The 115,866-nt window shown below is 43.7% G+C and overlaps 1 protein-coding gene across 1 annotated transcript; it reads right to left on the reverse strand.

Annotated features, from left to right (window-relative positions):
- Positions 1 to 3,407: 3,407 nt before the first annotated feature.
- On the reverse strand, positions 3,408 to 101,842 carry Cfap58 (cilia and flagella associated protein 58). The gene is made up of 18 exons (XM_028874645.2): positions 101,675 to 101,842; positions 98,283 to 98,564; positions 95,536 to 95,684; positions 91,208 to 91,364; positions 90,279 to 90,473; positions 87,070 to 87,207; positions 84,719 to 84,878; positions 82,310 to 82,392; positions 77,430 to 77,621; positions 63,747 to 63,908; positions 62,590 to 62,736; positions 55,409 to 55,549; positions 54,154 to 54,377; positions 51,269 to 51,380; positions 49,251 to 49,355; positions 11,198 to 11,317; positions 8,928 to 9,061; positions 3,408 to 4,107 (listed from the first exon to the last, which is right to left on the reverse strand). The coding sequence occupies exons 1-18, from the start codon at positions 101,681 to 101,683 to the stop codon at positions 3,996 to 3,998; spliced, it is 2,622 nt and encodes an 873-aa protein (XP_028730478.1). The 5' UTR covers positions 101,684 to 101,842; the 3' UTR covers positions 3,408 to 3,995.
- Between the last annotated feature and the right edge of the window lie 14,024 nt (positions 101,843 to 115,866).

Below are 115,866 nucleotides of genomic sequence, written 5' to 3' on the forward strand. Positions count from 1 at the left end.
CCCTCTCTTTGCTCCAGTAGCAGCTAGGTGGTCATGTAATTGACTACATTTAATGAAGATATGGTATCCTGTTTTTCAAATTGTCCTGCTTTTGAAATGTCAATCTACTCAAAATTCACCGTATAGTATTTTCCTATGGGGGTCTTGACCTAGGTAAAACTTCAAATTCTGAGCTAGTCAGGAAATCAACTGAGAATTATCCACACTGGATAAATTTTTCCAGCAGAATTACCGTCATGACTAGCAGAATTGCTGCCGTCTCTTCCTAGTACATACAGCTGACACCCTCTCCGCAGCATATCACAGCAGCAAACCTTTGCTCCGAGCCATTCTTCAGAAGTAAGCACAATAAAAACACAGCTATAAGAGAAGTTGCTGAGAAGTGACGATCAGCAAATGATGGCCAGGGAGTCTCCGTCATCACGTCCCCCTATTAACAGAGAAGCCATCGCAGTTCCCCATCTTCCCAGTTGGAAGTCAATGGATAATTTAATGACAGGACTCCTCTCTCAAACTCAGAAAACCCTGGGGTAAAATTGCACAGCTGTACCATCTCCTTGTGTTGCTTTACAATGCAGAGCAGATTTGTGATTTTTAAAAGCACCAAGCCCACTGTGAGCTCACAGTTATTGCTAATGCTTTGCAAAGCTCAGTGTCTTTAACGATCCATTCTTGTACCATGGCTATGGTGGAAATACGTGCACCTAGATGGATGTTGCTTACGATACCAGGCCTTTACTATTTCCAGCCTTAACTCACCTTCCACTTGCACATAAGTACATATCATCTAGCGGGGCTGCATGTACCGCCCAGAGCCCTCTTCTATCCTGAAACATAGGCTTCCTGTTGGCCATTCAGGTGACCACCCAGGAAGAAGAGGACAGCAGAGGTTACTGGGTATTTTTCAATGGTGACTGAATGACGACAGAACATTCCAACTTCTGACGATGAGAGGCCACCTCATCTTCAGATTGTGGGGTTTTGTTTTTTTTTTTAACTTTTGTGTGTAAGTTTATTATGGTACATTGTTATTTTATGTCAGATTTTCTTTTCCCCCAGATCTTAAAAATAATACGTAGAAATTTCATAAAGCACACAATGTGGCATTTTACAGGATACTCGGTTGTAAATTAATTACCAAATCAAGCTTCATCCAGACGTTTGAATGTCACCTACCTTGTATGTGCATTTTAGAATCACCTTTATAGTTTGTAAGAATTATGCAGCAACGTTTCTTCTCCAATTCCAAAACATTGGTTATCTTTTATGTGCATATATCTGTATGTGTGTATATGCATACATATACATATTGCCCACTCTATGCCTGGCTTGTATGGTGGAACTCATCCACTCTTCAAAACAGTCCATTGTTATGAGTCAGGCTGTGAACCCAGATGTCTCCAGAGTCTTTGCCATTCTGGGATAGATCTAGAGTCACAGGTGAACCTCTTATAGAGCCCTCCCGACAGCTCAGAATGAACTTGGCCTTAGCTATACTTCAGAAAACATCTCTGCATGGATGGGAAATCCTAAGGGTTAGCTTTGTCTACACAACTTATTTCTCTGAGGGAAAATATCATCAGTGACTTTTTAGAAATGGAATTGGTTCCACTATGATTATTTTTCAAGTGCTTGGCATTAAAAATAGAGCCCTGTGCACCCCAGGCAAGGGCTTCACCACTAAGATACATACAGCCCATTCTTGTCCAGACTGAGATAGAATTTGTGATCTTCCTTTCTCTGCCTCCCAAGTGCAGGGATTACAGGCATATACCACCTTACCTAACACTACTGACTCGTATGTTCATTTGTTTGTTTTGAAACAAGGTCTCCTGTATCCCGGGTTTAAATCTGACTGGCTTTGTAGTGAAGGTTGGCCTTGAATTCCTGATCCTCTGTCTCTAACACCGGGATTACAAGCACCACAATGTCACCACAAACACCAAGGTTGCTTTCTACCTGGCATTCTTACTCTAGTCCAAATGAGAGAATGGCATAGGATGACATGACCTATCTCGTGTCCCCTTGATCTCTTAACCACATCCACTTCCAGTGGTCAACACCTGCTGCCTCTCTGTCCCAGGCCTGCAACTGAGTGACAGGGGCCTGCATTGCCTACAGGCAGAGAGAACCAGAAGGATCCCTCCAGAACAGTCCTTGACTGGTGACTAACAGTGTGAAACAATAACTGTCCAAGCTCCCTCATCCCTCATGGTCAAGCTCTGAGCAGTGACTGGAGTGTCTTCAGAGCTCGGCTGCAAGCAGAGCCAGGGTCTCCCTTCACAGAGCTTGACTTTACATGCCATCCTTTCATGGTGTGCTTCCCTTTGCTGTTTCACCTCTGTATCCTCTTACCTGCTTTTGTGGAATCACAGTAAAACACTTCCACGGACTTCTCTGTGATTTGTCAGCTTCTGGGGAACCTCACCTAAGCAATAGCACCAGCCTCAGTAGACTGAGGGGCCACAGGACATCCAGAGAATTCCTTTAAGTCCCATTTTCCTGTACCCATGCTCCTGATCATGGGAATTGTAGTCATGAACACAAATGGAACACTCAGATGTTTTGCTTACATTGTGTAGTAAGCTATCTGGTCAGGACCACCAGCTCGCAAATAATAACACAGAGACTTGCTATTAATTATGAAAGCTTGGCCTTAGCTTAGGCTTTTTCTAACTAGCTCTTATCCACCAGCCTGCAAATAATGACACAGAGACTTATTATTAATTACAAAAGCTTGGCCTTGACTTAGGCTTTTTCTGACTAGCTCTTATAACCTGTTTATATTAATCGACATTCTACCACATGGCTCAGTTACCTCTCCTATGTCCCGTATGTCTGACTTGTTCCACATCCCATTGGCATCTCTAGAACCTAGCTTCATCCCTCTGACTTCCTCTCTCTCTGCCTATCCTCTTCTGCCTAACTATTGGCCATTCAGCTCTTTATTACACCAATCACAGCAATACATCTTCACAGATGTACAAATGTCCCACAATGGTGTTCTTGTTCATTGCTGAGATACTTGCTCCTCGATAATGTAAAAAATGCAGAAATCAAGTTATTATAGGAGAGATGGCCACAGTAGTACTGAATGGACATTTAACAAGGTAACTGTGAACTAATGCCCACATAACTTTGGCTACAACAAAAAGAAGTCACAATGGATTCTGTGGCTCAACCTGCTGTCTGGCGGCCTGAGAGCCAAACAGATCCTTCTGCTGAACAACTCAACTCCACTGTCAAGCACAAGGCCTCCCAAGCACAGCAGCCGGTCCTTGCTTTCACTCCATGGTCTTGGATCCTTTGGCTCAAATCCTTATGTTAAACATTTCTCTCAGTCATTTTAAACTTTAATGACATGCTCTACCAAAGCAAAGATCAAAATCTCTACAAAGATTTTTTTTTTATGATGAAGTATTTATTGGCATTTCTCTTCAGAATAGATTTTCCTACCCCAGGCCTGAAATGACATCCCACATGGAAATCACTCTCAATACATACTTTTGAAATCCCAGTAATGTGTCCTGTTTTCTCATCTCATTCAATGACTTGTTAATGAGGAATAATTAAAATAGATTTTCACTAATAAGATGTGAGGGCATGCACTGCATTTTTTACATATAAAATATTTTTATATACAAAAATCTTCAAGTGCTCAAATATCTACAATGGGGAAACTAATACCCAAAGCTTCATCCACCCCAAGTTTCTAAACCTGCATTTCAAGTCAGTCAGTGGGACTGCAATGAAAGATCAGCTTTCCGCCAAGGGTCAGCCTAATTAAAGAGCTTCAGTTGCAGTCTCTTACTGTCGGTGTGCTTCAGGTATGACGTCATCACTCTTCTATACGAGACCTTGATAGGTGTCCATTCTGTCCCGTTCCGGAGAGCTGAGCACCAGCTTTTCTAGGTATCTGGGATCTGAGGGATTTACAGGCAATGCTGCCACGATGTTCCTGAGCTGCTGTGTTTGACCCCGCCAGCAGCTTCCCGTTACAACTTCACCTTGGATGGCTGGTTGAGGGGAAATCCACCCCCAGTAAATCGAGGGCCAGACGGCTTAGACCCTGAGAAGATGTTGTTCATGGACATTCTGTCCTTGTTTCTGTAAGAGAAAAGAGATGATTAGCTTCCCCAACATCCTTTTCCTTTCCTAAGTTTCATGTTCTGTAAGTTCCTAGGGTGAGCTAGCCACTGCAAACAACTGATTAAAGCTTCTGGCTGGAGACAAGGTGGTTGTGGAAATCTAATTGGGTGTTTTCTGACAACATGGAGACTTATGGGGAGACAATTAGATATGAAATATATGGTCCAAATATGGACAGAGGACCTCATTACAGCTCAGACACTGTGGCTTCGATGCCTTCTGACTAATAATGCTCTTCCTGTTTTAAAAATATTTGTTTAGTTCCAAAGATCAGTCAGAAAAGCCTTCCTCTTGGCGCAGATACAATGACCAATTAGTCATTTGTCACCTGGTACATTTCCAAATCCTCACAGAAAGTTGGAAATATTTACTGCATGAAAAGTATCTTCATCAAACTTGGACATATATAAAATACAAACTCTCCTATAACTCCAAACATGTAACAAAAATTGCTAGAAATAGTTTAAGATACAAGAAAATCTGGGGAGATTAAAAAAAAGAAGATGGTATTTTTGATAATAGATAAAAGGAATTCTGCTTAAAACAAATCTACAATGTATTTTTCCATCTGGATCCCTTTCATACACACACACACACACAAATATGCACACACACATGCACAAATGCATATACACTCTTGCACACACACATACATGCACACATACACACACGTGCACACACACACGTGCACAAATGTACATACACTTATGCACACATACACACACACACACACACACACACACACACGCACACACACACACGCACACACTCACACCTTTCCTGCAGAGACAGCCCAATTAAAACAAGTTCCCTATTTTGAATTATAAAGCACAAAAGTTAAGCAAACTTCTAAGACCAGAGTCAAATAGATGGGCCAAATACATATGACTGATCCTAGAGGGATGAATACCGACTTTGTGGGAAGACTGTTATCTTGCAAACTACAGGCCAGCATAAGAAGTAGAGACTGGAGGAACCAGGTAGAGGGACGTGGGTGAAACCAGCAGCTGATGAAGTATGTCTGAGGAAAATGAAAGAATCCCAAAGGTAAAATGACATGAGTTGAGTTGATATTTTCTAAAGTGTGTGTGTGATGTGTGTGTGTGTGTGTGTGCGTGTGTGTGTGTGTGTGTGTGTGTGAACATCCAGCCACAGGGAAGGCTCTGAATTATTCCATTTGGAAAGAACCTGTAGAGCACTGGTTAATCAACTCAGCTGCTCTTTGTAGAATTGATTTCATTACTGTGAAAACCCATCCTCCATAAATGGGACAAAAGCTCCAGCTTCGAGTGGGTCCAGCAAAGAGGATTCCTTCCCAGACGTTGGCAGCTTGTCTAGCTCCTGACTGGTGTTAGATGCAGGAAGCCCTCACTCCCCTTCCCTGCACCCTCTTGCCTTAAATAACCTGAATTTTCCTTTCTGAAGGAACTTAAGCTTAATGCTTCTGGCTTAGTCTAAGCTGACTAATGGGAATATGCTGTCTCCTCCGCATTATCTGTTTAATGTATTTATAGACCATTATAATGACTCCCTGCAGCCTCCCTTCCTTCCAGTGGAAACCATCTCAGCACTTTTGTTCTCACCTGCGCATATTTTCTTCAGCACCTCAATCTTTTTTGCTGTATTCCTATGAATTGTTCCCTGTCTACCGACTCATGGATACCTCAACTGAAAGGAATCTCCAGAGAAACCAAACCCAGGTCAGAGGGCTCTGAGGGAGGCCAAGCAGAGGACAGGGGAAGAAGAGCCACACTAACCGACAGATACGTCCACAGCAGAGGAAACGGCTCTGCAGCTAAAGCCTCTGTGTGCTTACCAACACCACAAACGCAGCGAGTGCAACCAAGGCACAGAATTCTCAATGATTTAAATGTGCTTCAACTAAAGAGCCATAAAGGGTATATAACCACTGAGACGGGCTAAGCCGAGAGAGAGCAGCTCATCCTGCTGTATCCAGTGAACTATGGAGTAGCCAGGAAGGTCGCAGAGCATGAGGTTAGGGGCCAGAGAGATGGCGTTGTGTAAAGTGTGTAAAGGGGCTTGCTGCCACACCTGGGGACCTGAGGTTGATCCCTAGGCTTAGAGGACAGAAAGAAAGAACTGACTTCCATAAAGTATCTTCTGACCTCCTTACCTACACCACGGCATGGCCACACTCACACCCACTCCCAAACCTCTACACACATGTGCTGTGTTGCATACACACACACACACACACACACACACACACACACACACACGATAGATAGATAGATAGATGATAGATAGATAGATAGATAGATAGATAGATAGATGATAGAGAGGTAGGGAGGTAGGTAGATAGATGATAGATAGATAGATGATAGATAGATAGATAGATAGATAGATAGATAGATAGATAGATAGATAGATAGATAGATGATAGAGAGGTAGGGAGGTAGGGAGGTAGGTAGATAGATGATAGATAGATAGATGATAGATAGATAGATAGATAGATAGATAGATAGATAGATAGATAAATGTAACTTTAAAATTTGTTTTTCAAGAGGTTAAGGTAAGTCATGAGCTATAGCAAGAAGTGAATCTGTTCTAGAAAGATGATCAACCTTTTAGCCATGCTCACTGTTTGGAACTGTGTTAAACTACACCATCAGTCTCAAGTGGAGTGTACGAACCCTCAGAGACAAATGGGATGATTTCCCTGTCATAGAAAGAAGGTATAGGAGTCTGGTCAGGGTTTTATCTTTAAAACTAAGCTTTATGTTTTACTTATTGTTACAAAATGATGAGAGTATGCATGTAGGTTGCAAATTAAAATCTTACGAAGGTAAATCTCAAATGACTCTGGAAACTTTTTTCTTCCTTTAAAAAAGTATATGTATGGATCTGTGGGAGGGGAAGAAATGATCTCAAGAATCTCTTATTGTCACAGTGTAAGCTCAAAAAATTGGTCTCAGAGTCCAACACCTTCCTCATGAGAAACCAGCCCTGCTGATATTTCAGCAGCACAACCACAAGATACCAGAAGTGGTGTGAACCATCTGCTCACTCACTATGGGAACTAGAGGTGGTGTGAACTGATCTACTTGCTCACCATGGGACCTAGAGGTGGTGTGAACCGATCTGCTTGTTCACCATGTGACCCAGTTTAACCCCAGTGTTTCTACTTCCAGACTCCTTTGCCCTGGATGGTTTCTCTCCTCTCTCTCTCCCTCTCTGTCTCTGTCTCTGTCTCTGTCTCTCTCTGTCTCTGTCTCTCTCTGTCTCTCTCTCTATCTATCTATCTATCTCTATCTCTATCTCCTCTCTCCTCTCTCTCCTCTCTCTCTATCTCTATCTCTCTATCTCTCTATCTCTCTCTCCTCTTTCTCCTCTCTCTATATATATCTATCTCTCTATCTCTCTCTCCTCTTTCTCCTCTCTCTCTCTCTCTCTCTCTCTCTCTCTCTCTCTCTCTCTCTCTCTCTCTCTCTCTCTCTCTGTCTCAGTGGTTCTGAGACTTCAATGTGACTGAAAACCACCCAGGAAGCTTTAAGTTGTGGATTTCTAAGGCTAATCCAAATATCCAGAAGTGGGGCCAGGGAACTTGCATATTTAATCAATCTCACTACAGATGCAGAGAGTCACAAGACCCACACGGGAAGACAGACTTCTCTAAATCATGGCGGTATTTCACTCCCAGAAGCTGGCATCTAAATGTGGACCAGGGGAATATTCTGATTTACAAGAAGGGCAGATTTTTACTGGCAAATGAATTTGCATCCAGTTACTTTATATGCTGTTTGCTGCTAACGGATTGTAGGCAGATGCACTCAAGCCATATTTCAGCCTGTCCCTGAGATGTCCATGCAGATGAAATACCAAATATGACTTTCAACCCGTAATGGGAGTCATTGTAGAATTAGCTGGATTAGTTTTGGCAAGGCCACACCATCAGACCAAGTTTCAAACTTCCTGACTCAACTGGGCTCCCGCCCTAATCGCTGGGCACAGGGAAATGACAGTGGCGAGGCAAAAAGAACACTTGCTTCCCAGCATGTGGGCACCCAAAACCCAAAATGCCAGGCTCAGCATTTGCGTCTTCACGTCCTTGTTTCCTGGAAGAGAAGCTGAGACCAACACCCCACCACAAATACTCTAGTCAACCGCCAACAAGGATCTCAGAGACAGTCACGTCTAAAACATAGCATGTGTCCACAGTCACAGCCGTGCCCCGCATTCAGAGAGACAGCAACCTTACCAAGCCCTGCGCCCTCTGCAGAAGTACTTGTGGTTTTAACTGTGAACAAGCTTCAGCCTAGAGAAGGCTGCTTATCGAGTCTCATCTGCAAACAGTTATTGCCTGGTTGTTGGCAAACCATGAGGAGAGTGTGTGCGGCAGGGTAAGGGGTACCCCCTCTCCCATCTGCCCCATGTTCAGTCCATCAATAAGCAGGTATTGGTGGATCCCTGATAGGTTGCTAAGGGAGGAGAGATCGTTAGATACAACATCAATTTTGATGTGTTGTGGACTTCTGGTTGTTTGTCCCATGACTCAGTTTACCCTACTGAGATTGGCAGCTCTGAGAAATTCATCAAACTTCTTATTCTTTTGACATGGGGTCTCACTGTGCAGCCCTGGCTGGCCTGGAACTATCTATGTGGACCAGTCTGGCCTTGGACTCACAGAAATCAGCCTGCCTCTGCCTCCTAAGTGCTAGGATTAAAGGCGCACACCACCACTCCCAGCTTCCTCAAATATTTTCTTAAATAAGCAGATAGCAGGCACAACAAGCCTAGAGCATTTGACTGGGTCTTACTTCTGAATGAGTTCTTTGCGTTTCTGAGCCAGGTATTTCTTCTTCAAAGTCACCAGTTCATTGCCAAGTCTCTCGATCTCGTACTTGTACTCCTGGCTCTGGGACTCGTACATATTCAACTCTGATGACAGAACCTGACAGGCAAGCAAAGCAGCATTAGTGAAGGGTGTACAGGGACATCTGTTTTAACCTGCTAACAGTCATCCCAGGGGCTAAAGGTGCAGACCATTGTCCAGGGTTAATAGTTCAACGGCACACTTCCACAGGCTAGGGCCCGTACGTGGATATGAATTGGGCTGAGGACCACTGACTCGTGATCAAGTGACACACAGAAATGAAATATCATGCCATACTTAAAAGGAGAGCTAGCAGCAACATTCAAATGGGTCCAGATGAATGGTGTAGTGTGTTTCAGGGAATATTATGAGTGGAGACAGAAATACTCCCAGACACACCGTCTAGGATAGCTCTTAGCCCTTTAAAATATATTCAAAAGAAAATACCACTAGGGAGTGAGATTCTGAGGATTACGGTAAGAGTCCTTTTGAAAGCATCTCCCCACCACCAACAAGTAGACTTTCAATTTATGTGTTTGCCAGGGTGGCTGTTCTGCTAAATGTCTATCATCCTTTTCATTGCATTCTCCGGGACTATTCCCAGGCTCACTCTGTGTCTCAGCAGTGGGACACTTTAGCTCTTAGAAGCAGGGAGCATGGGCCTTAATGTTCAATGCAAGATCTTAATGCAAGAGAGAGGCTGTAATAGGAAGCCCGGCCCCCACCTCTCTCCATGGCTGGATTCAGTGAGTGCTAAGAGGTATGAGCCACACTAGAGCAGGGATGTACTCGTCTAAACAGGGCATAAAGCATGGCCATACTCGGGTGTGCTCCCTTCCAGAATCCAGGCAAGAAAAAGCAGCCCATTGTTCTAAGGGGCATGCAGTCATTGTTTTAAAGGTATTCATAAAAGTGAGATGATCATTTTGCCTCTTTATTTGCTTCTGAACTCCTTCCTCTTAATTGTTGTGAATATGATTATGGCCATGTTGGCTGCACTGAAGAACATGATTTTCATGTTGAAAGAAAACCTGTCTCCATGGTTTGGTTCTTGGGAACAAAGACCCTGTTTTGATAATGGCATTGCTCTGTGGGACTTGCTCTGAATAACCCTGGTCCCTCTGCTGCAAGGTGCTGCCTTTTATTCTGAGCCGAAGACAAGGGTTTCCTGAGGTAAAGGACTGCTGTAATATACCACTCCTTGGGGAGCCATTGCGGACTATCCAGAGCCAACTGTGGAGAAGACAAAGGAGGCGTATACTTTTCTAATTTATACTCACCCTGAGAATACAAGAAGAAAAATATTTTGTTGCTTGAAATATTCAATTGTTTCAAGAAACAAAAGTAATCAAAACCGTGTGCCTTTTGCAAAATTCAAATTATGTCTCTGGGTCCTCACATGAAATGAGCTCTCACAGTCATTTGAAAATTAATATTTTAATTAGATTGGCTTCATCTGTCCTTTTTACCTAAAGGACACAACATTATAACATCTTGTTTATGCAAAGATTAAGCCTACATTAATAGGGCGTCACCTATTTTATCCCCAATAGGAGATACGGATTATTACCTTCATGGGGCAGGTAAATGCCAGAAGTTAGCTGAACTGCACACAACTCCACAGATGTGTGTGAGCACAAAGCTTCTCTGGTATTCTAAGAGTTGTGATTGCTCGCTCAGGAGATAAGGTTGAAAATACGGTCTGAAGATATACAGTGCTTGAGAAAGCTTTCAAGAGGCACACAGAATAGGAAAATACTCCATGTCTCCAACTGAGGCTTTTGTGTCACTTGGAAGGGAGTTTTGCCAACAAAAATTTTGCACGGTTTTATCTGCCTTTCATGACTGTTTATGTGATAAGTGGACACAAAGCAAGGCCCCAGGGACCGGCTTGTGCTTCACAAACATTTATTGTGGGTGGAAAGGAGTAGCAGAAAGCTGCTTTGGTGTAGTGGTGTGCTTCGAGTTGGCAATGGCGTTTAATGTTCTTTTCCACCATCTGGGCTGTCTAAATCGTTCTGTGACCTCCCTCCATTACGCTGTCACCGTCCTTCCTCAGCTCCTTCCTTCATGCTCATTCTCCTCCTTTTGAGATCATTAGAGTCTAAAGAACTCTGAGGAACGCTGACTTGGGAGGAGCTCGACTCACGGGGCAGCCCAGGAGTCCCCTGGAGGCAGCTGTCCTAAGGAGGGAGAGCAGGGCTTGGCGCTTACTTTCAGCTGCTTGGTCCGCTCCCGCAGTGTGTGCCGGTAGATCTGCAGCTGCTCTGCAGCCTCCGGGCCAGGCTGCCGGGCCAAGATGTGCTTCAGTTCCACATACAGCTTCTCCTTTTCCTGGGGAAAGCAGAACCGGGAGCAGAGATTAAACAGTCCGTCCAAACAAGGGGAGGGACTTTCCCCACGGGGCCCGTGGTTCAGGAACCTTCGAAGCCACTTGGCAGTTGTACACTGATGGCATTCACTCTGAAGCTGTCATACCAGCACCTGTCACAGACCTAGAATGTGCCCAACACTTGGAGTCACGTGACAAGGAGCAAGACAAACAAGATGTCCGTCTCTATCTAGACATATGATCACAGGGCAGTGTTATAGGGTCTAGTGACTACCAGAGGAGGTGGGAGAAGGCTTGGGAAAATATCATTTGAACGTCCTCTCTAAACATGAGTAGACACTTTCCCCATACAAAAAGAGAAGAGATTATTTTTAGGCCAAAATCCCATGGTAGAACCGGGTGTGGCTTTAAGAGTTCATGTGGTCTCAGAAGGAGTTACCTCACAACAGTAAGTCTGGGGGACAAGTCAGGAAGAAGAGAGAAGACCCAGATCCTAGAAAGTCTAAGCTGCATTGGGAAGCACATCTTTGGGTAGTTGGGAGCCAGGAATGAGCATGCCTGGGCTGTCTTCAGAGGGAAAGAGCAGCAGAAAGAGAAACAGACCCGGGGCCTTGGGGCAGACAGAAGACAGGGAAAGCTGAATCTCAGGTACCTTAGGAGAAAGCACAGATAGATAAGAAGATATTGCTGGGATGGATCCGTGGGCTTTGGTGAGTGATCCAACAAGTGTGGCAGGCAGGAACCCAATGACTTTTGAGTCTTTGGTGTCTGCCCCTGCATGGGGGAAGGGAGGGTCATGTGATGGAGGGAGCAGAGCGAGGCTGGAAGAGGAATAGATGTCTCAGAGCTACTAAGCAGACAGGCTGATCACACTGAGCCTGGACCATGAGGCTGAAAATACAGCCCAGAATTGGGAAGCCAAGGGCAAGCTGGACCAGAGCACCCAGCTCCCTGAGATAACTGGGATACATGGGTAGGCGTGGAACAGAGCAAGAGAGAAAAAACTGAAGGAGAACAACTCAGAGCCCCTCAAAGCCAAACAAAGCAGATACCTTAGAAATAGAAGAGATTGTGAGTAGTCATCAAATGAGACCAAGAGAAGAAACCAGAGAACCTCGAACAAACCTGAGGCAAACTGAAGTCAGCCACGGGCTGACCTCGCTCGGGCTGGCTGCAGTGACATGGGGAACCAACAGTAACCCATGTGGAAGACAGTACCTCAAGAAACGTGAGGATGTGGGGAGAGAGGAGATAAGGAAGTGGCTCACGGGATGGGTGGAAATCCCAGGAAAATGAGGGCAAGCATATTTACAGGACTAAGAGAAAGGCGTTTCCAGGAAGGAAAACTGCACCAGCTTTTCACAGCTTTATTCAACACTACACAGTAGGGAATTCTCATTGGGAGCCTAGAGCTGAATCACTGATGATGTGTTTTCAGGTCCTTAAACTAGAGGTGTTGCACTTGAACACAGTGTGTTTGCGGTATCATGTCCCAGTTCCAGATGTTCATGTGCATAGAGTTGGGGAAACAGAACAAGCACTACTGAAGGCTTGTGTGTGCTCATCAGCTGCCGAGCACTGATTTCCTGGAGGTCATTGTGCTAAAGGGAAAACCATGATAAGTACAAGCCCTCGTGTTAAATGAAACATCCAGTCAACTGGAAACTGATTTCCACCTAGAGCTATGCAACCTTGCTATTGCTATCCAATGATCTATTTTTACCGGAGCACGCAAAATCCATTTTTAAAATAGTAAAAAATCCATTATCATGGCATCGCTACCATTTAGTTAGGTTTTTCCTTTCTGCTGGTCAAATTTGAGAAATTTTATTATAAAAATATAGTTCCATCTACAGACTAGTGTTTGCGGCTTCAAAATTCAGTGAATGGAATTAAGCATCTCAATAAACACATACACCAAACCACCCAAAAGATGCCTTGTAAGACATTGTTCCAGAAACAACAAGGAAACCCTGAAGCCCATATTAAGGAGAAGACAGACAAATAGAATTAGAGAGGGGTGATTTTCCTTTGTCATATAACCCTCCTGTCACACCTTCCAATAGAGTCTTCGCAGTAAATAGATACAGCAAGCAAAGAGAACGGCGTCAGGCAGTGAGTTTATTTCCTATAGCCTCTTAACACCTTCTCTGTTGGAAAAATAACACTTCTGACAAGGCTCCAAGATTCAATTTGGAGAGGCTGAGACCTATGTGGAGAAGCCCATGAAACTGTTTTGTTCATTTCTTTCAGCTCACCTCGCTTTCTTCCAGACACACAGAGGGTTGAAAAGTAAAGAACCCCACGATGATGAAGAGGAAGCAATCTGGTTCAGGAGAGAATGATGTCTTGGCTGAAAAGATCTTCTGACTCCAAGGACCATGAACTATTTCCCATGTGTAATGTTTTTCAATTACTCGTGCTCGGCTGGGAGTCAAGAGACAGAGAAGGAAGTTTGGAGGAAGCAAATGCTGTCACTTCACCTCAAAGGAGGAAATGTCAGAGCCAATGGGGATTAATAATGTCCAAAGTCTCTCCCCAAGCATATAGCTATGCTACCCAGGAGTCACATTCTCTGGACTCAGGGGGCTTCGAGACACACTATTGCATGGAGAGGGCAGGGAATTGGGGTCAAACTAGGCTACAAAATTCCAGAAGACTTCTCAGTAACTTCAATAAAAGAATCAATCAAGCCAGAAGGTAAATCAGGTTCAAAGCCATCACAAAATAAATGTCTAGGGAAAAGATGACTCAATCACTCCGTCTCCTCTCCTGCACTGTCTGAGTGGGTCCTGCCTTTGTTCCCATCTTTTGATGCAGAGTGAACAACACCGATTTCCACCACATCTGGCTTTGTTTCTCAGAGCTATAAAATGAGTCATAATGGATTTGTCCTAAAGAATGGCTGAGCAGGAGCTAGAGAGATGGATCAATGCTTAAGAGCACTTCTGGCAGAGGACTCAGCTTCTGCACTCACGTGCCTGCTTACAACCAATCAGTCTCAGGGAGTCCAGCGCCCTCTTCTGGACTCTACTGGCATCAGCCATACTTGCACAGGGCACCTACACACACACACATACACACACACACACACACACACACACACACACACACACACACACACACACACACACACACACACACACTGGCCAAAATTCATACACATAGTGTGAAAATAAATCTTAAAAAAGAAAGAAAATGGAAAAGAAAACGAAAAGGAACCAAACAACTGAACAGCGAGGGGCCCAGAGGTGTGGAGAGAAGTGAGGGAACTTCCAGTAAAACCTACGATTCAAAACTGGAGTTCTGAGAATTAAATCACCCAAGAGAAGTGATACATATGTGTGTTTTCGGAGGGCGGAAGAAACGCCAAAGGAAACTCAGGTGCGGACACAGAGGGAAGCAGGAAGTGTGTGACCATGGTGGGTAGTGGTACGGGGGTACTGACTACCGGGTTTCAGTTTATGTGGATTTGGGTCTATACTTACAGAGGAAAACCTGACTGGTGAAACTAGTGATGTCTGATCATCATTAACAGTCTAGCCATGTGTATCATACAAATTTGTATTTGGGGAGAATGTGCTGGTAATTTAGATAGATATGGGAAGTTTGATGGATTGACAGTCTTAAGCACGATTGTCTTCCAATTTATTTCTCTCCTAACCCTCTACAAGGTCCAACCAAGCTCTTCAAACATTGTGCAATGGTGTGTATAATAACCCCATTTAGAGACAAAGCATGCAATTCTATTATAAAGAAAATCTATCTTATGCAACAGAGACTCATTAGCTGTCCGATGTGTATTGTCTCCAGAAGCCAGCAGTAGCAGAACCCAGCTGTCTCATAATACATAGCCTGTCCCTCTTCATTAAGCCACATCCATTTCTCTTTAAACCCAGTCAATTAATTTGTCACTTGGTTAGCAGCTCCGTATGTCAATGAAACATCATAAGAAAAATCATAAATACTTTATTTCCTCTCCAACAAATGGTTGCGTCTGTAGGTTTTCGTTTCTTATTTATTCAGAGTTTTTATAGTGTGCATCAACATTACTTGGCAGTGTGCTTTAGTCTTTAAGTTATTTTATGAACAGCCATACTGGAATAAAGCTAGACTATTCATACTAAAAGACTAGCTTCCTCTTTGACTGAGCTAATCTTGAGAGTAACCACACTATGGCCATGCTAGAACTGATAGTCCACCCCTTCTGTGGGAGAGATCGTTGGGCATGATAATAAAATATCGGGCTGCCAGAGGCTCCACCAAGTTACAGTGGATAACTGAGCAGTGTATTGTCTAGATTTGCTAGGTGCACTGTTAAGAAATAATAAAGGCCAGGAAGACAGCTCAGCAATTCCCAGAGTGGGTGGGGCAGCCCATCTGTAATTTTAGCACTGGGAAAGCGGACACGGGAAATCTTGCATGCGATGGCTCACTAGACTGTCACCAGGGAGCGCTGGGTTCAACTGATAGACTCTGCCTCAATGAACGGAGTGGAGAGTGATCTAGGAAGACCCCCAACTTCAGCCTAGGCACTTCACAGGAGTGTCCATATATATCTACATATGCTGTACACACGTGTGCACCCGCATACATTCAAACATGCACACACACAAGATTACACAGTACATAGATACACATGAAGAAGAAAAGGATTGAAAAAAAATTAACTGCACTACTAACTTCAAACAATGCTGTCATTACTTGGTGGCAGTCCACAACCTCCGCTGCCGACTCCAGACAAGCACTCACTCAGACCTCAGGTGTGTGTAGTTTACCTGACAGTGAGTTAAAAATCTGCATTGGGAACAGTGTGTGCTAATGAGAGTGAGTGCTGTAGGAGCGACGATTCAGAGGAAAGGTCGAGTTGCTCATGGCACTCCTTTACCTCCCCAGCCGTGGTTTTTTGATCACTGTTTATAGTCTCTGTCTTTTGCTTTGCATCTTTGGCTGGAAACAGAAGGTAGTTCACATTCAACACGCGCCTCAGTGCCTCTTCTTCCTCGGCTCGCCTACTCGAAGCAGTAACCGACTGAGAGGAACTAATTTATTCTGTTTTCATGCCAGTCTGTGCTTGGCAAAGGCCTGCTTACCCTGAAACCATCCACTTGCCTGGGCAAGAGTTGGGGATATTTGCCTCTCCTCCCCCCTCCCCACCCCCACCCCACCTCAGTGAACTAGCTGATGCACAGGAAGCAGGCAGCTTTCCTCCTGGCTAAAGAGGCACACTGATCTACCCCACCAGGGCAAAACCCACCCTTGTGGACTCTTTAGTATCAAATCCTCCAAAGACAGATGTGTGTGGTCTCCTCTTTATTCTAGGCTTACCTGGCAAATTGAAAATACAGTGAATTAAGAAATAAAAATCCTACAGCCACTACTTCTAAAAATACCTCTTACACAGAATACACAGACAGAGACATGCTGATTTTCTGTATGCTAACGGGCATCATTTATGGTCCTAACTCCCACACTTGAACTTTGTGAACCTGAGGACAAAGCTGTGACAAAGCTCTCTGAGTTCTTCACACCTACTTTCGTGTCCCACTCATTTGGGGTGCTCAGTAATTTTGCCAACTGCAATTATAGCGGTAACTCTCTGTGCAGCCCATATTTTACAGTATTCTTCAACAGAGGTTCAGCTGTATTTGTCCTGAGAATAACATCTTCCAGTAAGTGGAGCTTGCACACTGCATACGCATGCTGATGCTGTGAGGCTCAGTACTGTGAACTCAGTTTTTTCATTGTGTCTGCCTGTGCATGGCTCAGGAAATTACTTGATGGGCAATCTTGATCTCCTCATTGAACGTTTTCGGAGGTTTTTAATAGTTCTGTTTCAGACATATTTTTGAAATTCATATGACTTGTAAATGTATTCAAATTAATTGTCTCTGACAACACTACTTGAATGTGCATGTGCACACTGATCATATCAGTATGAAAATGCAAGGGTAGGTCTTAAGCTGCTTTCCTCAATTAAGTAATGTGTTGACTTTTTCACAATGCTCTTAAACACAGAAATCCTGATCACATAAATAACTCTTTTCATAATTAAAAGAAAAACACATTTTTTTGCCTCTTGTTTTCTTAGTTTCAGTTATTTCTCCATTTCCCTCACACTCATTCACAATTCTTAATAAGGTACAAAGTTAGAATTAATTTTAAAACAAATTACTTCCCCCCCCCCATATGAAGGCAAGTCCAGAACATTGCCTAATGTATCCGAAAATGCCTGTTTTCATTAGTAGGAAAATGAATTAGAAACTCTGTAAACATATTACATTTCTGCATGGCTTTGGAAAAGGAAAAATAATGCTGGTGTCTGGAGGCTTTCTTGTTTATTGGCTTTATAAGGAAGATGTCGGCAAAACTGAACCCTGGGCCTCTCTTGTTTATGATGTCATGTAGTGGCAAAGGCCCCTGGAGGAAGTACAAGATGCTAGAATTGGATATGAAACGGAATTACACAGCCTCACTCCCTGTGAGCAGAAAACTAGTCTGTTACATCTCAGGTCTCAGCTTTAGATGTGGATGATTACGTGTCTTACGAAGCATTTGAGAAATTTGCATGCTCTGACCTTCACTGTGTTTATAACAATTGGAAAAATGTTTCTGATAAAACCAACACGAATTTTCAAGAGGGATCTCTTTGTAAAGGATTTTATTTACAAAACACAAACAAATGTTTGTGAACTTCTGCACACAGTAGCTAGTCCCCTAGACCAGCCTGCCCTTCGTTGGCTGCGGCCGTTTGCCCGAGTCCCCTTTGAGCCTTACTTAGCAGTTGTTATGAGGAATTTGCTACTATTAAAGCATGATAGTGTTGACTTTTCTTAAAACCATTAAGAAAATAAATCCAGAAAAATACAAGGCAAGTAAGTATTTATCTATGCAAGACTCACACAGAGGTACCAAAGTCTGAAACGGAAGTTTGCCATCCAGTAAAGGAAAATCAAACAGCTCATTGTAAAGATTAAGGTATGCCAGGTCCCCAAAGACATGGAAGGTGTAAGTGCAGTGCATGGACAGGTTTGGCAGCAGAGGTGACATCTAGTTGGTGGGCCACAGGAGAAAGACCAGGCATGTCTTGTATATTAGTAGCCATAATAACAGAAGTAATAAGAACATTTGCATTTATGGGCCAGAAAACACCTTTGCTATCAAAGAAAAGATTTAATAGATAAAGCCCTTTGAAGTCAGTCCATTTGAAATGTGTCCATTGTCTCCTAGGGAATTGTTTCTAAAATGTACCCAAATGCTATGCAGAATTTGACACAGGGAAGATAGTTGTTACTGATGCTCTTGTTAGACTGATGGCATCCAAGCTCATCATCCTCCATAAATGGTGCCCACTGTTCACCATCTTAATCAATCATTTTTGTTTGTTTGCTGCTTGTCCCCTTGCTTGCTTGCTTGCTTGCTTGCTTTTTGATGGTAATATCTCAGGTGGTGCCTCCTCCTCTTGGGAATTTTGTTCCTATAAATCTTGGTATCAAGAAGAGAATTACTGGGTCCCAATCCTCATAGCTGGACCACTGGGTTCTAAAGACAAAGTAATAGAAAAGGGGCAGGGGGAATCAAAAGGGGTTCATGGATGAGGGTCAGATCACCAGGAGGATGAGAACAGTTCAGTCCCAAGCCCTGGGATCTTTTTTAATAGTTCTCAGTTTTCCAGGGTGGGGAACATTTTAGCAGACTCATCTCATTTTTTGGTTGTTCTTGCTTGTCTGAAAATTTCATACATTCAGGTTGCTGTCGGCACTTGATGGCATTTGGGAGAAGACTCAGTCTTCTTTAGGGAAGTGGCCCCCACCCATGCTTCAGTAGGCTCTGCAGCTATGACCGAACTGGCTGCACTGAGGGGACTCCATGGGTTTAAAAATAAAAAAAATAAAAAAAAAAAAACATATGAAGTTGGGAAGGAAAGATAGCTGAGGGGCAAGGGAAAAGTAGAAAGAGAGAAAGTGTGGCGTGTTTGATCATGTGGATTGTGTTTTAATTCAACTTAATTGACTGTTCTAGAGATTTCCCCTGGGGGCTTTACAGATGACTGTGGTTAAGAGCATTTGCTGTTCCAGAGGACCCAAATTTGGATCCCAGCACCGGTAAAAGATGGCTCACAACTGACTTGTAACTCCAGTTCTGGGAGATCCAACACTGTCTTCTGGCCTCCAAGGGTACACACACACACACACACACACACACACACACACACACACAAGCCCTTAAGATACACAGTGGAACTGTTGGGGGTTTGCTTTACTCTTTTTTAAAGGGATAAAACAGGTATTTGAAGCTATGCACTAAAACAATCTCCTTGTTCAGCACACAGAGACAAGAAGCAGCTAACGGGGAAAAAAATTGTTTAAAATAAGTCACGGCCAGGCTGTGGCGGCACACACCTTTAATTTCCAGCACTCGGGAGGCAGAGCCAGCTGGATCTCTGTGAGTACGAGGCCAGCCTGATCTACAGAGTGAGATCTAGGACAGCCAGACCTACACAGAAAAACCCCATCTCATAAAACCAAAATAACAATAACAATAATTTTTGATGAGATTTGTTTCTCCTGTAAAATTGAACTAAAATTTATTTTTAAAACTGCCTCATAACTGTTAGATTAAAGAATTTATACTTTAACTATAGCAATGTATGACTTGGAACAAATAATTAAGAAATTTACTAATAGTCATAGTTATAATAATCAATGAACCATGAACTTATCAGATTTGTATTATTTTAAGCTATTAGATATTTGTAGCAATTTCTGTGAACCTATAGATAACTAATATGGACATCTTCACTTTTATCCCTAAAATGGTACCTTCATATGGTTGATATGGACATCTTCACTTATGGTTGTAGATATGGACATCTTCACTTTCCCACGAGTACCTTCTACAATGGTGTAGATATGACATCTTCTTTATTATTTTCAAGCTTTATTTCCCCATATAAATGTTGCTTTTTTTTGTTTCTTCTTCTAGCCTCACAGTACGAGACAGGAGAGCGGTGGGCGTCTCTAAGGACGTGCAGGTGATTCTGTCCTCAATTACAAGCAGCAGGAAGCCATTGAGAAATGTCTCTTCAGCTGCCATTTCCCTCTTCTACTACAGAGTGGCTTTTCACTATTGATCTGTAATTGTTCATATATGCCGGAGAGATAAATTTTATGCCTTAACTTCCTTTATGATTTCCCTGAAGGAACAGACGGTCTTAATTTCAGTGTAGTAAGATTTAGCTATAATTTCTTTTATGGTTAATGCTTTTCGTGTTTCATTTAAGTACTCTGGCCGAGTGTTTTGAAAAGATTTCTTTCAGCAGAAATATTCAAAGGCTTCATTAATTCCTTGCAAATCTCTTTCCAGCTCCTGGATCTTCAACATTCTCTTCCATCCACACTTCTGCTTTGTTTAATCTGTTCTCTTCCTACCGGATCCTGGCTTGTCATTGACTTTGAATATGAGTCTAACATTTTCCTGGCGACACCTATGTTGGCATCATGGCACATGACATCTAATGTAAAGATTATAATTTTACAGCTGGGTGACAGCGGCACACACCTTTAATGCCAGCACTCAGGAGGCAGAGCCAGGCGGATCTCTGTGAGTTCGAGGCCAACCTGGTCTACAGAGTTAGGTCCAGGACAGGCACCAAAACTACACAGAGAAACCCTGTCTCAAACCCACCCCACCCCCCAAAAAAATTATAATTTTACCTTCAACTGCTTTGCATTGTTTTTTCATTGTACTGTTGGATTGTAATGTGAGTGCATAATCCCACTGAATGACAGATATCAATGCTGTGAGACAGGTGAGCAGGGATCGGGCTAACAGAAAGCTTGTTAGTGACTGTAAGTCATGGCATACTCAATTCCCTGAACAATATCACAATTTGAGGAGACTGGGCAAAGCATGCTAGGGGAGAAAAATGGTAAGAGAAGCCAATCCACCCCTCACACAGAACCGGTATCATAGCATGCCAGGTGCAGCGTACACTCAGCGTGTGCTATTTTACAAACTAGACATTGTGTTCCAGATGAGGAGGAGGATGCTAAGAAGAGTGATGCCTTTCCAAAGTGAAACTAGTGAGCAGTGGAGTCAAGCTTGGAACTGAGTGGCTCCAAATCCAAACAGAGTGGTTCAGATTGGGATTAAAAAAAAATGTGTATTTTCCTTGTTCTCAGCCACTCCATGGAAAAGGAGAACAATTAAAAGCAAGGCATGAACAGGAGTGAGAACATGAGAATTTAAGAGCATCCAGGGAACAGTCCAAGGTGGCTCAAGCCAGTGGGTATGCAAGAAGGGCTGTAACTGCTTGCTAGACTAGAAAGGAGGACTGCATGTGTCTCTAAGGACACAGGACGAGTCTATCAATTCTAGGCAGTAGGTAGCTATAGTGGTTTCTTGGTATTAACATTATCCTTATATTAACAACATGATATATTATCTCTGTACTGCTCTGATGAGTTATTTATATCGTGAAACATACATAAGTCGGGGCATTTCAAAGCCTGAGATTAAAGTGCATACACATATTGTATAGATGTTCTAGTATTTTCTTCTAATGTAGAGTGGGTTGTCTCAGGTGCTCTCAGATCACAGAGTGGATCTGAATGAAGACAATGCCTAGTGAGGGCGGAGAGAACAAAGAAAAGGCTGGAGACAGATGCAAGAGCGCATGTAAACGGAACTGAGGTGGTCAGCAACTGGTTGGAATGGAGGGAGGATGGGGGAGCCAAAGTGGTTCTTGCATTTGAAGGTATGGAGCTTAGAAAAGCCGCCACCCCACAAATGTTCACAGCAGGCCAGGGAGGAAGCAGTGCCAGCAGAAGAGGGTATCCGGGCAGAAAGAATCAACAGAACATCCTCACAACATGCAAGTACCCAAGTACCGAGAAATCTGAGAGCAGGATGCAGAAGAGTCTACAGAAAACATTTTGGCTTTCACCCTCATAAAGGTGGTCCTGAAGACTTAACAGGGAATGAGATCTTTCAGGGTAAAAGCAGCGTAGCTGGAGTTTTCTCTCCGGGTCCCACCAAGCCCTGGCAGTCCGACAGCCTACTTATAAAATAAACACACAGACGCTTCTGTTATTTAAACTGTTTGGCCTGATGGCTCAGGCTTCTAGCTAGCAGTTCATATATCTTAAATTAACCCATTTCTATTAGTCTACAAGTTGCCACATGGCTCATGGCTTACCGGTACCTTACATCTCACTTATCATGGCAGCAGCTGGCAGCGTCTCTCTGCCTCAGCCTTCCACCTCCTAGAATTCTCCTTGTCCCGCCTCCCCTATCCTTCCTGCCTGGCTACTGGCCAATCAGAGTTTTACTTATTGACAACATACAGGACATCCCACAGCAAAGCAGTGTTCAAGAATATGACCTGGATAATGGTCACTGCTGGAGAACAGGACAAGAAGGGACAAAAGGCTAAGGAAGAAGAGAGAAGAGGAGTTAGATAGGGAGGGGAACCTGCCAGCTTCTGAGAAAAGGGAGAAGGCGCATGTAAAGGAAGTGGATAGCTTCAAATTCAGTGAGCCTTGGGGGACTAGAGAAGCAGCTGTACTCCATTTATTTACACATTCAATCACTCTGCCACTCACACAGACTTGTGCTGCCCCCGGCACTGGGCTACACACCAGCATTATCATCTCTGCAGCCGTAGCTACCCTCAAAGTTACCAGCCATCATTTATTAAACAACTGTTCCATGCCAGTCCCATTTTTTTCCTTTTACAAATGGTATCCATCCCTTTTAATGATTCTACAATTCACCATCTTCACCTTACTGATGAGGAGATGTGACCTGAACAAGATCACTCATCCCAGAGCTGTGAAGAAAACCCAGTTCCCAGAGACCATATTCCTTCTGTGAATCAAGGAATTTGGAGTCTAATGGTGGAAAAAGATAAACAACTCCAGAGTTTGCTGAGACAAGGGAAGTTCTTGGCAATAACAAACAGGCCTTAAAAAAAAAAAAAAAAAAAAACAGATACAGGACATCTCTGAACAGAAAAGTTACCTAGCCTTTCATCACCCATAATACTCTGTCACATTCCAAGAGCGCAAGGGATCCATTTCAAAGGTCCCCTGGCTAAAACCACACATCCCTTTCCCCCTGAATCAATCTCTCTAAAACTTGTTTTTTGGTGATTTGTACAGGAGTAAGATAAGCCAGGCCACACATGTGTTGTTGGGTTCCAGGGAGTCAGGTGATACATTTCATTCAAACTCAGATTCTTTGGTCCTAAAAGCGTATTCCTCTGGCCTGCTAACTTCTCTAACTTAGAAGTATACCCCTAGACCTCCAACACCCTCCTCTCTGAAGTCGGGAGTCAAGAGTTATCCCAGGCAGTGAGCTCCACCCTGAGATGTACCTGAAGTAGGAAACACGATGGGAATTCCGGAACTATGGTTCATTTGACCTATGATATGAATGATCCCCTGGGGATTAATAAAAGAGAAGCTGATGCCAAATACTTAAGAAAGAGTAATTATGATAACAGCTAGGCGTTACTTAGCACATGCCATAAGCTCGGGAGAAACCACTTATCCATGTATCTCTCTCACATCTATTTCACTTTGTCATTGAGAAAATAGGGAGTTACTGAGTCTAAGCCATGGGTCCAAGACCACACACCTACAAAGTACAAAGTAAAGACTTGAACCCAGGACACTGATTTGCTTTGGGGCAGAAGGTTATTGAGAATTGAATCCAGAGCCTCATACTTGCTAGACAACTACTCTATCACTGAGCTACATCATCAAATTCTTTTTTAAAATTATTACCTCTTTTGAGATAGGGCCTCACTCAGTTGAACCTGGAGCTCACTTTATAATATAAACAAGCCTTGAACCTGTCATCCTCCTGCCTCAATCTCCCAAGTAGCTGGGATAACAGGTCTGTATCAGAAGGCCCATCTTTCCTTTGTGATTTTTGCCCCTTTTAGGATACTTAGTGCCATTCCTGCTTCTAGAGAGAAGCTCATCTATCATACAAGGACACTTACCCAGGAATGCCCACCCAAAACTTTTACAATCACAAAGACTGAAAAGGAAATGTCCTAAACTAAATCACATCACTGGAAAGGATGGTTATAGCAGAGATATACAATGAAATTATCTACAGCTTGAAGTGTATCCACATAGATACATCACAGAAATATAATATGAATGGGTATAAAAGGAAATGAATAATAATGTGTGTCATATAAAACCACGTGCAGATGTAAATGTAAAATACATCAAGTACTCCTATCTATTGCTGGTAGGTACATCCATTTGCAGTAAAAGTTCCAAAATATATGGAAGGATCACACATCAAATTCATGATAGTCGTTGTCTGTAGGAAAGGCAAGGAAATGAGGTTTTGAAAGGGAGAAAAGAAGTCTTGACTTAATTTTGAAAATCTATTCAATCTTTTAAAATCAGAAGGAAACATGACACAGTGTTAACATTTGTCATTTTGGGCCCGGCATGGTGGCTCACACCTTTAATCTCAGCACTCAAGAGGTGGAGACAGGCAGATCTCTGTGAGTTTGAGGCCAGCATGGTCTACTTAGAGAGTTCTGGGCGAACTAGGATGGTAGAATGAGACCCTATCTCAATAAAACAAAATTAGGTAAAAATTTTAGGGGGGTTGCAGAGATGGCTCAATGTTAAGTGAGCTTACTGTTTGGCAAATGACCTGAGTTCAGTTCTCAGCACCCAGGAAGCATCTCACAAGTCCTTGGAACTCTAGCTCCAGGAGGGTTCAATGTCATGGCCTCAAAATGCAACTGCATTCACATGCATACACCCACTTACAGACACATACATGCACAGAATTTAAAATAATAAAACAAATCTTTTTTTTTTAATTTGGCATGGATAGAGAATATATGTGTAATGTTTCTCTGTGTATCCAAACCTAAAACAAATACACACATACACAAACACACACACACACACACACACACAGAGAGAGAGAGAGAGAGAGAGAGAGAGAGAGAGAGATCTCCAACCCTAATACTACATACAAATTTACTGTTATTCTTGAAGTTTTGTGATACTTCTGAAAATTTTGTTTGCATATGCAGAAGGAACCTAGCCTAACTTTTTCCAATAATGAATTGCTAACACTGTCTGTGTTTCCTTATCATACCATAGTTATTGGCTTACACCCTTTTCTTCTCCATGAGATTTGCTCACACCATAGTTAAGGAACATTTATGTGCCTTTTGCATCATACAATAAACATAATACTTGGTTCTCATTATTTGTTAAATAAGTAAATGTACAAAGGGTGTGAATGGATAGATAGATAGATAGGTGGCTAAGTGGGTGGATGCATGGATGGGTAGATGGGTGGGAGGGTGGGTGATTGGATAGATGGGTAGATGGATGGTGTATTAGTTTCTTATTGCTATGAATACTCTGACAAATGCAACTTAAGATAGAAAAGATTTAATATGCTTCAAAGTTCCTGATTATAGTCCATCACAGAGGGAATATCATCATGGCAGGAGGTTGGGTGAACTGGCCACATACTATCCTGCTTAGTTCTTATCAATGTAACACAATCTAGAGTTACCTGGGAAGAGGGGCTCTTGACTAAGGAATTGCTTCTATCAGAATTATCTGTGGCTATTCTCTGGGGTACTGTCTTGATTGCTAATTGCTGGAGGAAGACTCAAGCCACACCTGTGCAGGAAGTCTTGCATTCTTTAAAAAAGGTATCTGAGGCTGGGTGTGGTGGTGCACTCCTTAAATCCCAGCATTCAGGAAGCGGTGGCAGGTGAATCTCCTTGAGTTTGAGGCCAGCCTGGTCTACACAGAGAGTTCCAAGACAGCCAGGACTACACAGAGAGACCTTGTCAAAAAAATAGCACGTGAATGTGAGCCAATGAACACAGATTTCCTTCTTGTCCCCTGCTTCAGCTCCTTCCTCCAGGTTCCAGTCTTGAATTCCTGCCTTTGCTTCCCCCAATGATGGACCTGTAGGACAAATAAATCTCTTCCTCCTCACCCCACCCCAAGTTGCATTTGGTCAAAGTTCTATCACAGCAACAAAAAGCAACTAGGATGCATCGCATCCATAACCAGGAACCAAAAACAATGAACATATGTGTGCTGCTCAGCTCCCTTGTACTCACACAGTACAAGACCCAGGCAGGGAATGGTGCTGCCCATGGTGTGTGGTTCTCCTACCACAACTGACATATGATAACCCCCCTGGCATGCTCAGAGGCCCATCCTCCAGGTAATTCTAGATGCTATTGAATTGACAAGTAACACTAGCCATCATGGATGGATGGATGGATGGATGGATGGATGGATGGATGGATGGATGGAAGACTCAAATACTTGACCAAACAACTCTCTCTCTGCCAGTCCTGTGAAGACCCTTATTCAGATTACATCAAACAATCTCAGGAAACCAGAAATAACTTACAGACAAGGTGATGCCTAATTAATGTCCATAAAACAGAACCGTGCTAGTTAGTATGACAGCCACTAGCCACTGGTGGCTATCAAGCACTTGAATTGTACGTGATCTGAACTGATATTCACTGTAAGTCTTAATATACATTCAGATATTACCTACTTTCTGCTCTGTTGCTATGGTACCAGAAAATGATGTAAAATAACATGTTGGTAACTTAAAGTTCATTTTGTGTTGAAGTGGTATTAGTTTGAATAAATTGAGTTAATCAATATACATTATCAAAATCAGTTGCACCCGGTTCTTTCCATACTTCCTCATTGTAGGCACTGGGAGATTTAACATCACAGATCTGACTCACACTATAAATTTATTGGGCAGCTCTGAAATCAAGCAACAATGTTGTCTTACATCTAAAATTATAAAGAAACCCATCCAGTTTTCACATGTGCCTAATTTGAATGCAAACCAACCACCTCTTTATATAAATAATGGCATGAAACTAGATGAAAAAGTATGAGGTCATTATGCCTCACAGCCGACAACTTGGAAAATTAGACCTTGTGCAAATTGTTCCATAAAGCACTTAATAAAATTTTAGGGAAGTGGAAAATTGTGTATTAAGTTCTGTAATGCAAAGTAGATTTGTTTCCAAAAGAACACCATAAGAAGAGGAGGTAGCATAAAAAAACAGCTCCAGATGAGGGGAGTGTTTGTACTCAGGCTTCTGTAGCCCATAGACTGACGATTTCACACACACACAGGTCAAGCGATTTCTGCCATCCTGGGGTTACTTAGTACAAGTCACACACATTAAGACCCACCTGATCCAATCACAGAGCTATCATGGGCAAAGACAGTGACTAACAAGTGTCCCTCAGCAAGGGTCAAGGAGAGGTCTTACCCACCTACTTAAAATTCCCTTTCACTCTTAACACAGCTACTCTCACACCCCCAACTTCAAATGTCCTGGAAATCCCCTTTCATATATGCTTCTCCTCTCTGTTCCCACGATTGTGTATCTTAAAACCCTGGAGGACTGGCTGGCCTGGTCAGTTCTCACAGAGGCTAGCCTAGAGCCATGGCCCTCTCCAGCAGGCAAAGACCAAAAGCTATGCAAATCTGACTTATTATCTAAGGTCCTGTCCAGTCATCCAAGCTGGAGCCTGGAGTGGGAAAGTGAATGATTCTGTGCATAACCTTGGGGTCAGTAAAGGAAGCTCAAAAGACAGGTTTCTATGAATGAGAGTGATGTGTGATGTCTATGTGTACTGGAATCATTTTTGACCGAGGAGGAATTCAAGTTGTGTCAGACCTGGTAGAATGAGGAGTGTTTCACAAGTCAGAGTGACAGGTGCATTAGATATCAAAGAGGGATGGAGACTTCCCCAAGTAGGTGCCATTTGGACACATATCACCTTCACAAACAACGCTCATTGAGAGACCCTTAACAGCAAAGCCATTGTGATGAACCGTTTGCGGGACGGGACTGCTGTGCTCCAAGAGGCACCACTGTATGTTTTTATTATTTTTGCTTTTATCTGGTGGGCAAATTTATTGCATCTCCAGTTCCATAGCCAGCCAAACACCAGTATCATTAATCTGAAAGCTAGCTCAGCAGGGCCCCTTAGAACTCCATGCCCCTCTGGACACTGTCGCCTCCTCTGCTCACTGCGCGGGCCAACACCTGCAGCCCCTCCACCTCCCACTCCACTCAGCCCATTAGCCTCCCAGCTTTCCTGTTCTGTTTCTCCTTCCTCAAGCCCACAGAGCAACACTTCCTAGTGCCCTATGCAACACTTAACTCTCTCACATGGAAGGCACACCACAGCGCCACTTCGTGTGTGTGTGTGTGTGTGTCTGTGTGTGTGTGTGTGTGTCTGTGTATAGGAGTGGGTACATGTACACATACGCACACGTGCCTGCAAAGACCAAAGGTTGTGAAGTGCCTCCTCCATCACTTGCTACCTTTTGTTTTGAGACGGGGTGAACCAATTCTGGAAGGCTAGCTGGATCCTTGCATCTTCACTGCCCAGTGCTGGAATACCTGCACATGTCTCCATGCCCAGCTCTTTAATATGAGCACTGGGGATCCAAACTCAGGTCCCCATGCCTGTGCAGCAGGTACTTTACTGACTGAGTCATCTCTTCTCATGGTTTGTGTTTTGTTTTGTCTCTACCGTGTACATTTATTGAACTTGGTGCTGTGTTTCATAAAGACATTTTCATACAAGTATATAATGTACATTGAGCATGGCTTATTCTGTATTGCGGTTCAGCTCTGCTGCCAAAACCATATTTGTGGTTTTTCTGTTTTTAAGTTTTTGTGCTGGAGTCTTTCTTTCATGACTACATGTCTAGTACAAGATAACGAAGAGCCAAAGTCCACTGCCTCCTTTCTCTCAATGTCTTTTCCCTTCTGAGCCCATGCCAGCAAAGTGTCTATATCCAGCTGTCATCCATAACTGGGCTCTGCAGGGGCATCTGTGGTGACCTTGTGGCCACACCCTGCCTCCATTTTCTTCATTGACCAGTGTCTAGCAGAGATGAGCTGCTGGCTTCTTGGAATCTTCTCCTCTTCCCCTCTCTTTGTCCTCAATGGTGCTGCCTTCTAAAGCCCCATTGCAAATCAGGAGCATTCCATGAAAGACCCAGCAAACCCCCAATGGACTTTACCCTCCTGACTGCTAAAGTAAAGGGTGGCAGGGTTATCTGAGAAAGGGGTGTTTTGAAAAAGGAGCTACAGACTAGAGAGCCTCTAGGTGTGCCCCCCCCCGTGTGTGCTGCATATGAAGCCCCACCCTCAAAGGAGGACCCTGTACTCAGCCACACACAGCCTGCTCCCACCCAGAGTTGTCATTATGGGAAATGCAAAGTTTCTGTAACTCCGAATGTTGCCCATGGGCATGCTTGTCACCCTTCGTCTTCACAAGCCATCAAGGGCCACAAGACAAGGTCTGCTCTTCTTGAGCCACTGGGCCTGGGCTTCCTCTCCCTGTTCCTACCCCCGTGACTTCTGCATTGTGAGAAAAGTTCAAGAGCAAGGTCCAACCTGGACAGACGCTCGCAGACTCGAGGATCCGCACTCCCCGAAGAAGGAACTTCATTTCCAACAATGGACAATAGAACGGTGGTTAGACCGATGTTTTGGGTGTATGTTTAGAAGTTAGTAACTGTCAGCATCAAGTGGGAATGGGAACGGTGGAAATGCTTTACACAACAGAGCTTGCTGGACAAATGTTGATACTTCTACCTTCACCCACCCTGCAGAGCTGTTAAAAAACAAGTGAGACAATCTATGTGAAATTGCTCTGTCAACTGGAAGCACATCTATAATTTTTAATTATTCTGTGATATTTTGCCTGTCGCTAGACCAGGAGTCAGACTGGGGCAAGGCTGGGGAAGATTTAAATATCCGCTAATTCCTTTTGACTCAGAGTTCCTGGAATTGTTTGTAGACTGAAAATTCTAATTAATTTCCATCCTCTCACCTCTTCTCAGACTCTATTATCAACACAGTTAAGTTGCTTATGACTTTCAATTAGGCCACCAGATTTCGGTGTAAGCCCCTACAGCCCTATCTTTGGCCCACAATTTTCTCTTCCAGTCTCCTTCATTTCAATTTCCCAAGGCATTATAAAAATAACTATTTCCCCATAGTCACTTCCTGGCCATCCCATTGTTTTCCTTTGCCTGCCTGTTTTCCAGGAAGTCCTTCAAGTTCCAAACTGATGCGAGAGAAGCGGTGTCTTCTGGACATGACAGGGCTGCCATACTCATGCCCTCACGGGAGGTGTTGCATATGCAACAAGACACACCAAGACCAAGCCAGTCAGCATCCTAGAGCAGAGAGAGGCGTGCTCAAGAGCCCCCTGTGGCTAGCTGGGGAAGCAGAGTCAGGCCCTGGCTGGTTTCCCACTCTCCAGCAGACAGTTCCATGCCCAAAAGTATATGAGCAGCACAAAAGGAATTCAATTGGTTATCAATTTTTAATTGAAAGGACACAAGTTGGATGGGATAGGAAATTGAGGATGGAGTTGGGAGTAGTTGGAGAGGAAGGTAAGGGAAGTGAACCTGATCAAAATACATTGTAGGAAAACCTCAAAGAATTAATATAAATATTTTAAAACAATATCACTTTCACTATTCCAGGTAATATTTAATGGCTGATTTTGGTAAACAAAAACATTAAATCACAAAATAAAAACAAGTCTAATATTATTTTCCAACAATAACATCATTACTTCTTATTAAGAAGGACAGTTATATATCATGAAACCTCAGAAAAATGATTGAGAAGGTATTTATTATGATAGGTTGGTTACCAATGAGCAAGCAGAAACTGAGCATGGTGGATATCCTAATTTCAACTGCCAAGTGGACACACACTACAGTCATCTGAGGAAAGTAAGCCAGCAAGCAGTGCTTTTTCCTGGTTCCTGCCTCCAGGTTCCTGCCTCCAGGTTCCTGCTCTGACTTTCCTCAGCGAAGGACTGTCACTTGGAATTATAAAACAAATTAAACTCTTTTCTCCCATGAGTTTCTTTTGGTCAGAGTCTTTTATCACAGCCACGAAAGGAAACTAGATCAATAACCTAGGCCTGTGCTCCCAGTAAATGAAAGGCAGAAACACAAGGATTGCTCTGAGTTCCAGGTCAGCCAGAGCCACATAGCAAAATCCTATCTCAAAGGAGATGGAGACATGGCTCAATGGTTAAGAGTGATTGCTGTTCTTCCAGAGAACCTGGGCTTGGCTCCTAGCACACACTTCGGTGACTCACAACCGCCTGTAACTACACAACCCTGTAGCTCCAGGGAATCCAGCACTTCCTTCTGCCTTCCATAGGCATCCACACTCACACACACACACACAACACACACACACACACACACACACTCAAATCTACATGCAGACACACACATACACATAAATAAATACTTTATTTTAAAGACCTTGTCTCAAAAAAGAAAAAAGACGAAGGAATCAATCCTTTTCCAACATGACCATAGTAACCCACTGGAATATGTAATAGGGAAAGATGTGTTCCTCATAGCTACCTATACCTTACCAGAGGTACCATTAGGAATCATTAAATATGTTCAAAGAGGTTTCTGGTTTTTCTGTGATTAAGAAATGGTGGGAGGACTGGAGAGAAGGCTCAGTGGTTCAGAGCCCTGGCTGCTCTTCCAGAGGACCTAAGTAGAACCCCAGCACCTACATGGATGCTCACAACAACTGCCTGTAAGTGCAGTTCAAGGGGATCTGACACCTTCTTTTGGCCTCTATGGACACCAGACATACAGGTGGGTGCATAGACACACATGCAGACAAAACACTCATGCACATAATAATACAAAAGTAGGGGAAAGGGTGTGTGTGTGTGTGTGTGTGTGTGTGTGTGTGTGTGTGTGTGTGTGTGTGTGTGTGCCTCCTGTGTGTGCCATGGGCTTTGTTTCCCTGGTTCATTTATTTTCACTTTCAGCTTCTCTTTACTGGGGTTTAAAGAGCAGTAAGGAGTTTGGGGGAGAGGAGCCAGAGGGGGGCTACGGTCTGGATAAGGGGCTTTCAAGGCAGCTTATCAGCTTTGTCAACTTTATGGTCATCACAGGTCAAGAAGAAAATGGAAACCACCCTTGCTTTTTGTTTCCTGGCCTTTGCAGACAGTCTCTGTCAGTGTTTTCTTCCACACATGGTCCTGTGGAGATCTTGAGTGTCCTCCTGCTCTGCATCCTGGCAACCACCGCTCAGCATCATCTTTGCTGCTTTGGCCACGTTACAACTTTTCCTTAACTATTCCTTCCTCCTTGATCTTGACCTCTGCAACATTTCAGTCTTTCTTCCTCTTCATTTTCTCTGTGTCCCATCCAGAACTAATTAATATCCTACAGAATGTAGGCTAAGAAGGCCAATCAACACTTCTTACACCAGACTACAGGGCTTTCAGCCACAACTCTGTCACTGAGTAGTTATATGGCCTTGAGCATGTTACTAAAATACTCTGGCCTCAGTTTCTTTATTTATAGCACTGGGCTAAAAATAAAATGACTGTAATGATAATTCACACAATAGCTATAATGCAAAGGACCTGTTACAGGAGTGAGCACATGCCACACAAAGGCATTCAAGCTTGTACTATTATCATAAGAGTTGTGGGTATTGTCATGGTGGAGTCCACAGTTCTCTTGCAGATCAAGATTACCAGCATTGCTTGTCTCTAAGACAATATACGGTTACCTATCATATAGCTGGAGGTACATCCCAGCACAAGATAGCCCACTGAAACATACCCCAACACAACAGATCTACACATCCTCTCAGAACTATGACTCCATCTTTTCTCAGCCTGAAAAAAACCTTTGCATTTATTTCCAACTTCATCTCTGTCAAGTAAACTTTACCTCCCTGTGTGTGTGCTTCCATACTGGCTTCTCCACTCAGTCATATCACACCCCTTAACTCTCACAGTCCAACATCTTTGGCTTTGTCCTGAGCACATGAAATTGCCTGACCTACTTTAAGTTAATAATTTGCATGCAAATCAGGCACTGTATTGCTTTTTATAGCGCATAGTTCTAGTAAGGATAAGACCTCAAGTTGGTTCTGATAAAACCAGGACTCAGAACTAAATAAACTTCTACTCTGGCATCATGCTGTGATACATGTGTGGTGGTCCGAAAGAAAATGGCCTCCAAAGAGAGTGGCACTATTAAGAGGCATGGCTTTGTTGGAGTAGGTGTGGTCTTGCTGGAGGGATTGTGTCACTGTGGGGGTGGGTTTTGGGGTCTCATATATGTCAAGCCACACCCAGTGAAACAGACCGCTTCCTGTTGCCTGTGCAAAATGTAGAACTCTCAGCTACCTCTCCAGCACCATGTCTGCCTACATGCCGCCATGCTTCCCACAATGATGATAGTGGACTAAACCTCTGAAACTGTAAGCCATCACCTCAATTAAATGTTTTCCTTTATAAGAGCTGCCATGGTCATGGAGTCTCTTCACAGCAATAGTAAACCCTAACTAAGACAGCATGTTTTTAGGAAATGACTGGAGGAGGCACCATAACACTCAAAGCCCAGCCCAAACACATCTTTTTCATCTTAAGGGATCCAGTTCTTCGCCTCCCATACTCTTATCCCTCTTGTCCAGATGGCTGATGTATACAGCAAACACTTTATTTTTGCTGTCCCAGCAATAACTCTGACCCATAACTAGATACTCATTCTCATTAATATTCAGTATAATGTGAACAGATGTAATCACGATTGCTCACTAAATGGAACCATAAAGTAATGATCTGGGTTTTCACGCACTGCTCTTACACACCAATCTCATTTCTTCCTAGATATACCTCAGGAATCTTTTCAAATAGGCTATAAATTTCTCATAGACAAGGACCGTGTCTCATATTCCTCTGTGTCTCACAAACTTCTGGAGCGAGATAGACACCCCAAAATGCCTTTTGAGTAATAATTAGTCTTCAAAGCAGACTCTCCTATTTGAGGGCCCTGCATATCTTGGAAGATGCACAGGATAAAAATCCCCCATCATCATCTTATGACAGACAGAAAACCAAGTACCCATTCCCAATTGTCAGAAGCTGAAAGCAAACCAGGTTTGATGGCCTCTCTATAATGCTTAATATGCTACATATTTGGCATCTGTTCCAGAAGAGACTGTGTGTCAGGAACTCAGAAAATGGTCTCCTGGGCATATAGGCAGTTCCAAGTCTGTCTCCTCCATTAAATACACCCAGGGTAGGGAATGTGCATCTTTAAATGCATGAAACATGAGCCAGACTTGACACCCATCTATCAGGGCAGCTTTAAGGATAATAAAACCAGAACTGCCATTATAAGGAGAGGGAACTTGATGACCCACTGGAGATTTCTTTCAATCTAAACGATTCTATAAATTCCCCTAAAATCATAAAAAAAAGCAGATTAAGGATTCATGTAGGTACCTGCACTATAAATACAAATTAATTTTTGCTCCAGCTGCAATTTTTCTCATCCCTATGAGAAGCACCTCCATCTCTGAGATATTTTTGGGTGAAATACCAACCAACAGAGGAGCTGAAGACAGTTAGGACTCCCCCAGGTCCTTGTAGGCAACTATTTTCTTCTAATTTCCCAAATAAATCTGTATCTTGAAATAAACTGAATTGAATCTTGCTGCTGTCCAAAAACATTTATCAAGGAAAATCTGTTTTGTTTGGGGAGTAAGATATAATTGTACACAAATTCAATAAGAAGCTAAACACTCCACTGAGGAACTCATTCCTGAAAATGTCTGGACTCTGAGTAATCCATTTATTCCCTTTTTCAGTCACTGGTCATATTGTTGTTATTTGTTTTTACTGAAATTTCCTGTTTGAACACTCCTCTTTCCAAAACCTTGAATAGTTCCTGAAGTCAGAAATGTATTGTTCTGCCTCTCACCTGGGTTCATGCAACTCCATTCAAAATGATCCTTGCATAAGTAAGTAATAAAAAACAAAATTTAGCATCCTCATGTCTATTATAGCTCAGTGACTAGAAATAAAAAAAATAGTAAATGGTAACATTTTTTTCAAGATTAATTCATCGGCTACTGCAGTTTTAGCTCACATGTTTTCTCTGATCCAATATGGAGTTAGAGACCGAAATAGAAATGAACAAGTGGGTTGTAGATCACATTTCCAAATGTGTGGGGGGGAGGGCTGCTCAGTTATGACATCACAGCTGTTTCTCCTATAAAAAGAACCATGTCCTGTGGCAAACTATAATTTCCAAAATAAAGGGAATAAAAGATGAAAGGAAAGAAAAACATGTCAGCAATAGAATCCAACAATATCAACCAGATGCCAGGCATATTAAAATACCATATCCGACGAAAGATTTAAAAAAAAAAATAAAATGTGTACCACAAGCGTTTAAATTCAAGATGCTTAAATACAAAGTGTTTCTACTGAAAGTCACCGAAGAAAGGAGACAGTGGCACAGGGTTGTGGTAAGAGCCACTTCTATCCTTGGTCCTGAAAACCCCAAGTGTTTATTCTGGGCTTTGCCATGTGACTTGTGTTGTCCAATAGGACATTAGGAAACATGGCACATCTAGAAACTCAAAAGTTACTTGGACATTGAGATTTAAGCCTTCTTGTTGTTTTGGAAACCTTGAGGTTGTGACCATGAAAATCAGCCTCAATCAGCCTAGTGGGGACTTAAAGCTCATGATCACTCCCATCAACCTAGCCAACTGCCAGGGACAACCACTGGACATGTTGAGTGAGGCATGAAAACCACCCAGCCACTGCCGCATTCTTCAGCAGGCTGCAGGAACATGAATGAGGACAGAAAAATCCAGCTGAGCCCTGCCCACATTGCCAGCTGACAGAATCCCATTTTGTAAAATGATTGCTGCTCTAAGCCAAGAGGCTGTGGATGGTCTGCTATACAGCATAAGCTAATTGGTATGAGGTCATCACAGAACACTATCTCATGAGTACAGTATGAATGGGCTACCCATCTCCCAGAATGGAAGTGAGAGACTGCATGATTCATGGATGGGTCTCAGCAGTTATTCCTGAAAGGGAGATCACAAATGGAACACTGAGCTACAGGTTAAGCTCTTTACAAACCATGACTTCAGAGGCCCTTCTGGAGCCTAAACCTAAAGTGCAGTGCTATGGTAATAACCATACCAGCACTGAGCTGTGTGCCTGATGATGACGACCGTGTTTACTCCACACAAAGCCCTCCTTTGAAAGACAGTGTTGTTGTCTCTACTTTACACCCAGGAACTGAGACATAGGGTAGTTACTTACACTAGCAATCAGCACAGCATGAGTGAACCGGAACTCAAAAACGTGATCGGTTCAACAGCCTGACCCTTCATTCCCTCTGCTTTCTACCAGATACTACCCCAAGCAGGCCTCTCCTGCCCACTGGCCCAAAGAGTCTGCTCTCTTGCCCTTGAATCTTAGATGGCCAAGAAAAGCAGACTCAAGGAAACTCCAAGGAACAGAGTCATTTCGGTGAACTGAAACAAAAGAGCACGTGGCCAGGGAGTATTTGCCACACAGAGGTTCACCACAGTAAATAAGCAGCCAACCAACCAGCAGCTCCTCCTTTCCCACTCATTGGAGGGTGAAGGTGTAAGTGGGGTGGGCATTCCTTTCTTTCTACACATTTAGGAGATGATGCCATGTGGAGAACAGAGGACTCCAGCTATTTCTCATTTAATCTACGTGAACCCTTTATTAATCAAACATCTTGACTCACACCCACTGTGTCCGGGATTTCTTACCCTTTAAAGTAACTCCAACTAAAGTGAGGTGAAAATGTGGGTGAAGGCAGGAATCAATGCACATGGCCCTCTTTGAAAGCACTTTGTTTCAAAATAGAAGTTAAACAAGACCCTTGCTAACCAAACCAGAGACAGAGACGACCAACCATCGATGCGTCTGTCTCCCTGGATTACAGGTGTTTAAGATCCTTACGGTTTAGGGCATAAACTGGTTCTTAACTTCTTTCTGCTTAATTGAGCCTAGCAGAGCCAATCTCTTCTTAAGAAACACTAACACTACCGGGAATTGTTCCTGGCCCATTTATGGAGAAGCAGTGAGAGGGAATATGAGAGGCGTTTGATAATTGAGCACATGAAATACACTTAGGGAAGTGGGAAGAGACAGGGGTGGAAAAACTATTCCCCTCCAATGATGCTGAACGGGATTGTAAGAAAACCTCCAAACATCGCATACTAAACACTTGCTCTCTACAGGGAGGCTGAGAGCCTGTGACAGCCTACAATGCCACCCTTCTCTTAGGGCTGCCGGCCCTGGCAGAACTGGCTTCTGAGGGCAGATGAATCTCTCTGAGCCGACATTCCCTCCACCCCATCTGTTGAACAGAGTTGCTGTGAGGTTCAGGAAATGAAATACTGGCTCCTGGATTGTAGATTTCCTCAACCTGCATAATTCTCCTCAAGTCTTGGGAGCACCAGCAGGCATGCTAATTTAAATTTTAGGACTAAACACAGAGAGACAGACAGACAGACAGAGACAGAGACAGATCAGTGAGTGAGGGTGCTTGCTAAGCAAGCCTGACAAGCAGGTTTGATCCCTGGAACCTACATAAAGGTGGAAAGTGGAAACCGACTCCATAAAGTTGTTCTCTGTCCCCTACAGGCACACTGTGGTCCAAGGTTCTTCATGCACACACACACAAGCAGACACAATATAATCAATAAATTTCTAGAAACCAAAGAATGATGGACAATGTTGTGACTTAAATATAAAAAGTCCCCCCACAAGTTCATGTTGAATGGTGCTTGGTTCCCACCTGTGATGCTGTAATTGTCTTGGCAAAAACTAGGGTGCTCTACAGAGGTGCTTGCAACCCCCAATTTAACTGTCAGACGAATGCAGTAATAGACTCCAAGAAAGGGAAATTTCCCTGAGGGAATCTCATGGTGGGGGAAGGACACCAGGGATCCTGGAGCCAGTCGGAGGGATAACACAGTTGTAACAACTTGTGGAGGATGTCAACAACATCCACCTTCAGGATGAGCCTAAAGCACAAACGATGATAGGACAACAGTGGGCAAGACCACACCTTGACCAGGACCCTTGGGCACGCGCATGCATGGCCATCTAGTTAAACTTCAATCTCACTTCAGGACTCCAAAGGTAAACTGAGGGGGCTCACGGAGTTGCTCTATCCCTCTTCCCAATGTGGCCCACATTGTAGAAATCTCCCTTTGCTGTACTATTAAGGTGGCTGTTTTAATTGGTTTCTCAAGGACAAGCTGCTGAACTCAACTTCTTAGGAAACAGACTGTATCCCCCTGTTGTGGAGTATTACTTTAACTATGTAAAGATGTGTTACATTTGTTTATGATGCATTTGTTGCCTACTCTGCACCCAAGTTTCTAACAGTGATATTTGGGGAAGTGCTGACAAATTAGGAGGCAGAGCTACCTTGTTCCTCTCCTCCCATAGGAGCCTGTACAAGAAAGCAGGCACCCCTCCAAAGCCCCCAAGAAGAGGTGGTAAGTAAGAAGGACACTGCAGGAAGCTGTGGAGAGGCTCACAGCTGTTACTAAATCTTCTAATGTCCTCTGCCCAGACCAGCAAGGCTCCAGAGAAGCTTTGTCTCTCTCATCCCATTCTTCCCCCCCTTTCATTTTATTAAAGAGCAAAAATCCACCAACCAAGAGGTTCAGTTTACATAGGCCTGAGCTTACGGAGGTCCCCACTACTCTGCCTCAGTCTCTCTAGTGAGAGAACATCTCCAATCATCTCAGCTCTCTAGAATGGGCCATCCCTAGTTTATACGCTAAGAGATCAAACAAGCATTATGTTTAGTGTAGGCTATACCACCAGCCACTGGGGCACAATATTAAATTCAGCCTTCCAAATCCTAAAGAGGTTGTTAAATAATTGAACAATTACTCTGGAATGGGGCAGGCAGGAACTCATCCCAGAAATGAAATGTTTAGTGATGTGGATGCAATAAAGAATAGCAGTTAGGGGCTGTGTTCTGAATTACAATGACTAAGGTCTATAAGAGGGGTCAGCAAGCATTTGCTGTGTGAGGTCAGATGGTAAGTGCTATACAGGGGCCTTATGAGCCATTCAGTCTCCATCACAACTGCTCAACTGTACCTTGATAGCATAAGGACAGCCATGGTCAATATGTAAATAATATGTATCAATTAAAGCTTAATTTCTAGACGCTGAGTCCTGAATTTCATATCGTGTGTGTGTGTGTGTGTGTGTGTGTGTGTGTGTGAGAGAGAGAGAGAGAGAGAGAGAGAGAGAGAGAGAGAGAGAGAGAGAGAGAGAGAAAACTATTCTTTCAGGGTTTTTTTTCCTACTTAAATATATGAACAGCATTCTGAGGGCCATATAGAAAGAGGTAATGGGTCAGGCACAGCCCACGTCATATCTTTATTTCCCAAACCTTGGGTTATAATCAGAGCACTGGCATTTCTGAGCAGTAAATGGTTGGCCAGGTTTTGTTTTCCCTCCTGCATAAGTTCATGGCAAGGTTCACTTCCCTCCCCTATGGAATAAAAACAGCAGCATCTACCTTATCTGAGTTTGCTGTGGATGCAGACAGAACAGAATGGTCAGCACAGGTGGCTAGACACCCACTCAGCATTCAGGAAACGTGAGCGGTGCCTGCTCGCTCCCACTGCTCTTCAAAACTCTCTGAAGCTTCTGCCAAATCCATCCAGGCTCCCAGCAAATAGGATAAAAATCATCATGTCTCCATCAACAAAGAAACACCTGAGACTTCTCACATTAATGTGGGCAGTTTGCTGGTCCAGCAGCAGTCCTTAAATCCTAGACACTCGCTCATTCACCATCTTCCTCCTAATGTTTTAAGTGCCTGGAGTGTGAAAACTGAGGGCCACAGCATGGGGTTAACTGCAAACTACCAAAACAATCATCCTTTTTTTAGCATTTCTCAATGCCTAATTCTCAAGCTTTCTCCTAAGCACTTCATGCAATTCTTTCCCTTAACCACCCAACAATCAGAGAATGTTGATAAGATGATGAGTCCCAGGTTTCAGGGGAGGAACCAGGGTGAGAAGGTGGCACAATATGGCAAGGCCATGAGCCAGGAGCCCAGGAGCCCCTGGTTTTCCCACACCAGGGCTCTTGCTTTGGACCACTGAAGTCTCCCACAAAAAGACTTCTATACCTAAATGGTGTCCTGAATACTGAGGGTCGTATAAAGATGGAGACCGTGACACACTGGCACTGGAGAGCTCTGAAATGCAGCATTTCTGCAAAGCTCCCTGGGAATGCCAGTGCTGCTGACCTGGTCCTAGACTGTGCCTAGAATGGCATGTCTCTAGATGCTGTGACAAACATGAGCTTTCTCCATGAGTGCCTAGGGTGGTCTGTACATGGTGTATTCAATGCCTGTGGTCTTCCTACATTGCATGCCACAGGTAGAAAAAAAGCCTTTGGAGGCTGACTGCCAACATATAATTCCGTACTCCACTAGGTTCCAGGCATACGGCCGTGGGGGAAAGTCTTAACCTTTCTGTGTCTTGTTTTTCTCCTCTGTGACAGGAAATGGTACTAGCTCCTCTTGGTTTGTGATGACAATTGAATGGTAAGACACACACAATCATACCTATGGTATTTAACAACTTCAGTAAATGCCCATAAAAGTGGGATGGTCAGAAGGTCACAAAAATACAGATTCTTTGGTGGAGGGTGATCTAAAAACGAGCTACGTGAGGCTTGTTCCCCAATACAGCAGGAGACTCGTGTAGAACTGTCCACACCCTCCTCTCATTTCAGCCATTTTACAGTTAAATAAACTAGACCTCTGTCCGATCAGTCATAAAATTAAATTAAAGAGAAAGTTCACCTTGAAAAGTCAGCACCCACATGTCAGCAAAAAAGCAGCAACTTCCAATTCAGTTCATGATTTATGCATCGGAGGATATGCCCACTACCCAGGCTTCTGCGTGACTGTGAAAAGAATGTGTGTGATGATTTCCTAAGGCAGGACACATCTGAACTCCTCCAACCTCCCATTCTCACCTATATCATTGCAAAGGAATCAGTGTTCATTGGAGTCTCCCGCTATATTAACACCTTCTGGTAGGATGTCACTACTGCTACACCTCATGGAAGAAGCACCATCATTCTTATCTGTATAATGGGTCTGCTAGGGAAACTAACTCAGTGATAGCATTCTAGAAGGTCAACTTTATTTTCTTTATTCAAAATGGTAGCACTCCTCAGGTGACTCACCCATCACTGGAACTGGCTTTGTAGACCAGGCTGGCCTCAAACTCACAGAGATCCGCCTGCCTCTGCTTCCCAAGGGGCGGGATTAAAGGCATGTGCCTCCACTGCCTGGCTTGTTTTAGTATTTTTTAATTTTATGTGTATAGGTGTTTGCATACACATATGTAAGTATACATATATAAGCAGTGCCCATAGAAGCCAGAAAAGGGCATCAGATCCCCTGGAATTAGAGTTTCAGATGGTTGTTGGCTGCCGTGTGGGTGCTGGGAATCAAAACTGGATCCTCTGAACGAGTAGCCAGTGCTCTCAATCACTGGGCCATCTCTTCAGCCCAAGACTTAGTCTTGAAAGGCTCACTTGGTATTCTTAAGGCTTGCTAATGAGTAATACTCACCATACCAAACACATGTCTAGCTATCCTTGAAGAATAAAGTGACCGATGAGCCTGAGTGTGGCTGGATTCTGACAGCTGTTTCCTGGAGATGGGATCCACAGTGCCCTGAGCTGCAGCCCCCAGCACGCCCTCTTGCTTCCAACTCTGAGAGCACCAACAATAGGCGTTTCTGATCCTAATATGCAAAGCTGACTTCACTGTTGCTAATTTCTTGCCTGGCCCTGAAAATAAAGTTATTTAAGCACTTCAGGGGAAAATCCCAGCTGCTCTAAGTGAGCCGTATGCTTGCAAGTGCCTGCAGCAAGAGGCTAAGCTTCCTATACTTATAACACCTTGCCTTATGCTCATTATTTATTTGGGACTCATGATGATGATGATGATGATGATGATGATGATGATGATGATGTAATGACAGACATCACCATACACATGCTAGCCTGATCCCACAGATGTCTTTAAAGAGCACTGTCATTAATACTGTGCATGGGAAAGGTACGAGGGCAGAGTGGAGAAACAGCAACGGTGTGTGCAGATATGTTTCGAATGCACATACTTCCTTGAAGGGGAGAGAACCCGGGGCAACAGCAAGCTAGTCTTCCCCCCCATGCCTTAGTTTCCAGTCCTGGCAAGAATGCAGACTTCTCCATCTTCCCATCAAAACTGTGATGTGAGGTTCAAGGACCATTGTCTGCTAGACCCTCAGCAAGGGGCACACTTTGAGCACACCCGTGGGAGTCAACCTCCCTCTGCACACAAAGATAACACAGACAGATCCATAAACCAAAAGTAAATCCCAAACCCCTACAAAGTTAATAACAAAGTGCCAAGGGAACAGAAAGAATAATTCCCTATCTTGTTGGCCTAAAATTAGAACCCAATGTCTGTAAGACATATGACTTTTCAGAGAACCACCATTCTTCCAGGATTAATCAGTCACTGGACAGATATTAGTAGGGATGATGCTAGGGGTATGATAATCAATAAGAAGACTCCAAAATCATCTTTGGATGAAGAACAAATGCTTTGTAGAGCCTACAGTCTAGCATAAGTGTCAAGATGCACAATGGTGGGCTTGGGGGGAAGTTCTGTTGATAAAGTCTAAGCCCCAGAATTTACATGAAAGAGTCAAGTGCTGTGGTATGTGGTGGTATTGTGTTCCCCGAAATATTGTGCACCCTAATAAACTTATCTGGGGTCAGAGACAGAACAGCCACAATATTAAACATAGAGGATAGGCAGTGGTAGCACACGCCTTTAATCCCAGCACTTGGGAGGCAGAGCTAGGCAGAAATCCACGTGTTCAAGGATACAGCCAAGCATGGTGACTCACACACCTTTAATCCCAGAAAGCGAGCCTTTAATCCCAGGGAGTGATGGTAGAAGGCAGAAAGATATATAAGGCATGAGGACCAGGAACAAGAAGCATTTGGCTGGTTAAGCTTTTGGCTGGTTAAGCTTTTAGGTTTTGAGCAGCACAGTTCAGCTGAGAGCCATTCGGATATGAGGACAAAGAGGCTCCCAGTCTGAGGAAACAAGATCAGCAGAGAAGTTGGCCAGGTGAGGTTAGCTGTGGCTTGTTCTGTCTCTCTAACCATCCAGCATTTCACCCCAATACCTGGCCCTGGTTTGTTTTATTAATAAGAACTTTTAAGATTCCTGCTACAGTGGTATATGAATATAATCTCAGTACTGGGAAGGCAGAGACAGGGTCCTTGGAGTTCTCTAGTCAGCCATCTTGGCCTAATCATAAGTCTAGGCTAATGTTCTACTTGGTAAGTCTAGGCCAATGAAAGACCTCTTCCCAAAACACAAGGTAGACAGTGCCTGAGGAGCAATAACTAAAGTTGACCCTTGATTTCCATAGATGTGCACACACATGTGCACTGGCACACAGGAACACACATGCAAGCATACACACAGAGCACAATTACAATGATTTCATTAATCATTATTTGAATCATTAACTCATTAATCAGCTGTGATGTGAAAGGAACAACAAGGCATGTGAACTTCATCAAAAACACTAACCAAGGAAGAAAGGGCTCCCTGAAGAAGAAAAGAGCATTCACAGTAAAAATTCAAGGATAAGGAGTTGGCTGGGTGTTTATGGCTTGAAATGTCTCCCGTAAGATCGTATGTTTGAACTCTTGGAACCCATCTGGTGGTACTCTTTGGGAAGGCTGTGGAACTTTTAGGAGGTGGAGCCCCACTGGAGGAAGTGGACCACTGGGAGCCAGCCTTGAGGCGCTGTAGCCCGGCTGCACTTCCGTTTCACTCTCCGATTCCTGAGTGCTGGTGCAGTGCTATAAGCCAGCCTCTAGCTCCCGCCACCACACCTTCCCTGCCTGCTCATATGTCTTCCCTGCCGAGATGTGTGTCTCATGTGTCCCTCTGGAACTGTGAGCCAAAAAAGAAAACAACAACAAAAGAAACCCTCTCTCCCTTAAGTTGCCTTTGTTGTCGAATTTTAGAATAGCAACAAGTAAATGACTAAAAAAGTCTGTGTTTGCAGAGCCCTTAACAGGGAGAGAAGCCAGAGGGATAAATAGGAAGTGCCTTTCTTAAGGAACTCCCCAGTCTAGTAGGGAGGAAAGAGTCTTCATTTTATCAGCTTCTTAGAAATAGTGGAGTCTCTCTATCACCAGGACACAGAAAACATCGCCACTTAAAAGTTATCCTGGGACTCAAAGAACTCAGCCTCATATCTTCAAAGGTGTATGAAATTTTCTTCTGTAAGTGCTGGGAACTTTCCCAATAGTTTAATAAAACACCTAAAGCTAAGAGAATAACCAATCCTGCAGAACATGTCATGATTGCCAACACATCAAGGCTGCTTGTTGCCTGGGGATACATGACTGCTAAGGAACTTCATAGGAGCCAATCACAAAAGACTAAAGAAGGAATGCTCAAAAAAAAAAAAAAAAAAAAAGTGAGACTTTGAAGTTCTATAAAACTGCTTGGTGACAGATAACAGTATTATTAATAAAATTATTGATGTTGATGATGACATTGTTAATGATAACTGAATACTCTTCTCAACTTGGATGTCCATTAATACACTCAAGTAAGTCTGTGGGCAATTATTGCTATTGCCCCAAATCTACAGATGAGTAAGAAAAGAGATGAGACCTCAATATTAGTTACTTTTCTATTGGCTGTGACCTTCCTTGACCAAAGCAACTCACAGAAGGAAGAGTTCATTGGGGCTTATAGTTCCAGAACACAATAGTCTGTCGTGGCTGCACAGGCTTGGTGGCAGGCACAGGAAACTGAAATATCATATCTTAAACTGAAAGCATGCATCAGAGAATGCAAAGAGGAAGTAGGATGAAGCTGCAGCTCTCAAAGCCTGCCTCCAGTGACACACTTCCTCCAGCGCTTCCTCCAACAAGGCTGCACCTCTTAAACCTCTCCAAACAGTGCCACCAACTGGGGACCAAGTGTTCAAATGCCTGAGCCTATGGAGGACATTTCTTATTCAAACCAACAACACAATGGTTCCTATTGATAGCCATTTATCAGGCTAAATAATCTGAAATTCTAAACTCTGCTGTTTACAAAACATGAAACGCTCTAAACAAAGCAACACATGCATTTACCACAAGGCAGTCTACATGTGATTTGCTCCAATGTCAAAGTCAAAAGGTGTTCTGAGCTTGAAGTAGTGAACAGTGACATATGGCAGCCACCCCTCAAGGGGATACTCAGTGAGTCAGGAGCCTGGCTTTGAGGGGCCACAGGAGGACAAGAGTGAGGGTCTGAGCCTGTGTCAACTGGAGAGCTGTGAGTGAGACCCTCCACGTAGGAGTTATAGCAAAAGTAAAAAGATCAACAGAAATGTCCCACCTCTGCCAGGAAGACCACAAGGACCCATCTCTCTTGGGCTCTCACTGGAAAAAACATGGTTCCTCTGGGAATGAAAATCTACCAACCTCCTGTCACAAGTCTGGGATCCCAACATGTGTTAACCAGTCCAAAGAGTCCCAAGTTGAGAGCTTAACATAAAAATAATACTCTAAACAAGTGGCATTGCCTAGGGAACCTGGCAGAAACAAATTTGGGCACCTGAGTCCCCAGATAAGTGACATGAGATCCATCTGGAGATCCCACGGTGGTAGGAGAGAACTCGCTCCTGAGAACTGACCCCTGACTGCCACACAATGCCACGGCACATGCATGCCTGCACTCACATACATGTGAAGTGCTCATGCACAAGCATACATACACACACACACACACACACACACACACACACACACACACACAAATAAGGATAAATACTATGAAATAAGAAGATAGAAAGGAACCATAGTAAACACTAGTGAACTAAGTACATCAGTCAAAACATTAACAGAAACAGATGGTTTGTTTTTTATTTTACAAAATACAAAGACCACCCCAAAATTCAAAGATATACAAATAATGTTTTAAAGAACCCTGTGATAGGGCTATACTAATATCAGACAAATGTTAGCATTCTTGTGAGAGATTCTATATAGTATTGAAGAAATAATCCCCCTAGAAAGGAATAAAAATGATCCCCTTTTACTCACCTTATGATCATACCAGAAGTATTTGAAGTTAAAAAATAACACAGCTAAAAGAAGGAGTCAAGCTGGGCGTGACATTAAAAGCACTCGCCTTTAAGCCCAGCACTGGAGAGGCAGGGGCGGGTGGATCTCTGTGAGTCCAGAATGTATAGAAGGCACGCATCTTTTTCAAACCCTGGGATCGTTGACTTCTAAACAATCACTTATGCTCAAAGGCAGGATTCGATTCCAGGGACAGCATCTACTACCATCCTTGGTGGAAGGAAAAGACCTGAGAAAAGTTTAGCTGAAATATGCATGGATCTGAAGACCTTAAAGTGACTCTTCATTCTCATGGAAGGAAGAACGGGGATTCTCCAGACTTATTCTCAGTGGGGGAGTAATTCTTAAAGGAGAAAAGATTTACAACTAAATAAAAATACCATATATATCAAAACCTGTGGGAAGGAGCTCGGGTGTTACTTAGAAGATGCTTTATGGACTCAAGTGCCTAGCTGAGAAAATAAAAGGGGCTGTGGGCGTAGTTCAGTGACAGAATTCTTATCTCAAATATGCATGGTTCAATCCTCAACACCCAAAACAGAAAAGCTGAAATGAGAAGGTAGGAGAGACGAGAAGAGAGGAGGAGGAAGGAAGGAAAGGAGAGATTCATGACTGTGGCTCTACTTTGACAAGGCAGAAGAACAGAGAAAACACAGAGTTTGTGAGAGGAAAGAAATAGTAGTTTTAGTGTCCAGGGGCTGGGGAGCTTGCTCAGTGGTTAGGAACACCTACTGCTCCTGCGGAGGACCAAGGTTTGGTTCCTAGCACCCCATCAGGAGGCTTACAACTGCCTGTAACTCCAGTTCCAGGGGATCAGAGCCTTCTGGTTCCCACCGGCACCTGCACTCACATGGCGCACATTAACGCATCCAGGGACAAACACATTTTCGTAGTTATGGCACCCATTATAGTATAGAACAAACTCCTTATAAAATACAAGACAAATTATTTTTAAGACTGAGTTTTGACACAACACAAAATTGATTCTCTTTAAATTTTACAAAGTGGCAGTAATAACAGAAGAGGCAGGAGAGTGAAGCCATGGAAGGTCTGAGTTCTGGGGTGACTGGCTGGCTGGAGTCTCAAGCCTTTGTTCTCCAGCTGCCTGGCCTTGAGATGGTGCATCGTCCTAGCATTTTTAGAGTCACAGTTCACACTCTGGTGAGTCTCCAGTGCCTGTGCTCTGAATGGCACAAGACCCCCAAGTTAGGTATGCTCCTTTAATTAGTGCTACGATCCCTGCTTTACAGAAGGGAAAGCAATGTTTGAAAAACATCTCTGATTCTCCCTAAGTCATTGAACCATCAACTCTTGAAGACAGTGCTTCCCCACTCCTGAACCTGCCTTCTCCATCACTGTGCTCATCTTCCAGAGAGGAGGAAAATATTATGCTCACTCCATGCAGTGAGGTCCCAATTGCTGTGTGCTGTGCTGTCCAGCCAACTTTAGGGAAAACACATCTAAGGTCAAATACAAAGTAGAAGAGAAGCAAAAGGCTCCTCCTGCACACATGTAGTTTCTACTCCTACGAATGGTCGCCCATTGCAATCAGTATCTAACATGAACTCAGTGTGATGCTAAAGTCCTTTGGTGCCTACAACACTCATTTTCATGGATTGTATTGTCCTTAATATAGACTGAGAACCTCAGGTGCAGAGAAATAACAGTCAAATAGCTGCAAGCCAGCAGAAGCAGAATGCCAATGCAGACCACCTGATGCCAGCACTGCCGTTCTTACCTCATTGTTAAATTTCCAGGCCCCAACTTTCTTACCACCAACTGTGGGTGGAAAGACTCACACATGAGCTGCTCAGATGAAATGAGACAGGGTAGCTAAAGCCTCCACACCACACAGTAGCCAGCACACAGTAAGGGATGTCCTAGCAAAGGCGAAGGAGAAGCAGAGAGAGGGGGAGGAAAGGGGGAGGGGCTATGGGGGAGGGGTTGAAGGGGTAGGAGGAGCGACAGTGTCAGCAGCATCTGGTGGGGGTGGTCCCAATGCCTGGTAAAATGCCAGAATTTACTTCCTAACATTCTCAAAGTCAGGATGGGGAGATGGTTCAGTGGATAAGAACTCTTACTATTCGAGTGTGAAGACTTGAGTTTGAATCCTCTACACCCATGCATGCCAGTAACCCCAGCATCAGGAGGGCTGAGACAAGTGGAGCTTGTTCACCAGGCCGCCTAGTCAAGATTCAGGCTTACTGGGAAAAAAAAAAAACCTATTTCTAAGGAATATGGTGGGTGACTATAAGGAAGATGCCCAGCATCCTCATCTAGCCTTCCATGAATATGCACTAGTATGTACATACTTGCCCCATGCATACGCCCCCACACACACACACATATCACATCCCCAAACACATCGTTCCGCTTCATTCACACAGATCCTCCTGTAGGCAGATCATTTGTGCTCTATGTGAAAACTGTTTTCAAAATTGAAATCACAGCACTTCACACTACATGAAGGTAGGAAGAAAAGCGGTTAAAATAATTTGACAAATAATAGAACAGTAGGAAAGTGAGAAAAAATGTTCACATTACCCGACTGCAGTAAGTCTAGCCTTGAACTTAATTTTCTGGGATTCTTGAAATATCAGTGATTGCAGCATAAAAGAACAATTAATTAGGCTGTTTGTTCTCCTTGTGTGAGTCGCTGTTGCCATCTACAGTTTAGGACGAGGCATGCAGTGCTGCCCAGTCACTGCTCTGAGGATCCTGGAGATGGCCACGCTCGCTTGGGGAGCCCAAACAATGACATGGGTACCTGAAGGAGAAGCTCTTTCTCCACCACCTCTTCTGTCTTGCTGATGAGGCGCTTCTGCAGGGTGTGGATTTTCTGGATCAGCTCAAAGGTGCTGGGGTCACTGGCCTGTCCGAGGAGAACAACGGGAGAGAGCATCAGCTTCAGAGCAATGTGGTCTGTGCGCAGTAATTAGTGCTTTATTTGAAGGCCTTCCCCACTTGAAGACCTAGTACATAAAGAACTCAAGCCAAAAGGGAAAAGGGCATAGCAAACAACACTGCCGTACATTCCTGCTCCCAAAAGCAGACCACAGTTTCCCGCTGTCTTGACCATGTCTCTGACTAAGCCAGGGAGGAAAAGTGAGTGTGTTTGTTCTGCCAGAAGAGAAGACCCTAATCATCATGCAACCATGTGTGATGCTTGGTGCTTCCCATGTAATATCACATTTTAGCCATGTGACTGTGTGAGGAGATATCAGTCTTCCCCTTTTACAGACAGGAGCAAAGAAGTCATTTGCCAAGGCTGGGGAGAATCCGAGCTGGACTCAAGACGTGCACTGCTCAAAGTCTGTGGTTCTCGTTATGATGCTCTGAGCTTTCCCTGTCACCTCAGGTTTCCATAGGACTGACTTCCCGAAATCAATCAACTCTGGAGTTCCCCCTCTGATGAGTGTCAACCAGCAGACTCCATAGAGCCCACAATGGGGAAGGATTCCAGGATGTGGCATCTGCTAAGGGGAGGCAGCAGAATACAGCTGTGGCACTTAGCACTCAAATGGAATCAACCTGGACAGCTTTGACGCTCCTTCAGTAGCTACGTGTGTTTCTCCCAAACAAGAGCTACAGATGTAAGCTCATCGTTTGCCCTCTGGACTTGGAGCCAAGGCTTTGCTTTCAGCCATACTGACACTTTGAATTAATCTAGCAGCTGGATATTTTCAACCACCTCTCAGAGTCCTTAATTGTTTTAAATAGAAATTGACATGGAGCTGGAAATTTCCAAGATCTACATGAGAACACATGGAATAGGCTAATGTGATATAAGCAGGTGTGAGATCTTCAGCTCCACTTCCCAGGCAGATCCATGGTAATCACCGGGTTAGTAAGCTGTGCCACTTTGGGCACTAAAGAGGAATAAAGATGACATTTCATTGACTCTGACTTTGCTTACCCAGCACCAGCTGATGCCCACATAGCTGGACAGGATTTGGCACACATTCACTTGGCAGCCCTGGATGTTGTTAAAATTCAGGCCTTGTATTTACTCAATTTATAATGCATTAACTTTAATACTTTCTCCATTAAAAGAAAATAAAAATAAAACCCTATTTGGATGATTTTCCACCTCTTACTGAACTTTCTTGTGACATCGACTTATATTTCTCAACATGGTAATTGGTCGTTTAGCCAAAGTCCCTTTTGGTACCACATGGCTATGTACAACTAAAAGAGAGGTTCATCCTTGTCTTGACCAAGCAGAGCTGGTCTGTGGCTGTTATTTGCAGGCTTGGTCATGATGCCTAGCAGGAGCCACAGAGTACAAAGTCAATTACCCATCCTTTGCCAGTGGAACTTTCCGCTCTGTTGCCAGATCCTAACAGAAAGGGCTTGGCTAACACAGTCTAGGCCTTTGAAAGGATTGAGTCACCAAGCCGAATTTTCTGCAGGAAACGGAAGAGTGCAAAACCAATTGGAAGATGGCTAAGACATTGGTGGGAGATATTGCTAAACGCAATTAATAGTCAATCCAAAACTCAAAACTACCTGAAAAGCAAAATACATACCCATCAATGAAAGCAATGCACAGCTTTCATGGGGTCTTTTTTAGGGGCAGGTAGGATTTTGTCCAAGACTTTTAAAGCCAAACTCAAATTAACCATCTGGTTCTAAAACAACCCAATTTACATTTGATCCAGTTTTACACTGTAGGTGACAATTTGCATATCATTAAATTAAAGGGAACCTCTCGTCCTGCTTTAGGTTAGAAGTCTTGAGTGAGTGGGGAGGAGGGGGCAGGAAGAATGCTCCAGCAGGTGGTACCTCCAGCTTCCTCCATCTGTGCACATTCATGGGGTTCTCCAGCTCCTCTTCCAGGGCTCGGCATCTCGTCCTCTCCTTCAAGAATTCTCTTTGCATGTGGAAAAGCTCCTGCCTGGATAAGACAAGCTTTGCTTAGCAAAGAATTCCCTTGAATATGTTATCTTTGCTACAGGGAACTGGCAGATGGCTCGGTGTGTAAAACACTTGCCCTGAATTCATAAGGACCAGAGTTCAAATCCCCAGAACCCATATAAAAGCCAACCAGGTATATTGGCCCAACCATAATTCCACCACTGGGAAGACTGAAGCAGATGATCCTCTCCCCCCCCCCCCCATAAGCTGGCTAGGCAGTCAGACTGGATCTGTGGGTTCTAGATTCAGCAAGAGATCTATCTCATAAGTAAAGTAGATAACCATTGAGGAATGCACCGGATACCAACCTCTGCTCCCTGTGTGCACACTCACATGCGTGCCCACAAACATGCATGTGTACAACACACACACACACACACACACACACACACAACAAGAAAAAAACTAATGAATTCATTAGTCATACTATAGACACATTGTATCTGGCATAAAAAGCTGGAACTAAGAAACTTGTTAGCACTGAGAAAGGCCAGCTTCCCCAACCTACACAGGTCACAAAGAATACTAATTTGTTTGGAGTTCAGGAACTGCTTTAGCTCTGAGCAACATCAGCTTTTAGAATCTTGATTCTGAACGTTCGAGGAATTTAGAAGCACATGAAAGGAACCAGGTCGGGAAGTGAACCCTGAGAATCCCAAGATACATTTCAGTGCTTCTGTCTCGACAGTAGTGGTCAGTGAACACTACACTGCAAGCTCCACACCTGCCTGCAAGTTACTGTAGTGCAAGCAAGACGCCAGCCCCAGTTATGGTCCCCTACTTCCGTCTTCACAGCATAGTGGGTCACGTGGAGTGTTGCCAACATCCCTCTGCCTGGACCCACTCCCCAGAGGACTTCTGCTATATGGGATATGGTGCAGGGCCTGCATTTCATGGGTTTGAAAAGCCCTGCAGGTAATTCCAATTTGCAGCCTGGATTCGGAGACTCTGAATTTAGAGCAATGAAGATATCCTACCTTATGTCCCACAGCCACCAAGCATGGGTGGCTAAAAAAAAAAAAAAAAATCCCTGGAGCCCCAGCTCTGTTTCAGATATGTTTCCAAAATCTTCAGGCATCTCTAGTTAATAGGTAGACTATCTCCTCCACCCTCAGTATCCTGAGCGATTCTAGTGAACCTTTGTTGGAAAAGGAGAAGAGACGATGCTTGCTTTGACTCATGTAATAAAGACATCCCTCTCTGTCCTCATCTGCTGTGGGTGTGCAGATTACTAACATGAAGCTATCTCTTTTACTTAATTGCTTCATTTAAACCAATAATGCAACTTCCCCTCATTAACAAGACAAACCATTAGAATTAACTGCATGATGTTCACTCAACAGGGAGTGCAGAACAAGCTGCTTAGAATTAAAAGCATATTTTTAACACTTTGCTTTTCTAGAACATCCCTGGAAGAGGAAGGAAAACATATGAGCGGCCATACTTGAGGCCTGACTGTGGAGGAGACTCTGTGAGGTACATTGTGTTTGTTTCTACTACCTTTAACTGTAACTACAAGTCCAAACCTCAGAGACATTTAACAATTTGCCCAAGGTCACACAGCTGGTGGACAGCAGGGCTGCGTGGTCTCCATCCTTTATGAGACTGCCCTCTCCTTGGAAGGGGAAATAAAATCCATTATCAACAAACTAGTAATATTGACTAGCAGCAGATCGAATTTGGTCCTTTTTATATGTCATAAAAATAACTCATGGCTGACAAATGTAATGACAGCCCTTAAGGTCATGCAGTGGCCACTTAGAATGAGCCCACTTGTAGCTCATACATCAATGGGGTTCTCTCTGAGTAGTAAAGTTGTGGGCGGTGTTTCTAATCCCTTCTGTGTGTGTTTTATGCATCTCCCACATGTTCTACAATGAATATGTACTACATTCATCATCTGGAAGACAAACAACTCCAAAAACAAAAGGATCGATCCATCCTTGATAGTGGCAAGCTCCCAACTCCTGCATCTGAACATCAGAAGTATCTTTTCTTCTAATTAATAGAAGAAGCAGATCCAAACCACATCCTTCTCCCACAGTGGCCCAGGAGAAGCTGCACCTCTCCAAGTCTATGGGGAGTAAGGGGAGTCACCAGGGAATGCCAGATCTCTCATTCAGTTCCCTGAAATGGCTCATAGGAAACATGAGGATGTTTTCCCACAGGGAAAGCAGATGCTGCGTGGTGCAAGATTTCAAGAAGGTGGAGCTAAGTGAAAGCCGCAGAAGATGAATCAAGAGGCAGGTAGGAAATTTGGCCACCTTTTAAGGAAACAGATTTTCAGAGAGTAATAAAATTAAATTTTCCACCTCTTTCTATCATATATGTTATTCCAAGAAAAAAGACGTGCATACATTAGCAAGATGGCATTTAAATATTGATGCTCAGTCTCTTGCATGCTGCCTGATTAAAGGAATTCCAAAGAACTCACTGAGGGGGAAAACATTCTGAATTGTAACTCATTGGTGTTTGCTTGTGTTTGTGCTTTGATTTGATATTTTTTTTTTGAAAGAGCCAGAAGGGTGTTTTAATGACCTTTTTGCTGTCCTCCACACCCCCTGAAAGGAGACTGGCCTGTTTCTGTGACACAAAGTGTGAGCACAAGGGAGACTTTCTGGAAGAGTTATTCTTATCCAATGGACCCTTTCGTCCTGTGAAGTCTATTTTGTGTCATTTGCTTAAAGCCTTCAAAGACCCACACAAGGTCATTTTGTAGGGGGTCCCCATAGACCGCCCCGAGCATCTCTCACCTGAGCTCCTCCACGTTAGCCACACTCCTGGCAAGGATCCCCTTCTCCCTGCGCAGCTTCTTGATCTCCAGCTTGAGGATGCGCATGTCCTCCACCCTCTGGTTGTACTGGGTCTCGCCTTTGTTCAGCACTGACTGCTGGATCTTGATCTTCTCGTATAACAGGGCCAACTCATCATTGCGCCGAACAAGTTGAGACCCAAGGATGTCTCTCTCACTGATGACCTGGAAAGACATGGCCTCTTGGAATGGAAAAAAAAGTCTCCCTTTCCACCATGACAGCAGCATCCAATCTGTCCACAAATATCTACTGCTTGTCTACACGTGCCCAGTGAGCAGGACACTGAAAATATCCCCCTGGATACTCAACATGGCACTTCTCCAATTGCTGTAGCCATGGTCTGGTAATTCGGTAATGCTTGGCCTAAAGCTGTGTCCTTCTGTTTGCTTTTCCCAGGCTATTTTTTAATTTATCTATTTTTATGTGCATGGATGTTTTTCCTGTATGCATGTCTGTGTACCTGGTTCGTGCAGTGCCCACAGAGGCTGGAGGGGAGGTCATCAGATCTCCTGGCACTGGGGTTACAGACGGCTGTGCACCATCATTCAGGTCCTGAGACTTGAACCCCAGTCCTCTAGAAGAACAATCAGTGCTCTTAACCCCTGAGCCTCTGCTCCAGTGCCTCCAACCCATTTTTCAGAATGTTTCAATTTGAATGCATTCCTGGTAGGCCAACTCTTGTCAAGTTCCATCACGTCTTACCTGTCACACTGACCAACTTCTCCCTGACAGGATCCTGTGAGCATCTAGATTTCTGACTTAGTAAAGTGTGGTGACACAAGCCTGTAATCTGCAGTCCCAGAATTCAGGAGGCTGAGGCAGGAGGATAACCAATTAAAGACCAGCCTAGGTTGCACAGGGAGACCTTTTCTCTTTTCAAAAAAAAAATTGTTTTTCTAATCCTAAAATTATACACTTGAGTTTCTATCATGTAATTATGAATGGCATTTATGTATGGGCAGCTAAATTATGTTAGAGCTTACACTCTCTGAAAACAAGGAACTATGGTTATATTGGCCAATGTGTCCCCAGTGCTTAGAAGGATAACTGATGCCAGGAAGTGCTCATAAGTGTGAACAGAATGGATAACTATTTCACAGTCAGCCCGAGACTCTACTGCTGATCTCCAAACATGGCTTTGCAAAGGGCAATGGATTCATGGTTACTAGTGGAGGCTGTAACAAGGAGCATCTACCTGGTCTAATTCCTTCTTCTGCCTCACTCTCTCCCCGTCAGCCTCAGCGATGATGCGCAAGAGTTTCCTCTCTTCCACCTCCTGCTTTTCAATGAAGTGTTTGGTCTCCAGGGCTTGCTGTCTCAGCTTCTGTAGCTCGGCCTGGCAGAGAGTGGGTGATTCAGACACATTGCAGTGAGCAGTAGCCTAAGCAGGACCAGTGGGCTGGATTTGGCTGCACGGCCATGCTTCTTCTGCGTTCCTCTCATGCTCCATTTAACAGAGTTCAAGCACTATCATAACCCAAACAAGCTGAGTGTGCTTGTGCATGCACACCCACTAAGAACAATGCCCATTACAATAATCCTGGTTATTCTGGAAGTTGTGCCCTGAGGGTTTCTCTATCGCTCTTCTATATGAGCACAGAAGGGGTCTCATGGGATTCAACAGCATATCACCCTCCCCACCACAATTCACTAAGAACAGTTCAGGAGGGGGGTGTGGGTGAGAACAGGGAAGGTCTCTACATGTCCCAGTTTCTCTAGTGGTCCTACCACAACCAGCACACTCACTGCGAAGAGAGGGTCTGTTGTGAGAATGAATTGAATTAGTCAAAAGTAACAACTAAGCCTCTCTCTTGTAAAGCATTTTGACAGGACAGAGGGGATGTTATGATATATATTAAAAAACATTCTAAGACATCTCCAATGCAGAAATGAAGATACGGTATACAAGTAGTATACAAATAATATGCACATTGTTGAGTTCAGGCAACCATTTTCAGGATCCTGTTTGTTATTTTTGTATCTGTGAGTGTTTAGGTGTGTGTGTGCACATACGTGTGTATGCAGGTGCACATTTGGGTGAAAGCCAGAGGTCAGTGTCATGTGTTGGTCTCTCACTGGGCCCTAGGGCCCAGCAATTTGACTAGGATGCCTGGCCAGCAAGCCCCGGGATCCACTCGTTCCTGACTCTGCAGCACTGGGATTCTGCATGTGTGCCACTGTCTGTGCCCAGCTTTCTACATGAGTGCTAAGGATCCAACTAGCATGCTTGCACAGAAGCACTTCCCTGACTATTTCCCCAGCCTCTGCCCCTACACACACACACACACACACACACACACACACACACGCACGCACGCACGCACGCACGCACGCACGCACACACACGTGCACACACGCACACACATGTGCGCATGCACGCATGCACCAGTCTCTTTTCTATCATTTAAACAGTGAGTTGGTATCACAGGAAGTCAAAGAAAAAGCCATCACCGAACAGCGACCTCAGGGATGCTTTCTCAGAGCGTTCACGCCTCAGTCAAGGTTAACTGGAAGCTAAGGTGGGGTTAACTAGAAATACAGGAAAATGGGGAAAGGGGATATTAAATTAGGAAAGGAAAATTCCTCCCATTAAAGCCACTTCTATCAACCTCACAGCATGCAAGTGACTTACAATATGCCAAGCACGATACTGTGTGTCCCCACACAGAAACAAAGGGAAGCACATAATTTAGCCAATGTCACTGAGTTAGTAAATAGTGAAGTTTAGATATCCAAGCAGGATCTTTTGATGCAAAAACCTGTGCTCTGTCTACTGCCTGTATCCAAGAGCTACAAATCAAACACAAAAGATGAGTAAGACAGTATTCATTACCCACTGAAGATGACTGATGTAGCTAACAACTGCAGGAACATGCCATCTGCTGGTGCAAGAAAGGGGCGTGAGCACACACGAGAAGGAGGTTATATGCCTCCTTGGGGTTGACAGAGAAGAACGAGTCAAGTCCTTGGCAGGTGACAGATGATGGCCAGCTGGAGAGGTGTGTGTTGGAGGGAGGCATCCAACAGTCAGGCTACATGAACTAGCTCAGGCAAACTGAAACATCTGGTGTGTTGAGCGGACAGAACACAGTGCCCCCTATGTGGCTGGATCAAAGGGCCAGATTGGGAGGAAGAGAGGCTGACAAACAGCTGGGCAGGCCTGGGAAGGGTCCTGTGATTGAATACATTGTGGAGAGTATGCCTCAAGGAACCAGTACTTCCCATGGCAAAGAAAAGAAGAATGTGTCTTAGGGGGGTTCCATGCCCGGCCAGGAAGTACAGGTAGGACTGCTGACCAGTTAGTACAGGGGAGAGGAATGAGAAGGAGGAGCTCTGCCTCCCCCCACCCCTGTAATCACAAGGGTGGTGATGGGAAGATGTTAGGCCTCCAATGGGTGTGCGATTTGCTACAAATGACAGCACAGGGATTATACTTTTTCCCCTTCAGGTAACTATTGGGATCCCCACACTCAAGCGTGCCAAAATAACAGGAGGTGTATGAAGCAGCCCAACTGAGGTCAAAGCCTGATTCTAGGCTCTGAGGACCAGGAGTCATAAACTCCATACTGCAGCTTATCCAAGCGGTAAGAGATCGCACACACCCTCTGTTAGATGTGTCGTGTGCATGGTAAGTACAACTAGCTACTGTGAAACCAGGCTGTCTTTGATGACATTTTGTGTGTTCATTCATGAAATGTGTTTTGATTCAGGGATAAGCAAAATGAAATACTGACTGAGAAAAGATCTGGTCTAGTATTTAGCACTCGAGGGGAGTGCCTGTTAGAAAAGAGAGTGAGGAACCAGCCTTTTCCGGTTCTACAATCATTTAAGGTGACAGTGAAGACATCAATGAAATACCTGTTTGGCTCAAGCTTCCCTTCATAAAACTTTTATTTTCCCATCTCTGCACACTCACTTCTCTGTTCCTAAGTGCCAAGAGTGGATCAGAATCCATCAGCAGAACGAAATGAAACCCTTGTTATATTAAAATGCAATCAACAGTGTGTAAAAGTATCTGTCTGAAATGTAAAACCAGCCACGCGCCAGGCATTGCTGGGCACCTTTTTCATAATAGATCAAAATTTTGAGTGGTGTCCTTATGTCATAAATTTATGGGCTGTAAACAAGATGTGGCATTATGCATTGGCAGCAAATGTTAGCATCAACAAAATACCTAGGGCCTAATACATTTAGCGGTTATAAATCTGAACTGCCTCTCAGGAAGGGTGACAGCCGCTATGGACCCAACTGCTCTACACCCATCAGGCAACATCCCAGGTAGGACCTGGAGTTTCCGCACCTGCCAAATGCACTACTGGTGGCAGGAGGTGACAATGAGACAACGAGACACACCCTTCACTGACAATTTTGTTCAGCTTCAGCGTTACACAATTTTGAAATCAGTGCTTATGGACTGATTATCATCAAATATGACTCTAGGCATAAATCATATCTCAAGAGCCAGATTTGGGAGAGTCTCACTGGCCAGGGCATGGACCTCCTGAAGCCTTCACCCAGGGGTGTAATTAGACTTTTTCTTTGCCCTCACGCCACTACCTCCCATGAATGACAGCTCCCCATTCATGTCCTGGCACAGAATCACTAAGTGAAAGTATGCAGTACCCCGAGGCCAGTCCCTAATATGCTACTGAGCTCTGGAGGCAGAGAACTTGCTGCTGCATTATTCACAGAGAATCAAAGCGCTGTCAAACAGATGCAGGATGATTGGGAAGAGGTGAGACAGCATCGGGGGCTTGTTAGGACAGGAAGGCAGACATTGCAGATGAGATGGCTCCTTCAGTGTAGATGAAACAAGATGAGGACAAGACGCACTAAAGGATGAGGACTGAGCCTGATCTACAGAGATCTCCTGGCACGCTGTCAGAGGTGTGACGCACTGACAGTGTCTATGATCCGAGGCAGTAGAGATTGATGATAAGAGAAACGGGGAAAGAAAGATGCAAAGAGTGAAACTGTTCAGATAAGGGGAGTGAGTGGGGTGCAGATGACCCCCTATGACAACTGTCTCTCTGGAGGTTTTGGGAAGCAGTGGGTTGAGTTATCCTAAAAAGTGCATCTCATGATCTACTGAGTCCGTGAGGCTGTGCCCCTCCAAAGGGTTTATGTACCCACATCGTTTGGAGAATAAAAGATAAACTCTTTGGGGGCAAAGTTACTAGAGAAACTGCTCTTTCCTCTGGGGTTTTCAGTCTCAAACTGAAGATACTTGCAACCCAGAGGCCTGTGTGGAAATGTGATTCAAATTCTTAGTCAAAAATCCATCAATAGGCTGGAACTCCGAATGTGAGCTGATATAGTGTTCTAAGGAATGTCAAACAGGCTTAACGATAGGCCAGAATCACCCATATTCACAGCACCATGACCAGTCACCCTTGGACAACCTCAGATAAGAAATCAAACATGGGCTGGAGAGATGGCTCAGAGGTTAAGAGCACTGGCTGCTCCTCCAGAGGTCCTGAGTTCAATTCCCAGCAACCACATGGTGGCTCACAACCATCTGTAATGAGATCTGGTGTCCTCTTCTGGCCTGCAGGTGTATATGCAGACAGAACACTGTATACATAATAAATAAATAAATCTTAAAAAAAAAAAAAAAAAAAAAAGGAAATCAAACAAGCTTAATTCTTTCTCTGTTCCCCATCCTTACCTCAGTGAGAATGCTGGTGATTCCACTTCTACAGCCCATCTAAAACCACCACCTTCCTATAACCGGTGGCCAAAAGCCATCCAGATCTGAGACTCCCCTTTTGGAGTTCACCTCCAAAGCAGAAGCTTTTTAATTACTGTCATGTCTACTATTTACCCACTCTGCTTGCCTGGGGATGCATAAATATACAACCTACTGCCCTGTATTTTATTATGATGTTTCTTTGGCATTATATTTATAGATGCCTAATAGTGGAAGGCACCATTAAAATAGATATCATCAACAACGAACTCGAAAGAATTAAAAGTAATTGATCTTTTGTCTGGGAGGCTGTTTATTTTAGAGTGAGATTCTGTAGGAAGCACTTAATTCCATCTTGGACTTCACTGTGGGCTGATGGTTAATCTTCTGAATTGGGCATCACTTGGGAAGTAGAGATGAGAATCAGTGCATCCTCTAAGAGAAAGAGATGATATACCAATTAGCAAGGCTTATTACACCAAAGCCTTGCTAATGTGGTCCAAAAGGCCCCTGGTGCAGCAGGGTTTATAATGAGATTTTTCTAATTTGTTCAACAGTAACTAAACCCCATCCTGCTATTGACTCTGGGATAAAACAAACTGTCCCCCATTTAAACAACTTTTGAACAAGAATAAAGACAAAGATGCAGAATATTTTCAAAGTTTTTAAAGTTCTTTTCACATCAATAAACTTTAATGAAGAACTTTCCGTTCTTTTTCATGAGCTGGAGTGATGGAGATGAAAGTCCCATATAAATATATCAATTACCACATCCTTTTCGTAAAGGCACTTTTGTTATAGTTTAATCTTTCTCAAACCAAATGTGCCTTAAATTAATTTAATGCAACAATTCCATTTCCATGAAAACCTATCATTAGGGTGCCAAGCCTGTCATTAAATTAAGAGTACATATTTCAAACTACGGCATTCTAGAATCAAGGAAATGTGGCATTAAACCTGTGTGATGGTGCGTGCACATTTTCACGACAATGTCTTTCTTTGAAAGCTACTGTTTGCAGAAACTAGCACTCTGTCTCTGACTCGCTGTAAAGGTTCAGGTGGCTCTTACAAATCTATAAGTATTATGCATGTGTATTGTTCACATAAAAATTCCATCACTGTCTTAGTTCCTTGGTCAGATGAAGTAGACAGGAACTCTATCTTCTATTGTCTTAGTGTATGCAGAGTATTCTAAACTAGTAGGTTTAAAGGGCTTGCTTATTAGGATGTGGAGGTACCTGCCTGTAATCCCAGAACTAAAGAAGTACAGGCAGTGAACTGGCCATCTCCTGAGACCAGAATGGTACCCAACCCAACTGTCATCAGAAAGGTGTCATCCAGGAACTGATGGAAACAGATGCAGACCCACAGCCAAACATTAGGCAGAATAAGGGGAGTCCTGGAGATGGAGAGAAAGGATCATAGCCAGAGAGGTGAAGGACACCACAAGAAAACTCACAGAATCAACTAACCTAGGCCCACAGGGGCTCACAGAGACTAAGCCAACAACCAGGGAGCCTGCATGGGACTGACCTAGGCACTCTGCATATATGTTACAGTTGTGTAGCTTGGTCCTCTTGTGGGACTCCTAACAGTGGGAACAAGTGTTGTCTCCAACTCTTTTACAGACTTCTGGGACCCTATTCTTCATATTGGGTCCCCTTGCCCAGCCTTAATACATGGGGAGGTCTTTAGTCTTACTACAACTTGATATGCCATGTTTTGTTGATACTCATGGGAGACCTGCCCTTTCCTAAACAGAAATAGAGAAGGAGTGGATTGTGGGGTAGGAAGAGAGGGGGATGAGGGGAGGACACTGGGAAGAGAGGAGGGAGGGGAAACTGGGATGTAAAATGAATTAATTTTGAAGAAACAGGAGAAGGAGGAAGAGGAAGAGAGGAGGAGGAGGAGAGGGAGAAGTACAGGCCAGAGGCTCATCATGAGTTTGAGGCCAGCCTGAGCTACTTAGCAAGACTCTATCTCAAAAAAGCAAGGGATGGATATATAGCTCAGTAGTAGAATGTCTTGGATGTACAAGGGTGTGCATTCACCCCCAGAATCATAAAAAAGCAACTAAACAAACAAGTGTGTCTTAGTAAGATCTTTGGAAACAGGTGTTCCCGGAAGGAGAGGCTGCAAAGGTCTGAGACCCCTAGATGCCATGCCATCTATGAACCTGGTCCAGGACAAACCAAGAGAGGGAAAAGCTCTATCACCTGATAGGGAACAACACTGCAGACAGAAAAGTCACCTGCTTACGGACAGATGGACAAATATCATCTGATTGAAAGCCCAGAGTAGTGTCTGAGGGTGTTGGGCCTGAGCACAGGGTTCATCATAGGTTGTGAATACAAATGGGTGGTTAAGTAGTCTATAAAGTCAAGGGCTTCCTGGGCACTACCGATATGCTAGCTTCTCTTCCATTGAGGCATGGTGGTCATAAATGAGCTAGGAGCCATGGGCGTCCACCAGTCTCCTCTCCCGCTGGCCTAGGACCATCACCTATGATCATCACCATTCCTGAAACAGAAAAGGTGATTCTCCCAGCACCTGGTGTGGGTGGCTTCTGGAGATTAGCAACTGAGACTACAGGCAGCCTTCCTTGGTTGTTCTTGCTGCTTCCGGTGAGCAGGAAACCGCCTCCACCAGGAAGATGCCAGCCTAAGCGTGTGCTGTAAGCCTGGTACCTTCAGTGTTTCCTTCTCCTTCTCGATGCGCTGCTGCTCCAGATGCAGCTTCACAAGTGCAGCCTCCTTGGTGGAGATTTCTTCCTTCAGCTGGTCCACCTGATGCGTCATGATCTTTAACTTTCTCTTCATCTCTGTTATTTCATCCTAACAAAAGGAAGGGAGAAAGGTTTGGAAGCCAAACAGACAGCATCCTCCCCACGGTAGTTCAACATTTATTTAAGAGCTCTCTCAAAACAATATCTGACCAAACCTGACTGGGCTATTCCTTTGTCCCATATGCCCGTCAACATCAAAGTACCTTCTAGCGGTGACAGAGAAGAGTCTCAAGAGACATACACAACATAAACAGTGCCATATACAGCACACATGTGCAAACACATACATATGCAACACACACAGGAACAAATCAGAAGCACAACAATCATTGCAAAGAGATTCCAAAGCCAGGTTCTGCAATTTAAACAGGAATGAATACGGACAATTGCACTCTGAGCCTTGGCAGCTACCAAGCGTTCTAAAACCCAAGAGCACGGTGACAATCCTACGTAGCGATTTAAAGGAGGCCTTGCTCTCTGTGTCCTATCGAGTTGCATCACTCCCATTTCCAGCAACTTGACAGTGTGTATAAACTGATGCTTCTTCAGGTAGCTTGAGCAGGGTTTCTTAGGCTTGTCTAATGCTGCTGCCATCAGAACAATAGTAAGTTCTTTAAACCCAGTGTAGAGAGAAATCAAAATGTAAGAACATACACACTGTTCACCTGGGCCTCCATCAGGTGAGGACACACACACTGTTCACCTGGGCCTCCATCAGGTGAGGACACACACACTGTTCACCTGGGCCTCCACCAGGTGAGGACACACACACACACACACACACACACACACACCCTCCCCCCCCCCCCCCACACACACACACACACACACACTGTTCACCTGGGCCTCCACCAGGTGAGAACACACACACACACACATACACACACACACACACTGTTCACCTGGGCCTCCACCAGGTGAGGACACACCACACACACACACTGTTCACCTGGGCCTCCACCAGGTGAGGACACACACACACACACCACACACACAAGACACACATACACACACTGTTCACCTGGGCCTCCACCAGGTGAGGACACACACACTGTTTACCTGAGCCTCCACCAGGTTTTTGCTGTACAGGTTCCTGTCTGATCTCACAGCTTCATACAGGTTTTGTTGCTGTTTTAGTTTGGTCTCTGATTCGGCAATTTTCTTCCTGTAGTCAAAAATCTGTATTTCACGGACTTTAATGTCTTCCATGTTTGCAAGGACCTGGGGGAGAAGAAAGTGTTTGAACACAGTTAAATAGCCCATCTGTACTTATGGGTTTGGGAGAAATGAGGGTTGTTGTTTTTTTTTATCTAACAGTGGCTGCTGGAGACGCCAGCACTCAGAGAGCCAGAGACTATCATCACATCAGCACAACACAAAAGTGAAGGCCGGATTTCACAAACACTATACTAATGCTCAAGTATAAAAACTTAACATGGTTATTTTCTAAGATCGTAAGAAAGGGAGCAATTCCATTCTGGAAATGGCTACTGCTCACTGCACGCGCGGGCGCGCACACACACATACACACACACACACACACACACACACACACACACACACTAGGGAGGGGAGGCCCTGGATCTAACAGATCTTAATGTGCAGAGGTAGGAAGTTGTTACAAGGGTGCTCTCTCGAATTCACTGAGGGTTTTCTGGAAAGTGACCTTTGTTTGACAGCCATCTAACTCTGTCTTGCTAATGTCAAGTCCTTTCCATTAGGGAAGTTATGTAGACTTCATGAAAGTGCAATCAGCTATGCTCACAACACTTCCAGAAAGGACAAGAGGCCACGTCACCACATCCCCTCCACCAAGATGAGAAATAAGGGCCTGAGAGCCCAGCATGATCCACAGTTTCTCGTGAGGGAGAATTTCCATAATCATGACTCTGCTGCAATGGCCACAGAAACTGACTCTTTTTAAAGGAAAACTAATTTTTTAAATGCCTTTAAAACAATTTAGCAGAGGGGCAACAATCCATTAAATTACAGTGTAGACAGCACCAGCACATGAAAAGACGAAAATTGTAGGCCATCACGACATCCTGGGGGATGTCAATGGTGACTTCCGTCAATGGTGACAACTGACCGTGAGAGTGATGTGGCAGAGGATGAACGGATGGGGACATACTCGAGCAACATGAGTCTAGAAGGCTCCTCGGAGGAAGCAGCATTTTTCCCAGAACCGAAAGGTGAGAAAGGACCACACACTTTTGCCAGGTCCACAGTCCTGTGATCCAGGCATGTGCTACTTGTGACCAACATGTTACCAAGTTTTTGTCCTATGGATACTTTCTCCCTGCCATCCCCCAGTGTGGAATTAGTATTCTCAGAAAATGTGTTCCAATCAGCCCCTTGGTAGTGTTTTCCCATCAGACCCGTTGTTTAAAATGGGTAAGCACCTGCTGAGAGCTTCTTACAGATAGTTAAAGTGAGGTGAGCTTTACTGAGTGCCTTATTTCATATACTTAATAATAAAGTGCTCCTTTAAAAATATTGAGTTTCTTTATAATAGTCCCACATGCCATAATTTAAATTCAATTTGTAAACGTGAAGTGCATGCTTTTATCTTTTGTGGGCCTTCTCACCCTTCATCCCACGTCAGCCCCTTGCCTCCACAAAACATAAGGAGGCTAACATTCTGGTGTGCGTCTTTCATGTTTTTCCTTGAATTTTGCATTTTCTACTCAGGTCTACAAACAAACAAAATAGACTGTGATAATAACTCGCAGCTACCAGTTAGCTTCTACGTCCCTGGCACTTTACCTGTTTTAATTCATTTAACCTTCACTGGCATCCTATAATCAGGAAAATTGAAGTCAAAAGAAGTAATATTTCCAAAGTGATTCAGCTAGCAAGTCTGCTGCCCAGGATTTCCTTCCTTTTATAGTATTTGCTTTGGGGTTTGTTTTCATTCTTTAGGCAAAGGACATCTTTTTGTACAGAGTTCCACGCACTCGGAACATGACGGTTACCTTGTGGAAACCATATTAACTAGCTCTAAGTCATTCTCTTGAATATCCCGCAGCATGTGTGCATGTGCACCATCACATGGTTAACTGCATGACGACGAGCAATCACTTGTTCCCACTTTTCGCCACCAGGAGCACAGCTGCAATGACCATTTTGTACAAGGATTCTCAGACATTGGCGCTCTTGCTTCTGGGAAATGGATTCCCAGGAGTGGAATGACTGGCTCAAAAGACATACATATATTTTTAACTTTAATGCACATTGCTAGATTGCTTTCCAAAATGGTTGTAACACTTTACATTCCCACACTGCCAGCGCCACTTTCCTTAATAGAAAACTACCTTGGCAGTTCCAGAAGAAGCCCTCTTTGGTCAGACTAGATGATTCTTTGAATGTGCTATTGAATTTGGTCTGTTAAATTTTCGTTTAGGACCCTTCCGATGGATTTTTAAATGATATAGACCTGCAGAGTTTCCATTCAATTTTAACATCAAAGTTTCTGCTCGTTTCAGAAAGCAAATGAAATGCCTTTCTGTTCACTCATTCACTCACCTATTCATTCATTCACCTATTCATTCACTCATTCGCTCACCTATTCATTCATTCACACCCCTATCCATTAATTCACTCACTCACTCACTCACTCACTCACTCACTCACTCACATATTCGTCCATTCCCTTGCCTGTTTGGTCCTTCACTCAATGAACACAGACTGAGGACCTGACTATGATAGACTGCAAAAGCATGATCATGATCATTACGAAGAGGAACAAGACACATTCCCCACCCTCAAGCTTATCTCTAGTGAGTGACCCAACTATAGAACGGTTAAAATCAGTGGTGGAGACATGCACTAGAAAGCCACTGGATAACTTCTGAAGATAGAGCTATACATCCTATCCCAGCAGATAGTATCAGGAGTTTATATGATTCTTAAGAACTGCCTCTTTGTTCTTAGTACTTAACCATCCCACCCCAAAACTCACCTTGTACACAGTCAGTGTGGAAGCAATGAGTAGCTTCGGTAAAGCAATGGCTATCACCATCAACCCAAAATTACACAAGTGCACGAGCGGCAATTCTCCCTAGATCTATACACAAAGCAGATCCAGTCATAGCTCCAACCATTATAATTAGACAAAAAAGGGATTACCTGCATGTAACTAAGAGTTCTGCAAAGCACTCGATAAGATCCTGTGATTGTTTACTATTGTTGTTTACTGCTATCATTCAGTTGATGCAGACAGAAAATGTCCAGGCTAAAAATCTATGCAGCCCCAAGGGGAGGGGCTTGGATGGTTTGGTGGAGCTTCAAGGAGCAAGATGTGTGTCTGGGGGAAAGGAGTGTGGATAGTCAGGAGTGAAAAGAATTCTAGCCCTTCATCCAGCGCTGCTGTAATCTGCATTTCTGGATCCTTAATGGAACTCTGCGCTGCTTTGTAAGATATCAACCCAGTAATTAAAATATATGTTAGGAATAAACATAAAAATCTAAATGAGGTACTCATCAGTGGATCTGTTACCTGATTGTAAGCATGAGAGAGAGAGAGAGAGAGAGAGAGAGAGAGAGAGAGAGAGAGAGAGAGAGAGAGAGAGAGAGAGAAAGGGAGGGAGGGAGGGAGGGAGGGAGGAAGGAAGGAAGGAAGGAAGGAAGGAAGGAAGGAAGGAAGGAAGGAAGGAAGGAAGGAAGGAAGGAAGGAAGGAACTAAGTTAGCCTGAAATTCAGACCCTTTACAAGAGCTAAGACATCATTTTCATGGGGTCAGTGAAATGAAAAGATTGAAACTACTTTGAGCAGTGTCATCAGCATCCAGAATATCTAGCAGCACATCAGAGAATGGAAAAAAATTGCTTGTTCAATCACTTTGAGAGATGTTATAACAAGAATGATCCTTTGCACAGACAGAATAATGCTCCCGAGAAAGGATGCTGGCAAGGACATTTCTTTTTTTTTTTTTTTTTTTTTTTTTTTTTTTTTTTTTTTTGCTTTTTGCTTTTTGCTTTTTGCTTTTTTAAGCATCCAAGCAGCACGGGCCATCGTTCTGCACACAACAGTGCACAGAATCACAAGTTTTCGTCTAGATTCCTGAAGCCGTGAGTCATGGGAATCCGTCACCACACCAAGAGGATGAACGAAATTTAAATGACAATGAAGAAACAGCAAGTCCTGAAGCCAAGGAAACAGAGAATCTGCAAATCAGTTTATTTCTAAGTGTTGAGACTCGATTTACTCTGAGGCGAAGCATTCAAACCAATGTCCTACAGACGTTCATAACCCCAAAATGTATTAACTGTGTTGGGGTGCTATGCAGCAGCTCAGCTTCTCATCATCAAACTGTTCCCTGTTTAAAATGAGGTACCAGAGAAGTGGGGGGAGGGGCAGCTGTGAAGCTATGGCTTAGCAAATTGATTACACTGACAGGTGCCGCAGCCCGGCTCCTGAGATCAATCACGTTCAAGACTAGTAATTTTTATTAGTCAGAGAATCACAGCTGCCAGCATCCACGGGCCCCTTCAGAGGAGTGTAGAAAACACAGCACAGAGCAGGGGTAGAATCCACATTGGTACCCCCCTCCTACTGTTCCTCTTTCTGTTAAACAACCTGCCAACAGGAGTAAGAGTGAAATAAAAATCAATAGAAGAGGCTGGAAAACAGCAACATAGACACCACATCACGTGGACTAGCCTGGATGAGAAAGTCGGTCACTGGCTTTGGGAGCCTGTGCCTGTGTATGATGAGACATCAGTACAGTCAATGTCTCAGACACAGTCTTCTGTCTCAGTGTGTGTGTTCTCCTGCGGCCACCGGCTTCACCTTCCTGATGAAGCTGGGAGATTCTGTGTGTGAAAACAGAAGAGACCTGTGTGCCCAGCCACAGGCAAATTTGTCCTTGTTTTTCTTCCTTATTTTATTCCCTACATCAAGCTTAGAGAGATATATCTGCATTTGATTTCAGAGAGAATACACATTTGTGGCATCCTGTAAGTGCCTAGCACATAGCAGTAGTCATTAAGTAAATGCTAACCCATTATTTTGACAGATCACACGTGCCATGTGCATCTAATACAAGCACTTAAGAAAAGTTAGATTTTCATCAGAATTCAGTCCTGTTCTGTGGGGAAAGAATGATATGCAGTCCACTTCTTTCACCTTGACATAGAAAGCTTGCAGTTTGTATATGTCTCCTTCATGGCTTCCCTGGGGTTCTACCTAATTAAAGATACTAGATATAAAATTCAAATTAGTATCAAAAAGGAGTTTTATTTCATTATAGAGATATCTAGTTCATGAACAATATTTTCATGTGATGTGTGTATGTGTGCACAGTGTGTGCACATTGTACTTGTGTTGGGCTACCTTTGCCCATGAACATATGTGTGGAGATCAGGAGTTGTATCTCTCTCCAGATATGAAAATAAAAATGAGAATAATATGTGCTGAAACCCTGGAGTGCATTATCTAATGGTTCCTCAAATATCCCCTCACGCCCCTTGTCCCACAAACTCTTAGAAGTATCTTTCCTCATGCATGAAGTTGAACTCTGCCATATGATTTGCTATAACCAATGAGAAGTCAGGACATTATGTGAGTAGAAAGAAAAGTGAGCTTGCATGATCAAGTATCTTTTGCATGTTTTCCATCATTCGCATATAAATTAAAAGATGATAAACATATGGTTCCACCAGGGCCAAACTCAAATCCCAGAGTCATATCTGAGCAACCCAGCCTATACCAGTTCACTACAGACCTATGAGTAAGAAATCAGTGCTTATTTGTGAATGTCACTGAGATTTTCTGTATATCATGGAACATTTTTAATGACAATTTGGATGGAGATGAATGCATTAGGAAAGGGTTGGGGTGCTGAGCCATCCAATTCTGGCACTGTGGGGGATCGTCTCTGTCATTGCAAATGCCAAGTTAAATTACTAAAATATACTATGGGTTTTCAGAATTTGAGATCCAGCCTTCTTTTCTCTAAACCTGACAGAACCAAAGGGCACATTAGTGCTGGGTTTGCAGCCCAGAAGGAAGAGAAGGCTATCTGAGTGTCACTCAAAGCTGCAAGTGCTGAAGAAAATTCAGATCTGATCACCCATCAGGGTGACATATTTCACATGAATTTTTTAGGCAGAGAAGACCCCTAGTGTTAAGTATTATAAATACATTACTGAAGAATAATGTAATCTAGACACTTAAAAGTGAGTTTTTTTTTTACTAGCTCATATGAATTCCCTATTATGCTTTTCATTCATCCTTTCAAAAAGTATGTGAGTTCCTGTTTAGCAAATAACTCATGAAGACCTTAAAACTGAATGATGTTTATCCTGGAAAAGTCAATGAGCAAGTACACTGAGGTAGATTGGACAACTACGTAGGATAACATAGAACTCCTTAAGAACCACGGGGGAAACTGAATCCCAGGAAAGTAAAGGTCACTTTTGATGAAGCACTTTAGTGAAAATGGAATTGTATTGGTCCTTAAGGGGAAGGAAGGATGTTTTATTTATTTGTGTGTGTGTACATGTGTGTGCAGGAGCATGTGTGTGTGCACATGGAGAAAAGAAATCAATTCTGATGTCTTCTTCAACATTTCTCCAATCTAATTTTCTTTCTGAGCCATGGTCTCTCATTGAACCTGGAGATTACTGATTCAACTAGACTGGCTAGCCAGAAAGTGTCCAGACATATTCTTGCCATGGCAACCCCAGCACTATGTGTGGTAGCAGGCGCACATGATGTTGGCTGTACGTTGGCTTCTATCTCTGTCTTCCTCTCTTGACTTGGGGAATTATGGTCCTTAGTCCTTTGCACTCTAGAACTCGAACTTACATCCTCTTTTACACAGATGTGGAAACTCCAAACTAAGATCTGACCAAGTCATCTCCAAGGTCCCCACTGCTGCTGCTGCTGCTGATGCTGTTTGCTTGTTTGTTTTTTAGTCAGGATACTAAAATAATGTGTACATACGCAAGTGATAGTTAATATTTATTATCAACTTCAAAGGATTTAGAATCACCTAGAAAAGAAATCTGCATTTCTGTGAGGGATTTTCTAGACTGGATTAGCTACAATAAGAAGACTCACCGTACATGTGAGTATCGTTCCATAGACTGGGGTCCTGGAGTGAATTAAAAAGAAGCAAGCTGAGAAGCAGCATTCACCCCTTTTGCTTTGTCTGCAAATGCAATGTGAGCAGCCCCCCTCTGCATCTGCTGCCATGACATCTGCTGCTGTGATGTCCTCGCCATGATAGACAGCACCCTCCAGCTATGAGCCAAACAAAACTCCTCCTTCCTTAACTTGATTTTGTCAAGTATTCCATCCATCACAGCAGTGAGGAGAGTGGCTAATACAAGTGTCTTAGGAAGTCTGGGAAAAGATGAACAGCGGAAACTGAAACTCAGTGTTTCCCCACCCTGAGGCAATCACTACAAATACATTCACAGACTTCCCACTCTTGCTCCAATTTTTAAAGATGGGAGAATGTGGTTTCTGCACATTTCTTGCCTGGATTCTCACGGTGCTTTTCTTCATCACTGTAGATACACCATGCACTCATAGGAGCTTTCTTTCCCAAGCCAGTCGGTCAAGTGCCTCATTACCACTCTTCCCTGGAACATGGTTGGTCAGCATGCGCATCTTCTGGATAAGGTTTTCCCAACACAGCTTGGATTTGGCGCTTACTTCCACCGTCAGAGACTGACTCTCTGAAACCTGGTTTCTGTCTCTGTCCTCTTCATCTCCTGACTTGAAGGAGAACTGTGACCTTGCTTGCATTCTAGGAGAACTTAAGTTTGCATCCGCTTTACTGACTCATTCCTTACCCAGGACTTCGGTTTTTCTATCTTTACTGCGGATCCCAAATCTGCTACGGATTTGGACTGGTGGTCTGCCTTTTAGTTTCTATGTAGCTGTTAATTCTGTTAACCAACTCTTTGTTTTGATTTCATCTTTGTTTTCTCCTCTAAGTGATGCTTTCTTGAATTCATACCCGAGGTGGCAGTCCCATATCTTAGTGGGGTCGCTCTGTCCTTAAGAATAACTACAAGCCTGGTGTGATGGTTTGAAAGGGAACGGTCCCCATGGGCTCCTATGTTTGAATATGTGGCCCTCAGCTGGTGGAACTGTTTGGGAAGGATGAGAGGGTATATAGCCTTGTTGGAGGAAGTGTGTATGTGCACTCCCTGTTTGTCATGCCTTTGCTCACCATCATGGACTCTAGCCCTCAGCAAACTGCAAGCCCAATCAAACACTTTCTTTTATAAGCTGCCTTGGCCACTGTGTTTTGTCCACAGCAATAGAAAAGTAACTGAGTTGCCTGGACTCTTCATTCTGAATACTAGGAAATCACATCCTCCTAATATTTCCAAGTAAGTTTGTGAGGGAATTACATGTCTATTATGGTTTCCCGATTACAACGCTTTTTGGAATCTCAGTTAGCATTTCGTCTCTTATGAATGATGTTGCTTTTCTAGAATTTGTCACTTTGCATTCCTCACAGCCCTATGTCTGCCCCTACCAAGTGTCATTACAGCCACAGGGTTCATACAGCAGATGTCCCCGAGGGTTTATACTTCAAAGCTCAGGGAAGATCTTAAAACCCAAACTGGCATCCTTGTTCGAAGCAATGGACTTCCTCCCCTGGCAACTCCCTACTGTTGTGTCTTCCAGAAGAACCAAGGCTCTGCTTGACACTGGTGATGCCTATGCCTGCCTTCTACTCAGTCTCTCCTACTTCCTCTCACTGCTCTCTGCCCCCCAAGTTCCTCCTGATTCCTGTCACTTTTTGTTTTGGTTTGTTTTTCAAGAGAGCTTTCTCTGTGTAGTCCTGACTGTCCTAGAACTCACTCTGTAGACAAGGCTGGCCTTGAACTAACAGCGATCCTTCTGCCTCTGCCTCCCAAGTGCTAGGATTAAAGGTGTGTACCCCTGTGACTTTTCTTACGTCCCTTCATTCTGACCAAATACAGTTGTACCTTTCATACCAATGTGAACATCAGGTATTTGACCAAATATGGACTATTTTTCCACCAGCAGAAACATGGCACCAGGTATGCCCTGTTGTGCTCTTTGAAGGAAGCTAACGCTGGGATTTCCACCCTCAGCTCCCTGGTTTTGGGCCTTTAAGTGTACACTGGCATACAGCCGAGCTTTCCTGGGCCTCCAGCCTAAGATGGAAGACTATAGGAATTCTCTGCCCCTATAACCACATTAGATATTCCTCCTAATCATTCTGTTCCCCTGAAGACCTCTGACTAATGCTCAGAATGGTGCTGATAGGTTCTTGGGTGACACCGACCCTGGTCATTCAAGGTTAGTAAGGAGAGATGCTGGGCCATCTTACCAGCTCTTCTCGGGTCATCTATCTGACGAAGCAAAGTGAAGAACCCATGAGTGAAGGTCTAGGTCTTTTTAATTCACCTCTGTTGACTTTAAAATTCTTGTCCAGCTTAGTCTCTTGTCTGTACCTTGGACATTTAATAGATTGAGAATAGCACTACTCAAATACCACTATGAAGAAAAACCCTGGATTATCTGATGAACAGAGGTGTTCACTTGAGGACTTCTACAGTACTCATCTTGATGTGTGGCTACAAATTTTCAAATACTTTAAAAGAATTATTTCATTTAATCCTCACAACCACCCCCAAAATAAATGCCTCCAACCCTTTTGTAGGCACACAGATAAAACTGGAGTTATACTATTTACATAATTCTGTATTAGTCTTACAATCATATGATGAACATACTTCCCATTTTTAATATTTATGCACAATTACTAAAACAACTACTTAATATTTTATCAGATAAGCACAACACAATTTGTTTAACCTTTAGGGTACTTGTTTCTATTTTTCATTATTCTAAATTATACCATGAAGAACATTCTCTTCTATTCATTATTTTTCCTTAGATTTGGTTTGTACAACAGAAATTCCCATGTCAAGATGACACTTTAGAGCATGTGTGTATGCATTTTAGTAAACAGCAATGTCCATTTCATGTCTTTTTCTCTAACCTTGGTGTTAGTTCCTAATGCCTTACAAATAGAAGGTATGGAAGAGAGCTTTGTGTTTGTGAAAATGAAGATGTGCGGTGTACCCATATGTATTGAACGATAAATAAGAAAGAGGCGGAAATAGAGTAGTCAGTAAATAGTATTTTAAGAACTTACATTGAAATTGCTTGGGTGAGATTGTGTAACTCTATCCTCTTCAAACATTAGAAATCGTGAAAAACGGCTGATAGCAAATCTCAACACCAATATTCCTCCTTTTCATGGGAGTCGAGAAAAACATAACACCCTATATAAAAACTACAGCAGCGTTTTTTTTAACCCCTCATCATGTACCCATTTAAAACTTGCTTAGTGCCCACTATGTGCCAGGGTATTTGAAATAAAGAAATGCTACATGAGATAAAGTCATTGCCCCCCAAGAGCACTCTGTAAAGCAGAGAAATCAAATAAGCTAACAAATAATTATACTAGAGATTCATAAATACCATTCCAGAGATGCCAAACCCAGGATGTAGAAGTGAACCTCTCTCCCTAAGGCAGGTTTGACCAGGCAGTTGAGCTAAGTCTCAAGGACGAATAGGAGTTTTACCTATATCAGACAAAATAACTTTCCAGAGAGAACAAAGAACGTGGACTCCACCTCACAGGTCAGAATACCCCCAACTGTTGTTCTATGCATGAGCCTCGTGTACTGATTCTTTCCACTCACAAAATGGCAGTGTGAGCCCTGGGAGCCAGCATCCCTGTAGTACATTCTAGCTCTAATTCCTATGAACAGAAAACTGGACTTTCTTCATGTACTGTAATGTGAAAATCATTAGGAAGCATTAGCCTAGGGAGCTGGGAGGTAACAGCTGAGCAAGACAGAGAATAATAAAGTCATGGGAGGGACATGGTAATGTACATCTGTGAACCCAACACCATGGAGGATGAAGCCAGAGGATCTTGAATCCCAGGCCATTCTGGGCCACACAGTAAGGCCTTGTTTCAAACAAACATTAAAATTAAACATTTAAAAAAGCCACAGAGGAATTCTTAAGAGTTAGCTCTGCTCAGGTGAGGTGAAGACAGCCTGGAGTAGAGAGAGACTGTTCTCCACACAGAAAGAAGTTGTGATCCTTGACTTCTCACATTCAAGTATCCTACAGGGCTTCCCTTAGGTGCATCCAGGTCCTGGCCAGGATGTCGGGTGTGTGGAGTGCAGTATGAGTGGGCAAGCCCCACCCCTGTCCTTGCCAGCTGAAACTGGAGAGAATCCCAGGGATCTACTGGGTCAAGAGGCCAGAGAATCCCTACGGGATCCTCCTGCAATGCAGGGCTGAGGTTGACACCCATAGAGTGGTCACCTAAGAAAGAACAGATCTCTGTTGCTGCAGACCAGACATGCAGGGATTATTTTCTGTAGGACAGGCAGATGAAAACAAAAGCTAATACGGAGGCTAGACTGTGCATTTCCCACCTCTGAACTGGCAATGCACCCTCACAGGGTAGCTAAACCAGTCAACCATTTGTCAGAAATGAAATGTGCACCCCTCCCAAGACTCCAGCTCTGGAGTGTGGGTATCCTTTGGGGACCTGCCCAGGCGGCTGCAGCTCCACACAGGTACTCATCAACCTGGCCCTCCAAATCTTTGTTCTCAGTGGGGAATGAATGGCCCATTTCCTATTTCCAGTGCCTGCTTTCCCCTCTGTGTATGCAATCCAAGGGTGGTGTCCCTTTATCATCTCTGAGAGTTCACTCAAACGACAAACAACAAAACAAAGCGTAAACATTCAAGTGTGTTGCTCAACACTGAACAATTCACTGTGGATTTGACTGACAAGCAGAAAAACGGGTTCACATTGCTCTAGAAGTCAACATTTTGCTAGAGGGAGAAAAAAAGATTAAATGGATCTTTTTCCCCCGAACTCTCTTCTTAGCCTCACAGCGCCTTTCGGAGCTACCACCCCATTCCTGGGTCTCTTTTTTCCAGACCCTCTTCTAAAACTGTGGGACAAACCCATAAGGATTGCTGAATGGGGTAGTCAGAGGCGGGAGGTGGTTGGAGAGGATGCACAATACACTTAAAGGTTTCAGAAAGCACAATAACCAAAACTTAATTAGAGAGGGCTGGAGTAATGGTTCAGTGGTCTAAAGCATTTGTTGCTCTTACAGAAGACCCAGGTTCAGTTATTTGCAGGCACATGGTAACTCCAGTTCAAGTGGATCCAATGCCCTCTTCTGGCCTCCTCAGGCACCAAAGTTGCACATAGTACACATACATGCATGCAGTCAAAACACACACATAAAATAAATCTTCAAAAGTTAGTTATAAATCAAAGGCACAACGAGCCCCGGGTGTTTCTGGTGGCACTGGCCTGTGGCACATCTTGCAGCCTTGGTTCTGTGCATGTGTACACACTTTGCACTGTGGATGTCACACTAGTGATCAATGCTTGGAGCCCCTTAATGCAGATCTGAGACTGTTGCATGTCATGGATCACAGTGTTTCGTCATGCGCAGAAACTTTTCTGTTCTCAAAGAAATGCTTTGATTATAGAAAGCAAAGACTTTCAGTATTTTCCTACCATTGCTCCCCAGCATGTAAGTATCAATATATCTGGGAATTGTATTGTTAAAATGTTTGGTTTTTAAAAATTGCTGTTTAAGTTGCTGACCTGAATTTCACTTTAAAAAAACAAAACCATTACATGAATTTTGGCTTAGAATTAGGACAGCTTTTCCAATAATTTCTGAAATGAACTTACACATATTTCTGCCATTTTGTATGATATACTTATGTGAAGTGGCATTCCCAGCTTTGACAGCTATGAAAATCAAAGTAGCAATCAACTCTGAAAAACATTAAGGGTTCTTTATGTTCTACAGTATTAAATATTCAGCCAAGATCTCATTTTTTATGTTAAAAATAAGCAAGCACATCCACCTCATTAGCATGCAAATTGGCTTTCACCTTTAAGAAATGATAACATTGTATGTACACCAAAGAACTGTTTTGAAAAACGCTTATGATTTATTATCAGTTGATGTTTGATTTACACATTTATTTATATTCCTATGTATCTGGGGTCAAGGACAAAAATTCTTGGGCAAAGAAAGATCTTGAGGGCAAACGATTTAAGAATCACTGCTCTAGGCCATTTGCAAGTGAGTGTACTGCAGAGAGCCAGTGTTTACCTGACCTTATCTCATGCCAGCAATGTGCTAAGAAAACTGGCTAAGAAGCCCAAATCTCTGAAATCCTCCTGTTGCTGTGTCCTTCTCCCTAAGTGGTCTACAAGGAGAAGAAATCTAGAACCCAGCTACCCAAAGTGTGGATTCCTCCCACTGGTGATATTGTAGGTTCACCCTCACTTAGAAATAAAAATGCTCTTTGAAGATGTGACATGGGGCACTGAGGACACGAGGTACTCGTGACCTAGCTTGAGATCGGTTAATTAAGTGTCTTTCTCCCAACATGCTCGGCTTCCGTGCTCTGAGGAGACAAGAGCATCAGGAACAGATGCAGGGTGAGAATGGAGGATTGAGGAACGATGGTGCCAGGAACACGAAACTGGCAAGTCACGGTTGCTGCATAGCAGAGCAACGGGAAAGAGGAAAGAGCCCCGAGAAGAGGGGACAGGGGGCAGAAACGAGGGAAGAGTGAGCAGAAGTATGGTCCATTCCACAATTTGACCCAGGATGGGTTCCAGGGCAAATCACAGGTAAGCATTTGAACAAATCATCTATGGAGTAGCTTTACCTTCTGGGTGAGGTCACTGGCCTCATTGATATACCGATCCCGCTCCTTTTCCAGTTGGAAGATGATCTTCCTCTGCTTCTGGGCCTCATCCTTGTAGTTCTGAATCTCCTCCTCTAGGTTCCTCTTGGCTTGCTCGTGGAGCTTCACCAGGTCCACCTGCTTCTGGGTTGCACTGACTGCCTTAAGCATATTCTAAAAAGTAGTAACAACAAAACAAGTCCCTTACTCACAGTGTTTGAGAACCTGGGGTTCAGCTTATCCCAGTGCCCATCTCTAAAATAATTAGATGCTTTGGGTTTGATATGAATCAAAATGATTATAGGCTCTATAGATTACAAAGAGTTTGTTATGTGAATTTTGTGTGAGGCACATTTACATGCACTAACAAACTACACCAGCCAAAATGGACTCTGTGCTGTTCACTGTTTAGCAGTGGGAAATAGAGGCTGAAAGGTAAAGGTATTTGCTTGAGAGTTCACACCACAGGGAAGGGGCAGAGCCAGGACTGGAATCTGCTGTGGAATAATCTTTTTGTACACTGTGAAGATTTGTCACTGTGGTTGGTTTAATAAAGAAGGTGACTGACCAATAGCTGAACAGGATACAGTTAGGCAGGAAAGCCAAATTGAGAATGCTAGGAAAGAGAAGGGTAGAGTCTGGAGTAGACAGACAAATGCAGAGGGAGCAAGAGATGAACATGCCATGCTAATAAAGATACTGCCACATGGCTGAGAGTAAATAAGGAATGTGGGTTAACTTAAAATGTAAGAGCTAGTTAGTAATAAGACTGAACTATTGGCTGAACATTTATAATTTATACTAAGCCTCCCAGTCAATTATTTGGGAAGCAGCTACTGGGTATTTGGGAACAGGCAGACAGGAGAGAAACATCCAATTACAGGAATCCACCTTCATTCCAGCCTTTATGTCCTGAAGCCTGAACAACCAGACTTAATCACCTAAACTGAGTTTTGACTACAAAGCAAAATAAAACTAGCCTGTTAAGTATGCAGATCTGAGCCCAGTACTGAGTCACAGACCTTAATCCCAACACTCAGGACAGGAAGCAGAGGCAGGCAGATTATGAGTTCAAAGTCAGTCTCTACTGTACAGTGAGTTCCAGGAGGCTAGCATAGGCTACATAAGACCCTGTCTCAAAAGAAAAATGCAGGGACTAGGGATGTGGCTAAATGATAGAGTACTGGACCAGCAGTATCCAGAGCACTGGAAAAGTAAAGTCCACGTATAAAAACAAAGATAGGTAGGTAGATAGATAGATAGATAGATAGTAGATAGATAGATAGATAGATAGACAGATGGTGTAGATAGATAGATAGATAGAAAAATGCAAATACCTATAAATAACAAATGATTAATAAATCTACTCTTGCATCACTACTAAAAGAAATGGAATATATAGAGAACACTGTGAATTTTCTTGATACAAAAGAGAATAATGTCAACATTAAAGTGATAAGTACATTAATCATCCTGATTTGATCATAAGGCAATGAACAGATGCACAAAACATCCCTTATATCTCTGATAAAATTCGCAGTGATTACAAGTTAACAGTAAAACAAAACTTTTTTTAAAAAAAGGAAAAGTTTCATAGTAGCCGTATTCACAAACATCTAAAAATGAAAACACAATGTCTCCCAAGTGATGGACACCAGAAACCCACAGCAGTAAAATATTACGCAGTCATGAAAGGGTATGAAGCTCTGATACATGCTGCAATATTGACAGAACTTGAAAACATCGTCCTGAATGAAAGAGGCCAGATACAAAACCACATAGTGTATGATTCCCTGTCTGCTAGCAGCCAGAATCATCAAACCCCACAGAGACAAGAGGCACTTTTCAAATTCCTAGGAGTGGGAGTGGGGGTGGAGGTGGGGGTGGAGGTGGGGGTGGAGGTGGGGGTGGAGGTGGGGGTGGAGGTGGGGTGGGGTGGAGGTAGGGGTGGAGGTGGGGGTGGAGGTGGGGATGGAGACCGTTGATGAGTAGTGACTGCAGAGTGGGTGCAGTTTCCAACCATGGTGATAAGAGAGTTCTAGAATCAGATAAGGATGGTTGAGGGGATATATTATGAATGCTTGAAATGTTCCCAGTGATAAATCTTGTTAAGTGTATTTTACCACAATTAAAAAAAAAACTGTTCTTCAATGATATAGCCCCTGATAAAATTCCCAGACTTCTGTAAACAGCTCCTCCCCATGGTCCTGTAAGCAACCCTAACAGAACTCACTGAGTCACCAAAGACTAAAGCCTGACAGCAGAAGAGAGAAGAGAAGAGGGGATTGTACTGGGAGTGTAAGAATGTGATCAAATACTTTGAAAGTATTATACTAAAACCATTATTAAGCATAATTAACACATGCTAATAAAAAACTAGATTTTGCATTTTTTTTAACGTGGATGCTCGAGTTCCAGGACTAGTGTATCTGGTACAGTAAGTCTGGGACCCAAGCAGTTACATTTTTTTACATTTGTTTATTTTGTGCGGCACACATGTGGAGGTCAGGGGACAACAAGGAACCAATGTCCCCCTTTCGCTGTGAGAGTTCCAGGGATTGAACTCAGGCCATCAGACTTGGCAGCAAACACCTTTACCTGGTGAGCCATCTCCCCACCGCTAGCATTGTTAACTGCACGAGGGCATTGGTGATGTCAGGAATACTTGGGGCTGGCTGCCCAACTTCCTCAGGAGAAGAGGCAAACAGCTATGCACCCTGACAGCCATGCTTCCCAAGAAGGCCTACCTCACCAGCCACAAATGAATGGATCTGGGGAGCCCCTGGGTGGGGATGGTTGAGGGGGCTCCATTTCTGTGCGGGTATGTGTGTGAGTGTGCGTCCTGGTGCTGAGAATCAGACCCAGGGCCTTATGCACGCCAGGCAGCCTCTTTGCCTCTAAGCTCCATCTGCAGCACTGGACCTTCATCATTTGGCAGCTCTGTAGACAACATACACCTGGCAGTGCTTAGTGACAGCCACTTCCCTGCTGTGTGGACTAGAAAACAGTCTTTACTCGAAGGGAAATGAGTCAGAACATCATCAAGGAAGCTTGTGGTGGGAAGAAGAAGGCTTCCATTCTGAGAATGTCAGGTGAGGTTCCTAGTACTTCTTGAAGGCTGGCTGGATCCAGGGCTTCCATGCGGTGCTTTACAGTTTCTTCTCAAATCCCTAAGATACCTGAGGTGCAACAGTTCTGAAGAGCCACTGGACTATAAGCATGTAGAATGCTCGTGAAACCTTAGCTGTGCGGTGATACAGAACACCCAGAGTCAGCCTGAGTCTCAGGCACTGGGCTAGGCATTTATTTTATAAACGTCACTTCCACACAATGCTAGAAGAAACAATAGATGCACCGCGCTGCCTTTCCGAACAATGTCACTCTTTCATTCAGTGAAGACTGGCATTTCAAATCAGTGAGGAAATAATTTATTAATCAATAAAGTTGATTGCATACCTACTGAGTCTCATGCAGGCAATGGCCTGGGAGGAAAACTGAACTGTGTTTCCTGCCCTAAAGGACCCAATGAAGCAAACCAAACAAAGAAATGGAAAAGAACCCCTGTGTTGGATGTCCTAATGCAGCAGAAAACCTACTGTTTACAAAGATGTATGCAAGATAAGGGTTTAAATGCTGGTGTTGAAAAAAATAAATCTAAAAACTAAATCCAGGGCTAGAGACATGCTTAGTAGTGGAGCATTTCCCCAGCATGTGTGAGACCCTGAGTTCAATCCCCACAACACAAAAAAAGAGAAAGGGAGGTCACTACATCCAATAGAATATTTCACTGGTTATAAGTTTGCAGAATAAAGGATAGTTTTTAGATTAATGGGGGGAGAGACTTCAATAATTTTCTTCCTGACTGTTTTCCATAGAAATATCTAATCTGCCATTCCTGGATACTCTCTACTCTATTTCAAGTAAAGTGTAGGCTGTTCTGTTAAGACTTGCTTTTTTCTGAGAATGCACAGTGAGCTGAATCCATCCTTTTATCTGGAAGTAGCCTGGTCCTCCATATCTGGCCTATGACTTCTCCCTCCCAGAAGGAAATCCTCAAAAGTCTGTCACAAGAAGGAACCCTCTGGAAGGAGGGTAACAGAAAGAGAGAGGCCTGCTTTTATGTGGAAGCTAAACCTTCCCCAACCCATCCTTCAACTTTAGACTGCCATGAACTCTAGAGACTGGAAGAGACAAGGGTGAGAAATGAAAACCAAACCCTATAGTGTGTTTGAGACCCTGGGCTCCATCCCCACACCCCAAGAAAAGAGAAAGGGAAGTGACTAAATCCAATAGGATATCTCACTAGGTCTAAGTTTGTAGAATCCTGAATAGACAGACAGAAGAAAAGCTAGACTTCCATCACCAACCAGTCACCCACTAGGTGTAAGTCTGTAGAATCCTGAAAAGAAACAGAAGAAAGGCTAGACTTCCATCACCAACCAGTCATTTTCTTGCCTAACACCTCAAAGTCATATTTCAATTAGAACTCACACCTGTAATTTTTAGATTAGCCAGATTGTAGATTATAGATATTAAATTAAGAAAATTTGATCAACTACTTAGGATGCCAAGTAACACACCAGCAAGGAGAACAGAATCCACAAAACACCCTGAAATCCCTGCTGGCTTGTACGCTAATTCTCAGGAGTCCTTTTGTGCTCAGTGGTGATAATGTAGCTTCAATTCCAGGCCAGACAATGGTGAACGTAAGCAGCTGTTCAGAGGAAAATTAAGCAGTATTATTCATTCTAATCCATTCTTGTTTGCTCCGGAGTTTCCTTTCCCCACACAACTTGTTATGCACAGATACTACCAGGTGGAAGAAAAGCATTTATTTTCCAGCATTGCTGTAGCAAACTCACCTTATTTAGTATGTCCCTCTCTCTCAGAAGCTCATCCATTGCCTTCTTATCAAGTTCTGCCTGCTTCTTTGAAGACTCCACCTCTAAATTGCCAGGTAGGAAAACAATAATGAATGTAGGGCCCATCCCAGGGAGAACATGAAAAAAGCCAAAGTGAATTAAAAAAAACATGGTTTTATATGTTCAGCTGTAGCTGTACAACTGCTCTGAGTTGAGTGATAGCTGACCTCCATTCTCGATCAAGGATGTGGATCTTCTGGTTCCCACTAAAGAGATGGAAAAGGAAGCTGGAAGAGATTAAGCCAGCCACAGGACCAAGGGTCAGCACGGGTGAGATTAAAAGTCTGAACCTGATGGCTGCCAAAGGTCTTTGTGCTTTTTAGATCTTTTTCATTATATCTGTAGGTGGAAATATGAAATGTAACTACCTAGAACTTGTTACATCCCTGCATTTTTCAAGTCTCCCTTTATGCCCCCCAATGGAATTCCATAGCTTTTTTATATATAGGTCTTCTAGACATGTTGGTAACTTTGTTCACAGTGATTTCATTACTTTAGCTAGAGTTCTGTACAAAGCACTATTGGTAGCTACATATATTATAGTCTGCCACCTTATATCTTATTAATTCCAGTCATTTTTCAGATCATTTCTTGGATATTTTGTAGAAAATTCTAACATAGAGAGGGCCCATGCTCCTAACCATTACCGCTAACACTGCTCTTTGATTAGACGCATCAAAAGAAACAGGTCCCACTGGTACACACACACCTGTGGCTGCTGGGGAAGCTGAGAGCTGGAGAGCTGCTCCAGCCCAGAAGTTCAAGACTAGCCTGTACAATATAGCAAGATGCTATAACAAACAACATCAAGTCCCTAAGAAAAGATGTTATCAACAGTAAATATGAAATAGCCAACCAAAGGCTGGAGAGAGGAGATGGCTCAGAGGTTAAGAGCATTGACTGCTCTTTCAGAGGTCCTGAGTTCAATTCCCAGCAACCACCTGGCAGCTCACAACCATCTATAATGAGATCCGATGCCCTCTTCTGGTGTGCAGGATAACATGCAGACAGAACACTTTGTACATAATAAATAAATAAATCTTTTAAGACAAAGAGAGAGGAGAAATAACCAAAGAAAAGAACATGCTGGCTTTCAGAAAAGAACATGTGACTTAATAGGGAAAGAGTTTGATTCAATGCTCTCAATGGATTTAAAAATATCTGTGGGGGACTAGAGAGATGGCGTGGTGGCTGAGTACTTGCTGTTCTTCCAGAAGACCCAGGTTCAATTCCTAGTACCCACATGGAAGCTCACAACCATCTGTAACTCCAGTCTAAGGGATTCATTACTCTCTTCTGGCCTTTGGGGGTATCAGACACCCACATGGCACACAGACATTCAAGTAAAACACCTATAAACATTAAACAACAACTGAATATATATACATATAGTCAGAGAGAGAGAGAAAATGGACTCAAATCTTACAATTATAGCAAGCAAAAATACTGTAATTAAAACATAGGACTGTTTCAGTCTCATTTGGCTGGTTATATGCTTTAAAAAGCCCACCATTCTTCATCTCTGTCATGGAAGACTTTAGGTTGTAAACTTTCACTATGCTGTGAGCATCCTGAAGGCAAGGTCTTCCTCATACCCAGTGCTTACACATGGTCTATACCAGTTTACAGAACAGACACATGGAGAAGTTGCCAAGCTAACCTGCAACAACACCTCAATGAAAGAAGAAACAGCTGGACTTCTGAAAGGCTTACTTGACAAGGATGTCTAGTAGCAATATCCAGTGATCTAGACTTTGCCTAACTTGCAGAGAGGCGATGTGTGCTTTTATACATATCTTTCAACAATTTATGGCACACAGCAGCCTGTAAAGACATCAAGAAGACACACATGTTCCTGTGCCACACAGACAGAATTCATACCAGAGTCTCTTTCTCAACGTCCAGAGCTGTTTCTGCCACACCACACCAGTATCCTACATTTTTAATTATATTGTTGTGCAGAAAATTACCCGTGACGTTTAGTAAGTTCTCTCTCTGTGCTTGGTCCTTCCAAAAAACAACCCCAAATCTTATTAATCAAGGACATTCATTTCAACATGTTCCTTATCTTCTATGGGCAGACCTAAGAGTTTAAATGTTCTTTACTTCAGTGGCCAATATTGAACACTATTTTAGGTTAGATTCACATGGTTCCAATAAAACCTATGGAAGAATTTGTTGAGTAAAGGGAGTTTAAAGTATTCGAAATGGTGGCCCCCTCCAGTTGGCTGGTTACCAGGTTGAAGTTCACTGATGTCGCTCTGTATGGTTTAGGGGCACCGAGTCCTGGCCTGTGAGTGGGCACTAGTGAAGAATGAAAAGCTTATGAGTAAAACCACAGGGATTTACCTCTCTCTAACCCCAGGATCTGATTCTTCAGGGTTTCCTTATGCTGCTCCACCTCTGCCTTTTGGTCTTCGATCAGGTGCAGTTTCTTATGGATCTGTTCTCTGATTTTGTTAAGCTTCCCGATGTCAAGGCGCATCTGATGGACTTCCTCCTCTTTGGCCTGTATTAGTGACAGAGAGTTAGTCAGGATGCTGAACAAATAAAGAGCCAGGGACTGGGCCACGGTAAACTCAGAGCCTATAAAACTGAGTCCTATGTCAGCGCAGAGTCGTTCCATGGAACTGAATCAAAATACACACACTGTTCAGTTTTGGGAGAAATTGAAGGCCTCTGTTCTATGAATAAAGTATGTGGTGCACAAACCAAAAATAATGAAAAGGTTGATAAAATCTGATGTTTTAAGTTGCCACCTAATTATAAAATCAAGTGAGAATACTGAGTTATATGCATACAAATATGTGAGCTCTGCATACAAATGCTGTATTTGATTGGCAGTTTTCGCTTACAGAGTGATCTCTCTGAGAAGGTTATTGAATTGCTATAAAATATTTAAACATTCTTTTGGACCCACAGGGTCACAACAGCTCAGCTACATGCACTAGAGAAAGTCACCCTTCCTCATAGTGTGCTGGTCTGTAGGTGTGCAGACAGGGTAGCAGGAATAAACAAATCTACACAGTGATAAGAGGTGTCCAAAAAGAATCATAGCAGAGGAATTCTCCACTCTTGTGGACATTTTTATTTAAAATTAAATTCACTTTTTAAAGAAATGTTGCAATCAAGATCTGGAGAGATAGCTGAATGGTTAAAAGCATTTGCTGTTCTTCCAAAGGACCCAGGTTTGATTCCCAGCACCTAAATGGTAACTCCAGTCCCAGGGGATCTAACGCCCTCATTTGGTCTCTGTGGGTACCAAGCATGCATGTGGTGTACAGACATACATGCAGGCAACATATAAACATATTTAAGTCTAATTTTTTAATTTGCCATTTTAAATATCTAGAAAAACAACTAGAAAAGGCAGTTTAGGATTCTTCTGCAATCATCTTAACTCTCGAGAAGGGAGAGAGAGAATTAGCAATGTATGTTATCTCTGGGTTATTGCTAGAAACATAATCCCGTTAATTTAGGGATATAAGAAAAGTCATCCATCTTCCCAGATGTCTCATTCATGTTATCAAAGGACAGAATTAGTGGAATCTTTTTTTTTTAACCATAATTTCACCTCAGAGGCCAATACATCTTTCTGACTTAAGTGGTCGTCTCATGTCTGCTCTGACTTGCTACATTGTCATAAAGAACAAGCTTCAAGTCAACTCACTATAGGCTCTTCCAAGTGTTCTTAGTCTTAGACCCTAGAAGGTTCAAGATGGCTGACCTTAAAGCCTTTTTCAATTGTGTGGTGTCCTAAGTATACAGCCATTAATCCAGACTCCATGGTTAAATCTCAGAAAAATCCTGGAAAAGTCTTCTTTTTGTAGTATGCATTCAAAACAAGATCCACGGTGTGGTGGGTGAGAGGGGGGGTGTTGTGGTTGTGTGGGTGTGTTGTGGGGGTGTGGGGGGGTATGGTATGCTGTGGGGAGGCTGTGGATGTGGGGTGGAGGTGTACATGGATAAGGGTGGGGGCAGGGGTGGGGGGTGTCTTCAGATTCTCAAAAGAGACTGTAAGACAAAAATGTTCTGGCTCACTACTCACATCCACACATTATTCTTGGTAAGTCGTTTATTTTATGTCCAGTATTCAAATATAATAAAAATAGGAACTATGGGTTTTCCTTTCAGAACTGAAATGAAAAACAAAGTTCTCTGTTAATCACAAAGGGACGGGATACAGACAGACCTTAGTGGCAAATGAGGATCCAAGTTCATTTGCAAGCACTCATTCATGAGGGAAGGGAGAAGAGGAAAACCGCTTGAAATATGCATTAGATGGTACTAAAAACCACGATTCCACAGTGTTGGAAAGCCCAACAGTGGCAGTCTATGCCCCAGCTCTCCCTCTACCTTCTCCACACAGCAATGAAATCTAATCTGAGCTCGCTATTGTTCACATAGTGAATGGATCCTAGCTCTGGGCAACTGGTTGCTTGCAGGGCTAATTACAGAGATGAACATCTGAGCTTGCTTGAGAAAGCATTTGCATAAGCATCTGATCAATTTTATAAGTAAGAGCGGAAGTCATCAGACTCCCTGCTTCTGGGCCTGAAGCGATCACTGCGGGCTTGCACCTGCCTCTCTGTGTTCCAGGCTCTCAGCTGAGCTAATACAAGAGCTCCAACGGCAAAGCCAAACCCGTGTACTGAGGACTGAAGTGCTGGGGACCAGACACAGCGGCGCACGGTGTTTACTTTGAGCTCCAGGGCCTTCTGCTGGTTTTCCTGGGACAGCTGCTCACAAGTCAAACTATGCTGTTCGTTCTCCTGCTGGAGTTTCGAATTCCGCAACTGAAACTGCTCCAGCTCCTTCGCCGCTCTCTCGTTCAATATCTGAAAGGTGAGGAGTGCGGGGACTGGTTAACGCCTGTCAATCTGATGACTGTGTCTGCATATGCACACGGGATGCCCCACAACCTCCTGGGACGATACCAACCGCGGTCCTTTTCATCTTGCAGAAAAAAATTCTTTATCCCCAGTAAAGCACTAACGCACTCAAATAAAATGAATGTTAAATGGCTGAGGAAAACGATGCCTTCTAATGAGTAACACAGTGAGCATGATTTTTTTTTTTTCTTAGAGCTTTTGGGAAGTCTTGTTCACAGGTGGTGGATAAATATTTTAATGCCTGTTTGCCATTTGGCAGGCTTTGCATACGCAACAATTTCTATAATCATTGCAAATGAGCTAGAGATTCAAATGGGTTGTGTCAGCTCTGGGGCTCTGAAGATGCATCTTCAGAAGCAAATCCTTCATTAACATGCCTCCAACATTTTCCCTGAGCAGAAGTGGTCCCCAACGCCAACCCAGAGACAATTCCCCATTAATCCAACTTAAGTCGGCCAGGGGGCCAGCAGTGCAGTGACTGCTGCCTGTTCTGCGCAGACATGGTTTTAGAACAACCAAGGATTCTATCTGAAGTTATTTCTACTGGGGAAATACTGAGAAGGTGAGGGCTAACAAGTGAGTTAAAGGAAGAAGGGGTCAATGAGGCGCTTTCTTTAAATATAGCTTCCTTGTATGTGAAAACAAAAGACAGAAAGAGGTATCCAATTCCCTATCAATGGGGACTCAACAAAATGGAACCAGCTATGCTAAAGATGGCATTTTGTCTTTTATGGATCCTAGGCTATTGTTCAAAACCCCTTGTTTTACCTGGGTTTCAAAGTCTTTTTTTTTCAAATTCATATTCAAAGAAACCTCATGGATTTTTTTTCTCCCTCCTGGAGACTGTGCACACTGTGTATTATCCATTTGAATTCTGGCTTTATATAAAATTAATAAGGCACAAATGACAAAGAAATGTATTCTAATGTAATCCACTTCTTAAGTAGAAAAGTATATGTGCCTTGACAAGCCTTTAGAAACAAACTTCATAAAAGTAAAAAAAAAAAAAATTTAGGAAACGACTCAACTAAATGTATTGTTTCTTTAATGAATGAGAAAAGAGAATGGTGTGTATCTGTGATCTTGGTACTGGGGAGGCTGAGTCAGAAAGATCGCAAGTTTGAAGCCAGCCTGGACTAAGGTGGGGGGATGGGGAGGAGGAAAAAGAAAACACAGATTAGAATCACTCATGTCTGTCTTATCTTAAATGGCCACAAGAGGGAAACATTAGAAACGTGACTATAGTTAAAATGCGTAGAGATTAAGAATGGCTTTCTCGGGGGGTGTGACAGCTTTAATCCAGCATGGGAGGCAGAGCAGGCGGATCTGTGAGTTCAAGCAGCCTGGCTACAAGTGAGTTCAGGAAAGGACAAAGCATGCAGAGAAACTGTTCGAAAAAAAAAAAAAAAAAAAAAAAAAAATGGCTTTCTCAACTTGAAAATCAAACCTGTTAGGAACGTTACATTCGTTCACTCACTACACAGCACTGAGAATGAATGGTCCAGGGGCACCGTGAGAGCCAGGATGTCAAGGTTGTCTGTCTGGGCCAGTACAGTCCCTCCTAGCCTGAACACTTGAAACAACACTGGCACACATAGAAGTTGAATTTTAAATTATTAATAAATATAAACAGCCACATGTGGTTTAATGGTTTCCATACTGGACACCACAGGTCCATAGCTACGTGGTAACTACATAACCGACGGAATATGGCAAAAGTGAGACACAAGAGAATGAACGTACCCAGTTTGTGGTTGTTTCTGTAAAACTCAGACAAAACTATTAGCTGCTTAGAATTTAAGAGATAGGGAAACAGCCGAGAAGAGGCGCAGGGCCTCTGGGGTATCAGTAATGCTCTGTTAATTAATGACTGCTTGCGAACAAGGCATGCTCACAGGTTGGAAATATGTGTAGCTGCATACTTGTGACATACACACTTGTCTATGTGTACATTGTCCATCCATGGAAGGTTTAGAAGAAACGATTGTAAAGCCAGGCTTGGTGATTGACTGAGGCCTCTGATCTCTATTCAGGAAGAAAGGGGAGGGAGAGGGACAAGTTCAAGAGCAGAAGGGGGCAGCCTGTAGAGACCCCGTCTCAAAAGAAAAGAGAAAAAAAGGTTGAAAGGCAGGATGGCGCTCCACAGCAGAGTGCTGGCCGGGCACGTGAGAAATCCTCCGTTCAATCCCCAGAACTAAAAACAAGCAAACATAACAACAAAAAAAAAAAGGCTAGCTTTGAATACCTATGAGAGCAGAGAGCAAGAAAAGGGTTAATAAATATCCCTTAAGAATCACTGGGGCTGGAGAGTGACGAAAGGGCATTGGCTCTTCTTCCAAAGGACCCGAGTTGGATTCCTAGCACCCACAATGTAGCTCACAGCTGTCCATAACTGCATCCCAAGGAGATCTCACACCCTTTTCTGGCCTCAGAGGGCACCAGGCATACATGTGGTACACAGACATACATGCAAGCAAAACACTCATGCACATTTTTTAAAAAAGTTAATTTAAAACAAAAACATTCAAAGCCCAGTTACAGCAATAAGTAGCATGCTCCTGTCATGGCTACTGAGTTGCACCCTACTTTGCAGGAAAATCACAAAAATGTGGGCTTTGGGCTGTAGTTCAGATGGCTCAGAGGATTTGCCTAGCATACAAGAAGGCCTAAGGTCTATCCCCAGCATCAAACAAACTAGATGTGGTGGTGCCTGCCAGTAATCCTAGCATTCAGAGCTGGGAGTCAGAAAGGTCAGAAGTTCAAGGTCATTCTTAGCTTCATACTGGATTTGAGAACCTATCAGAGAGAAAGGGGGCAAAGGGAGGGGAGGGGAAGAGAGAGGAGGAGAGGGAGAGGAGGAGGAGGATGGAGGGAAAGAAGGGGGGGAGAGGAGGGAGGGGGGGAAGGGAGGAGAGAGGAAGAGAGAGGAGGAAAGGGGAGAGGAGGGGAGGGGAGAGGGAGAGGGAGGGGAGGGAGGGGAGGGGGGGGAGGGGAGGGGAGGCCATGAATGTCCTTACCTTCTGCTCCTTGAGCTGCTGTTCCAGCCGCTGAAGCTCCTCCTTGCTCTTCTGCATGTACTGCTGCAGCGCCTTGATCTCCGACTGCCTGCTGTCCATGTCCACCTGGATCTGTTTGAGCTCTTTCTCCAGCTTCTCCTTCTTCCGAGACTCCCTGGTCGCTTCGTTCTGACGATGCTGAATTTCTTGTTGGAACTGCAGGGAAGGACAGAGAGAAATGAGACAAGCACTTGCAGGGGCAGGTCTCCATCCGCCAAGGTCTGCCCCCGCAGGATCTGGCCCATAGTGTGTTTCTGCAGGACACGCCTCTGTGGAACAGTCATGCTGGACCCCAAAGTTCCAAGCTTCAGGAATGTTCTGTGTTGATTTTCAGGACCTTGACACCGAAAGATCCGCCCTGGCTGCAGACAAAAAAATTAAAGATGGTATTATAAAAATCAACGAAATGCAGGAGCTCAGAGCCCTAACATGTTAAATAAAGGAAGACTGTCCAGCTCTGCATTAGGAGGGGCAAGCTACCAGAAATAAGAAATTGTGTTACTTGATCCTGGGCGTTGCTAAACCAAGAATGCTGATTACATCTTGATGTCCAAAGTCTTTGAAAAGCTCTTTTTCTTTTAATCTCGTGCTCAAAAATGTCATCTTCTTACAAGAGTGCTGCTCTTGTGATTTCTCTTGTGAATTATAAAAGAGAAGGCAGAGAGATTTCCTGTGTCTGGTGCAGGGACACCTGTTTGAGCCCTTAGCAGAGTCTCAGCATTGGTGACTTCTGAGAGAGGACCTGGACAAAAATGGGCTCAAGAAACAGGGTCAGGGAAACAAGACAGAGCAGAGGACGCTTGGTTTGAACACAAGGTTTATGTCGAAGAGGGGATAGATGGGAAGGGAGGCAGGAAGGACAGACCGTCCTCCAGAACACAGGAGCAGACCTGATTGATGGTCTGTTCTGCATCTTCCTTGGCTCGCTCGGTCTCCTGCTGCTGTTCAGTGGTCTGAGCAAGGTTCTCGCGCAATTTCACCACTTCTGTCAGGAGCTGGTCACGCTCCTTTGACACCTCTTCTTTGAACTTCAGTAAATCTCGGATGCTGAAAAGGAAGAGCACAGGAATCTGCCTAAGTAGCCATTTGTTCAGGGGTCCTTGCTATTGTCCCCAAGCCTGGTCTTCCTGGGAGGCCAATGGCGCACACTGTTCAGGTGATAAGGAATGGAAGATGATTGTGAGGTGTTTGCTGAAAAGAAGTGACAAAAATAATAAATACAATAAGATCCTTTTTTGTTTTAGTAAAATATAGTGTCTATTCCTCTGTGTGTGTGTGTGTGTGCCTCTGTGTGCCTCTGTGTGTGTGCCTCTGTGTGTGTGTGTGTTGTACAGACACTTCTAGAAAAATGAATACTAATCATGTTATCAATTATCTCTGAGAATCAGGATTCAGGGTGGAAAAATTGGAGGGATGGCTTCTTCCTGTACCTGTCTTACTTGGATCTGTTACAATAAGACCATATTGTTATTGTCAACTCTTATAATGAGCCCTGAGGAGATGTCAATTTAGGAAATTATTTATCTAACGTATCCACTGGGGGGCTATGATGACAACTAAATGTCTAAAATAAAGCATAAATCTAACCAGATACTACGCATTGCCAATTTTCTTCCCATCCACCCAAAGAAATTAGTTTCTCCCACGGGAGGGCAGCCCACAGAAAACATTCTCCAGAACAAACTTGAAAATGAGGCCTGCTGCTGGGTTTTGGAGAGCCCGTGATAATATTCATTGATTTGAATTGTAAACTAAATAGTTCCACATTACAAAATCCATTCCATCTGACTTGCCACGACTTCCCGCAGAATTAGTGCTTGTCGGGTGTGAAGCTCTGTGTCCGATGGGACTTTTGCAGCACAGGAAACCAGAGGGAGGTAGGAGAAGCTAAGAACACGCCCCGCAGAGCCTTGCAGCTGACAGTCGTCAAGCAATGCCGCGAAACACAGGAATTTGACAATGCTCATTTAGCAGCGTCCTTGATACGACATAAATGTTTAATAAGGAACCTTCAAACTCATGCCCAATTGCATCTGCAGAAATGAAACCTCAGCTCAAAGGTTTATCGGAAGAAAGAGAGCCACAACTGAGCGCACATGATCGGAGCTCGAACTACCAGCTGTACCTGCTCCACCATTCTCCCCTCACCCTCTTCCACTTCTCGTTGAAATGTCTCCTGTCTGAATCGGCTCTCTACATGGCTTATCACTAGTTCTTCTACCACAAGTCCAACACTAGAGAGACTGCGTTTGGTTTTCCTATTTCCTCCCCAATGCCTGCTTATACAACATCCATCAAAGATGGATCAATAGAGCAAGAAAATACAAGAAACTAAAAGAGCAGCATTAGGTTTGCTTAAGAGTGTCCTAGGAAGTGCATGCCTGTTCCTGGTGTGAGGCTTTGTGTGCCCTGTACTGTGCTAGATAGATTCTGGCAAGGCTTATAAAGTTCTCTTCCTTCAGGAGCTCTCAGCTCAAGTAGGTAAGGTTGTCATAATTTGCTTTTCTGTTACTGTGATAAAGACTGTGACCAAAAGCAACTTGGGGGCAAAAACCTCTCCGGTCCATCATGAAGGGAAACCGGGGGAAGATCTCCAGACAGGGTCCTAAACACAGAAACTGCAGCAGAGACCATGAAGGGATGCTGCTCATTAGCTTGCTCCTCATGACTTGCTCAGACTGCCTTCTTATACAACCCAGGACCACCTGTCCAGGGGTGGCACCACCCACAGTGAGCTGGGCCTCCCACATCAATCATTCATCAAGAATATGTCCCCAGAGACTTGCCTATAGGCAATCTTATGGAAGTATTTTCTCAACTGAGATTCCCAGATAACTTAGTTTGTGTCAGTTGGGGAAAAAAAAAAACCTCATCAGCACAAAAGCATTTTAAATTCTTTTAAGATGCTATAACAAAGGCCATACTGGAAAGCAGACATTGGATTCTGTAGAAACAGAAAATACAGCAATTCTTCCTGCACAGTCACTGGGCTCTGGAGGTGGAGAGGAGATGGAACAGAAATTCTGATTGTGACAACGTTAAGATGGTGTTCTAGGAGGGTTTTAAAGGATGAAAGGAGTTTACCAAGGGGAGAATGGAGAAAAGGCATCTTTGGCATGGGGGGGGGGAGTGCTTGTGCAAAGATGTGGGGTGTGGGCAAGGAGTGAGGGGTACTAGGCATGAGGCTAGAGAAGCAAACTGCAGCAGACATTCGAAAGGCTTTGAGTGACATGTTCAGGAATCTGGCCTTTATCCTTTGAGCCTGGGTAGCCGAGCAGGGAAGGGGACAGGGATGCGTGCTTCAGAAACATACCTCAGGTCGCAATGATGGGTAAAGAGGGAGATGCCTTGCTCTAGACAGGGAGGCCAATTAGAAGGCTACTGCTGATGCCAGCAGGGACCGGAAATGCAGGCCAGAGAGCAGCCCCAGCCACAGGAAGTCAAGCCCAGAGACAGGGGTTAAGAGATGGAGGAGTGATGGGATGAAGAGCAAGCCAGCTCCTGCCCGGAAGCTGAGTGGGTAGGAAAGATGGAGGTGGGATTAATCATGGAGGTTGGTGATCGCTGCTGGGACGGGGCAGAGAGGCCGAAGTTCCATTCAGTACTAGTTTAAGAGGGGTGACTGCATTCTAACACGAATTCTTACACAGGGTAAGTGTAGCCCTCAGCCCTCATCAAAGATGCTTTTTTTGTAGCAGACAGAGACCAGAACACAACGGATCAAAATGCAGAGAACAACTGGCCATGGGACGTTCAACCAACTGATACAGCTACAGTGAAACTCTATACCGAAGGCCCGAGAAACCTTGCAGAAGAGCAGGTAGAAAGAATTTAAGAGCCAAAGGACCTGGATGTCTGCTTCAAGATAGTGTCTTCTGTTTATGATAGGGATCGTACTCATGAATTATCAGCAATATGTTTGCCTGAACAAGGCCAGAAAAAATGACACCACCAATCAATAGGCATGCCAACAGAGATGGGAAAATCTCACAAGGCCCCACACCTAGTTGGGGAGCTACAGGTGCTCATGGAAAAATGCTCTTCTCCAAGGACAAGCCCCTTGATAGGTTATCCAGTGCCAAGTGGTCAGCCCTAATCACATGTACATATAAGCAACACTAAATGAACTCAGCAGGTTGCATTAATAATGTGTGTGTGTGTGTGTGTGTGTGTGTGTGTATACATAACATCAATAATTAAAGAATAAGAGGCCAAAATAATAGAAAGGTAAACCTAAAACCTCTATTCACTCAGAAACTGTAGTAGGGTTTCTTCTAGAGAAAGAGGTGTAATATAATCTTTGGGGAGGACAAAGGGAGTCTTAAAAAGAAAAGGTAGGGGGCTGGAGAGATATCTCAGGGGTTCTGAGAACTGGCTGTTCCTCTAGAAGACCCAGGTTTGATTTCCAGCACCAGCATGATAACTCCACAACCACCTGCAACTCCATTTCCAGGAGATCTGATGTCATCTTCTGGATTCCATGGGCACCAGGCATGCAAGTGGTGAACAGACAGACATACATGCAGACAAAACACCTATACAAATAAATTTTTAAAAAATAGATCTTTAAAAAATAAAAGCAGGGTTAGGCAAAAAAAAAAACAGTTCTTAGAAGCCGCACAAGGGAGAATTTTGCAATATAGAGAACCTTCAAAGAGGTGCAGTCCAACTTAAGGCTAACGGTGCCAGGCTGCACCAGGCCACTGAACACTGTAAAGGACCCTGCAGAGGCAGGCTCACACTATCAGGAAGGCTGCAGAGGCAGACACACACTATCATGAAGACTGCAGAGGCAGGCTCACACTATCAGGAAGACTGCAGAGGCAGACACACACTCTCAGGAAGGCTGCAGAGGCAGACACACACTATCAGGAAGGCCGCAGAGGCAGACACACACTATCAGGAAGGCTGCAGAGGCAGACACACACTATCAGGAAGGCTGCAGAGGCAGACACACACTATCAGGAAGCTGCAGAGGCAGACACATCAGAAGCAGAGGCAGACATACACTATCAGGAAGACTGCAGAGGCAGACACACACTATCAGGAAGACTGCAGAGACAGACATACACTATCAGGAAGGCTGCAGAGGCAGACATACACTATCATGAAGACTGCAGAGGCAGACACACACTATCAGGAAGGCTGCAGAGGCAGACACACACTATCAGGAAAGCTGCAGAGGCAGGCTCACACTATCAGGAAGACTTTGACCTACTTGCTGTCCTGGTCCATTGACAGTCCAGACCCCTGCTCAACTAGTTTGGTCAGGTTCACTATTTCCTCTTTCAGGGCAAGAATCGTCTCCTTGGCCTTTTGCTCCTTATCATATGCAGAGTCCACCATCTTCCAGGCCTTTTCAATTTCCTAGTGGGCCAGAGAGTATCCATTAGAAAAAAAATGGGATTCCAGATACAAGATAAACCAGCACAAACAATAGCCCCATGGCTACAGTGTGATAGTCACTTACAGGAAAAGAATAGTATGTATTATACCGTATGTGGGAATTTGGACTGACTAAATTGTTCAGTGGAAGAGCAAGCTAGTTCAAGGAGTGTTTTCCTTGTGTAGAGGAGTGAGTATGGCTGCAAGGTTCCACAGCAGCTGCCCTAGCTAGAAGAATTATTTCTAATAAAGAAACTGATAAATTTTTAAAATTTTAAATGAAATTTTATTTGCTTAACAGATGCTTTAAATGGCTCTATTTCATAAGAGATGATCATAGATGCAGTCCTTAAACCAGTAAATTGAAAGTAATTCTTGATAATTTTGAAGATAAAAAAATATATATTTTTATCAAGCAGGGGAATCAATGAGTTTGAGGTCAACCTGGGCTACATAGCAAGTTCAAGGCCATCCTGAAAACATTTATATACATATATATATATATATATATACATATATATATATATATATGCATGCACATATGCACACACACTTAAATAACAAACATACATATGTATAAAATGTGTGTGTGTGTGTGTGTGTGTGTGTGTGTGTGTGTGTGTGTGTGTTGTCCTCCGATCCCAGGTGAGTGCCTAAATGGCAAGGTCAGTCTTAGAAAATCCCACAAGGTCACTTTGCTTTGCTGGCACTGGAGTGTACGCAGGAATCTTAGCAGTTCCCATATCCAGAGGCCCAAGCCCAGATCCTCATCAAATGCACACTGGGCGAGCACTCTACTTCAGTCCTTGGCTTTTTCTGAGAAAGAGAGTCTCACTGTGTGTCTCAGGCTGGCCTGTTTTCTGAGAAACACATGCTGGTGCTCATGGGGGAGAATAAAGCCCATAACAGGGAATGGAACTGTTCCTGACTTTCTTACTGTTGTGAAATGCAGTGTGCGATATTTGCATACACACTGAAAGGTGAATTACTGCTGTGTGAGTAAAGGAACCACTTGAGCTTTGTCCGCAATAACCTTGAGTTTGTCCTGCCACTTCACTATCTTGAAACATTTTAGTCAAGTAAAATTTGTGTCCTTTATATAAATAAAAGCCTATAAAGTTTAGGTGAAAGTATTTAGTTTTCATGTTGACAAGGAATAAAATGGATGGAAGGGAATAAATCCAAGCTTGCTATTATAGCACACAGAGAGTCCTCTTGTGTAACCACCGCACATCCCTTAGTGACTCAAAGCAAAATGTCAATTTGGGGGCTCTATCCCAGTGGAGCAACCATATGCACACCTGGGCCAAACAAGTGAAGGATATCTAAATGAGAATATGACTGCATAATGTTTTAACCAAACCAATTTCACCAATTAGATTTTCATCAGTTTGTAACGTTCATCTCCAGTGTTAAAGTTTATAATGAAAGTGTTTTTCCAATTATAAAATGAATTACAGTTTCCTTATATTACTTTTCCATCAAGAAGAAAATGACAGCAGAGAGAAATCACGCTAAAGGAGAGTAGTTTCTAAGAAAATGGGTCAGTCATATCTTGTACTGGTCTTGGAAGTTAATTTAAATCCCATGACATCTGATTGTATGCTATCAAGGGAATTACCTAAAGCATTCATAAATTATTTCTCAAAGCTAGAGATTTAACTATGAATTAATATGTCTCAACCTCTTATGACTTTGAGATCAACAGGGAACATTTGTGTTTTATCTTCAAGATAAGGCAACACACTTAAAGGTGAAAAACACAGTGTGGAACAAAGGCAAACTTCCTCCAGATTCCCCAGACCAAGCCTCTAGCTCTCCTGCAAGAGCATTTGGGGAGATGAAAAGACAAGGAGAAGGACATTGGGAAGGATGGTCATGAAAATTACTCCCTGGGAACTCACAGAACTCTCTCCTGGAGCACGAGGAAAAGTAGAAATTTAAAAATATTTTTAACCAGGTATCAGGGCTGGGGTTCTAGCTCAGTGGGTAAAGTGCTTGCCCCGAAAGCACGATGGCCTAGGTGGCATCCCCAGATTCTACTGGTGGCGCAAGCTTCAGTCCCAGTGCCAGGGAGGCAGAGGCAGAGGACCCACTGGGGCTAAACCAGGCGACCAGTCTAGTCTACTCTGGAAGCACCAGGCTGATGAGAAGCTCTGTCATTAAAAACAAGGTGGACAGCATCTGAGAAACAATTGTAAACCTCTGACCTCCACATGAGCACACCATGCACACACACACACACACACACACACACACACACACACACACACTCAGATGTATATTCATCTTGCATCAACAGAACATCCCAAAAGCCCCAATATTGCATTTTATCTCTAAGTCTTTTGGCTAACCCATTATTTTCCAGAAACTAGTCAGTAAAATAAAGCTCTCCGTTTGTTTTCAGCATGGTAAGCCTCACCAGGGTTTCTTTCTCAGTGAATATTCTTCCCTAGGCTTAATAAATATCTACATGGTGTAAATTTTTACCTAATAACTCGTGTCTTACCAACCAGAGAGCTGTCTATAATGGACAGGTGATGCTTGAAAGTCAAATTCATGTACTTCTAGATCACTAACCTTCTTGAGAGACGCAATGGTGGTCTGGTCATCCTGAGAAAGCTTCAGGGCAGTGGCCACCTTGGCAGAGTTCACCACAATCTCTGCATTCAGCTCTCTGCATTTGGCCATTAGACGCTTTTCATTGTCATAAGACTTTTTCATGACAGTATGAAGCTTCTCATATTCAATCCTGAATTTTTCCAGACTTTTGTCTCCTGAAAGTTCACTGAGAACCTCCTGGAAATCTCTTTCAATTTCCTCAAATGCAGTTTCCTCCATCACGAGTTTTTCACTCTTTTCCTGCAGGCAAGAACAAGGACGTTACTCCATTCTATCAAGAAATGGCTGCTGGTACCCCAGAGTGAAAACCCCTCACTCACTCAAATCTAATGCTACCAGCCAGCAGAAACATTGAGACTATATGTTAGGAAGGTTCCCTCCTCATCCTCTGATGTATTTATATAGTACATATGAATACATATATGGCATTATAATTAGTTGATGAGGTCATATCCAAGTAAGGTAAGCCTTAACTCCAATAAGATAGGCACCTTAGCAAAGACAGAGACAAAGAGAATGTAAAGATGGCTTGGATTGATGCAGTTGCAATCCAAGGAAGGCTAAACATTGTCAGCTACTACCAGAGAAGAGGAAGAGACAAGGAACCATTTCACTCAGGGTCTCAAAGGGAGCATGACTCACCAACATCTTGACTTTAGACTTCCAGCATTGAGAACTGGGAGACAAACGATTTCTACTGTTTTAAGCCACCCAGTTTGTGGCACTTCATTATGGCTGCTCTCTCAAATGAACACCTACTTATTAAATACAGCATGGCAGCACTAATAATGATAAAGGTATGCATTCGTTCATTCAACAAATGTTTATTCACCACCCTCTGTCGGAGAGTTGTGTGGTGAAGCCTGTAAAGGCAACCAAGGTAGGGAATAAAAGGTCCACCCACAGGGTATTTGTTTTACTGACTGGTCGAGTATGTTCTGTTGTAACAGAAATATTCAGTTCCTGCCATAAAATGCATTCTATGTTCTTTAAGAACACATAAAAAGAGACTTACTCCCAGCAGTGAGAATAAAGCACATTTCATGAAAGAAGTGGTACTCAAGCCACTAGAAGGAAGAAAAGGATTCTTACAGGTAGCTCTGGAGAAAAGATCACTCCCAGCAGATGGCATTGCCTGAGGCAGAGCTCACAGCCACACAAGTGCCCAAGATGCCCACATATAAAAGGTATGCCAAGGAGAGGCGGAGATGGGCTGGGAGCATGGAATGGCATGCTAAGGAGTATGGATTCATGTTCTGTCAGCTGCAAAGACCCACCCAAACCTTCTAAGGGTAGATACAGTTTGAAAGCTTTATTTATGCTTTCCACACTTTGCTTTGACAGTCTACACAAAACAGGGCTTAACATCCGCCACTCATTGCTCACCAAAGGAACCAAATGAGATGATCTTTCATCTCAATAATAATAACATTCTAATCCACCCTGAAGATTCCAAGCAGCCTTCTTTACCTCTTCTCTCAATGAGCATAGCTTGCGCAGTGTGAGGAAGGTTTATAGTCTTAGTTAAAAAAAAAAAAAAATGAAAGAAAAAACTTATACTGTTAATTAAATCCCCACACATGACGCGCAAGCAAAACACAGTGTTTAGAGATTTAAATGTGGTTCCTGTAACACTTGGCTTAACAGCTTTAGGACTATTTTAAATCCAACAGAGGTTTCCTTGCTAAAAGTAGATTATTGCGCAGAACACGATTCAGCAAGTGCTCAAAGAAGGAAAAACCCTATTAAAGCAAATGTGCTGCTACTGCTGCTCTGTCTCATTGATGCAAAACCTGAGTCACAGACACCGATTCATCCCTCGGTGTTCTGCGCTCCAGCCTTGAAAGTGGTATTAATGTCAACATTTGATCAGCAGCCTAACGATTTGTTTGCACCCAGGTTCTCCCTGTATGCCTGCAATTAGTACAGGAGTGGAGAAATATCAAAGAAACATTTTAAAGAAACTTGTATGAACAAAAGAAATGTATTTTCAAGTTGTCACTTCAAAAAGTATTCTTCTATTAAAGGCAAAGCAAAAATAATCTCTTAGCTCTGACCAGTGGGCAGTTGGTACCTTCTTCTACACTGTGGCCAAGCGCGGTGGTGTGTACTTAAGAAGGATATCAACATGAAGTGATCGGATCAGAGGAAGTGTGACATTCCATCATTTGCTCACAGGCTGTCTGCCGTGTGTCAGGCAGTGCCCTGGGGGCTGAGGCGCATCTGCTTGTAAGGAGGAGAGCTTATTCTTGGAGGATAAAGAACAATGAAGTAAGACGGGACACTGAGTGGAGGAGGAAACACTCAAGGGTATAAATGAGAGCTAGCAGGACCAAGAGGAGAAGCTGGGAAGTGAGGAGACATGAAAGAGACTAGGTGGTGGGGAGGAGTGATCTGGCCATAGCCTCAAGGCCATCATGAGAGTGATGGCCCCTGGGAGTGGGAGCCATTAACCATGAGGAGTGGAACTCACGAAGGAAGACCAGGCATGGAAGGGGTGGAAGGAAAAGGAGGTGCAGAAACAGAGAAGATAGAGCGTGGAGGTGCTGGGAGATGCTGGGACCAGGGCTGGCTTCACGGGTGTGGGCCCATTCAGCCACACAGGGTCCAGAAGACTCCCACTTTGGTTAAATTCTTTCCTGTGATGTCTTAAAATTCTTAATAATTTTAACAAAAAGCTTTTCACTTTACTCTGGGCCTCACAAATTATGCAGCTGATTCTGGCTGGAAATTGTGTAATAGGTAGGGTAGGAGGTGGGCTCTGATAGATCAATGAAGAATTCAAGTAAGACCAGGATAGATGAGTGTCAAGTGAAGGCAAGGATGCAGGGCTGTTGAGGTTATAAATGAGAGGGCTAATGGACAGACAGGTTACTGAAGGATGCAGAAATGAAACCTCATCAGCGAGACTGAAGATCAAGTGTCCTATAATACGAGTGAGAGATGGAGGCTGTGAGACGTTAACACGGGGTCAATGAGAACACGGGGCAGTGGCAATGGGCTGAAGGACCTTGATCAAAGTGTCTGACAGCTGGTGATCATATGTTAGGGAATCGGGGTGTGACAGGTGGACAAGTTAGTGAGCGAGGTGACAATGAGTATGTCGATGAGACATTTTCAATAGCCTCTCTACGGTATCACCTGCAGTTCAAACTGTAGGGTGCAAGTCACGGTCTGGGAATTCGTGAAGGAGCAAGAAGTGGGACAGAGCCAAGGGTGAAAAGCGTGAGGGTTCAGATAGCGAGGGTGCTGGTGAGGACCAGAATGTAACAAAGGATGAGTTCCAGTAAGAGAGAGATGACAGGCAGAGGTCGAAGCAGAGAAGCAACCGAGAGACGCTGACTCCTAACCTCCGACATCCTGACGCTCTTTGAAGGCGGCCTCAAAGGCTGCCGTGGAGATCAGAAAACTGGGCTGGAGTCTGGAGAAGGGGCTGTGCACTGCCCCCAGTGTCTAAAAGGGCGACACGTTTTTTTTTCTGATCGCCGGCCCGGCGCCGACACCCGGCGCTCGGCGCGTCTTCGGTCACCTGGCAACCGCCACGCCCCCTGCCGCTTGAAGCCTGGCAGACGTTCGAAGGGGGCGGAGCCCCGTAGGTCGGTACTTGGGTAGTGGGCTGCAGAGAAATTTGCAAATATATCCTAAAGGGGGTGAATCCAAGGAAATCTAGGGTCAGTGCCTCTGAGAGGCTGAGTGGAGTCTGCAGACCTGAGAAAAAGAGGCCTATGTGCACTTTGAATACGAAAAGTTGGGATTACCAGTCTTGTTAGTGAAATGTGGGTTTTTTTTTTCTTTTTTAACGCTAGCCATGTTCCTGACCCTCAAACTCAGACCCAAGGGTCGTTCAATAAGTGCTCTTGTGCTCAGATATGTATTTTTTAATCAATAACATTTTCTCGATGTGTTTTTAAATTTAATATGCTCTTGAACACTAGAAATCGTCTTATGTTTTCTCTCCCTCTCCTCCCTCTCCCTCTCCCTCTCCCTCCCTCTCCCTCTCCCCTCCCCTCCCTCCCCCCCCCCCCCTCTCCCTCTCCCTCACCCTCACCCTCACCCTCACCCTCACCCTCTCCCTCACCCTCACCCTCTCCCTCTCCCTCCCTCCTCTCCCAGGCCCCAGGCTGGCTTCAGACTCAAAGAGAGATCGGCCGGCCTCTGTCTCCTCAGTGCTGGAATCAACGGCCTGTGCCTCCACCGCCTGGCTGTAGGGCTTTTCTTGATTGCACTCATGCCCACTGCTTGCGATGGCTGCTTGGCATTTCAAATTGGGGATCCAACACATGTTATTCCCTTTCTCAAATGCTGAATAAAAAGGCTGCCATTGTTGTTTGATGTTCATTTTATGGACCTATATATAAATACTCCTAAAAAGATATTGATGAGCGCAAGATTGTGCACAGGGGAATCCTAGGGACATCACATTAGAACAAGTATGTGTATCCTGCACAAAGAAATCCAGCCAAGGGAACGTTAGGGACAAAACAGAGCCTCTACTTTCCCTTTCAATGTCCCTATTGTATGATGTATCCTTCCACCTACCCCATTACACACAGGCAGCAAAATCTCTGTTCCACAGCCAACTCTTGAACCTAGGAGGCTGCAACTGTGTGACTATCTGGAGAGTGTACCTTCTTGCTAATCTGCCTGAAGGTGGACTCTGCTTTCCAATTTCAAGGGTGTCCATACTAATCTAGTGGAAGCCAGTTACTCAATGGCACCAAATGCTGTTAGATTGTGGCACACAAGCACTGTCCAGTCATGTGTTGTATCACAGTGTGTGTTCCATATTCAGCACCTTGCTAGTCTGCAGCACTTCATAGTCATAAAGACCCATAGGCATTTTTTAGCATCAAACAAGGGCTTTGCAAACACTGGTTCATCTGATTAGCCAGTTTTCTAACCCTGACAATGGGCTGGAAGAAGCAGAAGCATGTTTTCTGCTTTCATTTCCACTTTCTCCACTAGAGAACTTGAGCATTTCTTCATATGTATGTGAGCCACGTTGGGCTTCCCTTCTGTGAGTTGCCTATTCACAGCTTTGCCAACATTTCTTTTCCTTTTTCTTTAAACGTCTTAAGTATTTACTGAAAGTTAAGAGAATAAAAATAAGTGGCGCATGCACTCAGGAGGCAGAGGCAGGTGGATCTCTGAGTTTGAGGACAGCCTGGGTCTATAGAGTGAGTTCAAGGACAGCCAGGGCTACACAGAGAAACCCTATCTCAAAAAACCAAAATAATAGTAATAATTGGTAGTAGTAGTAGTAGTAGTAGTATATGGCATGAAAAAATATTTTACTTTTATTTATTTGGATAAGTTTCAATAGGCATTAATTTGGGGGATACTTAAACTGTTTTGTTTTGTTTTGTTGGCAATAGTTGAAATCTATGTCAATCAAGAGGTTAAAAAATTCATCTGCACATCGTCTTTATGACTTGTAAAAATTCTCCATTTGTATTTGCTTAAAGAGCATAATACTTTAGCTAGTGAGGTGTATCAGTGGGTAAAGGCGTGTGCTGCCAAGCCTGATGACTGAAGACTGTGGTGGTATTGTGTTTCCCAAAATATTGTGTACCCTAATAAATTTATCTGGGGCTGTCAGAGAACAGACAGCCACTAGATACAAGGCTAGAAAATGGTGGCACTCACACCTTTAATCCTAGCATTCCAGAGATAGAAATCCCTCTGGATCTCTGTGAGTTTAAGGCCACATTGGAAATAGCCAAGCATGGTGACATGCCTTTAATCCCAGAAAGCCAGCCTTTAATCCCAGGGAGTGGTGGTAGAAAGCAAAAAGATAAATAAGGCGTGAGGACCAGAAACTAGAAGATTTTGGCTGGTTAAGCATTCAGGCTTTTGAGCAGTAATTCAGCTGAGACCCATTCCGGATGAGGACTCAGAGGCCTCCAGTCTGAGGAGACAAGACCAGCTGAGGATCCAGCGAGGTGAGATAGCTGTGACTTGTTCTGTCTCTGATCTACCAGCATGGACCCCAATAACTCGCCTCGGGTTTGATTTTATTAATAAGAACTTTTAAGATTCCTGCTACAGAAGACAGTCTTTAAAAACCTCACATAATAGAAGGGGAGGACTGACTCCCCCAAGTTGTCCTCTGACCTCCACATGTCTGCATCTACCATGGCATTCATTTGTGAGCGCATGTGCGTGCACACACACACACACACACACACACACACACACACACACACACAAAATGGTTAAACCATAGTATTTTGTTCTTTTAGTTGGTCTTGAGAAGGACCATTAGTTAGGCTGGAAAGATTGTTCAGGTTAAGAGCACTGGTTGCTCTTCAAGAGGATTCAAGTTCAATTTCTAGCGCCCATATAGTTGCTCACAACTGTCTGTAACTCCAGTTCCAGGAATCCAGTACCCTCTGGTCCCTATGGGTACCAGGCATGTACACAGTGCACAAACATAGATGTGAGCAAACACTCATGCACATAAAATAATTTTTAAAAGACCGTAAGCAGTATGCATGTGCTGTATATGCATACACACAGGCAAAACAAATATACACATAAAAATAAAATTTAAATAGTTTTTAAAGATGCTAGAGAGAGAGAAGGAGAATGGAGGCACATGTTTATAACCACCGCACTTTCACTTTCAAGAGACAGGGGCAAAAGTATGAGGAGTTTGAGGCCAATCTAGATAACACAGTGTAGGAGGTGAAACTCCACCAGAGAATTAACACCCACGTTGGTTATGCGGTGAGATTTTGGTGTCTTGCCCACTTTTCTATGTAGTATTTCCCTTCTTTTTGCTTTATAGTGCATCTTTGTGAATGGAGTCTGGACAGGAGTCTACCATCAAAGAGTGAAAACTGTCTTCATGTTTTTATGAAACAATAATCTTAAAGTTGGATACTGTAGCTTTCTATCTTTTTTCTCCCTTTTATTTATTTGCCTGTTTGTTCTTTCCCCATCAGTTTGTTCTACACGCCTCACCATTTCACCTTCTTACATGCAGTTCTCAAGCCTGTCTGCAGTCTACCTTTGTATCTGGTGTGAAACAGTGAGGCAGAGTCACTGGCCTCGGCACTCACAGTGTGCTACTGAGAGAGAGACTAAAGGGAGCAGGTGCAGCTAATCCGAGCACAATGTGAAAGGGTTGTGTTGTACACAGCTGCTAGGACTGTGTGGTTATGTCTACACCTGAACGTGGAGTTCACAAAATTTGAGCAACTGTGAAGGGTTTTTAAAGGCACAGGCCAAAAACAAATTCAAAATCAAACATATAAGGACCTGAGGTGCTTCTGGAAGCATTCACCCCAGTTGTTTCCCGTGACTGACTGCAGCCTCGGTTCTGAACACACAACACCCATACTTTCCATAGTGTATGCCAGCACACCAATGTAGTGCAAACCACACAGCCTGAAGCACCTCTACCCAGACTCAACACTGTTGGATGTTATGAATTTCAGGGTGTTTACTGTACATGCAAGCTTTTCTTTGTTTGTTTGTTTTGTTTTGTTTGTTTTTCCAGACAAGGTCTCTCTGGGTAGTTCTGGCTGTCCTAGAACTCATTCTGTAGACCAGGCAGGCCTCGAACTCAGACTCACAGAGATCCTCCTGCTTCTGCCTCCCCAATGCTGGGAGTAAAGGTGTGCACCTCCATCATTGACCACTAGGTTTCCAATTCTCTCTCTTTTTTTAACTTTCTTTTTATTTATTCTTTGTATCTGTAACATCATGCATCTTGAGCCCATTCATTTCCCCATCCTTTCATATCTGCTCTCTGTCCTTGCAACTTCCCCCCAAAATAAAATAAAATAAAATTTAAAAGGAAAAAAATCTCATCATGATAGCTATAGTATATGACACAGTGAGTCACACGGTAACCCCTTTTATCCATATATCTTTTCTTGCAAATGTTCATTGCAAAGAATCATTGGTCTAGTTCAAGGCCTCTAGTTTCTGCTACACTATTGATTTTTGGGCCCTCAGTGGGACTACTCTTGGATAACCTATTGTTGCCCTATGTCATGGAGATCCTGTAGATTTGGGTCTGCAGGACCAGCCCCTTCATATGCTCCAGCAGATCACAGATAGGGCGGATGTTGGGGCGAGCCAACTCATAACCCTGGTTCTGGGCCTGGGCAGTTGCTGGGTTGGTCAGTCCACCGGCTCTCCCCGGTCCTCACCACCAGGGTGAGCTCTCCAGCATGGCCCCCATGTAGTTCACCCCTTGCCCAATGAGCAGGGGGTGGGGCCAGTTCTGCTTTCACACCCTCAGGGTCGACTCTCCCACACCTGGAACATCAGGGCCAGCTCTACTGTGTTGCCCAGACAAGGTTCAGGGGCCACTCTGCCACGTGCTGCAGCTGGTGAGGGGCAGGGACAGCTCTCCCAAGATTACGACCTCAGGGCCAGCTCTCACCTGCCACAGGCAGCAAGGGGCAAGAGGGGCATCTCTGCCCTGCCCACACCACCTTACGGCAGATGAGGGGTGGGGCCAAATCTCCCATGCTCACCTCTGGGGTCTGTTTGCCTACACGCCCCAGTCCGTAGGATCAGCTCTACTGTTCTGTCCAGGTGAGGTGCGGGGCCCAGTTTTCCAAGGGCTGTAGCTGGTAAGGGGGCGGGGCAGCTCCCACCACACGGGCAACGGGGGCGGGGGGAGGGGACATCTTTCCTTGCCCTCATCACCACATGGCAGACGAGGCGGGTGTTCTATTCTTAAAGAAACAAAATGACTTAATTATGAGAAATTACTTTTAATATTTTCCTACCAGCATTCCTCAGGATGTAAGTATGAAATTAGTATATCTTTGCGTTAGAATGTTTGATTCTTAAAATTGCTGTTTGAGTTGCTGACTTGAGTTTCATTTTAAAATGATTATTACATAAAATTTGACTTGGGATTAGGACAGAACTGCCAGCAAATTTTAAAGTGACCCTAAACAATTCTGGTGGTTTTTAAGCTCCAAATGTATGTTTAGTGGCATTCTCAGTATTGGTGATTAATAAGACCAAAATATAGATCTACTCTGAAAAACACTGACGGTGTTTTATGTCCTTCCCAGTATTAAATGTTAGCTGAGATTAGCCAAAAATAAGCAAGCATACCATCTCATTCACATGCAATTTTGCTTTTTCCTTTAATATATGGCAAAATTAAATGTATACCTGAGAAGCATTTTAAAATAAATTTATGACTTATTGTCAATAAACATTGGGCATGTATACATATTTTATATATCTTTTTTTGGGGGGGGGTTCTGAGACAGGGTTTCTCTATGTAGTTTTGGTGCCTGTCTGAATCTTACTCTGCAGACTAGGCTGGCCTCATACTCACAGAGATCACCTGCCTCTGCCTTCTGAGTGCTGGGATAAAAGGCAAGCACTACCACTGCCCAGCGATATTTTATATACTTATTTATATATGTCATGTAAGCATTTCTCGGGGATTGTGAGTAGAAAAATTTTAAGAAGTCCTGATTTCAGACATACCAAGCTCACAGAAAGAATGAGACCTTGCCTTGGAGGATGTGGGAATAGGGGTTGGATTGGGGGGAAGACTGGGGGGCGGGAGGAGGGAGGACAGGGGAATCCGTGGCTGATATGTAAAATTAAATTAATTATAAAATAAAAATATTTATTTAAAAAAATTTTAAAAGAGTTGAAAGGACGTAGATACTGTTATCACATCACGATTTATGATCTATGGAAAACAAAGTTCCCAAAGTGGACAGTCAGGAGCCCCAAGGTGGTGGGAAGACACGCAACGTGTTCAGTTCATCAAAGTGAGATCCAGATGGGCATCAGTATAGGTGTGGAAAATGGAGAATGGATGGAAGAATGAATGCTTGAACGACTCAGTTTGTGATGACGAAACAGAATGATTTCCCATTTTCTGGTCTTAGAAACTGGAGTCATTCTGCTCCCCTGTACTGTTGCAATAAAAAGAAAACCACTAGGTGGCATCATACTACAAAGAGTCCTCCCCTTTCACAGCCGTGAGGACAAATACCCAAGGTTGTGCAGCGTCTGATTTAAACAAGTAAGAGTGCTCAGTTAATCTCATTCCTCCTTATACATGTTTATGTCCTGAACATCCACTATACGGCCAGCCCTATACCGCATATGGTGAAGAAAAATGCAAAAGGAGCTCAAGTTCCCTAAATGAAAAACAAAGAAAATCAAACCATGCATGCCACTTCCGTCCCAAAAGATTCTTCAGAACTGTCGAAGGGAGGATACAGTAAGCACGGGATGATGATGCTAAGATACAAGGTCCTGTGATTCTTGGGGCTTTGACCTTAGTGTGAAACCTGGAACTCACAGTGCTTCTAGGCCTAGAATTTTGAACCACCCCATTCCCAAGCTGGAATATTCCAACACATCCTTTCTTCAGATCTCACGTCCTCAGTGAATTCTTCCCTGGCAAGAATTCACATACCCTGTATTCTACTTCTTAGACCATCCCATAATGGTAACAAATAATCTGATCATGTAATTGGCATCTGCTTGTCTCACAAGGCAGTTGAAGAACAAAAGGCCAAAGATCATCAGATAAGCCTTGCTCAGTCTTGTACTCAATTGGGTTGGGTTTATGGGCTGATCTCTCTTTCTCTCTCTCTCTCTCTCTCTCTCTCTCTCTCTCTCTCTCTCTCTCTGACACACACACACACACACACACACACCAAATCATATGTTGAAACTCTAATCGCTCAGAGCTGAGAATGAGATTGTATTTAGAGGCAGGGCCCTTGAGGACATGAGTCATGATTAAAGTTAAAACAAGATCATTGGGGTGGACCTTTATCCAATCTGACTGGTGTCCCTCTGAGATGAGGCAATTGGCGGTACAAGCAGGAGCATGTGCAGGAAAGCCAAGAAAGAGGCCACGTGAGACAGCAAACTTGCTGATGCCTTCGTCTTAGACTGCTAATCCCGGTATTATGAAGAAGTAATTGTCTGGGTTTTAGGCCACTAATTACAGACCCACTGGTCATCTTAGATGACAGATCAAATTGCTAGCTGACTAGCTCTGGCAAACTAATGTATCCAGCAACCCTGCACAGTAAGTCACCATTGAGTGAACAGCAGATATGGAAGTGAAGGATCTGTGACATCTTGGGGAATGGGAACTGAGGCTGAACTTTAAGAATAAAGGATAGAAATGTGGGGGAAAATAGAAGGAACCCCAACTATAGGAAATAGCATGGACACATACCAAGGCAAAACTGCAAAATGCCTCCTGCAAAAAGGGTGAGATCTTGGACCGAGGGTGTGGCTCAGCAGTTAAGACCACAACCTAGTTTGGTGTTTAGTTCCCAACACCCATATCAGGAGGTGCACAATCACTTATAACTACAGCTCCAGGGATCTGATGTCTCTGACCTCCTCGGACTCCAGCACTTATGTGCACATACCCACACAGACACATAAATAAAAATGGTTCTTTTTTTAGAGAAGAAGATATAGTCCCTATCAGGGACCAGTGGACATTGTTGATAAGAGGGTAGGAGTGAATGGTAGAGAACTGTGGAAGAATGGCCAAAGAGTAGCCACAAACTCAAGGACCAAAGAAAGCTACCAATACACCTATTTATCCTGCAGGGTTACTCAAATATTGGCATGAGCTATAATTCCTCTGCAAAGCTCTCTGTTTAAGCCTGAATACAATCGTCTCTTATCAGTACCTCCTAGGACTGCTCAGGTATGTGCATAGCCCAGCTGTAACAGCAGTACTGTGTAGGGAGCGCTATCCTCATCAATGACACCCAGCGAGATGATAAAGCAAACCTCCAGAAGAGCAGGACCGCTAAGTAGCAATGTCCCGGCCTGAAAGGCAAAGCAATTGCATGCCGCAGGAACTCACTCCTCAAAGGATCACAGAAGTCCTGCATGCCATTAGGGTGGCGTCTGCTAAATCCACAGTCTCCTTTCGACAAATAACTTCTACCACAAAGTGCATGCCTCCTTGAAGCCAGCTGCTCTGGCTTGCTCAGCCTGCCTCTCATAGCTGAGAGTGGCCGGGTACCACTTGGCCACAAAAGGCCAATTCTATTGTATTTTCCTAGGAATCTACATCTACAGTCACAAGTTGCCAGTCAAATACTGCTGGAGCCTGGAACTGGGCATGTCAAGGTCAGGGGAAGCAGAAAAAGATGGGCTTGGAAAGAAGGAAAAAGAAAAAAAAAATGAAGTCAGATACGTAATCCATTCCTGTAATCCCAGTTCTAGGAAAGCTGGGGCAGGAAAGGCAAAAGTTTGAGACCAACCTGGGCTACACAGCCCGATCACCCAGACCTACAAACCAGAAACCTTGTCTCGAAGTCTTTTGAAAAAATAATTCAAACCAACAAAACAAAACAGAAAAAAAAAAAAAAAACAGAAAGAAAAAAGAAAAAGGAGGAGGAAGAAGGGGGAGGAGGAGCCCCAGACTCCAAAGATGAGATGAGGGAGGCAGCCCTTTGGTTCCTGGTAAGAGGTCCCAAGGAGGCCCTACAATATCAACATTCCTGGGTTCTATTGATGTGCTGTAGCCTCCAACAACACCATTTTATTTGTTTCAGCCAAACGAAAAGTGTTTTCATTGCCTGGCTCCATGATCCACCCTCCAACAGGCAAGCCCTGCGTGACTCGGGGGCCCATTTACACAGGCACTCTTCCCGCATTGCTGGAGTTACTGTCCGTGGAATCTGAAACTACACTTGGGCCCCCAGTGACATGGTGAGAACTGCTCCAGTCACCATGTCTAACATTTTCCCCTCCAGGCTGTTGGGAAGATTAAAAGCCCATGTGTTACAGAAAATTGTTATCATTTATCAGCCAACCCTTTGGTCACCTTAGATGACAGAACCGAATCCCAGCTGGCTAGAGCTCTCCAGAACTGTGCACGGCATATTTTATTCCTTTAATCTCCTCCTTTCCAGCCCGCTGCGGACCTAACTTAACAGAACATCCTTTGAGCATCTGACATCAGCTCCCAGAGGGTCCCCAGACAAACTCCCCCTTGGTAGCAGAGGAGGCAGTGAAGCTCTGACAGATGTATGGGGAAGGTGGGAAGGTCAGGAGGGAGGTGGCAGCTGGGAAAAAAAACATAGCTCTCACCACCTCCAAAGAAGGAGAGAATAGTCTTGTAACCAGGACATGTCACCTGTCTGGAATGTGGCTCGCTTCCCAGCAGCTGTTCTCACTCAGGTGAGGTGACTCCGGGGCACACCTGGTTAGGCCAGCTTATTCAAGTTCATGGTCTTGCTCAAGAGGCCAACATTGCCGGCTCTATTCTTACTGGACTGTGAAGGACTCCCACAAACCAAGTGACTGACCAGGTTGGTTAGAAAGGCTGGTGGCATCCCACAAAATATACATACCATAAAAAATGAATAAATAAATAAGCTAACAAACATTTTTAAAGTTAAAACATGACGACTTTTGATGATGCGTCAACTCCAACTATCCTCTGAAAGGGTTATACTTTCAAACACCTCCAGGCTTTATGTATTTGGTTCCTGTACTGGGTGGTTTTATGTCAACTTGACACAAACTAGACTCATTAGAGAGGGGGAGCCTCAAGTGAGAAAATGCCTCCATAAGATCCCACTGTAGAGCATTTTCTTAATTGACGATCCGATGGGGGAGGGCCCAACCCACTGTGGGTGGTACCCATCCTGGGCTGGTGGTCCTGGATTCTGTAAGAAAGCAGACTGAAAGTCTGGGGCTGAATTAGCACAGGGGGTCAACGGAACCATGCTATGCAGAGCCAGCCCCACCCTTCACTGGCCCTGGGATAGGTGACCCCTGTTGTGGGAATTCATTCCATTCAACCAAAGGCTTTTGGGGCATCTGACCCGATGGGTGTGGTCTTGTTTGCATATGTGACCGCTTAAGAGGAGAGAGTGAGCAGTGGAGTTCTCTCTTGGGTGTCGAGGACCCCGCGAAGAGCAGCTTGTGGTTGGTTCCCATTACCCTTGGGCGGAACAGAGGACAATGACTGGACAAGCAGCAGTGTTTATCTCGTCCTGTATCTGTATCCCCATTCTATATCTTAATAAATACTTGAGATCCCTTAACAGACTCTTGTGGGTTCATATAACATACCCCGTCCCCCAGGGGAGAGCCCTGTTTGAGTTCATGTCCTGACTTCCTTTGACGATAAACAGCAATGTGGAGTGTAAGCTGAATAAACCCTTTCCTCCTCAACTTGCTTTTTGGTCATAGTGTTCCTTTTTTTTTTCCAGAGCTGAGGACCGAACCAGGGCCTTGTGCTTGCTAGGCAAGCGCTCTACCACTGAGCTAAATCCCCAACCCCGGTCATAGTGTTCCATTGCAATAGAAACCCTAAGACAGTGCCTATACTCCTTCATTGTCAAGTTAATCATGTAATTATTTAATTATAGTTGTGCTAGGGATCTAAACAAGGACCTCGGGCATACTAAGCAAGCACCCTACCACTGAACCATGTACCCAGCCACTTAGTATTTTTCAGGAGTACACTCAGGCTGGGTATGGTGGCCAAACCTGGATTCCCAATAAGTGGAGAGTGAGGCAAGAAGGCCAAGAGTTTAAGGCAAGTCTGAGCTACCCGGGGAAAACCTGTCAAAAAGAAAAAGAAAGGAAGGAAGAGAGGAAGGGAGGGAGAGGTAAAGGAAGAAGAGGAGGGAGAAAGGGAGGTAGAGAGTTCTGTCACCACCTCCAAGAAGTCTTCCCACTTAGCCACCCCTCTGCTGCATGAAGAGACCAGAGCATCTCTGTGTCGATGCATTGGTTGTAGCTATGCATTTATTTCTGTGCTTTGCCACGCTTTCCCCACCAGACCCTTCAATATGTCTCCATGCATAGGAGACACTCCAGTAGAAAGTCTGACGAATGAATGGGAAGCACAATTATCCTATGCACTCGGGCACCCAGTAATTACCACCTAGAAATTAGGGAATGAAGAAAGTAGAAAGCATTAGACTATAAACATTTAAGTGTGGTTTTGAAATAGGGTCTCCCTCTGTTCCTCAGGTTGATCTCGGAACTACTATGTAGCCAGAACTCACAAATCTCAGTCTCCATGCTGAGATTACAGGCATGTGCCACCTGGCCTGATTGAGATTTTTAAGGTAGGAAAACAAAATCATGCTAAAGTCATACTAGGGCACCAAATAGAAGTATCAATATTACAATATAATGAATTTATCACATTTCTCTGCCCATTCTCATTATAAGCAAATAGCACTTCTTTCTTGCCCAGAGAGGCCTGGATACACTATAGGTGCTCAATGAAAATCGATGAATGAATAGGTATGTGGCAACTGCTCAGAGATCATTGTTGTAGTACACAAGTAGTATGTAAATGAATGACATGACTGTGAGCCAATGAGATTGTATGTATAGAAACAAGAGGTGTTATGGGGTGGGTCTGCCATCCAACTCCTGATTTAGCACAATGCTGAGAATAGAGTAGTTGCTATCTGTGGAATGAGTGGATGAATGAGTGAGGGAAAGGTCTTCCTTAATTTCCAGCACACTGATTTGTACCATTTTTAAACATAAACTACAGGGAGAGAAATGAATGCCTCATAATCAGAAATAATCTTGATGGAAACTACCTATCAGTTCCTTCCCACCCCAAGCAGAGTATGTTATGGACAATTAACACATACAAAGCAAAACATTTTCATAACAGAAGTGTGAGCTAGAAGGATAGTTTCTTTTAAAGTTTTCTCAAAGTATGGATCTTGATTTTTTTGAAGCAGGGGGGGGGCGGGTGTGCAGTGATATCGGAGGAGGACTCTCAACATCGATATCACCTCCTCCTTTTGAAAGACTCAGAACACATATGGAAAGGGAGATAGAAAGATTATAAGAGCCAGAGGTCAGAGGGGACTGGGGTGAAACAATGTCTTATAGACACTCAAAGGCTAGTGCAGCTGTGGTTGCCTGCACAGATCGTAGCAGATCAAGCCAGTGGACACTCGGTCATGGACAGGGGAGGGACTCACAGGGCCCCACCCCTAACTGAGGAGCTTTTGGCTGGGAAGGCTACTGAGTCCGTGTTCTTCAACTCTGTGGCCCATGGTAGGTTGTCCAGGCTTCAGGGAATGGCTGTACACCCGTGCACATAGAGGACTCAGTGAGTTACAAAGAAGAAAAAGAAAGAAGTGTAAGTCTGGAGGAAGAGATGCTGGTGGGATCTGGACGTGATCTAAATACATGTAATTAATGTATGGAACTACTAAAAATATATAACAAAAATTAAGAATAATAAGGGAAGAGCTATAGAGAGAAAAGAGAGGAATACTGTCATAACTCACTGGTAAAGCTGTATCGAACACACGTGACGACAAACTCATCATCAAATGGGTCAAATCATCAACTTCTCAAAAAAAAAAAAGAAAAGAAAACTAAAAACAAAAAGAAGAAAATCAAAGCAAAAAATGAACAAAATTCACATAGCAGAGTCTTTTAAAACATCTGTCTTTCACTTACAGCATACTTACCTTGTGGAATGCATAAGCTGTAAAAAAAAATCCTTTTAAGTTTGACAGCTCTTTGTCTAACTATTGGAATCTGATTCTTATGGTGGTTTGACTAAGAATGGTCCCCATAGGTACATATGTTTGACTGCTTGGTTCTCGGCAGGTGGACCTGTTTGGGAAGGATCAGCAGGCTGGAGGAGGTGTGTCACTAGAAGCAGGCTTTGGGGTTTCAAACCTGCACAGTTCCCCATTAGCTCTTTCTGCCTCGTGCTTTTGAATCAAGGTGTAAACTCTCAGCTACTGCTCCAGCACCGTGCCTGCCTGCCTGCTGCCATGCTCCCCTCCGTGATGATCACAGACTCCAGCCCTCTGAAACTGTAAACCCCAAATAAACTCTTTCTTTTATAAGTTGCCTTGCTCATGATGTCTTATCACAGCCATAGTAAAGTAACTAAGACAAGTGTAGAGTGTCTTCAACAAAAAGAGTGTAGTGGTTCTGGCCAAGATTCTGGAGCTCAAGTGTCTTTCTGGTTGGAGTCTTTGCTTTCACTCTACTAGCTGTAAGTGTCACCTTAAGTCATTTAATCACTCTGGGCCTCAGTTTCTTCAACTGTTAAATAAAGATCTAATGCTCTCTACTACATAGAATTCTTATGAAAATTTGATGAGTCATTACGTGTAAAATAGAGTAATGCCGAGCGTGGATCCTAACTAGTCACTAGTGTCTAAACAGCAATGTAGCCTTGAGTAGTGGACTTAACTTCTCCAGCCTTGTGGTCCTCAGCAGGCAGTCTCACAGGCCCTTTGCCTTTGGGAACAGTGTTCTGTAGCTGACTTCCAGGAAAGAAACAGCTGAATACAACTCATCCATCTCGTCGGACTGACACCTTTGAGGTCTCAGCAAAACAGCATGTTCCAGGGAAACATCCTGTACATGAACTTGCCGTTATCTCTCAGAATTCCAGGCAGAGTGGAATCCAGGGCGGTGAGGGACCGAGGACACCATGCATAGTGCCCTTTCCCCTCCATGGGCCCGTAACAGCTCATGCCGGCTTCCTGTCTCTCCCACTGTTGTGCATTTTACTCCACATTTTGGGATCGTCACA

Source organism: Peromyscus leucopus, chromosome 1, assembly GCF_004664715.2.
Source record: "Peromyscus leucopus breed LL Stock chromosome 1, UCI_PerLeu_2.1, whole genome shotgun sequence".
Lineage (NCBI taxonomy): Eukaryota > Metazoa > Chordata > Mammalia > Rodentia > Cricetidae > Peromyscus > Peromyscus leucopus.

Bases quoted from the DNA above. Each gene is read 5' to 3' on its own strand.
- Cfap58 (XM_028874645.2), bottom strand. The intron at 91,365-95,535 runs GTAGGTCAAAGT...CTTCCTTTTCAG, and splicing joins TCAATGGACCAGGACAGCAA to CATCCGAGATTTACTGAAGT. The intron at 55,550-62,589 runs GTACCAGGCTTA...ACTCTCTGCCAG, and splicing joins AGGAGAAGGAAACACTGAAG to GCCGAGCTACAGAAGCTGAG.